Source organism: Podarcis vaucheri (assembly GCF_965113315.1).
Source record: "Podarcis vaucheri genome assembly, chromosome: 13".
NCBI classification, from domain to species: Eukaryota; Metazoa; Chordata; class Lepidosauria; order Squamata; family Lacertidae; genus Podarcis; species Podarcis vaucheri.
The window spans coordinates 11,277,444-11,419,784 of record NC_138751.1 but is presented as its reverse complement, the minus strand read 5'-3'; the positions used below and the strand labels follow the sequence as shown (position 1 = coordinate 11,419,784).

General features: G+C 47.6%; 2 protein-coding genes and 1 long non-coding RNA gene across 9 annotated transcripts in view; 1 reads left to right on the top strand and 2 right to left on the bottom strand.

Moving 5' to 3' along the window:
* Positions 1–54,064, bottom strand: part of ARHGEF15 (Rho guanine nucleotide exchange factor 15) — a 55,535-nt gene extending 1,471 nt beyond the window's left edge. Inside the window, exons 1-16 of one of the 5 annotated variants that reach the window (XM_082195763.1) lie at positions 53,845–54,064; positions 17,977–18,425; positions 14,833–15,684; positions 14,014–14,074; positions 13,161–13,216; positions 11,819–12,051; positions 10,934–11,094; positions 9,946–10,098; positions 8,636–8,765; positions 7,873–7,947; positions 7,235–7,327; positions 4,574–4,728; positions 3,256–3,420; positions 2,887–2,972; positions 1,584–1,688; positions 1–591 (exon numbers count right to left, since the gene is read on the bottom strand). The exon at positions 1–591 is cut by the window's left edge and continues 1,471 nt beyond it. In XM_082195763.1, the coding sequence (XP_082051889.1) occupies positions 404–591; positions 1,584–1,688; positions 2,887–2,972; positions 3,256–3,420; positions 4,574–4,728; positions 7,235–7,327; positions 7,873–7,947; positions 8,636–8,765; positions 9,946–10,098; positions 10,934–11,094; positions 11,819–12,051; positions 13,161–13,216; positions 14,014–14,074; positions 14,833–15,684; positions 17,977–18,376 (2,913 nt within the window). In that variant the 5' untranslated portion in view covers positions 18,377–18,425; positions 53,845–54,064 and the 3' untranslated portion in view covers positions 1–403. Of the gene's footprint in view, positions 592–1,583; positions 1,689–2,886; positions 2,973–3,255; positions 3,421–4,573; positions 4,729–7,234; positions 7,328–7,872; positions 7,948–8,635; positions 8,766–9,945; positions 10,099–10,933; positions 11,095–11,818; positions 12,052–13,160; positions 13,217–14,013; positions 14,075–14,832; positions 15,685–17,976; positions 18,426–24,033; positions 24,439–28,882; positions 29,036–37,189; positions 39,406–53,844 lie in introns of those variants that run through there. The other 4 variants (XM_082195761.1, XM_082195760.1, XM_082195762.1 and 1 more) reach the window with 4 other exon arrangements.
* A 4,975-nt stretch (positions 54,065–59,039) lies between these two features.
* On the bottom strand, positions 59,040–63,573 carry LOC309516673. Of its 2 annotated transcripts, none has more exons than XR_014212967.1 (3): positions 63,409–63,573; positions 62,267–62,414; positions 59,040–60,875 (listed from the first exon to the last, which is right to left on the bottom strand). It is a non-coding gene; the product is annotated as an uncharacterized lncRNA (long non-coding RNA). The 2 variants fall into 2 exon arrangements; XR_014212968.1 differs by having other exon boundaries at positions 59,040–60,866.
* A 20,589-nt stretch (positions 63,574–84,162) lies between these two features.
* LOC309516818 (vigilin-like) lies at positions 84,163–139,843 on the top strand. 2 transcript variants are annotated; one of them, XM_082195737.1, is made up of 29 exons: positions 84,163–84,406; positions 86,087–86,166; positions 106,133–106,212; positions 107,399–107,511; positions 108,786–108,934; positions 110,909–111,124; positions 111,356–111,562; positions 113,018–113,233; positions 114,445–114,651; positions 116,596–116,703; positions 117,871–117,975; positions 118,736–118,814; positions 119,108–119,247; positions 122,185–122,289; positions 123,421–123,534; positions 124,529–124,615; positions 125,376–125,507; positions 126,332–126,550; positions 127,978–128,199; positions 128,598–128,816; positions 129,811–129,949; positions 130,039–130,166; positions 131,551–131,655; positions 134,834–134,968; positions 135,129–135,272; positions 136,146–136,325; positions 136,502–136,618; positions 137,456–137,587; positions 138,075–139,843. In XM_082195737.1, the coding sequence occupies exons 4-29, from the start codon at positions 107,436–107,438 to the stop codon at positions 138,165–138,167; spliced, it is 3,774 nt and encodes a 1,257-aa protein (XP_082051863.1). In that variant the 5' UTR covers positions 84,163–84,406; positions 86,087–86,166; positions 106,133–106,212; positions 107,399–107,435; the 3' UTR covers positions 138,168–139,843. The 2 variants fall into 2 exon arrangements, with proteins under 2 accessions (XP_082051863.1, XP_082051862.1); XM_082195736.1 differs by lacking the exon at positions 86,087–86,166.
* Positions 139,844–142,341: the final 2,498 nt, after the last annotated feature.

Sequence of the window (142,341 nt, the reverse complement as noted above, 5' to 3'; positions counted from 1 at the left end):
CTGGGCATTGAGCTCCCCCACCAAGCAGGACAAGTGCTGAAGAGTTCGGACGAGTTTGCAGTTGAACCAACCGTAAGTGGCTCTGTGCACAGTGCAATGAAGCTGGATGCTGACAGCACCGCCCTCTTCTGGCAAACAGTAGGCAAAGCAGGCAGGTTGGGTGGTGTGCCTCTGACACCTCCGGTGGCCCGCTTGTGGCATTACAGTCTATGTCCAGCGAGAAGCATTGTGGGCATGTGCTATATATTGGTCTCCCTCCCCTCTAGCGCCACCTACTGCTGCCATCTTTGGCGCCCCCCTTTGTGGCAGTGCTTCTCCTGCCCTGAGCAGAGCAGACGTTGCTCTTAGTCTGAGCCCAGTATTGGGATAAACATCCTCGTTCTGTGGCTCTGTGCCCGCCGACTCAGGCCGAACTGTACTTGCTCTTCGCGTGGCTGGTGCGCGTCAGCTGGAGTTGGCGGGCGGCCTGCAGGACGCGGTAGCGCTCGCGGAGGTTGCGCCGCCGCACGTGCTCGTTTGTGATCTCCTGCACGTAGCGCGAGGGGAACCAGCCCTTCTTGCCGTCAGTCAGGCGGACGCCCTCATACCAGCCTATGAGAGGGGAGGGAAAGGGAAGGAAACCCGTCAGCCTCTCACTTCCTGTCCATCCCTTTCCTCGCCTTCAAAGCCACTGGGAGGGGGGTTCTCCCAGGAGTTGGGTTTGAAGCTTCCAGAAGCTTCCAGAGCAGTCTTGCTGCTTTGCAGGAAGGATGGGGTCAGAATGCAGCATATCAATAAAATGTGTGGGCCCTAGATTGCAGGGAGTGTGTGTGTGTCAAAAACTGAAGGAGGACCGCCTTGTAAGAACTTAAGAAGAGTTTTGATGGATTAGCCCAATAGTCCATATTGTCCAACATCTTGTTCTCTCAGATGCCCTGTGAAAAGGCCAAGAGATGGATCTGAGCACAGCCAAATGCTTCCCACCTGCGTTTTCCAGGAACTGGGATTCAGAACCATATGTTGCCTCTGGGTGCAAATTCCATAGTTTTAACTACCTTAAACATGGCATTAGTAAAGGTAAAGGGACCCTTGACCGTTAGGTCTAGTCGTGACCGACTCTGGGGTTGCGGCATTCATCTCGCTTTACTGGCCGAGGGAGCCGGCATACAGCTTCCGGGTCATGTGGCCAGCATGACTAAGCTGCTTCTGGCGAACCAGAGCAGCGCACGAAAACGCCATTTACCTTCCCACCGGAGCGGTACCTATTTATCTACTTGCACTTTGACGTGCTTTCAAACTGCTAGATTGGCAGGAGCAGGGACCGAGCAATGGGAGCTCACCCCATCGCGGGGATTCAAACTGCCGACCTTCTGATCGGCAAGTCCTAGGCTCTGTGGTTTAACCCACAGCGCCACCCGCATCCAGCTAAACATGGCAATTAACCTACCTAAATTACCTTAAACATGACATACCTTCTGTGGTGAATACCTTCCCCCCTCCCCTTTATCTATCTGGGATAAGTGACACTTTTGCAGACTGATTCGATAACTCCAAACACCTCGCTATTAAATGTACACGCATTTCGATATTAAACACACACATACCCTCATTGGTTTTGCGTAGCACATTGACAATGTCCGTAGGCTCTAGGCTCAGTTCGTCGGCCTGGGCAGCAGAGTAGGTCTCAATGCACTGCACCTGAGGGCAATCTGTGAGGAAAGAGGGAAGGAGGGAGGGTGAAAGAAGGAAAGAACGAAAAAGAGGCATTGGCATAGGGTATAGGGAGGTTTACAGATATAGGTGAAAATCATCTTCCTATAATTGAACACACAGTCATGGAGGAAGGAACACACACTTCCACAAGAATAGTTCCAGGGGGAGGCAAATTAAACACTGAGAGCAGGTTGGACACAGACCTGTTCCTCACACAAAAATAATGAGAATGGTACATTTTGCCTTGTATTGCAGGTTCTACAAACGCTAGAAACTTGCTCTCTTTTTCTTATTTAAAAACCAAAAAATGAGCACTGGGAATCTGGGGATTATGGTCCATGGCCAGGAAGGGGAAGAGGGTCCTGCCCTCAAAGAAATAACTTACTAGTTACCAGTAATTGAAGGGAACCGCAGCTCTAAGGTGAAGGCATAATTTTACATTGGTGAGCTTGTGCCGCTTACAATTGTGAGGCTTACACAGACCATGAAGAAAAACATTTCCTGTCACAGTTAGCTGCTGATCTATAATTTTAAATCTCGATGTGGTTTTCGTTATGTATGCTGTGTATAATTGCTGTAAACCGACTTGGTATTTTTTAAAAAAATGAAATCGTGGTATTGAAGTATTTTTTATAAACAAATCCAAGAAAATCTGTGTACATGGGGGCTGACCACCATCCCCCTCCCAGCACCACCATCCTGACTCAAATCCTACCTCTGAAGCAGTTAGCACGTCGGGCTAAGTATACACTACATACCCTTCAAGCACATTCAAGGAACACTCTTTCCCCTCAAAGAATTCTGGGTCCTGTAGTTTACCCCTCACAGAGTTACAATCCCCAGCAAATCCTAACATACTACGATGCCCAGAATTCTTTGAGGGAATGAACGGGCTTTGAATGGACTCCAGAGGCATAGTGTGTACACAGCCTCAGACCAAGACCTGAGAGACCCGAGTTCAAATTCTTGCATGGCAGTGAAGCTCAGGTGGTTGAAACTAGGCCAGACACCTTCTCTAAGCCTAACCTATCTCACAAGCTTGTCAAGAGGATAAAATTTGAGTCGGGGGGGGGGGCACACACTCCTTGGAAGAAAGGCAGGATCTAAATGTAACATGAAAGCAAATAAATTCTGCTGGCAGTAATGACAAGAGCGGATTTTAGGCAGTGTGTACATGAAACCAATGTGTCTCACCCCAGTCCTCATAGATGGTTTCCTGTTTGCCAACCGACTGGGATTCATGGCGAGGGAAAGCACCCATCCAGCGGTGCATATCTGACCTGAAACCAAATGACAAATCCATGAAAAGCAGCTTTCGCCATGGTGGGCTGGTTCTGGAAGAGATGAGGCAATTGCGGTCCTGCAAAAATGTTTTTTGGGAAAGTGATTTGATGATCAGAACCATAGGGAAGCCCCTGGGCAGAGACTGCACGCAACGCAAAGCCATGGTGTAAGAAACCACGGTTGAATCAACCATCGGTTTGCATTATGTACGAACCAGGACTTTAGCTAGTTGTCCTTTTCTTCCCTAATCCCATGCCCAGCCTGATCTCTGCCACTCACTGTGTTGGGGCACGGCAGAGCCGGTCACTGTTCCGTCCTTGGTGGTTCTCCAGCAGCGTCAGGTAGAAGCTGTTCTCCGCGCTGTGGCTTGTGGAGGATTCGCAGCAGCCCTGGGCCTGGACGAGAGAGCGGTGGGCATAATCCAGCACCACAAAGCGCTCTGAACTGCAGAAGAGGGTGAAGCAGAGGAGAAAACCTATAGCAGAGGGACTGATAAGCCAAAATGTGCACATATAAGCCCTCTTTCTTTGCAGAAAACATCATCTTGAAAAATGGCTGCTACTCCTTCAGCAAAGTGGAATAAATAGACTGGTGTGTGCATTGCCATGTTCACACCCCACAAGCAGCCAACACTTGGGCAATCTCCACTCTTATTATTATTATTACAGTCAAACCTCGTTTGTCGAATGTAATCCGTTCCGGAAGACCGTTTGACTTCTGAAGTGTTCGACAACCGAAAACTGAAAGCAGAAGCCTCAATACAATAGGGCAGCACATTCAGTAGCACTTTCCCCTTCCGAAAATCATTCGAAAACCGGAGCATTTACTTCTGGGTTTTTGGCATTCAGGAACCGAGGTTTGACTTCACAGTGGTACCTCGGTTTAAGAACAGTCCTGTTTACGAACGATTCGGCTTACGAACTCTGCAAAACTGGAAGTAATCTCCCGGTTTGCAAACTTTACCTCGGTCTAAGAACGGAAGCCGAACGGTCAAAGGACACCAGGAGGCCTCATTAGGGAAAGCGCACCTCAGTTTAAGAACGGTTTCGGTTTAAGAACGGACTTCTGGAACGGATTAAGTTCGTAAACCGAACTTCTTATTTTTAAAGTTTCTAGTCCTTGAGAATAAAGCAACAGGCTTGGAAAGCGGGCAACTGACTGAGACTTAAAATTTGTATAAATGTATCACAGGCTGCAGGCTTTCAGCTACCCGATTCTGCTTCTCTGCCCCATGAGTCACTTCTTAAGATCCCTTCCCTTCCCCATATTGACCCTGTCCAAAATTTGCATGCCCTTTCCTTTGTTGGGGGGCCAAGCACAACCTACTCAACCACTCCTTGCCAAGGAGAAAAAAATTCAGCGTGTTAGCTCAGCTTGGTGCTGATACCACCAAGATCATGGGATTGAACCCCATACAAGCCAAGAGTCATAGGTCAGAGCATCTGACCCCAGGGCTTAATCCCCAGCATCTCCAGGTAGGGCTGGGAATAAGTCTCCTGTCTGAAACTCTGGAGAGCCCCTGCACATAATACCAAGGGAGATGGGGCAAGACTCTGGTTGACTCCGCTGTAAGGCAGCTCGCTGTTTTTCAGCTCACCTCTTCCGCTGGGTGATGAGCAGCAGGTCGTTGAAGAGGTACAAGTAAATGGGGACCAGTTTGGGCTTAGTGCCAAAGATGGTGCCCCGGTGAACCACCTCCAACAGCTCGCCCTGTTTCAGCAGCTGCCGGCTCTGGGAGATGATGGGAACTGCCTGGATCAAAGAGAAATCAAATCAGAATTGAAGCCCCCAAAACAGGCCACCAACTTGGATTACTTTCTGCTGAGCATTTGATGTGTGTGTGTGTGTGTGTGTGTGTTCAAGTGTCAGGTCAAATGTTTTTTAGACAGCATTAACTTCATCCGATCAAACACAAAGGTGCTTTAATTATTTACAGGTTTTACACTTACACTAATTATTATTTTTTTAAAAAAGACAACAACAACGGCTATTGTGAAACAATGAAATTAACTTTTTCTTTCCTCTAAGCAATGGGAAGCACTGTACTTTTCCATGTATAGGACTATGTTTTTTTCTTTAAAAATCATGCTAAAAAGTGGGGGTCGTCTTATACATGGGCAGTGCATAGGGTGGACATTTGATTGGTTGCTGCCAAGGTTGTCAGCGGCTACTGTGCGTGTTATTGGCTGCTGCGTCAATGGGTAGAAGAAGAAGAAGAGTTTGGATTTGATATCCCGCTTTATCACTACCCGAAGGAGTCTCAAAGTGGCTAACATTCTCCTTTCCCTTCCTGCCCCACACTCTGTGAGGTGAGTGGGGCTGAGAGACTTCAGAGAAGTGTGACTAGCCCAAAGTTGCCCAGCAGCTGCATGTGGAGGAGCGGGGAAGCGAACCCGGTTCACCAGATTACGAGTCTACCGCTCTTAACAACTACACCACACTGGCTCTCACCACTACACCACACTGGGTAGTGTTGATTGGCTGATGCTCCTTTATGTACCATATTTGGGCGGTCGATTGGCAACTTATGCAGGCGATGTGACAGACAGGAGGCAGATTTAGCGATGCGTATGGGTGAGTGATTATCGGCACCCCCCCAAAAAAAAACACCTCAACAACCCTGGGCAATCCTCTGCAAAAAAAAAGCTCAACAACTCTGTGCCATCTCCTCCCATTTTCTTAAATTTGAGTCCCCCAAAATAGGGGGTGTCCTATACATGGGGACGTCTTATAGATGGAAAAGTACGGTAAACTTTCTAGAACTGTGAGTGATTAACTAACGGCTCTGGGCTTTCTTTGGCTTTTATCCTGGAACAAGCGGGTCAGCCTTGAGTCGCAAAGTCTAAAAACACCAAAATTAGAAACAGAAAGAAAGAGAAGCAATGGCAAAGCCTCACTTTTTAAGAGGTGGTTGTGAGTAAATAAGGCCAGCGGGCTAATTTCTTGAGCATCCCTGACATCAAAGTTTCTGGGCATATTTGACAAAGAGTTGATGGTCAACTGGCAATATTTAACTGGTCTATTAAGAACAATATGGTGATCCCTCCTGGATCAGGCCAATGGGCCGTCTAGTCCAGCATCCTCTTCTCATTTTGACCAACCAGATGCCCACAATGGGAAGCCCATTCAGTAGCAGAACCTGAGCACAACAGCATTCTCCCCACCTGCGGTTTCCGCAACTGGAATTCAGAAGCACACTGCCTCCGAAAGGGGTGGTGCTGACCAGCAAGCCAACTCAATTAATTAATTAATTAATTAATTAATTAATTATAATAATAAATTTTATTTATATCCCACCTTCCCCAGCCGAAGCCAGGCTCACGGTGGCTAACAACAATAAAATAGTACAAACATTCTAAAATCATTTCATTATAAAATTAATTCAAACCAAATTGATGGCAACCATTAGGCTAAAGTTCTGTGAAGATTGCCAAAGGAGGGAGTCAGGCTGTGCCCTGACCAAAGGCCTGGTGGAACAGCTGCCTTGCAGGCCCTGCGGAAAGATGTCAAGTCCCGCAGGGCCCTACTCTCTTGTGGCAGAGCGTTCCACCACATCGGAGCCACAGCCGAAGAAGCCCTGGCTCTAGGTGAGGCCAGCCTAACCTCTCTGTGGCCTGGGACCATCAGGATGTTTTTGTTTGAAGACCGTAAGTTCCTCTGTGACACATACCAGGAGAGGCAGTCCCGTAGGTACTAGGGTCCTAGGCCATATAGGGCTTTAAAGGTTTTAATTAGCTCAATTAATTAATTAATTAATTAGCGGAATGTGTATACTGCTTAACTGTAAATAAGATGTTCACAATGTCTATTAATAGCATGAATTTTGCAATTATTGTTACATTTACATGCTGCTCTTATTCCAAGGAGCTGAAGGTGGCGGCAGATAGGCAATGTTATTTTCACAACAACCCTGTGAGGGACCCCGGCCCAAGATTGGCCAGTGCGCTTTTTGAACCCTAAATTCACAGATCATCAACGCTCCAATCCCACGGGTAGCTCACCGATTCCAGGGAACGCGATCAAATGACTTATTATTTCCAAGGGTTGGGCAAGGCACAGTTGTAAAGGAGAGGAAGATATTCGGAACCAAGCGGAGAAAAATAACGTAATGCGCTCTGTTACGCTGCTTAGCACAAGTCGCAAAGAGGGAAGAGGCACAGCAATGTTTTCCTTCTGCAATTAGGCAGGCAGAGAGCATCAGGGAAGAGCCCATTTGGAGTGAGCCAAAAGCAAGGCAGAGAGCTGAAGCCTTCCTGACCTTAAGCTTGTCAAACTCGATCTTGCTGGCGATGTGGATGAGCTCCTCCATGTGACGCATTCGGCCCACCTCAGAGTTACATTCTTCTATTATCTTGGTCAGAGATTGAGGGAATGGGAAAAGGAGAGAGAGGAGAGAGTCACGTTACTTGTGGTCATCGAGAGACTGCTGATCTACCGCAAAGGGAAGGGAATGCTTAGGAAACAGGCGGTATTAAAAATATACAAACGTGCAAATATCTGCAACAAAATGCAGCCAATCACACCCTTTCCAGAGTACAGTGGTACCTCAGGTTACATTCGCTTCAGGTTACATACGCTTCAGGTTACACACTCCGCTAACCCAGAAATAGTGCTTCAGGTTAAGAACTTTGCTTCAGGATAAGAACAGAAATTGGGCTCTGGCGGCGCGGCAGCTGCAGGAGGTCCCATTAGCTAAAGTGGTGCTTCAGGTTAAGAACAGTTTCAGGTTAAGTATGGACCTCCGGAACGAATTAAGTACTTAACCGAGGGCATCTCTGGTTTGATATTTGGTAGCAGCGCTGGAAAAGACCCTGCAAAGCTGCTGCCAATCACAATAGCAGGGTTGACTCGGTCTGAGATGGCTTCGTAAGTTCACATAATCAGCGTCCTCCTCACCTTGGAAACAGAGGACAAAGCTTTCATGGCATTCTGCTCTCGCAATGAGCCTTCTTCTGTCCGACGCAGGATATTCTAGGAGAAACAAGTAAAGTTAGAGGGGGAGGAAAAGGGGCTGGAAGAGGGTTTTCAGGTGCACCCTCTGCTCTTAAGCAATTGGACGAACAGGTGGCGCTGTGGGTTAAACCACAGAGCCTAGGGCTTGCCGATAGGAAGGACGGCGGTTCGAATCCCAGCAACGGGGTGAGCTCCCGTTGCTGGGTCCCTGCTCCTGCCAACCTAGGAGTTCGAAAGCACGTCAAAAAGTGCAAGTAGATAAGAAGGTACTGCTCCGGCGGGAAGGTAAACAGCGTTTCCGTGCGCTGCTCTGGTTCGCCAGAAGTGGCTTAGTCATGCTGGCCACATGACCCGGAAGCTGTACGCCGGCTCCCTCGGCCAATAAAGCGAGATGAGCGCCGCAACCCCAGAGTCGTCCACGACTGGACCTAATAGTCAGGTGTCCCTTTAACCCCCTCCCGCATTGACACATCTGCCACACAACCTCTGAGATTTGCAGAGGATTCTGGGAGAGCATCTCCCATTTGCCCAAGGTGCCAACAGCACTTCTGCTGGACCTCGCTGAAGACTTGCACTGAGTGTGCCTTAGAAAACTCTCAACGCTCTCCCTCTGCAGCTACACGTTACAGGGGAAGATAGATAATGGTTGGCAGATGCTTCCAGCTCTACGCTTCTATGGTTCTATGAATGTCTTTAGAGCCCCCACCTCTATGAGCATCTTGATCCGGGTGATCCTCTGGAAAGGAAGCAGCAGGAAGGACATGAAGGGGAGCCGCTGGCATTGGGGGAGCTCCTGGAGCCGGGTGACGACAATGGCAAACTGGGGGTTCTTCTCCCTGGGAAGGAAGAGAGGAGGCAGGATTGGATCAGGAAAGAGGGCTATGTCTTCCTGCTGCAGCGCCACCTAGAGAGGGGAGGATGGAACTTGCCATTGTTATATATGCCCAGGTTACACTCAGACTAGACTACAGCAGCACATTCTACGTGGGGCTGCCTTTCAAGGTGGTTCAGAAGCTTCCTCTGGTAGAAAACACAGCTGTCTCATTACTTGAGAGGGGCAAGCGATGGGGGCATATGAAGGCTATTCTGTACCGGCTATGCTGATTCATTTCCAGAGCTGATTTAAAGCGCAGGTGGTTTACCTTTAAAGCCCTAAGCTAGGGCTAGCCCTCCAGATGTTGTTGAACTGGAGAGCCCTGGCCTATAAGTGTAATAGTAGTAGTAGTAATAATAATAATAATAATAATAATAATAATAATAATAATAATAATAATAATAACAACAACAACAATAACAATAATAACAACATCTATTATTATTATTATTATTATTATTATTATTATTATTATTATTATTATTATTTATTCCCTGCCTTTCTGCCTGACACAGGACTCAAGGCAGCTTCCCAATAAAAATAAGAACCATTCAAAACATAGAAAAATTGGTAGCCACTACTGAGCTCAATGGGCCGAAGGTCTGGCTCCGTATAATGCAGCTTCTTATGAACCCACAAGCAAGCAGCTATTCCATCAGGCTGCAGAGCAAAAGAAGAAGAAGGGCTGTTTCAGTGCCTCCACTTCTGACCTTGCCTCAACTGTCACTTCGCAGGCAGCCATTCCACAGGGCTACCTGAACTGTCTCCGTCCCAGCTGGTCAATATTAGAAGGGTAACTTTAAGAACTGGTGCCTGAGCTTGTTTTTGTCCTCCTCCCTCCTCTCCCCTTTTCCCTTTCATGTGGTCTCTTCTAGATTCTAAGCCTGAGAGGGCAGGGACCATCTTAATGCTGTTTTTCTTTTTCTGAAGCCACTCTGGAATACCTTTCAGCACAAACAGCATGGTTTTTAAATGCTCTAGATAAAAAACAAAGACACAATCCGAAGTTGCTAGACCAACCACAAAAGAAAGAAAGAGATTCTTTGGCTAGTGGCTCCCTATTCCCATCGAGAGGCCTTTGAAACTATCAAGAGTCTCCCAACGGAACTCCTTTTGCTTCCTTCTCTCTTTCTGCCACTCACATGAGGCTGCTGTAGGTCTTTTCTTGGTACAGCTGGTTGCGCACGTAGTCAATGTAGACCGAGAAGTTTTGCTGTGCGTGTGTCTCCACTATGTCACAGACGTCCGAGATCTGCAGGCTCTCGGCCAGGCGTCCTTCAAGATCATGAAGAAATCTGCCAAAGGGGAAGGACTGGCATCATGAATAGCCACATATACCGCATTTTTCACTCCAGACCATAAGACGCACCCAGTTTTTAGAAAAAATATATTCTTTAAAGGGAGCGCTGAGCAGAGCCTGTATGCATCCCAGGCTCTGCTCAGCACTCCCTTTCATGAGCCGCGTGGAGCATGTGTGCAGCTCGTGAAAGGGAGTGCGGCTCTTGCAGGCTTTCCCAGGAAGTGGGTGAAGGAACTGAGGGGCTGCCCTCTGTCCCTTCCCCCACCTCCCGCAAAAGCCAGCAAGAGCCGCACGCTGTTTAAAGGGAGCACGGTTCTTGCGGGCTTTTCCGGGAGGTGGGGGAAGGGACAGAGGGGCTAAGCCAGAAGCTAGAACAGCAACAGGGAGCACTGCGCAGCGCTCCCTCTCGCTGTTCTGGTTTCTGGGATAGCCGTGTGAAGCCTCCTCAGGGCAGTGGGATTAAGGCTCCCCGTGCCCTGAAGAGGCTTCGCGCGGCTAAACCAGAAGCTAGAACAGCAAGAGGGAGCGCTGCTCAGCGATCCCTCTCGCTGTTCTGGCTTCTGGGATAGCCGTGCAGCCTGCATTATATATATATATGGGACATTCACGAGAAGTGGGGAAGGGGCTGTAGGTCAGTGGCAGAGCACATGCTTTTCATACAGAAGGTCCCACGTTCAAACTCAGGGTTGCAAATGTCCCCAGACTTGATAAAAGGCAGGCTCCTATTTTCCTGCATAATCATAGATCAGTTTCCTTTACTTTTCCGGATAGCCCCATGGCGATATAGGGAAAGGGGACAGAAGAAGTGAAGAGGAAGAGGCAGAGCTCACCTTTCGCTGACCTCCTTGACTTTGCGGATGTTGGAAAAGAGGGTACGGTGCTCACGCAGAAGGATGGTGGCTGTCAGGTCCCGCGATTCCATAAAGTGCTCGATCAGCAGCAACAGGGAGCGCAGGTAGGAAGCCTCGGAGGTCACCACCTCAAAAAGGCTCTGGACATGGCAGAGAGGCAAGAACCATGGAAAGGAGGATCAGTGGGAGGAGATGGGCAGGACTCATCACAACCATGGTTTGCTTCGCCTGTCGCACTACGCCAAACCATGGTTTAGCACGGACGTGCAGGCTGCAGAACGGGAGATCGTGGCCGCTTCAACTCTGGTTATTTTGCTACTGTGCCAGGCTGAGCTAGGCAATTATTTGGCTTGGAGTGTTGCTCTCCTGGACAAATCATAAGCTGTAAATCATACAGTAAACCTTGGCTGCAGCTCATGGTTGAGTTCGGAAAGGGCTAAGCCATGAACCAGGTATGGACAACACGCAAACCCGAGCTCAAACACTGATCAGCACCCAACAAACTCATCTGAAAGTGTTCTGCTTCCTAAAGTTTAGAATGAGCGATTAAAACACACGAAACAAACACATGCAATTTGTGAATGAGGAGCCACCCTTTTGAAAGTTGTGCACAATTATAAAATGACCCCATTTTTTTTAAAAAAAACCTAATAAACAGCACTAATGGGTCTCTTCCAATGCTACAATTCTTTGGTTCTCAAAGTGTTCTGGGCTCAAAAAAGTTCTTCATTCAGTCTCAGGCTGTGGCTCAGCTCTGACTATGCACAAGGTCCCAGATTCAATCTCTGCCCATCTCCAATGGCAGGATCTCATAGTGGCAGAACTGTAGGAGATCACTTTGCCCGAGACAAACAGTCAACTCACCTCCTGCATCTTCCTCTCTTCGGGGCTGATATTTCCCAGAAGGCCGCTCTCTCGCACAGCGGGCAGCTCCTGCCAAAGCGTACTGTGCGGGATGGGGCCCCGAGGCCCCGCGGGCCCTTCGCCAGGGGAAGGGCCCCCGTAGTCAGAGCTGCTGAAGCTGCTGTTGCGGGGGACTGTTTGCCGCTTGATCTCCTTGGAGATGACAGCCTGGCGATACGTCTGGTACAGGGGCTCTGAGGAGGGAAGAGATGGGAAAGGGTTTCAAAAAGAGACACGTAGCCCCTCCAGACTGATGTGGTTTTTTTGCAGATGTATTCTGTATCGCATCAAATAATAGTGCATTGGTAGTTGATCTGTGTTACTAGGCATCATTTCATCAGATGTCAAGGAAATAAGAAGCTATCCTATTTTTAAAAGACATCTGAAGGCAGCCCTGTTTAGGGAAGTTTTTAATATTTAATGCTGTATTGTTTTTAACACTCGATTGGGAGCCACCCAGAGTGGCTGGGGAAACTCAGCCTGATGGGAGGGGTATAAATAAATTATTATTATTATTATTATTATTATTATTATTATTATTATTATTTGTACAGTGGTACCTTGAGTTAAGTACTTAATTCATTCTGGAGGTCTGTTCTTAACCTGAAACTGTTCTTAACCTGAAGCACCACTTTAGCTAATGGGGCCTCCTGCTGCCGCTAGAGCACGATTTCTGTTCTTATCCTGAAGCAAAGTTCTTAACCTGAAGCACTATTTCTGGGTTAGCGGAGTCTGTAACCTGAAGCGTATGTAACCTGAATCATATGTAACCCGAGGTACCACTGTATTTGTTGTGGTTGTTGTTGTCTTGCTGTAGTTGTTCTGCAAGGCAGGACTAAATAAACCCCCAGAGCATTTCCTGAAAACCAGAAGCAATCTAATGGAAGCTAAGAATCGGGAGATTTGTGACAGACAAAAGGAGGAACTTCTTCACACTGCACATGGTTAAACTCTGGAATTTGCTCCACAGCACTGTTGCTGTATTAGGCAGTATAGAAATCTATGAAATAAATAAATAAGATGTAGTGATGGCCAACTTGGAAAGCTTTTAAAGAGAGGAGTGGAGGAGGATAGGTCTATCGTGGCTAATAGCCATGACAGTTCTGTTCTACCTTCACTTTCAGAAACCTTATGTCTCTAAATACCATTTGGCAGGAATCACAAGTGAGGAGAGTGCTGGCCCTGCTTGCTGACTTCTCAGAACGGGCCCCTAGTTAACCACTGCGAGAACAGGATGCTGTACTCAATGGGCCTTTGGCCTGATCCGGGTTCAACCCTTTTCCTGCACCAATTTCCCACTTACCATCCTGTAGGTAAAGTCCCCAGTCAGGGCCCTTCGGGGATAGCACCGAGCAGTGTCTGCAAGGAAGGAGAAGCAGAAAGAAACTAACTGGTAAATTATCTTAAGAGATGATGCTGTACTGGTTAAACCAAGGATGATGGAGCAGTCAGACTGCAGGCTTGTAAGATCCACTTAAAAAAATAAGTGGCTGAGCATCTGCTTTGCATGCAGAAAGTCCTTGGTTCAATACCCAACATCTCCGTTTAGGACTAGGAACGTCCCACGTCTGAATCCCCAGGAGAGATGCTGCCAGCCAGTGTAGATTATATTGAGCTAGATGGACGAATGTTAGAATGGACCTGGTAGAAGTTTAGGCATGTTGAGAGATTCTCTGGACAGGCAAGGTCAGCTAAGTGATCATACAAGCATGACAATCTCTGTGTGTGTTTATGGCACTTTTAAGTCCAGCCTCCTGCTTCAACAGACACAATTTGCAGAAGACGGTATCCCAACCCCATACAGATGATGCAAACAGACCCTCTGCCCTCCCGAAAGCTGGGCTACGCCCTAGAAACCTGGAGTGATCCAACCAGTTCTGCAGAGATAACAGTGCAGACTTCGCTTTGCTTAGGTTACAACTCTCTCAAGATTCAATCTCCACTCCAGAAGGCAGTGGCTTGTCCAAAGTGGGGCAAGCTGACTCAAATATAATGCCTCACTTCCTATGTCCCTATATCCACTGTGAATCACCCAGAAATCTGGGCAAGCCCATCACAACATCCCCCGATCAAGATCAGCATCCTCTTTGCACACAAATACCCATGGACATCTTTCATTCAGGAATTTGCGGGCACGCGGAAGAACACCAACGCACCCGTCATTTGGGGTCTCCGCGTCAGAGTCTCCAGGAGTCGGGCATTCATTTTCGCAGCCATCTGGTGAGAGAGAAATTTTGCAGAGTTAGTTGAGATTGGAAAAGGAGCAGAGATAAAGCTATGTGTGGGCAGCAGGGTATTGCTCTCACTCGTTTTTATTTTATTTTAGGTAACTACCGTACTTTTCCATCTATAAGACACCAACATGTATAAGACGACCCCTATTTTTTTTAACCCAAAATTAAGAAATTAAGTTGTTTAGCTTTTTGGGGGGAGGGGAGGTCACTTCCACCAATCGCTCACTCGCCTGCCCGCCACTGCTGACCCCTTGTCACAGCCACTGCCAATCGCACACCTCACCGCAGCTGCCAATTGTTTGCCCACTCACCACCAACAGCTCACCCACCCACTTGCCACAGCCGCCAATCACCTGCCCAACTGCTGCAGCCAATCGCCAGCAGGCCTTTCCGCAGCCACCAATCACCCACCCAATCGCCGCTGCCAATCTCCTGCTTGCTGCTGCCATTAATCGCACGTCCCCCCTCTGCATTCACTATCCATGTGTAAGATGACACACAATTTTTGCCTAATTTTTTTAAGCAAAAAGCATCGTCTTATACATGGAAAAATACGATATTCTGGGTAATTTTAGTCTTTTATTATTTTCCTTGCTGGCCAATTTCCTTGGGACCTTTTCAGGAGGCATGGAATATCCTGAATGAATCTTAGCCTAACAAATCTCTTAACTCCACCCTTCTTATCCTTCCCACGCCACACACCCCCAATTATGTCTTTCACTTGCAGGGTGCTGTCGTTACCTTGACACAGTCCTTCACCCAAGGGTGGTGGTGGCTGGGTTGGAGGAGGCGGCAGGCCTTGAGGCAATGGCGGCGGTGGCTGGGAGGGCGGAGGGGGAGTCATGGTTGTGGGCAACTGGCAGGAAGGGGGCAGGGGGGGCTGGTTCTGCGGGAGGGGAAGGGGCGCCTGCACCTGGGAGATGGGTGGTGGCGGCGGGGGCATTGAGGGGGGAGGCATGAGGAGCCCTTCCACCGCAGAGAGGAGGCAGGTGTCGCCTTGAGCTTGGTTCATCTCCAGCGGGTACTGCAGGGAACTCCGGCGAGAGTAGGCTAAAGGAACTAAGGAGTTGCGGGGCGGTTTCATGGGGGCCTTGGGTGGGATGGCGGGGGGCAAGGCCTCGCCGTCCAGAGAGGCAAGGGAACCCGCTTTGCTGCGCCGGGGGGGCTTGGGCATCAAGGGTGGGCAGCGCAGCGGAAGAGGCTCGGCGGTGGATCGGTACCCCGTCAAGACCACACCGCCTTCGGGGTGCCCGTTGGCCGAGGGAGGTGGGTCGGGGGGCTTCTTGCTGCGGGGAGAACGGCGGGATTTAGGGGGCCGCCCACTGCAGGCTGGGGGGCTGGGGGCAGCTGGGGCATTGAGCACCAAGAGGTGTTGGAAGACAGGCCCTCCCTCATCCGCAGAGGACGAGAGGTCTGAGGCAGGCCCGTCCTCACAGTCGGCCTGCTGGGAATGTGCCGGAACCCAGGCCAAGACCATGCCTGGCCGCTGTTGATGGCAGACGCAGGGACAGCCTGAGGGGCAGGTGGCTGGCGACTCGACGCCGTTCTGCTCCACCACATGCGACACGGGCTGCTGGGGATCCTCACTGGGATCTGTGGGAAAGAGAGAAGCAAAAGAAGATAAAGTCCCCGCCAGAGAAGAACAGCAGATCAAGTTGACGGATTATGCCGAAATGGCTAAAATGACCGGAACCGTTGGAAATCAGGAAGACCAAATTTTTAATAAGGAATGGGGGAAATTTATAATTTGTCTTAAAAACTTAAAATCGTTAGTAGGATTGGAATAGCACTTGTAGTTTAATGGTGAATTTGGGACACAATGGAGATGTAAAAGATTTGGATTATCATAAAAGATGCAGGAGGAAATGGCTAACAATAGGACCCCAAAGGGGAGCAGGGGAGTCCAGGAGATTCTTCGGAATCTTGTTTTTATGTTGTATGTTGTATATGTGATTGTAAAATTTTAATCTGAAAAAGCCAAATACATAAATTAAAAAAAAGAGAAGAGAAGCAACACTGGAGGCCTTGTCGAAGATAAGACAGAGCCTCTGCCGTGCGAAGGGATACTGCTTTAGATATTACCATGAACTGAGGCTCAAAGATAGAGGTAGGACAGGAATGGGGCGGGGGCAGAATTGGAAGCGAATAGGGATCCTACGAACAGGGATCGCGGAATTTGGAAAGCTCAAGTAGCGTGTGGAAATTAACAGCTAGGACAGAGCTTTCCCAACTTTTCACGTTGGTGACACGCGTTTTAGACATGCATCATTTCATGAGACTGTAATTCGGTTTTACTAGCAAACTGGAGGTTAAACTAACCCCTTTCCAGTCCCAGGAGGAGCACCAGGAGAATTCGCACAACACACCTACACACCGCAGCCGACACACTAACATCTCGCGACACACAGTTTGGAAAGCTCTGAGCTAAGGAAACGGAACAAACTGTTGTGTGAATGAAGCCTATTTTAGTTGTGTCCCCATCACACACCTCCCTGCAAGGGCAATACTGACACTGAAGGGGAGAAATTCAACAGCTAAGGCTGTTGCTGCACTGGTTGTTAAGGACAGAGGGCTGGTTGAGGGCAGAATGAAGTTGGCAAGGCAGTGCCCCATTCAGCCTAATGGACCAGCCTGGGCTGGCATGCAAACACACTTTGCATGCACAATTTATACAAGAAGCAAAACAATTCACCATTACTTGGGGGCAGAGATTCCAGCTCGGGATGCCACTTTGGAAGAATGGCAGATGAAGGTGATGGACTATATGGAATTGGCAGAAATGACTGGCAGAATCCGAGACCAGGGAGAAGAGTCGGTGGAAGAAGACTGGAAGAAATTTAAAGACTATCTACAGAAATATTGTAAAATTAATGAATGATAGAATGATGTTGGATAGCAACTAAGGGGTTTCCAGCTGTAATGATTTAAGAGAATATGAAAAAAGGGTTATAAATGGGTTAAAATCTAATGGTAAGGATTTGCTGAACCAATAAATTGAAGTGGAATTCAAAAAAGGGAGGTATGAGGAAGTCCGGGAAATAAGTTAAAAGAAAATAAGTAAAACAAATAATGTATGTTTTTAACTGTTTTTATTTTGTATTTTTCTTTTTTCTTTTTCATTTTTTCTGTTATATTTCAAAAAAATAATAATAAATATTTTATTTTAAAAAAGAGATTCCAGCTCGGGATGCACGTGGCTTTCGAAGCATTCCAAGGCCTGCAAGGCCAGAGGTTACCTTCCAGCCAAAGACATTTTTATTTACCTTACTTTGAGTTCTGTATGTTGTATACTGCCTTGCTGTGTTTTCTAATGAGTGTGATCTATAAATATTTTAATACCGCATTGGCCCGAATATAAGCCACACCTGGATATAAGCCGCACCTTTAAAATTCGGGGGGGGGGGAGAGAGAGAAAAAGACAGTACAGAGGTACCTCGGCTTAAGAACTTAATTCGTTCTGGAGGTCCGTTCTTAACCTGAAACTGTTCTTAACCCGAGGTACCACTTTAGCTAATGGGGCCTCCCGCTGCGGCAGCACGATTTCTGTTCTCATCCTGAAGCAAAGTTCTTAATCTGAGGTACTATTTCTGGGTTAGCGGAGTCTGTAACCTGAAGTGTCTGTAACCTGAGGTACCACTGTACTCAAATATAAGCCGCTCCCTTAAAATTCTGCAGGCACTCACACCCGTTCCGTTTTACCGTATGTCTGTTTCAGCAGCAATATTGTAAAAACCAATTTTTGTAAGGTAGCGAATTTAAGCCTCACTTTTAACTTTTCATGGTCAGAATTTGGGGGGGAAAAAGTGAGGCTTATATTCAGGCCAATGTGATAATAGGGAAGGAAGCCACAAACAGCCACATAGCCTTATAGCCAAGTTCACTTACCCAACTGCCCCTCCTTCCCCTCCAGTATCTTCTCTTCCCCATTCTCAGTGACAGGCACCTGGCTGCAGTTCACAGCAGGCTGAGCCGGCTTCCCAGCCTCTTCCTTCTCCGTGCTGCTGAAGCGCACGACGATTTTACGAACGGCGCCAGAGTTCTGCAGCTTGTGGAGCTGCTGCTGTTGGCTGCAAGGGGGATCAGCCGACCTGGAGCATCCATCGTTGGCAGCCTCAGTTGAGGAGCCCTCTGGGGGCAAAGGTGGGGTTGGTCCACGGCTCAGCCTGGCAGAGTCCGGCCTGGGGGGCAAGTACGGTCGTGGCCTGGTGGGTGGGCGGGGCTTAATGATGCGCGTGGGTTTCTGGGTCGGAGGGGTCGCCGGAGGCAGAGGGTCCATGGAGGACATCTTCACAGCGGGTGGGTCATCCGCAGCGCTGCCGCCACGACTTCATTTCCTGAGGTGGGATGGAGAACAAGAGGCAGACACAATCAAGCAGAAGCCTAAATAATAACAAATAACAGAATTTTATTTACCATATTTTTCGCTCTATAGGACGCACCTAGTTTTAGAGGAGAACAAGAAAAAAAAAATTCTCCCTCTCTGCGCAGAGCCCCATGAACGAAGCGGCAGGAGAGACGGAGCCCCTTCCATTTTTTCTCCTGCTTCGCTGAAGGGGCGCTGCACAGAGAGGGAAAGCTGCGCAGCACCTCTCCAGCAAAGAGAAGCCAGGAGAGCAAGAGGGATCAGTGTGCACCGATCCCTCTTGCTCTCCTGGCTTCGGGCAGCCATCCCTGAAGCCAGGAGAGTGAGAGGGGTCGCTGCGCATCAACCCCTTTCGCTCTCCAGGCTTCAGAGGAAGCAACGCGAAGCCATGGAGCCTGCATTCGCTCCATAAGACGCACACACATTTCCCCTTAATTTTTGGAGGGGGAAAAGTGCGTCTTATAGAGCGAAAAATATAAAGCGGAAAATATCCCGCCCTCCCCAGCCGAAGCCGGGCTCAGAAGGGCTAACAACAGTAAAATAATAATAAAGGCAGGGGTGAGGGAACATTTTTCAGCCTGACAAGCTGCCCGGGGGCGACTTGCATTTTTTTAAATGCTTCCTCACATTAAGCGAATGAAATCATAGAACTGTACATTTGGAAGCGTCATCTAAGGCAACCCTCTGTAATGTAGGAATCTCAGCTAAAGCATCCAGGACAGATGTTTAACCTCTGCTTAAAAGCCTCCAAGGAAGGAGAGCCCACCACCTCCTGAGGAAGCCCATTCTACTGTTGAACAGCTTCAGAAAGTTCCTCCTGAACAGCTTCAGAAAGAATCTCCTTTCTTGCAACTTGAAGCCATTGACCACTTTCAGACCATTCCCTGCCGTGCTCATCCTATGTTTGCTGAAAAGTCTGGTGTGTTTTGCTCATAAAGGCATTCAAAAGACTGGATCCCCACCATCGAAAGTGGCTCAGCCTGCTCTATCACTTAAGGAGGGTGGTAGCTCAGTGGCTGAGCATCTGTTTTGCACTCAGAAGGTCTCAGGTTCAATCCCCGGCTTCCCTAGGTATGACTGGGAATGTCCTGATACGACAGACAGCTGATGTCAAGTCAGAGTAGACAATATTGAGTTGGATGGACCAATGGACTAAGTCTGTAGAAGGCAAGGTCAGTTGGGTGTATATAGAGAGTGGGGATCCTTCTGAAACAACAGTAGAATAGACTGTGCCACTTAAGACGGAAGGAGGCAATCGCTTTTTTAATGCTCTCTTGTGTTGTTGTTTTCAAAAGCCTCTCTGCAAACGGGAGAATTAGCAAAGTCAGAAACAGGCTAGAATGGAGCCTTTGTCCCCGATGCACACACATTATTTTAGTTGCAGAAAGTGCTTGTTTGTTTTAGCATAAGGGAAGGATTCACAAATGGTATCCCATTTCACTTGCAATTGTAGCCAGCACAGTCCATTACACCATCTCGTGACTCAGTCACATCATTCTGTTTAATACAGGCATGTGTCAAGGCTAAGTTTAAGACGCTGGAGGGGCCCTGGACCCCTTGGGGAAGGAGGAGGCACATACTGGTTTACCAGCCCCAATTTACACTGTCCCACAAAGGCTACTGGCAGACTCTCTAGTAGCAAAGGCTACTAGCAGTATATATTCATGGGAAGTTGCCTTATCACACTGAATCATACTGGCTGTGGTACCTCAGGTTACATGCACTTCAAGTTACATACGCTTCAGGTTACAGACTCCGCTAACCCAGAAATAGTACCTAAGTACTTAACCTGAGGTATCACTGTAGTTCTTTTCCTCAATTCAGATCGAAGCTGGTTTTGGAGGGGAAACACACTATTTCATAAGAGACAATAGGATAGATATGGATTGCGCCTAACATCCGTTTCCAAACCACCAATTGGAGCACACTGGATGCAAAGCAACTGGGAGTGCGCACACTCGGTGTGGCAAAGATGTTGCCCTCCTGTTCATTGCTGGACTACAAAACCCATAATCCCTGACCACTTATCACACTTGCAGGGGCTGATGGGAGTGGTAGTCCTCAACATCCAGAGGACACTACGTTGGCTGCCCCTGTTCCGACACAGGCAGGCAGTGACTCTCTCCAGTGTTTTGGACCAGGGCCTTTCTCAAGTCCAGGGTGAAATGGGTGTCGTTGGCACGACAAGCACGTGCTCAGTCACGGAGCTACAGCTTTTCCCTCCTGGGAGGCTGAGGCAAGAGCCCTGTAGGCAAAGCAACAGCTTAAAGGAGGGATTGTGTCAGCACCCCCACAATCCTGGTTCAGGATAAAAGTTCTGGGCGTCCGGTTGAATCAGGCTTCCTTCCGGAAGCATTCCAGAGTCATACGCGAGGTCTTGGCAGCGCTTGCCCAAAGCCCTGTCATCATGTATCGCTTGGACTGGGCCTCCACAACCTCGTTCGTTTCTGCTCTGCACGCAGGCAGAGCATCCTGCCCTCTGGGGAGCTGAAACACGAGGCAGCCCAGCCGGCTCTAAATGTCCCCCCCCCCTTAAGGGCCAGCCGCCAGAACAGGCCCTCCAGCCTGGCTAGCGCACTCCCGGGTGTGGCTCTCGTACTTCCAGCTGGGGAAGTTGACCGCAACAGGGCTGCTCAGCCTGACCAGAGGCTGCCCAAGGAACTTGGAGATAAAATAAGAGGCAAGTCATAGGAAATGGAGGAGGGGAGGCTATGCTGTTAGTCTGACCCTGATGCAAGCAGCAAAGGGGGATGGCTGTTTTGGGTAAAACAGGAGCATGGAAAAGATCAGACATCCATTTTATTGCGCGTTCTCGACGTTTTGCGCTTGGAGAGTTTATACGTGACCCTGCTTTCCATCCTGTTTTGTGGCTGCAGAAGTTTCAGGGCAGAGATACGACTTCAGTGCATCTTGCTGAAACCCTGCAGCTTCTCATACTGCAAATGCTCTGGTTTTATATTTTGGCCCTCCTTTCGTTGCTCTATGGATCAAGAGCAAACATAAGATGTGCTTGCAGGATCAGGCCAATGGCCTAGCTAGTCCAGCATCCTGCTCTCACAGTGGCCAACCAGATGCCTGCGAGAAGCCTGCAGGCTTCTAGGTGGCAATAAAGTCAAAAAGCACGAGGCAAGAATCGCAGAATAACTCATAAAGTGGAATGACGTGCAGACACACAGCAGGTTCTTATGGAGATGGTCCAGAATAAATTCACCACTGATGCACTAATATTGCACCAATGAAAATAAGAATAAGAATATCTTTATTGTCATTGCTCCCTTCGGGGACAACGAAATTACTTGACTGCTCCATAAAAACACTAATTAAACAATAGAGTATAATACAGCAAGGGAGATTAGATGACTTTCAAAGTCCAGGCTTCCCATTCAGGGCCGAGATCGCTCTGGAGAAGAAGCTGTTCTTAAGACGGCTCGTTCTTGTCTTCATCGTCCTGTATCTCCGTCCCGACGGCAAGAGCTCAAAGAGACAGTGACCAGGATGCGATGGATCTTTTACTATGTCCAGTGCCTTCCTATGGCACCTTGTGGCATAAATCTGCTCTAAGATGGAGAGTGGGCAGCCAACAATGCTCTCTGCTGCCTTAACAACCCTGCACAACCCCATCCTGTCCTGGGTAGTACAGCTTCCATACCACACACATAAGCCATAAGTGAGCACGCTCTCAATGGCACAGTGATAGAAGGCAAGCAGCAGTTTCTGCGGAAGATGGTTTTTCCTTAGTATTCTCAAAAAGTATGTGTGTGGTATGTGTTGCAGAATACAACCCACAAAAACAAAGCCCAACTTCCAAGAGCCCTTGTCTGACTAGGATTTCGCAGAACAGGGTTCAAATCCCCACTCACCAGGTGACCCTGGGCCCGTCACTGCCTCTCGGCGTAATCCAATTTACAAGGGTTGTTGTGGAGATTACCATATTTTTCGCCCTATAGGGTGCACCGGCCCATAGGGCGCACCTAGGTATTTTTTTGGGGGGTGGGGAATAAAGGGGGAAAAAATTATTCCCCCCCCAGGCTCCGCTGCGCTCCCCGGGTTTCGGGCTGCAGGCTGCTGTCTGCAAGCCTTGGGAGCCCGGCGGGAACTCCCGCAGGCTCCCACGGCTTGCGGATAGCTTCCTGAAGCCTGGAGAGCGAGAGCCTGCATTCGCCCCATAGGACACACACACATTTCCCCTTCATTTTTGTAGGGGGGAAAAGTGCATCCTATAGGGCGAAAAATACGGTAAATGAGGAGGAGGAGAATTATGTATGCCTTGAGCTCCTCAGAGGAAAAAGGTGGGGTATAAATGCAATAAATAAATAAGAAAACGACCAGGCTATGCCTTGCAGTTGCATCAGCAGTGGCCAGCATGATGCCCCTGCCCAGATAGAACTGAATACAACTCCCATCAGCTCCAGCCTACATGGCTGATAGTCAGGGATTATGGGAGTTGTAGTCCAACAGCATCTGAAGGAGTATTCCTGCATGGCATAATGACATGCCAACCAAAACCAGCTACAGTGGTGGTAGTGAAGTAGACTCTGGTCCTTATTGGGACCGTGGGAAGGGAAGGAGTATTTGACTTTCCACTCGGAGCCATTTTCCGGCCAAACCTTTCCTGCCCACTCAAAGCTGCTATTCCACCAAAACCACCCCCGCCGCCGTCCGACAAGTAAAAATTGTAGCCCTTTTTTCCTCCAGGGCTTTTCTGTTTCTCTAAAGGAACTCACTAAACAGCAGTTGCTACTTGACCCAAAGGGACCGTGACACCCACTTCAGTCCCTGACCCTGCCTCCAGCACAAAAACATACCCCAAACATCCTACAATCGAGTGAATCTTCCATACTTCTGTGTTTGCATGAGAATCTCCCTCCCTCCCTCACACACACACACACACACAAACACGTCAAGTTTGTAGCCCTTATAATTTCCAAAAGATACCTGTGGGGAGGAATATAGGGACTGGTGAAATCTCAAGTTATACAGGAGTGGGCACTCAATGCATGAGTGTTTATATGGTCAGGATGCCAAGCAAGGGCAGAATAGCTCAACTCTCCCCCTCCAAGAAGTGGTAACAAAAACTATGCCAAAGAAACTATTAGTGCAACTGCAGTAAGCTTGCATCACCAACTCCACTAAATACTTTGGCATTCTTCAATGAAGAATGTGGAGGGAGGCAGAGAGAGAGAGAGAGATTACAGAGAGCACATATCCCTGTATAGATTCCCTTCATTTCAAATCCAATGCCACAGCTTCTATTGACTTCTGAGCCCAAGCGAGTGCCCTTATCAGCTGCATATAAACTCTCCTGGATCAAAAACTGGGCAGGGCTGGAAAGAATGTGCCAGTCGTCCCCTCCAAAATCCCCCCTCCCCGTATCCCAGCAGATTTAATTCCCAGGCTGACTGTTCCTTTTTAAAATAAAAATAAAAATTGGCCTAGATCTCGATTCCAGAAAACACGTTCCAAACCCTGCCACACAGGGACACACCCTTGAACATCCCCCAGCACGCACATACAACACACACAATGCTCTTCCTCTGCAGGCTTCAGACTTCCAGTCTGTTCTGCTAGCCTCATCTTACCTGTTCCCATACCTAACGGCTGCGAAACCACGGCCAGGCAGAAGAGGGACCGCTGAACACATGCAAACATGCGCTCACATACATGCATGGCGGGGGACTGGCGACGGGGAGGTGGGGTGGCGAGGAGGCAGGAATGAATTTGGGACAGCTGTCTCTTAGGAGACAGTTGCAAGGATGTCAGCTGCTGGGTATTTTGGGCCCGCCATGTGGGTAGAGAAAGTCAGGCTTTGTGCCTGTCAGGAAATAGAACAGCAAGGGAGGCAAAGGGGATGGCCCTGTACAGAAAGGGTGTGTGTGTGTGTTTGGAGGGGTACTGGTCGGCAACCGGCGGCCGTCAAACCAAAACACGGCCAGTGTAAAGTCCTTGCTTGGCCTGCTGCTTCTATTGGGCCCTAAAATCAAATGCCAGAAACCTTTAGCCCCAGCAGCTCCAAGAGGCTGAGAAAATGTTGCGAGGGGAACCCCCCCCCCAACTGAATACAGCTTCTCTCCCCAACTGGCCCAAAAACGTGGCCTCCCCTATATCAACCCCCCCCCCATCGTATATTTTCATACACATGAAAATAAAAATCAGTCCTCTGTGTGTGGGCTAAAGGGAAGAGAAAAGAGAGAGAAAATCATGGGAGGGAGGGAGGGAGCAGGAATGGAATGGAGTATCCTGGAAGAGGGAAGGACTGTCTGGCTCCCTTAACTAGGAGCACTCCAGTCTGTGGATGAGCAGTGGAGGGTTCAAGGCAGCCTGCTCTGCTCTTTCTCATTCCTGCATTGAAGGGGCTGGACTAGATGACCCTTGGCGTCCATATTACAGCTCTACAATGCTATGATTCAGTTGCAAGCCTCTCTTGTTCTCTCTGTGACCAACCACAAACACCCTCTGGGCAGCACTATAAGACTGCAGAGGAAGTCGGGAACCTCGGGCCTAGGGGACGAATGTGCCCCCCCCCACAGGTCTTTATCCGGCCCTCATAGCTCTCCCCAGGCAAATCCCAGGTTCACACACCCCAGAGCGTTTTTGCCTTACGTGCATCCAAATTTTCTAATAATGCTGGATGGAGGATAAGGGAGGAGTGTGCAAGTGTATGTAGAAACTAGCCTCCTGTAACAAAGGTAAATTTTACCTTTGTTGCTCTGTCACCTTCTGCCTTAAGCTCTGCCTTACCCTGGACTGGTGGCCCTCAGGAGGTTCGTGCAGAAGGGAATGTGGCCCTCGAGCTGAAATAAAGGGTTCATGGTTCCTGCTTTACAATCTAAAGCACTGAGCGTGGACTGAAAGGTTGCAGAGAGACTGTTTGCCCCGAAAACCACGGGACTCCCTTCCCCAAAGCCAGAGCTTCATCTACACATCTTTTTGAGATTCCCTTTAGGCTGTGTCTAGGATTGAACCTGTACAAGCCACGGGGTGGGGGGCAGAAGTAGGAAAGGAAACGTTCCCCCTTCTGCTTCTCTGTTCAGAGATGACCTGCTTTATTTGCCTCCTTCATTACCATTCGGGAAGAAGAGCAGGCCTCTCCCTTTAACAGCAGGAGTGTAGGCCGCAAGAGTGCAGCGGTTGCTACGGCAACCCCGTAGCCGGTACCTTACAGCTGCCCCCACCTAAGGCTTTCAAGCCTTTGCAGCCACAAGGAGGGGCCAGAAATTCAACAGGAAAGCTCCCTCCACACCTGTTGAATTCCTGCCTGCTGTTTTTGCAATCATTTAGTGCACAGGAGCTTTGCTGGGGTGGAGTGAGAGGCTATCCTGCCCCCATTCTCTTCTCAGCAGCGGTGCAACGCTGCAGAGTCTTCTTCCTCCCTCTCTCTCCACCCCCTTGGCCAGAAATGCCTCCGTCTTGATCCTGTCCAAAAACTCTCGCTCTCAGCCCCTCCTTACACTCCCCACACGCTCATCATATCGATGACAGGGAGGGAAGGCAGAGCATGCATGACCAGCTGAGGAGCAGCGCATATCTAACGCCAACCGGCCGCACGCCAACGTCCCCCGGGGAGGCCGGAGCCAGGCGCCTCCCAGCTATAGTTCCCTCCTGCAAAGCTGCCTGCCTTGCAGCTGATCTTCAGCATTTCAGTGGCAAGCCCCCCATTCCAGGCTCCCAGGAGACACAGCCACGTTTCGGAAGTGGAGAGAGGGAAAGCATTCAATAAAAAAAACTTCTCTTTCCTCAAGAACAACAAAAACTGTTTCTGGGGGTGCTCGCCCCACCATACACTTAACAGCTTCTACACAATTCTCAAATTATGTCTACTCAGAACCCTATTTCTAATGGTGGAACTCATCCTGGCCCATGAGAAATAATAATAATGATCCCATATACTGAAAGCAAACTGTGAAGATCCTTAGGTAGCCAAAATTGCACCGTCTACAGACAACACAGCAGGCTTTTGGGAACAGTCTCTAAGACAAGGTACTGTAGTAGAACGTAGTCATAATCAATTATGGGGTGTAAACCCCAACACCTCTCATTTTAAGAATTAAATACAGTGGTACCTCGGGTTAAGAACTTAATTCGTTCCGGAGGTCCGTTCTTAACCTGAAACTGTTCTTAACCTGAAGCACCACTTTAGCTAATGGGGCCTCCCACTGCTACCATGCCGCCGCCACACGATTTCTGTTCTCATCCTGAAGCAAAGTTCTTAACCTGAGGTAATGTTTCTGGATTAGCGGAGTCTGTAACCTGAAGCGTCTGTAACCTGAAGTGTATGTAACCCGAGGTACCACTGTACCAGAGAGCCCTGCTTTCCGAAGGAGAAGAAAATAAAGCAAGATGGTCAGAGCTTGGGCAGAGATTCAGGCTTTTAAACTGAGGGAACAAGTCCCTATTTGGACAGCAGCACTTTTGTTCTGAGAAGAGGGAAACTCATAGGCAGAACATGCTAAAACTCCCAGATTCAATCCCTAGCATCTCCAGGTAGGTTTGGGCAGGAGCACTGCCTGAAAACAATCTTCTGCCAGTCAGTGTAGACAATACCAAATGAGCCACTGGCATGACTCATGTATAATACAGCTTCCTAATGAATTCTAGGCATGCTCAGAGATTCTCTAGACAGGAAGAGTCAGTTCAAGCATCCTCCTACAAGTAGAGTGCATGACAACATGTGTGTGTGTGTGTGTGTGTGTGTGTGTGTGTGTGTTTATGACACTCTTAAGTCCAGCGTCCGCAATTAGCAGAGACAACCCTCATCCAACAACATCCCACAGCCATTCTTCAACCGATGCAAGGAGGCCCTCCGCCCTCCTCAAATCTGGGCTATGCCCTAGAAACCTGGAGTGATCTAGCCAGCTCTGCAGTGACAAGAGCTTGTTTAGGTGACAGCTCCCTGGAGGTTCACACTCCAGAAGGCAGCAGCTCCTAAAAAGTGGGACAAGCTGAGAATGGGATAGATCCTCAAAATATCAAAATGGAAGGTCAACCCAGAGCTCTTCTGTTACATCTCCAATAAAAAGCTGCGGCTTGTTTTCTTTAAAATGTGGGGGCTCTCTTCCATTTTGCAGCAAGTTTCTCAGCCTGAGGGCCGCCTTACCTCTGGAAAACTTTCTGGGGGCCACACGTCAGGGATGGGCAGGGTCAGAGGCAAAGGCGGGCAGAGGAACGGAAGTTAATTTTGCCTTTGTATGGTCAGCTGCTTTCTAAACACATTCCCATACCCACCTCTAGCCTGTATCTAGAAAAGCAGGTGAGATTTTCATAGTTCAAGAGCACATCCCAGTCAGAGATGGGATCCCACACCAGAGGCGGATTTGAAGAAGGGTCAGGAGAGAGTGTGGCTGGGAAAGGGTCCTGAGGACCAGCCTAAAAGACTTGAGAGGTATGGCCCCAGGGCCTTAGATTCCCCACCCCTGCTGTACACAATGTTCCTCCTTCAAGAAACCTGTTGCAATATTCACCTAAGTCCAAACCACATGCTATGCCGTAAGAAACTTTGCCTGTTGAATTCTTGCTCCTCGTCCAGCTTGGGACTGAGGAGTCCCAGGTTCAAATTCCAAGTCTGTCAAGACAAGAGGTTCACTGGTGGACTTTGTGCTAGCTCTCTCTTTCAGCCTCGCCTACCTCACTGGGTTGTTGTTAAGAATAAAGTAGCCGAGTAAGCAGAGCATCATATACCCTTCCCTGAGCAGTTTGAAATAACCTCCACATATGGAGGAAATTTAAAACTTATTTGCAGAAACATTGTAAAATTTTTGAATGCTGATGACATTGAAATGAATTGAAGGGGCTCTAGCAACAAGGCAAAAAGTATGAGGGGATTAATAATAGATAAACTAATAGAATATGAATTTGCTGAACCAAATTTAAAAGGGATACAAAAATGGGAGACGTGAGGAAGTCAGGAAAATAAGTTAACTAAAGTGGAGAGATTAAGAAAGAGGGAAACTTTGTTTTTCTTTTATATGTATTAAAATATTATATATAAAAAAATATGAAATAACCTCCACATAAATGAAACAAACACGACTCCTCTTTCCACCCCCACTGGCACTCCACATAACTTTACATGGCAAAAAATATCACAAATTGGTATTATCTGTAAAAATGTTAAGTCGCTGGCAATTGCAAAATGCAGGGGCAGGCACCTCCCTCCCAGAAGCAAAGCACAGGTGCAGGACAACACATTTTCAAAGCACATTTTGAACAGAGGCTCAAGCCACAAGCAACGGCCGTGGGATGGGGCTTTTGCACAGAAATGCCAGAATAAAAGATACAGTTTTGCAGATAACAAGTTGCTGGTCCTCATTATTCAGGACCGTACAGGCACACTGCGTTGCAGCCCAGGCTTGTACGGCAACTCGGAGCCACCAGATAGAACCCCAGGGAAGAATCAGAAAGGGTAGTTAAGGCCGAGAGGTGAATCCGTACCTGGAACAATTCTGCTGGCCCCTCTCGGTCAAGGACTTATTGGAGAAACTGCAGACAGGCTCCCTGCAGATGCGACTTGGCTCTTCCAAGCCACAGTCCCTTCATGGATCCTATCCTTCCAACCCTTTTCCATGGAGAAGGGAAATGCGTCTTTCCGGACGCAGGAAACGAGGAGGTTTTAGTTAGCATCCTCTCACTGCAGAGGAAAGGAAATGCTAGGAAAAGGGACCGGGGCAACAGTTGTTTGGCCAGCACTGCCAGAGTATTGTTTTCTTATCATTTCTAAAGGGCCATCTATGCACAAAAGCTGTGCTTTTTACATCAGGGTTTGGGGGAGCAGCAACTCATCCCCCCCCCATGCAATTTGCCCAACAAAAAGTCCTACATCCCCTGTTCTTTGCCCCTGCTAAACTAGATTTTTCCCCCTGTGTACAAATCTATCTGTCATATACAGTCATACCTCGGGTCACAGATGCTTCAGGTTGCGTTTTTTCAGGTTACGGACCCGCCGAAACCTGGAAGTACCGGAACGGGTTATTTCCGGGTTTCAGCGGTTGTGCATGCGCAGAAACGCTAAATCACGCTTTGCACATGCGCAGAAGCGCCAAATCGCAACCCGCGGATGTGCAGATGCGGCACTGTGGGTTGCAAACGTGCCTCCCGCACGGATCACGTTCACAACCTGAGCGTCCACTGTATAGCTCAGTTGGCTAGAGTGTGATGCTGATAACACCGTTGGTCGCGGGTTCAATCCCTGTACGGGTGAGCTGCATATTCCTGCACTGCAGGGGGTTGGACTAGATGATCCTTGAGGTCCCTTCCAACTCTACAATTCTCTTATTCTCTGACCCAAATTCCATGTACGGCTGCGGTCGCCTCACTTTAACAAATATACTGTTCTGAGTGATTATATACTGTACATACAGATGCACGCATCACAGCACATTACTTTCAATCTGGAACAACCAGTTCACCTGCTTCCGCTAATTTGGAATAAATGTAATGCGAAAAAAACAACTTTCTCCACAAGCAGTGGAGCGAGGTGGTAGAACAGACTGTACCACCTTAGCCTGCAGGTGAAGAGGAGGGGTTGGTTGCTGAGGGAGGCGGGAGGCCACATTATAAAAAAACCACACCAATCTGCTATTTAAAAAAACAAAAAGCCTAGGATAGCAGTGAGAAATGTTCCAGACTCGAGCTTTCCCAGCTACACTATTTTTCCACTTGCATGCAGATGTGCTGAGTGTGTGGTTTGTTGGGTTCTCTTAAATCCAGGGAAGCATTTTTAAAAAAGAAAAAGGGAATCCTCCCCGCTTGCAACCTAAACTGGTATAATCCACTCTCTACCCCTCATTTTACTGCATGTGTTACCCCAACAAAACTTAATGTGTGTGCGTGTGTGTGTTCAGAGCACAATGCCAGCTAAACATTCAGCTGCTTTAAAATTATCTGTCAGCATCAAACCCGTCTGGAGCAAGTGGTTCTGGCCACTTCCCAGATGTGGTCTGCTCAGTAAAACACTTTAAAGCCCTTTAAAAGCCTACACAATGCTCTTAAAATGGGCATCCTGGATTTCCAGAGTTTCCCGACATGACCTAAGGCCGTTATGAAAGAGCTGCCATGCACTTAATCGCCTTTCTTCCAACAATAGCCAACAAGAAGCCACAGGCAGGTTTAGAAGGAAGGCATGATGGGAAAATCCATCACCTGCAAACACTGTGCATCTGCTAGTTGCGAGTCCGGGCTTTATTAAAGCCAGGAGCAGAGCATCCTAAACCCGTATTTATTAGTGCCACTCAGCCACAAGTAGTACTCAAGGCAAAGCAATACAGAAGAAAAGAGAGTCTCTCAGGATTTGCGGAACTCACTTCTCTCTCAATTGAAAAACAGGAGCCAGTATCTATGCAATCATAGGTGCTTATCTGATATACTGGGGGTGGGGGCACACATTTTTGGCCCAGCAGGCCAGATCTTTACCTACCCTGGAAGATAACTTTGACAAGTGGGTGGAGCAACCCACTTATCAATCATCTGGCGTCACAACGACATCAGATGGCCGGACCTGGCACCTGCAGAGGTGGGGTCTGCTTCAGCACAGAATTTCTTGCACCAAGAGTACTTGTGAAGCAACACCCAGCAGGACTGAACTCTCCACTTACCAACCGATGAGCAGAAACTTTGATCATGCTCTCTGCAGGGGTCTGCTTCACCAACCCAACAGAACTAAGCCACGTCCCCCTGCCCATCAGTGGCAATGAGTTCCATGGACCAGTTACTGACTGCAATATCAATACCACACCTTTCTGAACCCAAATAGGGCAAGGCAGCTAAGAACCAAAATGAAACTGTCGTCAGGTTTAAAACAAACAAGCAAGCAAGTTTTATTTCCATGATCAATGAGGGCTAGCGACCTGTTATTTGCAAAACAGCATCCGAGATTCTGGCAATTCTGCACAGCTCCCCCACTACTAATCCTTACTGTTTAGGCCTCTAACAAATTCTCTGAAATTGTGACACTGAAAAGCACATTAAAACAATAAAGTCTTTATCTGGCATCTAAAGATACAGACAGGGGCCTGAAAAATCTACCTAGGCAGTGTGATTCACCAGCCTACATAATTGTGACAAAATCTGCCGTGATGCCAGCACACCAGCAAATAGACTCTTGACCAAAGCTATTGCCACTTGTCAATCCAGGGCAATGCCAGTTTCAAGTGTACTCCTGAACTGTGAATTATTAGAATTTATTTTGTTAGTTTGGGCCCAATTTTACGATCTGTTAGGGTCATCTTGAGTCCTGGTTCTGTCTCCTGTGGCATTAGCTACCCCTCCCTCTTTGGCGTCATCTGCAAATCCCCTCAATTCCTTCAGCCAAGTCGTTGGTCCCAGGGCAGAACCCTGTGACACCCCACTTGACACTTTTCTCCTGGATGATGAAGAACCATTAGTGAGCACTCTTTGGGTTCGGTCAGTCAACCAGCTACAAATCCACTTATCAGTTACCTCATCCACATTTGCCAGCTCCTCATGGATCTCTTCACAACATTCGAAACTCCCATTGTTCTAGGCGCGTTTTGTGACAAGGAATTTCATTAGCGTGAGCAGTTTCTGGGCTCTGGGTGCAGTACTGCGCCTAAGATTTCAGATTAAAACTGCAGAGCGGAAGGAAAGGAGGACTTTTTTCTGCCTCTCCACTTCCAGTCACTCTCTGAAGACTAGAGAAGAGAATCTCTTAAGAATATTAGGGGGACAGACAGGAAAAGCATGACTTTGTTTTTTGCAGTCTTCCGATGAGGACTAGACCATGTGAGAAATGAATATATGATTTTAGCTGCAGTTCATTTTCAGCTTTTTATTCTTGCTATTTAAAAAGTGTGCCTAGACATTCTGTTGTTGTACCCATTACCTAGGTTTAAGGTGCCATTTAGCTCCCAGCTTTCATATCTCAGTTTCCAACACTGCTTCACAACTGTACACATCCTTTACATACAATTTTACTTCTCCTCCTTTCCTGTTTGGTCTATTCCTTTTTAATAGGTTATACCCCTCAATTTCTACATTCCAGTCATGAGTCTCATCCCACCAGGTTTCAGTAATGTCTATTAGGTCATATTTGCCATCCTCTATTAAGAGCTCAGATTCATCTTGCTTGTTTCCCATTCTCTGGGCATTTGTATAAAGCCAACTGAGACCATAAGCCATCCCCTCCAGCTCCTTCCTTCTTTAGAAGGTTTCTGGAGCACCACCTCAGTTCCCTGTATATCAATGGAGGTATTATCTCTAGTATCAGGTTTTACTTTGTCATCTGTGATATTGTCTCCCTCTCAGTATTTAGTTTAAAGTTGTCCTGATTGGGTTCCCCAGGCCTCCTGCCACCACTCCCAGCCCACACCTAGCAGCTGAATAAAGGGAGGAATTTGTCCACAGACCATAAAAATATCTTCTTCTTCTTGAAAACCAAAGTTTACCCCAAAGTTGAAACTGAAAGGAGGAAATAGGGAAGAACAGAATCTGTCTCATTGACTCTTGGCTTACACCAGGGTGAGTCACAAAGCGGTGGTATTCATCAGCTGCAAAGCAGATACTTCTGATTTCCTAAGAGTATAAGGAGAATGCTGATGGAACAGGCAAATGGCCCAATAGTGGCCAAACTGCTGTCTGTGGAAATAAGCCCACAAGCAAGACGCAAGTGCAACAGCACTCTTCCTACCAGTGATTCCTAGAACCTGGTATTCGGAGGTATACGGTCTCCTCTAATGACAGAGGCAGAGCTTAGTCATTGTGACTAGCAGCCACTGGTAGTCTGATCCTCCATGAATTCCTCTAGTCCTCTTTTAAAGCTATCCAAGTTGGTAGCCATCACTACCTCTTGCGGGAGCAAATTATGCTGTGTGAACAACCACTTGCTTTTCCCTGGATGTCCACAAGTTCTAGCATTACTCCAAGATGAAAGGCAGAGCGAGAATCGTGACCACAAAGCCAAACACACAGAACCTCTGAGGCAGGTCGAGTTCAGTTGAGTTAAGGGAGAGAGGAGAGGTGAGTGGGGAATTCTCCTTCACAGTTACTCCAAATTTACACACCCCAAAAAGGAATGATTGCAAAGAGGCCCTTACTATTCATTCCAGAGCGAAAAGAGGTAGAAGAGGTGAAATCCCAGGATTTCAACTGAGTGAAGAAAGGGTAAGTCGCTAGTTCAGGAGAGCTCATATTAGTTGTTTCCTGGTGAACAAGCCCAGTGAAAGTCAGTTGCACTGATGGTCACTAAGTGTTACTCCAGGTTTAAAATAAAAGGAGCCAGACGGCTATGTACACACTGGTAGATGGCCATCTTTCATGGATGCTTTAGCAGAGATTCCTGCATTGCAGGGGGTTGGACTAGATGAACTTTGGGGTCCCTTCCAACTTTATGATTCTACAAAAACACAGTGAGGTCATTCCTTCCCCCTGAGATTCATATTGCATTTGAACGCTGCTGTGCACACCAGACCGGGAAGGGGGCAGGCATGTCTTCATTCAGTGCGCACAAGCAGTTTGGTTTCCCCCAGCCCTGCAAACGACCATGCCATGAACTCCTAATTTATGAAGCCGTCACCTGGGCATGTGCTGTCCTCTGTTCATGTGCAATGGCTGCCTCAAACGTACAGACCTCAGCTTAACCGCAAAGCGAATACGTCCTACGTTTTCAGATCGGATGGAAGCTGGTTGGAGGGGAAACGCATCAAACGGCTGCGGCTAACGTGATGTGTACAGTGGTACCTCGGGTTAAGAACTTAATTAGTTCTGGAGGTCCATTCTTAACCTGAAACTGTTCTTAACCTGAAGTACCACTTTAGCTAATGGGGCCTCCCACTGCCGCCATGCTGCCAGCGCACAATTTCTGTTCTCATGCCGAAGCAAAGTTCTTAACCTGAGGTACTATTTCTGGGTTAGTGGAGTCTGTAACCTGAAGCGTCTGTAACCTGAGGTACCACTGTACATGGCTTCCAACACCAGTGGTAAGAACAACACACTGAAGCCAGAATAAACAGTAATGTGCACACAGCCTTCCTGGTTCCTTGACTCCAGCAGAATTACACCTGGTTCACACCAGGATAAGGAGTTGGTGGGACAGAGGTTTAACAGAGGAGGATTCCCCCCCCCCCTAGTTTACAGCAGGGTGGGAAAAAAATTAGCTCCCATAGAAAGCTCTATACACGAGAGTCCATTTAGCTACATTATTCCAACGGAGCACAACTTGATCAAACCTAGAGAAAGTTGAAGTTATATGACTCAGTATCCCTTATACTGGGTAGAAATTGGGCTCCTGAGTCAAACTCAATTTTCTGCTACTAGAAAGGCACTGGAAGTGTCTTTGCCACAGTACGATCTCTTCTCCAATTAAATTATTTTGCTTTGTAACCAAAGACTCCTTAGGGACGCAGGTGGCGCTGTGGTCTAAACCACTGAGCCTCTTGGGCTTGCCGATAAAAAGGTCAGCGGTTTGAATCCTTGCGATGGGGTGAGCTCCCATTGTTCGGTCCCTGCTCCTGCCAACCTAGCAGTTCAAAAGCATGCCAAAAAGTGCAAGTAGATATATAGGTACCGCTCCAGCGGGGAGGTAAATGGCGTTTCCGTGCGCTGCTCTGGTTTCTCCAGAAGCGGCTTAGTCATGCTGGCCCCATAACCCGGAAAAACTGTCTGCGGACAAACGCCAGCTTCCTCAGCCTGTAAAGCGAGATGAGCACTGCAACCCCAGAGTCGTCTGCAACTGGACTTAACTGTCAGGGGTCCTTTACCTTTAACCAAAGACTCCTAATCTGCTGAACTACAGTACTACTTGGGGTTGTACTGCTTGTTGTTTGTTTAAATTTATTATAGAGGTTTTCTTTTTTTCATTATTCTGATTTTCTCTTTATCCGTGTGTGCTTGTCTTTCATGAAATTTCAATAACCAATTTATCACTTTAGTAATCTTTTAAAGTCTTTGTATTTTGGTCAAATTTGTGTGTGTGTTTAAAAAGGCAAGATATTTGGCAACTCTGCGTGTATTCAAAAGCACTCTTATTTGATGACGTCACATATTCCTGCCTTTTTTAACTCTCTGAACTGTACTTTCCTCCTGTCTGCAACCAAAGTCTGTCCTGTCATTGTGTTCGTTTAATGGGCTCTTCTCTCATTTGAAAAATCAAACTGCTCGGATGAATCATTCAAAATTGAGACCACATGAAGCAGGCAGCTTTGTAAATAAACCATTCAAATTGGCAAGTGTGGGGGAAGAAGGGAGAGAAACACTCATTCTTTAACCCTGGACATAATTTATTCCCCATACCCTGTTGCCTACGTTAATTTTGGGGGGAGGAGAAGACCCTTTCACTGCTATGTTCCTTTTTAGTTGGGCAAATTTATTCCAGCCCTGCAGTTTTTCCTCTGCTCCAGATTTCTGGAGAGGGTGGGGGCGTTCCTATTACAGTAAGACTTTTCACGCTCCCAGTTCCAAACTAGCCTCCCTTGGGAGCGGCTTAAGAAAACACATGTAATCCAGCCAGCAATAACGCAGAGCTGTTAATTCTCCTCTTCTAGCCCCCAACCCCAATTTCACTTGAATTTTAAGCCTGCAAGGGGAGAAGACAAGGGATTCCCCAGAAAGTGAATGTGGAATTGGCCTCTATGGGGCAGAATCTTTTCCAGCTCAGGGACTCTTGGGAAACATTGGGGGGGGTGTCACATGTGAGTGGTGGGTGGAGCCAGAGACAGAAGTGGGAGGGGCAATGGATCGCTGAACAGCCATGCAAAGGAGAGACGCTTCCACAGACACACACAAACACACGTGTGTCTCCACCCAGGAGAGCAAAAGGCATAATCGCAGCTGAAGGACAGATTCCAGCCAGGCAAAAGCACCTGAGGAGTGTGAGAAGCAAGAATGGGGAGGGGCGTCTCCTGGGGAGGGGGTGTGGCCTATTATGGAGAGAGACCAGAAGTGTGAAGGACCACAGATTCCCTACCACCTTTAAAAAGAACATTATAAGTGTTGCTCTAAGCCAGGGGTCGGCAAGGTTTACCGGCCAGGGGCAGAATCACTCCCACAGAGATGGGCTGGACTGGCGCAGCGCGACACCAGAAATCGCGTCTGCACATGTCTGAGGCACTGGAAATCACTTCTGCGCATGTCCAGACGTGCCTGCGGAGAAGTGATTTACGGCGTCTGGACATGCGCAGGTGCGATTTCTGGTATATGCGCATGCGCAGACGCAATTTCTGGCGCCGCTTATCAAGTCCCCGCACCGTGCTGCGCCAGTTCAGGGGCAGCTTGTGGGCCAGTAAAACGGTCTTCTGCGGGCCGCATCCGGCCCATGGGCCGCACGTTGCCGACCCCTGCTCTAAGCCTATGTACTTGGAAGACTGGATCCCATCCAGCCTAGTCCTTCCTGGAGAAGATGGAGAGGTAATTCCTTCTACCGTTTCCAATCTACTCCTGGGACCAGATCCATTTCTCCAAAGGAGATTCTCCCAAGCCTACGGAACGAAGAAGCCCAGCTACACCCACCCCTCTACATGGTTGCCAGGGAGTGGGTGGGGAGACGAAAGGCGCAGAAAATCCTGAACAGGATCCGCCCCCTCAAACTGCTGGCTTTGATGTTCCAATGAGCGACGGAACCCCCCTGCATCTTAGGAGAAGATTTCCAAAAGGTTGGGTTGCCTCTCCCCACTGGGACCATTTTTTCTCCTAAATAAGAACACCTTTGTTAGGCCCTGTTTAAAATGAAATAAAAAACCTTTGTTAAGCCCACCCTCCCAGAAATTCCCTCGCACGAGAAAGATCCATTACCCTTCAGTTCCAGGCTGTCTCCGGAGCATTTCCACGCCAGATTGGGTCGACCATCCACAATGCAAAAAATAAATAAATCTCTGCAAGGCGGGGGAACTTCACATCTCCGACTCACTTGAGTTTTGAGAGAAAAGCCAGAAATTCAGAGGCGGACTCACACTCGCACACACACACACACACACAAAAAGAAAAAAGCAAGCCAGCTTCCAGAGTGGGGGGAAACCGTCCTCTTTCCTTCTCTCTGTTGTTACAGGATGGTTACAACAGCTGCATTCTGCAAGCCTGCCGCAACTCAGTCCTCGCCAGCCGTCTCTGCCTGTGGTCCTCCAGAGAGAGCTTGCCCGTAAAAAGAATCAAACCGCTCCTTGTTTCTGAGTTGGCTGCTGGAAAAAAAGAAAGGGAGGGGAGGGAAAAGAAGAGCTGGTCCTCCTCTCCTCTTGTTGGAACGGTCCGATGAGAGGGTGCCGGGTGGCACAAAAGGAGGAAGGGAAGGGTTGGGATTGGCAGATGCCTTTGCACACAGGAGGAAACCAAGAGAGAGACAGAGCATAGCACGCCTTTTTTCTCATTCATTGGGAAGGGAGTGGCGGTCGGAAAGGTGGGAGACAAGCACAGAGGACTTATTCATGGAGCAGGCTTGCTGGAAAGAAGGAAGAGGACCTAGGGGATTTGCTTCTGCAAGAAGCAGCAGCCAGGAGCACCAGTTTGGATGGCTGTGAAAAAAGAGGGTGAGGGGAAAACATGGATCAGGCTATCCATGGCTCCTGGCCACAATGGATGTGCTCTACCTCCACGGTGCCTCTGAATTACAGAGGAATATGACCGGCTGCCACAAGAACATGATGACGGATTAGATGGGCCATTGGGCAGATCTTGCAGGGCTCTCAATTCCCTCAAGCGTTCCTCAAAGGTTCTGGAAGCCAAGACTTTTGAGGAATGGTTGAGGGAGCTGGGTATGTTTAGCCTGCTAAAGAGGAGACTGAGGAGGAGGAGAAGAAGAAGAGGAGGAGTTTGGATTTGATATCCCGCTTTATCACTACCCGAAAGAGTCTCAAAGCAGCTAATACTCTCCTTTCCCTTCCTCCCCCACAACAAACACTCTGTGAAGTGAGTGGGGCTGAGAGACTTCAAAGAAGTGTGACTAGCCCAACGTCACCCAGCAGCTGCATGTGGAGGAGCGGAGACGCGAACCCGGTTCACCAGGTTACGAGTCTACCGCTCTTAACCACGACACCACACTGGCTGAGAGAAGATACTACAGCCATCTTCAAATATCTCAAGGGTTGTCACATGGAAGATGGAGCAAACTTGTTTTCTCCTGCTCTGGAGACCCGAACCAATGCATCCAAGTTACAAGAAAAGAGATTCCAACTCAACAGCAGGAAGAACTTTCTGACCACAAGAGTTGTTTGACAATAGAACAGGCTCCCAGGGGAAGTTGTGGACTCTCCTTCCTTGGAGGTTTTTAAGCAGAGGCTGGATGGTCATCCGTCATGGATGCTTCAGATGAGATTTCTGCATTGAAGGGGGTTGGACTAGAAAACGCTCGGGGTCCCTTCCAAATGTACAATTATATGATTCTTGTGTTTTTGTTCATATGGCCACCAACAAGCCACAAAAGATGGGCCAGAACGATGCAAAACGTTGATACGGGTGGAGATTTGGCTAAGCCATGCCAACTCATTGCAGCATACACCAATGGTTTATTTAAGAGAGCGCCACCCTTTTCAGGTTAAGGCTTGCTCTCTTCTCCCAGGGTTAAAATGCAGCGTGCCAAATAATGACTGCAAAAAGAATCCATTGTTATTGCAAGCAGAAACCTGCAAACATACACAGAGGTTAACAATTCTGGGAACTCAATTCTTTTCGACTGTGGCATATCTATTTACTATATTTTTGCAACCCCGACCCTCTGCCACAAAGCTCAGCGCGGACTACAAGATTTCCCTGCCCCCAGGTTAAGCCACACAACACCTCTGCAAGGCGGGTTAGGTTGGCCACCGGAGAAGATTGGGTCAAAAGGCTTCTGGCTGTGGAAGATCGATCATGCAAGATATATGTCTAGTGTAAACTGTTTAAGATGCTCCACCTTAGGGTGTAGGGACCATTGGTCTAAAAATAATTCAGGATGTTTTGCATATACACCGTTTAATATGTTTACATGCGCACTAGTTGGTTAATATGTACTGTGAACTGAGATGTAAGTCAAACCATTGGTTCATCCAATCAAATACTGAAGGCTCCATAGTTTCAGCCAAGAGTCTTCTAGCAGCCATTTTAATTACCCACAATGCCCCTGACGTAGCACCAACCCTAGGCACTGTGGGAAATTAAAATGGAAGCCAATTGCTGCTACCTGCCACGACCTGATAAGCCCACGGCGGGAAGGGGAGACACAGCTTTGCCACCCCTAAAAACCCCCACTGTAACCAGCCTTGACCTTATCTCCAAACACATTTGTTTATTAGAACAGTCATTCCTGGGCTTTGTCAAACCGTAGCTGTGGTACTCCAGATCTTGTTGGCCTACAACTCCCATCATCCCCTGTTCTCTGGGCATACTGCCTGGGGCTGATGGGGGTCCCCAGGCACTTTGGCTGCAATCCAGAGAGCCCCGCAGTTCTCAGTGCAACTGCGTCTCTCTGGAGCTTCGGCCTTTTCCCTCCCCAAAAAAGTTCCGCAACGACGAAGGTGGGATTCGAACCCACGCGTGCAGAGCACAATGGATTAGCAGTCCATCGCCTTAACCACTCGGCCACCTCGTCCTTCCTGGCCTTTCTGTGCACAACATACACCTCATTTGCTGACAGCAGGATCTGCACTCTTAAAAAAAAAAAAAAAAGCTTCCATTTCTTAAATCAGAAATACAATTTTTCAAGGGACAGGATTTAAAAATACCTTTTTAAAAAATCTGCTCTGTGTGCAGAAACAGGCTCCTGCATGCATAGTTACTGTTTCTTTGCACAAGAGGGTTGCGAAAGAACCTTATTACATAAGAGGGGGTGGGAATCAAATGTAGCCAGACATCCCACTCTGAAAGCTTTCTTGCACAACTTTCCCCCTACGGCCGCCCACACCCCGTGCCAAAAGCTGTCTGTATTGCCATACACTAAAGAAGAATGATAATAAAAGAAACTATACCTGAAAAGAACTTGGGTTTGCCCACCTGCACAAATTATGCAATTTAAGGACATTATTTCACCGTATTTTGCATCGTCGTTTCTACAAATATCAAGGGACGATCTGCAGCAACAATGCCTTGCCTTCTGTGACTTCTCGATATCTTATTCAGCCACCTCTTCAGCTTCCAAGAAGCCTTGCATGCATCAAGCTGGCCTCAATAAGAACTAGAAACTTACCAGGGGGAGGGTATAAAAGGGAAGCATCTCAAGGAGCTGAGCTTTGCTGCCAAAGTCACACCCTTTTGTGCGTGTGGCATCTGCATAGCTTTCTCTGGGCACACCCCAGGTTGTAAAGCGCTTGTGCATTCCTGCACAGAGAGTAGGGGAGGATTTATTGCACTGCATATAGATTTCTGCGTCAGGAGCACGCAAACATATTTTTTGTCCCGCGTGTGCTGGGCATGGGCCAGGGCGGGGGCACAAGAGCAAGGCTGTGAAACCTACAAATCTGTTCTGCCAACCCACTTGCGGCTTGAAATCACGTAAGGTGTTTTAAATCACACTGCGTGTGCTAATTAGCAGGCCGGTGCTCAAATGTTGTGTCAACACCTACACATTAATAACGGTAATTGCCGCTGTCTGTACTTTGCTGCCTCTGTTTACATCCACAGCCCTGTGTAGAAACACTAGCAACTCAGGAGAACGCTTCACATGAGGTGGCTTTGTAATGCAGAAAAGGCTCGTGACAAGGATGAGAAACTTGTGGTGGTCCAGATTATTATTATTATTATTATTATTATTATTATTATTATCAGCATCAATTTATATACAGTGGTACCTTGGGTTACATACGCTTCAGGTTACAGACTCTGCTAACCCAGAAATAGTACCTCGGGTTAAGATCCTTGCTTCAGGATGAGAACAGAAATCGTGCTCCGGCAGTGCGGCGGCAGCAGGAGGCCCCATTAGCTAAAGTGGTGCTTCAGGTTAAGAACAGTTTCAGGTTAAGAACAGACCTCCGGAACAAATTAAGTACTTAACCCGATGTACCACTGTATATCTAATTTTTTTTCTCCCAAAGTTAACTCCTCTCCTCAGTTAATCCTTACAACGACCCTGCGAGGTAGATTAAGAGTCTGTGACTGGCCCCGGATCATCCAGTGAGCTTTATGGCCGAGTGCCGATTTGAACCCTGGGCTCCCAGTTCCTTGTCCTCTACCAAGCATGGCCAAACTTGACCCGCCAGCTGTTTTGTGACTACAATTCCCATCATCCCTGACCACTGTTAGCTAGGGATGATGGGAGTTGTAGTCGCAAAACATCTTGAGGGCCAAGTTTGGCCAGGCCTGCGACACCACCCTGACTCCCTAGCGCCTTTCTGCTATGGGACAGCTCTATAAATTAAGTCGGTAAATAAATATGGGGGAAGCAAAATGTCACTTAGAGAAGGATTTGAAATATTTTCTTTGAAGCTTGCATTTGTTTTATTCTGGATTTCTTTATTTGATGTTTTGAAGTGATGTAAACCGCTTTGAGATGTTTTTCTTTAAAATATAAAGCAGTAGAGAGATCAATAATAATAAACCTCATTGCAACAAAGAAAAAAGGTGTCTAGACATTCGGTTGTGGCGACCACAACCTAGGTTTAAGGTGCCATTGGGTGATTAGCTGATATATCTGAGCTGAGAACCGTGAGTCTTGCAGAGTGATATCTGCCAACCATAGAAGTAGTTGAATTTTCTTGAATGCTCATTTTGGGAGTGATTGAATGGCCCAATTATATCCAATGCAAAGGTGGGGAAGAATTTCCTGCTTCCGAGACAGGTTGAAAGGAAGCCAAGGTGATAAAGACAGTTATGGGATGGACTTTAATTGTTTCACTGTTTTATTTCCCGTGAAACACTGGCTGCATGGGGAAATGGTCAGAGTCAGAGTTGGCCTGACGTAGTGGACTCCGTCTTTGGAGTCTGGCTAGGGGAGAGCTGGGTTCAGATTCCGCCTTCAGCTGTGGACTGCGGAACCATAAAGTGCCTTTTCGCAATAAAAAAATCGCCACAGGAGAGATTCATAATAATGTTGCCAGCCAGTATCAGTTCCCGGCATACAGAATGCTTTTTAGCCCTTCTTTTGTGAAAAAAAATGGGTGCTCATCGCCTGCTTTTTGCGGGAGGCCCTCAGACCTTCAGATACCAGGGAAATTGTGTCAGAGGAAATGCAGGTAAGATATCAGGAGGCGGTAATTGTGTTTATTTTGCAGGGTGATCATTCAACAGGGGCGTGGGCCGGTCGACTTAACTGAAATGTTATAATAGTGCATGCCAGGAAGCCTATTTTTATTTTGATAGCTCCATAGCGGAAGGCGCTCTGTGCATGCTCAGAACTGCTCTCTCTCTCACACACTTTATCTCTGATCCTGGGGACAGGGTCCATGGCCGCAGGCCCTGTTTAAGCTCAAAGCTTGTTCACGGTTAAAAAAATTTAAAAATGCATTAAGCATGCCAAAGATGAAAAGAGGTCGGTGCCTCACGGATTTTGGCTGCCGCTGGTGGCAGTCATTATTTGCCTATATTATTAAATTTTCTGTTTTACAATTTAGAATACTCATGTGAACATCCTTAAAATATCAATGACTTCCCTTCTTCTCTTTCCAAGGTTCATTTTGCATATCATAAATCCCTGCATATTTTACATAAACTAAACCATTCAGTCTTCCATTATTACGTCTATCAAAACTTATTTACACTGTTAAATGTATCTTAACGCTGCCAACGTTTTCAAGTGTACACAACCCCCCCCCCATATATTCAATAAACAGGTTTCCCACCTCGTTGAGGACTGGTGGCTTGACTAAGTATATTTTTTTTTTGAGGGAATTGCTTTATCACTTTTGTTTTTGTCTCCCCTGGACTCTTCCAGGTGGAAGAGTGTGATATAAATTTGCTAATAACCATTATCACTACTCCATGGAAATTTGGAGCCGAGTGAAAGGGACTGTTAGCATCGAAGTCTGCTCTCTCAGGGCTGGGGGGGAGGCACCGTTAGGGCAATAGTTTGGAGCAGCGGGCCAGGCTTCCACACTGCCTAAAGAGCAGGTGGGCTTCCAAATTCAGTGGAATTTAGAATGAGGCTGTGTATACACTATACATTTGGAAGCACATTGCTAGCCACAAAAAACCATAGAACTGTTGAATTGTAGAGTTGGATGGGACCCTATGGGTCATCTAGTCCAACCCCCGCAATGCAGGAATCCTGGGAACTGTAGTTTAAGGGTGCTAGCTCTGTGAGAGGTAAACTACAGTTCCCAGAATTTTTTTTTTTGAGGGCGTGTACTTCAAATATTTTTAAAATGCATGATGTCTATGCACTAGATTCTTCCACCCCAGATGCCCATTAAGTCCAGAATCTAAACCTTCCTGTCAGCACCTATGGGTGCTGTTCTTCTTCTTCTTAATTGCTAAAAGGCAAATGGGGCAGGGAGGCAAAAGGAGGGCGCTGACTCTTCATGCGTAGTTGTCCATTGAGATTGCTTGCTTACCGGGCTCTCATTCCGCCTGGAAGGAAGTGTACATTGTGTTGGAAAGGGACAATGGACACCAGACAGTTTGCGGACTGCTCCCCTTTTCTTGGAAAGTGACTCATCAGCCTCCTCTCTGGGAAAAGCCTGTGCCAGTTTTCAAAAGTTTCTAAACAGTTGGGTCTCAACATAACCACCCAAAAAAGGGAGGCGGGGCGGGCGGTGGCATTGTAAATCTCATCTCTACAATTCCCAGAGTTCCCTGGGAAGCAGGAGCAATAAACCACTATTCCCCAGCTACAATTCCCAGAACGGCTTAACCATTAATTCACCTTTTCAGGGAACGCTGGGAACTGTAGCTCTGTGAGGGGAATCGGGGTCTGCTGACAACTCACAATAGTGCCATGATCAAATGGCGGTTCCCAGGATTCTTGGGAGGAAGCTGTGAGTGCCTCAAGTAGTAAAATACTGCTTTAAATGTATAGTGCAGAAGGGGCCTGGCATTCAGAGTTCCTTTAATTATGTGTTGGGGATGAAATGGAGCGTACCCCCACGATGACACTTGATTTCCAGCAAGGGAACTATGTGAGTCTGCTGCTACAACATCAACAGTCTTGCAGCACCTGAACAACTAAAACATTTTATTGTGACATGCATCTGGGATGGGGGGGGTTGGTAGCTGGACACTGGATGTTGCTGGACTACCATCAACCGCTGACCAGCAGGGCCAGTGGTCAGGGAAGTTGGGAGTTGTAGTTGAGGAACATTTGTCAAAGTGTGGGGGAGAGGACTGATATTATGATGGCTATTTTATTCTTAGGCTGGCGGTGTGCTTTTCATCATCTTTTCATTAAAGTTTTTATCACTGATGTTTTGTAATGTGTTTGCAATGTTGTACACCCCCCAGGATCTTTTGATAAAGAGTGGTACAGTGGTACCTCGGTGTCAGGGGTTCAGGAGCAGAGGCGCGGGAAAGGGAGGAAACAGAGAGTGAGGGGGAGGAGTCAGAAGGAAAGATGAGTGATGACGACGACCCGAGATCCCCGAGTCTTTCCAGTGAATCGGAAGATTCACAGAAAGGAGCGCCAGTGGGCAGAGCAGGGGGGAGACCGAGGGGGACACCCCAGAGAGAAGGAACCAGAGGGGGTTCAGAGAGCAGCAGTTGGAGATTGGGGCCAACGTACCCAGCAGAGCGTAGTGGGGAGGAAGGGCACCAGGCATTGGGATCAGGCGGCTCGCCGCAGGAGGGAGGGCATGAGTCAGGAGTGGCCACACCTCCATCGGGGAGCGAAGAAACGGTCAAGCGGAAGGTGGAAGGTTGGGCGCGCGCGCCAAGTTCAAATACACAGGAAGGCGGCACAGTAAGCAGCCCGGAAAGGGAGCCAGGTCCTAAAGCCCGCCGCAAGGAGGCAGAAGGGTCCGGGGGGTCGTCAGCGTCAGAAGAGTCTAGGAAGGAGGGAACCCCGGGGGGCAGAGGGACCCAGAGGAGGAAGGAAAGACGCAAGAGGTGGAGCAAGGCTAGGGTATTAAGTTGGTGTACAGGAGGCGGAGACTCAGACGGAGCTTCGTCGGTCTAGCTTATAAGACGTAGAGCTGCACGCTGCAGTTCGGAAATGGAATCTGTAAATCAATAAAGACTTTTATAAAGTGAACGCTGGCTAGCGTGGTCCTATGTGAGCTGGGATCTGGAAGCAGCTCTGACACTCGGGTTAAGTACTTAATTCGTTCCGGAGGTCTGTTCTTAACCTGAAACTGTTCTTAACCTGAAGCATCACTTTAGCTAATGGGGCCTCCTGTTGCCGCCGCACTGCCGGAGCACGATTTCTGTTCTCATCCTGAAGCAAAGTTCTTAACCCGAGGTACTATTTCTGGGTTAGCGGAGTCTGTAATCTGAAGCGTATGCAACCTGAAGCGTATGTAACCCGAGGTACCACTGTAAATGCAATAAATGAGCTCTTCTGCCTATCTGCTTAAGAAAGCAGTAAGGGCCAGTCAGATGTCAGTCATAAAGCTGGCACCCATAAATCACAATTGGACCTGTGCCAGTCCCAAAACTTGGCTGGCACCTGGAGAATTTCCAACACTGCATGGATAATACGCACCCCGGAAATGATCTTGTTCAGCTTCTGCCTTCTGGAAGAAGGTACAGGGTTATAAAGACTAGGACTAGCCGCCTGGGAAACAGTTTTTACCCCAATGCGATTTTGGTTTTAAACGCAGTGTAAGGTAGTCTCTGTGGGAGTATATTGTATTTAATTATTGGGTATCAGACTTTTTAGTGGGTTAGCCAGGCTGGGATAGCAGGCTTATTTGTTTTTGGATGTCTGGTGTATATTTTTTCAATTTCGTTGTTCTGTATGGGACAATGGCAATAAAGATGTATCATATCGTATAGTGAACCCTTTTTTGTACCCAGGTCCATTGACCCATGGTAAAAGAGTTTGCAGGATTTCTATAGCATCCTCTCTCTCTAAATCCTTCTCTCTCCATCCATCCATGCCACTTCATCTGGCCAACAAGCTATATAAAATTTGGGCAGTTTCCCCCAAAGGGTGAGCCCGTTCGGTCTGTTGAAGCAAGAACAAAATGTGTCAAGGCTTTCCATGGGCCACTCCGCGAAGCGTGGCCCTGACTTGGCAAGCATATAAAGGGATTTGAGACACCAAAAGGCTAGAAGATTTACTGTGGCGTAAATCCACATGGACTGGAGCCCACTCCGTCAGATGAGTTGGCAAATACACGTCCACATGCCCAAGTGTGCGCTGAGCAGGTTGGGATGTAAACAACAGGGGTCCAGGGAGCAGGTAACACAATTACTATCATCTGATGCTTCAATTAAAGCGGAAAGGGATGCTAAACAAGCACAGCGGCCGCCGCTACTCATTGCCATATTGAATCAACCCCGTCTTCGCTATGTTTCATTTCACATGGGAGTCTCCCATTATAGTTGGAGAACAGCAACCTTCACGATGAAAATAAGGCTTTTTGGGGTGGGGGAGCCAGCAACTTCTTTTAAAGACAAAGATGATGGAGTGTTTCTGTTTTAAAGGGAGATTGTTCACGTATATGTGGGGACGTAAAGGTAAATGTAAAGGACCTCTGGGCGGTGAAGTTGAGTCAAAGGCGACTATGGGGTTGCGGCGCTCATCTGGCTTTCAGGCTAGTGTCTGTACACAGACAGCTTTCCGGGTCCTGTGGACAGTAAGACTAAACTGCTTCTGGTGCAATGGGATATCGTGACGGAAACCAGAGCGCACAGAAACGCCATTTACCTTCCCGCTGCAGCGGTACCTATTTATCTACTTGCCCTGGCGTGCTTTTGAACTGCTAGGTTGGCAGGAGCAGGGACCGAGCAACGGGAGCTCATTCCATCGTGGGGATTCAAACCACCGACCTTCTGATCAGCAAGCCCAAGAGGCTCTGTGGTTTAGATCCCTGTGGGGATGCACACCCCCATTGGCATCTGTCTGACTCTTGAGAGACAATGGAGGAATACACCTTGGGGGCAAAGTCAAACCATTGGAGTGTTAACAGTACCTGCTGTGGCTGCACATAAACCTGAATAAAATATATTCAGATGTTTATATGCAGCTGTTTTAAATGCAGATAGAGAGAGACAGATGTACTGTATATATTTTCAAAGTGCGATGTTTTACAATTTTTTACATACATGCTGTAAGGATATATATTTATTGTAACATTTCAATATCCATTTTCGCAAGAGTTCTTTGAGGCAACTAACAACATTGGAATGAAACGAAAAGTGCCCCAAAGGCAACAGTCTAATTCTCTACATGTCTACACGGCAGTAATGTTTCAATGGGACCTGCTCCTGGGTAAACATATCAATAAAAGGCAATTAACTACAGAACCGCAGCCAAAGATCTGACTGATGGTATAGTGCCAAAACAAAGCCCTTTTGAGATCAAGCACTACGTATGTTGCAACAGGTTAGAAACATAGATTCTGCAGATTTGCACAACTGGAAGGGACCTTGAGGGTCATCCAGTCCAACCCCCTGGGGCAGAAGTCTTTTTGCACAATGTGGGGCTTGAACCCACAATCCTGAGATCAAGAGCTTCATGCTGTACCGACGGAAACCATCCCAGCTTGTTAGAATTGTTAGGCAAACTATAAACCCAGTGTAGGGAACCTTCGGTCCTCCCGACGTTGTGGAACTACAACTCCCATCATCCCTGTCAGTTGGTCATGCCTGCTGTGGCTGATGGGAGTCACAGTTCAGCAGCAGCTGGAGGGCCAAAGGTCATCCCCCCCCATAGCTGTCAATGTTTTCCTTTTTTTAAGGGAAATTCCCTTATTCCAAATAGGATTCCTCGCAAGAAAAGGGAAAAGTTGACAGCTATGCCCCCACCTGCTTATAAAGCATTTAGACCAGCAGCGGGCAACTATTTTCAGGTCCAGGGACCCATGTCCTTGTAGGCAGCCCTTCAGGGGCCAGAGGGAACAATAGTAAAACCACAAATACGACTCTGGCCTTTGTACAGTGGGCTACACCCAAGCCACATATAAATCTTTGGTTTACAAAGACACTCAAATCACCATCCAGTCGGGCAGCAGCATTGCAGGAGGGCATGGCGCACAGGCAGCGAAGGGCATGGCTTGGGAAGAGTCCCAGGGGCCAGGCAGAAAAGGGATGAAGGTCTGCACTTGACGCATATTTAAATAACCTTAAGATATCAAAGTGGAAGACAGGAGTGCCTGGCGTGCTCTGGTCCATGGGGTCACGAAGAGTCGGACATGACTAAACGACAACAACAACAAAATTTCAAAAACTTCCCTTGGTTCTCTTTCCATGGTTCATTTTGCATAACATAAATCCCTGCATATTTTATATTAACTAAACCATTTAGTATTCCATTATTACATCCATCAAAACTTATTTACACTGTCGAATTTAATGCTGCCCACGTTTCAAGTGTATACAATTCCCCCCTCCCCATATATTCAATAAACATTTTCCAATCTTTTTGAAACGTATGTTCTTCTTGTTTTCTTATTCTGTATGTTAGGTCCACAAGCTGCGCATATTTCATTAAGTTGCCATTCTTCCTTAGTTGGAACCTCACACATTTTCCATTTTGGGGCTAACAAAACACAGGCCACAGTAGTGGCCTACATAAATAACCTTTTTTGACACCTGGGAATTTCCATCTGAATTATCCCCAACAAAAAGGCCTCTGGGTGTGTTTTTTTGGAAAAGTACTTTTAAACATTTTTTTCAATTCACTATAAATTATTTCCCAATACTCTTTTACCCTTTTATAGGTCCACCATGTGTGAAAGAACGTACCCTCTACCTCAGGGGTGCCCAAACTTCTTTCAAAGATTTGATGAAGTGAACATGCCGACCAAAGTTGTTTTTTTTAGGATTGAAGTTGTTGAGCTTCTTTTTTAAGACTGAAGTTGTTGAGCTTTTTTAGGGTTTTACCCCAGGGGATAAAGTGCCACAGGAGCCGGATTAGGCCCCCGAAACGGACTTTGGACATGCCTGCTCTACCTCATTGCATCTCCAGCATTTATCTGATTCAGATAAGTCCCCACCCCGATTTAGACTGCCAACCAGAACAGAGTGGCCCTTTACTTAAAAATATGAGATATAAGGTGCATTAGAAACTGCCTCATACCAAATCAGGCCATTGGCCCACCCAGCTCAGTATTGTCTACACGGATTGGCAGAGACTCTCCAGGGTTTCAACAGGTGCTCCTCCCAGAATCCTTACCTAGAGATGCCAAGAATTGAACCTGCAAGTCAAATGCTCTACCAATGAGTTGTGGACCTGTGGACTTCCAAACCTGCAGCCTTCAAGATGTTATTGGGCTCCAACCCCCATCATCCCTAGCCAGCGTGGCCAACAGCCGTGATGATGGGACTTATAGTCCAACAACCTCTGGAGGACACAAGCTAGCTATCGGTCTATGAAAGAAACAGGGCCTCCTGCCCATCAGAGTCACCTCACTGAGTCCAACCAGACTTCCTTCTTCTCCACGATGCAACTCCAGGATTGCACCCTGGGCTTCCAAGCAACGCGTTTATCTCACTCTGCACATCTTTGCAGCTGCGCAGCAAAAGCTTATCAGAAACCTGCGCATTATCTCTACGCAGATATAATTCACTGCCGCAGGGGTCGTGCATGACCAAAGGTTTTTGGACTATGGTCCTAGGCTCTATAAATGCTCTGCTTGGCTGCAAGCTGAAATAATTCTGTGGTTATATAAACCACCAGCTTGGATGCACGCATGTTCAGGAGAGTATGTGCATTTAAAAAGAGAAAGGGGGGAAGGGATTTAAATCATCCCATTAAGGAGAACCCCAAACATCGATCTAGCCCAGCATCCGGCTTCACACAGTGGCCAACCAGATGGGCTCTGAAAGGCGAACATGCAGGACATCAGCACAGCGGTCCTCTTTGGTTGCTACTCTTCAGTAAGCAGCATTCAACCCAAGGGAACCTGGTGGGTGGGGCCAGAGGCAAGTGGGTGGAGCATCAGGCTGGTTTGAACAACAGGCTAGTTACGGTACTCTGCAGCACAAACCCCCCTCTTGGTCCCCTATCTGCAGAGCATTCCAAGGGCCAGATAAAAAGCCCTGGAGGGCCGCATTCAGTCCTCCAGCACCTGGAGGACTCCACAGCTAAAAAATAGTTGGTAACCCCCCCTCCTTCTTCCTGAATGTCTGATCCCCTTTTAAAGCCACCTGTTTGAAGCTACACCTGCTACTGCCATACCTTTGCCAGTTCCTTCACAAGGCATCTATTTAAAGTGGCCTTTTTTGTCCCCGCAGCAATTTAAATCCGCTCACCCAGAACACACTTCCCATTCTGCTTCAGATGGAAACAAAGGGTCCCTTAGGCACCGGAGATTTGGCACAACACTGCTCTAAGCACTAAGCGTGACTTCCTCCAAGAGCAGGACCCCAAATTCCATGAACTTCCCAGGGTGCGGATGAAGCTTGTCCCCCAGTGGGTTCCCTTTGAAACATGAGGCTCAGGGAGCTGGAAGTTCCCCATCATTTGCCCGCTAAGCGCATGAGTGCAAAGGCACCTGGCAACAAAGCCACCTGTCTTGTACACACACAGGCACACATGTGTCAAGGCTTTCCTCTCCCAGCTGTCTCTGTATGGAAAGGCAATTGCTGACAGATCCTCCATATTTCATCTCACCAGTACAGTATAAAGCTTCCTTGTCTCGTACACAGGGCACACCTTTCCCATTTCTAACCCAGCAAACCTTGTGGGTGACAAGGAGAAGGTCTGTAGTTGAGTGGTAGAACATCTGCTTTACTTCAGAAGGCCCCAGAAGGCTCAATAGAACTTCCCAGGTAGGACTGGGGAAAGACTCTCTGCAGAGCAGCTGCCAATCAGTGCAGCCATTACTGAGGTAAATGGACCAATGGTGTGACTCGGCGTAAGGCAGTTGTCGTCGCTGTCCCCCCTCCCCCCCGGTTCTCTGCCAGCCCTTCTGGATTGTCACAATTTTCAATCCCATACAGTGGTACCTTGGGTTAAGTTCTTAATTCGTTCCGGAGGTCCGTTCTTAACCTGAAACTGTTCTTAACCTGAAGCACCACTTTAGCTAATGGGGCCTCCTGCTGCTGCCGCGCCACCAGAGCACAATTTCTGTTCTGATCCTGAAGCAAAGTTCTTCACTATTTCTGGGTTAGCCTGGGTAGTCTGTAACCTGAAGCGTACGTAAACTGCAGCGTATGTAACCCGAAGGTACCACTGTACTAGCAAATTCGGGATTGCGCAATCAGAGTTGAACTGGGTGGGTGTGCCTTGAACGACAAACCCGCTTGCTGAAAATATCGGACCTTTTGCAAGAAGGAAAGCAAAATGCAAACGTGTGTTATAACACTTGTTTGACACATCGTCTAACCACCCTGCGAACAAATCAAGATAACTGTTCAACAGCCAGGTGGAGTGTGTGGAGGTGCCCTTTGTCCAGAAAGCCTCCTGATTTTGCCCTCTGCTCAGGAATCAGGCGTCACCCGGAACCCTGCAAAGCTGGGGGCTTTTCCCTTTGCCTGTGACTGGAGAAACTGACTCACTCCTTTTGCTCCAGGGTTTCCGGCACCTTCATCAGATTAGAAGCCAGGCTGCTCTCTCAGCCCCAAGCCGTAGAAGCCTCACCCTCGTCTACTCCCCACCCCCCAAACCTGGAATCAGTCGCTCCATCTGGGCCCCTACAGTGAAGTCACAATGGAAACTCACCCCAAGGCACTAAGATTGTGCATAAAATGAAGGTTGCAATAGCCTGAGCACAGATCGCAGTCAGGTAAACTGAGTGTTGTCATTTGCGACATCCGGCTGCGGATATGCAAGAGGAGGATTGTGTTGGTCTTTGGTCAAGAGGTCGCCTGATGGACAATGTCTTTGGAAGGGTATCCTCCAGGTAGCAAACCTGAACCGCAAAGTGATCAAGTGAGGTGTTCTTGGTGGCCACTCTCTGTAACCGCAGGAAATGGGCAAGAAGGTGTTTCTGGAATGGCAGCAATAAATCACTCCTTCCAATAACAAGCTCAGGTGGTGCGTGCTGACAGGACTGTACCAAAACAGGGCCGCCGAGGAACACAAAGGAAGTACGAGCATGTTCAGGGGAACATCCTGAGGACTTGAACATCAATGAGGACCAAGCTTGCTCAGTTGGTAGAGAATGCCGAGTTGGAAAAGGAAAACTGGGTGTGGGTGGAATGGAGTGTCCTGGAGGAGGGCAAGCAGGCTGGAGCCCTGAACCGAAACCTTGCTGAAATGTGGGTACCGTATTTTTTGCTCTATAAGACTCACTTTTTCCCTCCTAAAAAGTAAGGGGAAATGTGTGTGTGTGTGTTATGGAGCAAATGCAGGCTGCACAGCTATCCCAGAAGCCAGAAGAGCAAGAGGGATCTTTGCTTTCACAGCACAGCGATCCCTTTTGCTGTTCTGGCTTCTGAGATTCAGAATATTTTTTTTCTTGTTTTCGTCCTCCAAAAACTAGGTGTGTCTTGTGGTCTGGTGCGTCTTATAGAGCGAAAAATACGGCATGCACAGCCACATTCTATTGCTGGCTCCACACATGTTAGGAACGGCAAACGGTTAAATAAATCGCTACCTGACTATTTATATGGCCTTTAATTCGTTGACAGTAGAATTCTATGCACATGTACTCAAAAGAAAATTCCACAGAGTCCAATGGGGGCTTTACTTCCTGGTAACAGTGATAGTCGGAGCTCCAGCTGCAGGTTTTTCTAACCTCTGTACCTAGGGATGCGCGGGCATTAAGAAGATCCAAATAAAACCAAAGGGTACAAACTGTTTGTGGGGCACCGTTCTAACAATGCGCTGCTATGCACAATTAGTCCCGCTTTGCACAATCCGGAGCACGCTTGTTCAAAAATAAATGCCACGGAGTTCAGCCGCCTGTAAACATGCACAGGAATACGTGTAGCCTTTCGCCTCCTAAATACATGTACATACCTCGGAGGCAGAGCACATGATTTATATGTGGCGTCAGGCTCAAATCTCCGGCAGCCTCCCGTTTTAACATCTCTGGCAGCGAGGGTGGCAAAAAGACGCCCACCGCTCCATGCCTTGGAGAGTCACAGCCAGACAGAGAAGGCAACAGTGGACCCACAATCCGACTCAACGTAAGAAACTTGAATGCCCTCATAAGTCCAGCTCTTCCACATGAAAGGTGTTGGGGGCCCTGCTGGGAGCCGCTCCCTTAAAAACCCCATAAGGAGTCGCCGATTCTCACTGGGGTTGCAAAAGGCACTCTGCATATGTTCAATGACACTCTCACACACTTGCACGCGCGCTCTCTCCATATATACATATATATTCTTCACGCGTTGTAGAGTGGAGCCGGGCCCTTGGGAATGGGTAAAAAAAGGTTCAGGGGCGCAGAGGGAAAGGTGCGCGCGCGCGTTTCTACAAGATCACCCACCCAGCCGCCGGATCAGGTTTATGGGAGATCCAGCCGTCAGATACCAGAGTAAGGTTTAACCCAGAGCCTCTCCCTCACCTTCTCACCTTGAGCAGCTCAGGAGCCGGGCACGATCCGGCGAGAGCGATCGAGGAGAGGAACGCTCGGCCAAACCGGATCGCAGATCTGCGCCTCGGCGAGGCTGGCGATGCCTCCTCGGTCGCTCCGGGTCTCCGATCTCCCGCAGGAACTGGGCTCGGCCGTCCTCCTTTGTCCCGCCCGCCGCATGCCGCCAGCCGGCTGCCGCGCTCGCCTGCTGCCGCCTCCGCCTCCGCCGCCTCCAGGGCGCAGTTGGCTCAGGGACCCGCCTCCATGTGCGCCCCCGCCCTCGCCTGGGACCCGGACCAGAGGAGGAGGAGGAGGAGCCGGCGAAGAGGGCGAGGGAGACGATCCACCGAGACGGCGCCCCCGCCCGGCGCTTCCAGCCCCACCCCGGGGCGCTCCGGGGCGCGCGTAACGCGCAATCCGGGCCCCCTGCCGTTAACATGTTTGCTAAGGGGTAAACCACGCTGGGGTGGGTGGATTAAGGGAGAAGTCATAGTTAACTGTCGAGTTGGAAGGGTACCCCCCAGGGTCATCTAGTCCAACCCCCCGAAGTACAGGTCTCCACTTTCAGGTCTCGCTTCCCTGCAAACATTATTATGAATTTCTTATGCGCAGGATGGCGCTGCAGTCGTTGCAACGCACTCTCTTTCTCTTATCAACTTGTCTGCGCCCCCAGCCCAATTAGGAATGTAAATGGAGGTCAAGAAAGATCCGTACGCAATCAGCGTTCATTAATCATCAGCCACCATTGCCAGGAATCATAAAGTAAAAAAGAAAAGTAAAACTAGTGAAAATAATGAGGTCGCCCTGCTTTTTAATCTCCTCTCTGAGATGGACTGGGCTGATAAAGCTTTAACAAGCATGTGACTGTTGGGCCTTAGGGTTGTGAGTTCGAGTCTTGAGTCACTGCGTTTTAAGAATGTTTGCTTCCGCCTGTTTGTTTGTACAGAAGATCGACAACATGGCTGAATCCAACTCTGACCATCATTCTTAAAAACGCGCCGTGCTCTTCTTTTCCACCCTAGGCGCTTTCCCACTTCCTAGGTCTTTATTCACCCCTGCACAGTTCCACTGACCCCAAGGGAAACCCTGATCTAGTAACTGCGTTTAAGGGTTGAAGCCCAAGACAGTTATTCATTTCTGACCTTATTAAAAGAGTGCCAAAGTGTGTCTGCTCCTAGCAGTGTGGCAAAAAAGGGTTTTATTTTTCAATGCCTGTAAATGTTTAGGGAGTCCCTCCTTTAAAATGATATAACAAATCCAACCTCACAATAAGTTTACTCCACTTTGATCAATGGCATTTACTCCTAGGCAAATGTGCATAGGACAGTAAGCTTCATACAGTGCCCAAAATAGGGCTGCAGTGCTTAATAAGTCTATTAATTGACAATAAAAGACAGTTCCTCCTGGATGAACTAAGCAGCAGTTTGCGTTTTTTAAAAATAATGATCTGTTATTCTTAATACAAGCCTTTACAAAAACTGCAGGCGGGGAAAAAACCAAACTCATCACTCTTAACAAACTACACTTCCCAGAATTATTTGGGAGAAACCATGATGGTTTAAAGTGGTGTGATACTGCTTTAATTGGATAGTGCAGATGGGGACTAATAAGATTTTGTTAGACCAGGGGTCAGCAACCCGCGGCTCCGGAGCCGCATGTGGCTCTTTTACACCTTTGCCGCGGCTCCGGGGCGGATACTAGCGAGGGGAGGAGGCGCATTGTGCGCCCCGACACTCCCCACTGTGGTAGGCGCTGTACTGGCTGTGACATCGCATGGGGATGGTGCATGCGTTAGTCACGCACCGTCCCGACGTCACCTTCCCGCCCAATTGTGGCTCCGTTTTTTTTCTTCGGAAACGGGTCCAAGTGGCTCTTTTTGTCTTAAAGGTTGCAGACCCCTGTGTTAGACCAATTACTTCTATTTATTATGTCCGAGAGAGGGGTGTCTTTGCTAATGCAGCCAAAGCAGCAGCAGCCATGCACCAAGGGGGGTTATCAGCAGGCTCAGGGAGCTCCCAATTTGCACAAGTATATAATTATTATTATTATTATTATTATTATTATTATTATTATTTATTTATTTATACCCCGCCCATCTGGCTGGGCCTCCCCAGCCACTCTGGGCAGCTTCCAAAAAAATATTAAAATACTGTAATACATCAAACATTAAAAGCTTCCCTAAACAGGGCTGCCTTCAGTTGTCTTCTAAAAGTCTGGTAGTTGTTGTTCTCTTTCACATCTGGTGGGAGGGTGTTCCACAGGGAGGGTGCCACTACCGAGAAGGCCCTCTGCCTGGTTCCCTGTAACTTGGCTTCTCGCAGTGAGGGAACCGCCAGAAGGCCCTCAGCGCTGGACCTCAGCGTCCGGGCAGAACGATGGGGGTGGAGACGCTCCTTAAGATATACTGGACCGAGGCCGTTTAGGGCTTTAAAGGTCAGCACCAACACTTTGAATTGTGCTCGGAAACGTACTGGGAGCCAATGTAGGTCTTTCAAGACTGGTGTTATATGGTCTTGGCGGCCGCTCCCAGTCACCAGTCTAGCTGCCGCGTTCTGGATTAGTTGTAGTTTCCGGGTCACCTTCAAAGGTAGCCCTACGTAGAGCGCATTGCAGTAGTCCAAGCGAGAGATAACCAGAGCATGCACCACTCTGGCGAGACAGTCCGCAGGCAGATAGGGTCTCAGCCTACGTACCAGATGGAGCAGGTAAACAGCTGCCCTGGACACAGATTTGACCTGTGCCTCCATGGACAGCTGTGAGTCCAAAATGACTCCCAGGCTGCACACCTGGTCCTTCAGGGGCACAGTTACCCATTCAGGACCAGGGAATCCTCCACACATGCCCACCTCCTGTCCCCCAAAAACAGTACTTCTGTCTTGTCAGGATTCAGCCTCAATCTGTTAGCCGCCATCCATCCTCCAATATATATATTAGCAACATAAATGTGGGTGTGGCCACACATCATACCCAATGAGATCTGAGCATGCTCAGTGGCCACAGAATGCTGGCTGGCTGCTGGGGGGGGGTGGCAGAATACAGCAAACCAGGTGGGAGGGGAAATGGAGTGTGTTGGAGGGGGGCAGGACTGGCAGACTCCACACTGCAACATTTGGTTGCAGCTCCTACTTCCCTTCTGCGAAACATGGGCATCCTATGAAAGCAAAGGGTGCTTCTTGCATTGGGTTGACCCTCTGAAATGAATGGACAGGAGTCTGAGGCCCATTCATTTCAGTGGGCCTAAAACTTCATTGAATACCACCCATTGTTTCTACCCATTTGCAAATTTAATTGATTAAGTAATTGACATAACAGTACATCAGGGGTAATTCCCGTTGAGTCTAAAGGGGCTTAATCCCAAATAAGCAAGTGTCTACCCCTTTTTAACACTGGGGCTTACTTCTGAGTAAACATGCATAGGATGAAAACTGGCGTGTTTACACAGTGTGCATGATGATATAATATATAGACTGATGCTTATTTTGGCGTTGTGGGACATAATAATTTTTAAAGTTTTCTTTCTGAGTTGTGTTTCCAGTTTTCATGCAGATAAGGAATGAGTAACCAACTATGACATCATTCTTCCATGCTTGAGAATAAACAGCATTTAGGCTACCTGCTCCTGTAAGACCCCTTTACCTGCCTGGACTATTAAATTATCTTTCCCCCCACCCCCTGCCACCAGTTGGTTATTTCTCCCTTAGATCATCTCTTCCACAAGCCCTGCTCATCTCCAACTGGCCCAGCTCCCACACTGAACTGCTTGGTGCTGTTCCCAAGCTTGGGTGCCAGCTGGAGGAGCTCCCTGGCACTGTTCCCAGTTTGGCATCTCTCAGTACACCTCCAGCCTGAAAAGCAGCCATTTCCCTCCCTTCACCATGGCCTTTTGGTGGCCACTGTCTCCTTGGGGAAAGAACTGTAGCTCAGTGGTAGAGCATCTGCCTTGTGGACAGGGGATCTCAGGTTCGATCCCCGCTGACATCTCCAGGTTGCGCTATGACTCCTCTCTGAAACCCTGTGGCATCACTGCCAGCCTGTGTAGATACAGGTAGGTAGCCGTGTTGGTCTGCCATAGTTGAAACAAACAAACAAACAAAAATTCCTTCCATTAGCACCTTAGAGACCAACTAAGTTTGTTATTGGTGTGAGCTTTCGTGTGCATGCACATGTGTATCTGAAGAAGTGTGCATGCACACGAAAACTCATACCAGTAACAAACTTACTTGGTCTCTAAGGTGCTACTGGAAGGAATTTTTTAAATATTTTGTTTAGCCTGTGTAGAGAACACTTTGCTCAATATTCTGACTCCGTATAAGGCAGTGTTCTATGCTCCCATTGTGGAGAGAGTCTCGAAGACCAAATTGATAAACTTAAGACTGTTGCATTTGGCCTTCTAAATATACAAGGTGTAACTGGAAATTTTGGTGAATGGTCACAGAAATCAGACAGCGAGAAATGTTGGAATGTACTGTACCTGCCTTACAGGCCTTCAAAGTAGGCCCCCTCTGATACAATGCACTGTTGACAATGTCCGTAGAAGTGTTGGAAACTTCTGGAGAAGTCCTCTTTTCATATTGCTGTCAGTTCCCTCATCACAACAGCTTGGACATGTGAAATGTTGAAAAATCTGTGCCCTTTCAGTGCAGATTTCAGTTTTGGAAAAAGAAAGAAATCCGATGGGGCCAGATGGTGAGAATATGGAGGGCAGGACAACTCAGTACCCTCAGTAACGATTTCACAGGGAATATACAATTCTTCTGCCATCATTCGGACAGACAAATGGTGATCCCACAAACTCTTGTCAACATTTGCTGCCGTTCTGCTCGTTGACGGTCTGACAGACTGAGGGTCACCTTTGATGGTTTGCTGCCCTTCACAGAAACACTTAAACCACTCACACACCGTCTTTTGAGTTACAGCTTCATCTCCATACACAATTGTGAGCATTTCGTGCATTTCCAATGCCAATTGTATGTTTGAATATTTCTCGCTGTCTGGTTTCTGTGACCATTCACCGAACTTTCCGGTCACACCTTGTAAATTTGTAAACTACCCTGTGATCTTCAGATGAAGGGCAGTATATAAATGTAATTAATTTTTTTTTTTAGTTTTTACTAATATTTTTATTACCTTTCGCTAATAAAATATAGCAAAATTAGTTTTAAGTAATGCATATAAGAAAGTAAACATCAAGAACCAAAGAAGAAGCGTGTCGAGTATAATTCAGAGGGGAAACCTGACATATTAAAGTAGTTGCCAAGTCAGCTGCAATGTAATAGATGAATAAAAAAATGAAAGAAGCCTAATTTACCCACCGTGACTTCTCAAAGCTCTCCATCAGGATAACTAGGTAATTGGAGGAGAAAGAACCAGCATTGTTCTGTTAACATATGTGAGAATTGGAAACTGAATGCAGCCGGATTTTATCTTTCCAAGACAGCCCACAAACAACTCCGCAGTGGTGCATTAATTTTTTCAGACACGGCCGTTTCCAACACCCTGTCCAGCCATCCCTGCAAGGGAAAAATTGGCTGCCAGCTTCCGCGTTGGAGCAATTTCCATGCCAGTTTGTAAGACCACCAACTCATTATGAATCACTTGTATGCTACGTTGATCCTAAGGGATACTCATGCCTGTTCCAAGCACTGATGTAGAAACTTAAGTGGGCTGCAAGCGAAGGGAACCCAGCATATAAATAAATGCAGCACTCTGTCCGTCATTTGCCAGCCCCCAGCAGGAAAGTGGAGATATATATGTATATATTCATATATAAAATTTTAAATATATAAAATCGCATGCTTGTAAATTTTGTGGGCTTACTTGCCTACGATTTGGGGTACCCTCTAAGGAAAACATGCTGTCGTTGTTATTTAATTTGACTTTTACTTTTAAAAACTAATTATTAACAGTTTAAGAACAGTGAAATGCTCCTGTTCCATATCGCTGCTTGGTCGTTCTAATCTAAACCTTAAAATAAAGAATCAATTTGCCCCTTTTTCAGCACGCATCTCTCAATGCACTGTGCCTGTTTTTTAAAAAATAAGAATGCGATGTGCGAAGAAGCTCCGAGCCAAGGTCTCCTGCTTATCTCCGCCAGGGGTCAGCATTGGGCATTTCCCCCCCTTGCCTGTAGAATGTGCGCCAGCATCCCATTCTGGGGCGATGCTAAATGACCATCATTACGCCTCCTGCCTTAATTAAATTGGCGAGTGGCAGAAGGGGATGGGATGCTCTGCAAAGCTGCCATCTGGAGGTGGAGGGTTGCCAGCTGGACCCTTCCCCACCTCGGATGCTAATTTGCCCTCTCCTATTGGCTGCCCCCCAAGAGCTCCTGGACCAGCCCCAGCATCTGCCAGAATGAACTCTGCCTCTCTCCATCTTTCCATGCTGCATGTGGCTGCCTTTTCTACAAGTTCCGAGAGATTCCAAGGAGGAGGAGCCGAAGCTTTTGTCTGAAGCTTGTAGTCCTCCATGCTGCGAATCTCATTGATCCTGCTCTCCCTTCCTTCCTCTTGGGGATATAAGCAGCTGTGGCCCTTAGCCTTCCCCGCCTAGATAAATGTCTTTTTGCCACAAGCGTGTGCCGGTTAGGGTTTTGGTTATTATTATTATTTTGGGGGGTTTTTTACAATAAAATGTAATCAAAACATTAAGAATTCTCTGAATTATTTGACATCCTCCCTCCTCTCTGTGGAGTCCATTGATAATCCTTTTTCACCGCATATCATAACGTTCTCTAGTTGTCCATAAAACTATCCATAGTTCATTTCACATTGCAAGAGTTATTGTATTCCTGCCAATGTGTTAAGCTGCTTACAGTGTTCTTTCAAATAAGTTACAAATTTTCCCCAGTCCTTTTTGAAGTTCCTGTTTTTTCCATTCAATTTGGCCATCTCAGCATAGTCCATCAATTTTATTGTTCATTCTTGTAGGAATCTTGTCTTCCTTCCATCTCTGGGCTACGCCATCGCTGCATACATGAAAAGTGTTTTTTTGCTCCTTTGCTATCTCCGCACCTATAATTCCTAATAAAAAGGCTTTTGGTTTTTTAACAAAAGTAATTTTAAACATTTTTTTAACTCATTCTAAATCATTTCTCAATAAGCTTGTTTGGTCTTGTTCTAAATGTAGTTGCTGTTTTTTTTTTCCTTTGACTGTCTTTAACTATTTTCACCTTGAGACAGCAGCTCAGAAGGCAACTAATAAATTAACTTCCTAATAATAATAGCAGCAATAATAGTTGGGGTGGCACATCCTGTTTGGTCACTTGAGGTTACCACCTCAAGTTAACGTGGTTTCAGGTGACAGCTTGTCGATTCTGGGCAAGAAACCATGTGAGGTTGCCCCAAATCGGTGAGATCTCACCCCAAATTGGTGCTGGTGGCAGAGGATACTGTCACAGGGGCTTCTGCCACCTGAGGCAACAGCCTCATCCCATCTAACAGCTGGGCCAACCTTGATAACAGTCACTGTCTAGTGGGTGAGTTTTGGTGAAGGACCTTGGTTCTGTGGTAGGTTTCCCGCTGTCAGTCATTGTATGCACTATTGGGCTCCATGGTCTGGCTGGGTGTTGTTGAATCAGGGGCTTTCGGCAATGAAAGCAGATACTCTGTCTCTGCACCAAAGTCCTTCCCCAAAACTCACCCGCCAGTGTCCATCCAGCCTGAGAGGCATAGCTGTCAAGCATCCCTTATTTGGCAGGACAGTCCCTTATCCCAGTGCCATGTCCCACTGCTGTCCCTTATTGATGATGTCCCTTAAATTTCCCGGGTTTCAAAGGAAGCAGCTCCTCTCCCTCCCTCCCTGCTGGCCAGAGAGGAGGGAGGCTCCAACTGTGTTGCTTGGCTGTGTTGCTCACCCAATAAGGAGTCTAAGAACGACTGGGGGGTGGAGCTTGCATGCCTTGTGCCGATCAAATCTGCCGCGTTGCCTGGGGACTCGCCTTTGCTCAGCGCTTCCCAGCGGAGAGGTGACGGTGGTTTTCCTTGCTGCATCCCCTTTGCCGGGTTGCCTCGCTATGGGAACTACCACTTGAGGCTTCGTTTGGCTGCTGGTTGACTAAAATCCCTGATTTTGGCTGCTGATTCCTTATTTTCGAGACTGCTGGTCCCTTATTTTCAAATCTGTAAGTTGACAGCTAGAGCTGGACCTATATGGGGCTCAGTTAAAGCCACCTCTGCCCTTCGGAGGAGGTGGAGTTGTGGTCTTCACAACCCCATCACACGCGCTGCGGCTGGAACCCAGCCCCCGCGCGACAGGGGGGATTCCCGGCCGTGTCACCTCCTGGCCAGCCAATCGGCTGACTCTGAGGGTGTGGCCTGCCCTATTTAAGGCAGGACGCAGCCAGGGATCTCCCTCTTTGCCTCTTTCCAGCTGTTCCTGCTTTTCCCACCCTATAAGGTTTTCCTTCTTTGACCTTGCTTTGGACGTTGTTTGGTTGCCATTGAGGGGCCTGGCAGGAATTTTTCCACTTGGCAAATCGGCACCGGCCACTTGGTTTTCGCCTACCTCGTAGCAAATCGTCACAACTTCCTTGGTATTGGTGGTTAGGCATTGGTATTGCTCTGTAGATGGAAGAGGGGAAGTTACAGTATCTGTAAGGGTAGTCTGGTAAAGGATTCTGGGGGGCCTGGCCCTGTCCGAATCATAAGGAGTTGAGGGCCTAAGGCACACCCCCTAGTGGTGACCCCGGGGGAGTTCCTAGTTGATGTGCATCAGCAGGACTCCCCCTACTGGTGGTTAACCCTTCAAGCGGACGGACTGAAGTCGGATATAGTCAGTTAGGATCAATGCCTAAGCCAATACCGCTCATCACCTGTAACCAATAAAAGTTGTAGCCTCATTTAGCCCATTAACCTTAATAATTGTGTCATGTGTCATTATTTCCACTGGGGGGGCCAGGAACTCGCCATGCAAAGTGCTTTAAATTGAGACAAAGCCCTTTTGCGGCTGGGGGCACCAGTGCACACAAAATAGCTAGCTGCTCTTGAAAAATGCTTTAAATCTTTTAAAAGATCTTTACCACCAAGCGACTTCCTGCTTTAATGTTTTTAACGTAAAGCACTTGGCACATAATGTGCTTAGACCGGGCGATGGCTGATTTGTAAATCTGAAAGCCACATACATCAAAAACTTCCACAATGTTTCCCGGCTTCTTATTCCTCATTCCTTTCAGTAGACTTAGACCCCACTTGCATACCCCACAAACGTCCCAGAAAAGCCGGGACACCCCACATTTTTCACGAGAGAACAGCAGCCATTTGAGGACCAGGATCTTGTGTGATTTCATACCTCTGTCCCCCTAAAAAAAAGAGCTCTTGTTCAGAGCCACAATCTCGCGCAGTGCCCCATAATATGCATTTTCAAGTGACATGCTCCCCCCCCCCCGAAAAACACTTTTTTCAGTGGAAAATTGCAGCGCGAAATCGCGTTTGATCATGGCTCCCAAAATGGCCGCCGTGCTCTCGTGAGAAAAAAAAATTGGGAATATGGCATCCAGGAAGATGGTGTCCTGGATTTTGCTTTTGCGGTGTTGGAAGATATGCACTTGCACTATACCTTTTTAAAGTAGTATGATGCCATTTTAAATACTCGCGACTTCTCCCAAAGAATCCTGGGAACTGTAGTTTGTTTGAGGTGCTGAAAGTTGTTAGGAGACTCCTATTGCCTTCAGTTCCCAAAGTGGTTTAGCAAACAATCCCTCTTCTGAGGGGATTCTGGGAACTGCAGCTATGGGGGGGGGGTAGGGAGTCTCCTAACAAGTCTCAGTCGCACCCTTCATAGAATCATAGAATCATAGAGTTGGAAGAGACCACAAGGGCCATCGAGTCCAACCCCCTGCCAAGCAGGAAACACCATCAGAGCACTCCTGACATATGGTTGTCAAGCCTCTGCTTAAAGACCTCCAAAGTAGGAGACTCCACCACACTCCTTGGCAGCAAATTCCACTGTCAAACAGCTCTTACTGTCAGGAAGTTCTTCCTAATGTTTAGGTGGAATCTTCTTTCTTGTAGTTTGGATCCATTGCTCCGTATCCGCTTCTCTGGAGCAGCAGAAAACAACCTTTCTCCCTCCTCTATGTGACATCCTTTTATATATTTGAACATGGCTATCATATCGCCCCTTAACCTCCTCTTCTCCAGGCTAAACATGCCCAGCTCCCTTAGCCGTTCCTCATAAGGCATCGTTTCCAGGCCTTTGACCATTTTGGTTGCCCTCCTCTGGACACGTTCCAGTTTGTCAGTGTCCTTCTTGAATTGTGGTGCCCAGAACTGGACACAGTACTCCAGGTGAGGTCTGACCAGAGCAGAATACAGTGGCACTATTACTTCCCCTGATCTAGATGCTATACTCCTATTGATGCAGCCCAGAATTGCATTGGCTTTTTTAGCTGCCGCTTAACAAACCCTTAACAAACTACAGTTCCCAGAATTCTTTGGGGGGAAGCCATGACTTTTTTAAGTGGCATGATAACTGCTTTAGACTTATAATCTGAATAGCGCCCTAGTAAGAAAATTCAGATGCCCCGTCTCACCACCCCAATTCAGCTATCTCATACCACACTGTCCCCTTAAGATAGACCAGCATTCTCTAGTCAGAATCCTTGTTTTCACAAAATGCGCTTTAACGCATGATGACCCCAGGCCACATTTATGAATCAGGAACTAATAGTTTCTACAGGAACCCACCTCCCAATACACTTTGGGTCCCTAGAATTGTGTCTGGCCCTATGAAGGTGTGTCTGGCAGATTTAATATATATATTTCACTATATGCTGAAGACATACCTGTTCTCACTGTGATCTTTCACGCCCGAGAACTATGTGTATCTTAGGACCTACCCTAGTCTCCTGATTGTAAATTGCTTTTAATGGGTTTTAATAGTTTTACGTTGTTGTAACCTGCCCTGAGACCTGATGGAGAAGGATGAGTAAGAAATGTAATTGAGGATGATGGCGATAATAAATAATAATTGACGTCTATTAAGAAGCGCATGTCTTACACAGAGGAATTCCAGCCATGTAGAAAATTGTTCACTGAAAAGATGGATTTGTGTTTTATTGTGCATCATTTTAATTTTTGTTAAGTTGTTTGGGGATTTTGAAATGTTATTTCCCTGTATTGTATAAATGTTTCCAAGAAATAAATCTGTAAAATAATGTAAATTGGAAAGTTGCTGCTCTGTTTTAGGTCTCTCTTATTCATAAACATTAGTGTTACTGCTGTTTTTATGTGTCTTTTTTCATTTTGGAGGGGGTCATATTTGAATTAAGCTTCTAAATCAGGCATAGGCAAACTCGGCCCTCCAGATGTTTTGGGACTACAACTCCCTTCACCCCTAGCTAACAGGACCAGTGGTCAGGGATGATGGGAATTGTAGTCCCAAAACATCTGGAGGGCCGAGTTTGCCTATGCCTGTTCTAAATGTTGTGTTGTTGCTTTTACTTGAGTGTTGATTGTAAGCTGCCTTAATTTTTCCAAAAGATTTAAAAGAAATGTTAAGGTGGGGTAGATTTTTAAATTTATTTGTAAAGCAGATGATCTGACTCCACCATATTTTCAAGCACTTCCTGGGACTGGAGAGGAGAAGATGACAATGGATGCCAGCCCCATTTTATGAACAGATCTGAGGAGTCCAATCTCAAAAATAAATAAATCTAAGTTTGTTGGGTGGGGGCATGGCTTCCTTCTATGCTCTGAGACTTTTGCAATACAACCACAGCCTTGCTTTCTAAAGACCTCTCCAGGTTTCATGGTGATCTGTGCTCATGATGGCATTGGGGCATTTGCCCATCCCTAATTTAATTTAATTTAATTTAATTTTTATTTATTAAATTTGTATACCACCCTTCATCCAAAGATCCCGGGGTGGTTCACAGCAGAGAAACACAAAACAAAGCCACAAAATGCAGTGCAAGTGTGCTTAGTTAGGACTGCAGCTCTTGAAATAGGGACTGGCCACTGCTTCAGGGGCCTGTAAACCTCACCAGACATGCAGCGTCTGAGTCATATCCCAAATAAAGGTAAGGTAAAGGTACCCCTGCCCGAACGGGCCAGTCTTGACAGACTGTGGGGTTTGTGCGCCCATCTCACATTTATTGGCCGGGGGCCAGCGCTGTCCGGGGACACTTCCGGGTCACGTGGCCAGCGTGACATCGCTGCTCTGGCGAGCCAGAGCCGCACACGGAACGCCGTTTACCTTCCCGCTGGTAAGCGGTACCTATTTATCTACTTGCACCCGGGGGTGCTTTCGAACTGTTAGGTGGGCAGGCGCTGGGACCGAACAGCGGGAGCGCACCCCGCCGCGGGGATTCGAACCGCCGACCTTTCGATCGGCAAGCCCTAGGCGTTGAGGCTTTAGCCCACAGCGCCACCCGCGTCCCTCATATCCCAAATACCCACCATCAAAGGACCGTGATTCATCATGCTGGGCCCTGAGGAGACAGGCAGGCATGTGCTATCTAATGATTAGCCTGGTCACCTTTTAGGCAGCTTCCCCCTTTCACCAAGGATGGATGCTAAAACGGCAGCCCAGAGTGTCCCGCTTTGGACATAAATCTCATTCCATCCTGAGAGAGGCCTGTTCAGGATGGGGATGGTTAGAAACACATTCTTCTAGTCCAGTCTGGAGCAGCGGTTTTAAAAACAACCACAAAGTTTTTGTCCATTGGGGGGGGGCTTTTTTCAGCATGAGGGCCACCGTCCCTCAGGGGCAACCTTTGCGGTGGGACATGCCGGGCATGGGCATGCAGGGAGCAACCAGTGCCCATCTTAAGGTAAAGGTAAAGGGACCCCTGACCATTAGGTCCAGTCGTGGCCGACTCTGGGGTTGCGGCACTCATCTCGCTTTATTGGCCGAGGGAGCCAGCGTACAGCTTCCGGGTCATGTGACCAGCATGACTAAGCCGCTTCTGGCGAAACGAGAGCAGCGTCCGGAAACGCCATTTACCTTCCCGCCGGAGCGGTACCTATTTATCTACTTGCACTTTTTGGTATGCTTTCGAACTGCTAGGTTGGCAGGAGCAGGGACCGAGCAACGGGAGCTCACCCCGTTGCGGGGATTCGAACCGCCGACCTTATGATTGGCAAGTCCTAGGCTCTGTGGTTTAACCCACAGCGCTACCCACGTCCCTTCAGTGCCCATCTTACTTTCGTACAATAAGCAAATTTCAGCCACGTAGAAGTCAACGGTACATAGGAACAAACGAAGAGTGCTCCTGGATCAGGCCAAAGCATCCTTCCCTCACAGTGGCCAACCAGAATAAAAAAATTCCTTCCAGTAGCACCTTAAAGACCAACTAAGTTAGTTCTTGGTATGAGCTTTCGTGTGCATGCACACTTCTTCAGATACACTGAAACAGAAGTTGCCAGATCCTTCTATATAGTGAGAAGGTGGGGAGGGGTATTACTCAGAAGGGTGGTGGGAATGGGAGATTGGCAGATAGCTGAGATGAGCCTGTTTACGACTCTTAACGACTGCAATAGGTCTTACAGGAAAAGGCAAGGGATGAGAAGGTGAGAAGTGGCTTAGTCATGTATAATGAGATAAGAATCCAATGTCTTTGTTCAAACCAGGTCTCTCCATGGTTTTAAGTTTGGTAATGAGTTGCAATTCAGCAGCTTCTCTTTCCAGTCTATTTCTGAAATTCCTTTGTAGTAAAACAGCTACTTTGAGATCTTGTATAGAATGTCCTGGGAGATTGAAGTGTTCTCCTACTGGTTTCTCTGTTTTGTGATTCTTGGCCAACCAGATCATCTTTAGAAGACATCTGAAGACAGCCTTGTATAGGGAAGCCTTTTGTAATGTTCTGTTGTGTTTTTATATATGTGGGAAGACGTCCAAAGTGGCTGGGGCAACCCAGTCAGATGGGCGGGATTCTTCTTCTTCTTTTTTTCCCTTCTTCTTCTTCTTCTTCTTCTTCTTCTTCTTCTTCTTCTTCTTCTTCTCACGGGAAACCCACAAGCAGGACCTGAGGGTGGCAGCATACATCTTACCAGTAAGTTCAATTTCTCCACATTGACACATCTGTTTGTGGTGTTTTTAAAGTTCCCGTGAAAACCCACCAGCATTTTAGCTGCCCGTTTCTCCTAATGTATTTTTCTACACACTGTCTTGCAAAACAATTATCCCAAATACAATGCACAGTTGTATGCCCTCCTCACTAATATATGCTTGTTTATGCGGACTTTATCCTAGTAAAAGCTGTGGAACTTCCTTTCCACAGAGGTGCCTCGTTATACAGCTTTCTTTGAATGCTGAAGACACATTTCTTTACTTTGGCTTTTGACACTTGGGGTATATATTTAGCACTCGCCTAATTTCTGTGATTGTTTCAACTTGTCTTTAACATTGTTTTAATTGTTGTAACTCGCCCTCGGACCTCAGGGTGAGAGGCAAGCGTTGTAGTAGTAGTAGTAGTACCTCACACATCTGACTGGGCTGCCACAGCAATAATAAAATGCAGTTTTTGTCACACATTACTTGACTGGAGACATTTTGAGAAGTGCGCATTTCAAAGGCTGGTGGTGTTTTGGTTCATATATTGTTTCAGGAAGTGCAAATCTCTTAGGTTGACTTTTAAATAAGAATTGGATTGAATTTCTCCTCCACCTTTACTCCCCACAACCAGCCAACGGGCACATCCAGGTGCATTTGTTCCGAATTTTCGCCTTTCCCGCCTGGGAGCCAACCCTTGGCTCACCCCTCCTCCATCTTCCTGGAGTTAATTGCCAGCCAGACCTCATGATGACTAGAAAGCTGATAATGATTTGCGGAGCCTCCTACACGCCTGGCTGGTCCAGCTCCTCAGGGCAGGAGGCCGTCTTGAAGGAAGCATGTGCTGCTCAGCACATCCTGCAGACTCAGCCAGGGAGCACTTATCCTGCCGCTACAGATAATTCTCCCAACCAGCTCCAGGCGGAATCTTTTCATGCCATGGCAATGGCCTAAGCGAGCATCGCTTCCAGCTTCCCACGCATGGATCTCCCTTAGGGCAGTGCTTCCCGAGGCATTTTGAACCCCAAAGTTGCGCTGCTAAGCTCGTTCTGCCTTCTACCTTGCCCACCCTGCCCTGACCCATAGAAGGGGGGGGGGAATCCAATTCAGGTTGCATTTAAAGACATAACCTACCTAATTCACACTTTTGGAAATGGTGCGTAGACTGAAACAAAGCCATCCCCCTGAATTCACACTAATTCCGAATTTTGCAATGCGGTTCTCTGTGGGTTAAACCACAGAGCCTAGGACTTGCCGATCAGAAGGTCGGCGGTTCGAATCCCTGCAACGGGATGAGCTCCCGTTGCTCGGTCCCTGCTCCTGCCAACCTAGCAGTTCGAAAGCACTTCCAAGTGCAAGTAGATAAATAGGTACCGCTCCAGCAGGAAGATAAACGTTGTTTCTGTGTGCTGCTCTGGTTCACCAGAAGTGGCTAGTCATGCTGGCTACATGACCTGGAAGCTGTATGCTGGCTCCCTCGGCCAATAAAGCGAAATGAGCGCTGCAACCCCACAGTCTGTCATGACTGGACCTAATGGTCAGGGGTCCCTTTACCTTTACCTTCTCTGGGCGAGTAATGTATACTGCTAGGTAGAAGTTTGCCCATAAATGAATGCGTGAGTGAAAATAACCTATGCAAATGCATTGGTGCAAATGATGGTGCCCTGGAGGCTCTTGTCCTCTTCTCAGTTGGCATCTGCCTGTCTCCAGAGACAATGGAGTGCACCTCCAGGGGTGAAGTCAATCCGCTGCATTAGCAGCACCAAAGCAATCCCCCTGGGGCCACAGGAGCCAACTCCTAGGGGCTGAGGTCCCTTTGCCCCCCCATAAAATATTTGAGCCCCCTCCCAAGTTGATGGGCATTGCTATTCAAATTGTGTGTGTCTGCCGTGTCTTGTGAGATATTATGTGTGACGGAGCTTGCCTGCCCCCCCCCCCAATTTATTCAAGTTGGCACCCCTGCCCAGGGCACTGAGACCTGCAGGTATAGGGCAGTATATAAATGCAATAAATATACATAAAAATGAGGGGCCTGGGCTGCCCAGGCGACAAGACCCTCCATCACAGCCTTCCCGATGTGGTCCAAAGGAAAGTAGAGCAAGACATTTGGCAAAGGCTTGGCTTCAGGAGTTCATAGAATCATAGAATGATAGATTTGGAAGAGACCCCAAGGGCCATCGAGTCCAACCCCCTGCCAAGCAGGAAACACCATCAGAGCACTCCTGACATATGGTTGTCAAGCCTCTGCTTAAAGACCTCCAAAGTAGGAGACTCCATCACACTCCTTGGCAGCAAATTCCACTGTCGAACAGCTCTTACTGTCAGGAAGTTCTGCCTAATGTTTAGGTGGAATCTTCTTTCTTGTAGTTTGGATCCATTGCTCCGTGTCCGCCTCTCTGGAGCAGCAGAAAACAACCTTTCTCCCTCCTCTATGTGACATCCTTTTATATATTTGAACATGGCTATCATATCACCCCTTAACCTCCTCTTCTCCAGGCTAAACATGCCCAGCTCCCTTAGCCGTTCCTCATAAGGCATCGTTTCCAGGCCTTGGACCATTTTGGTTGCCCTCCTCTGGACACGTTCCAGTTTGTCAGTTGCCGGAAGGAGTCGTACAAGAGACCATTCAACCATTTTAGGGACTCCACTCTGGATTTGTGTAGGATTTACTCCTTAGCCTTTTCTTCCAAAGATATCTCACAAGGCAGTGGAAGTTTGGGGTCAGAGTTTTCCGTCTCCTAGATGGACTACCTTCCAAGTTGATGAGCCTTATCGACCCCACACTTCCCTCTACAGCACAGGTAGAAACCGCCTTCTTGACTGTAAATAATAATTATAATAATAATAATATTTATACCCCACCCACGTGGCTGGGTTTCCCCAGCCACTCTGGGCGGCTTACAGCATATATAAATACAGTGGTACCTCGGGTTACAGACACTTCAGGTTGCGCGATTTTGGGTTGCGCACCACGCAGAACCTGGAAGTACCGGAACAGGTTACTTCTGGGTTTCAGCGCTTGCAAATGCACAAAAACACTAAATCACGCTATGCACCAGACGCGGCGCTGCGGGTTGCGAATGGTCAGGTTGTGAACGTGCCTCCCACACGGATCACGTTCGCAACCCGAGGTTCCACTGTACATAGAATTAAAAACTTCTCAATACAGAGATGCCTTTAGATGTCTTCTAAAAGTTGTGTAGTTCTTTTATCTCCTTAACATCTGAAGGGAGGATGTTCCCCAGGGAGGGCACCACTGCTGAGAAGGCCCTGTGCCTGGTTCTGGCCCTCTTCCTGTTGGATTCACTATTGGATTCACTATTCATGCCTGTCTTTGCATGGAAGGGAAGTCCCTAACTCACTGAGGGCTTGAGACCCATTGGCTTCCCTCACCTGGTTTAGCTGTCCAGTCCAAGCAGTTTCCTTTGTGTGGCTATTGTCGCATGGTGACAGCTTCTAGGAGTCACAGCTGAGAGCTGAGCGCAGGGTGGGCACCAAAGGTGGGCACCAAAGGTGGGCAAACTACCTCAGAAAGAGCACAATGTGCCCCCATCAGTAGTACTACCCCTACCCTAACATACACCGCAGTGCTGAAGCAATACAGTGGTGCCTCGCAAGACGAAAAGAATCCGTTCTGTGATTCTCTTCATCTAGCGGTTTTTTCGTCTTGCGAAGCAAGCCCATTGAAGGATTAGCGGATTAGCGCTATTAGCGGCTTTTAGTGGCTTATCTGCTGATTGGATCAGCTGATAAGCGGCTTAGCGGCTTAGAAAAAGGGAGGGAGGGGGGAAAACCAGCAGGAACTCGCAAGACATTGTCGTCTTGCGAAGCAAGCCCATAGGAAATTCATTTTGCGAAGCACCTCCAAAACGGAAAACTCTTTCGTCTAGCGAGTTTTCCGTCTTGCGAGGCATTCGTCTTGCGGGGCACCACTGTAATCAGCAATCGGACAACTCATCTTCTGTAGGTGATATTGTGTGCTGGAGCAGAGAACCGCCTTCTCCTTTGCCCTAGCCAGCAGCATTGTCTTGGTCTATGCCTGTTCCTTCTCCTGGGCTTTCAGATGAGCTTCTCTTTTTCCTGTGATGGTTTTTCTTTTTCCCAGAATTCTCCTGGAGTGGACTGGTTTAGGCTTAGGCATTCTGGAATCCTGGTCTGGATCAATAAATGGATCTATCATAGACGTTACATTTAGTTTGCTAAGGATTCTGATACCCCCGTTTCCCCCAGAGTGTGATGGCCTGGGACTCGGGCTTGGACTTGGAACCAGTGGAGTCTCAGTCTGCACCGGATCCTTTGCCTCAGGCATCATCTGAACCAAGTCTGGGGCCTGATCCTGAAGAGTCCCAAGCTGCACAGGTTCCCCTGCAACTAACACCAGCTGGGCCAAATCAGGGGCCTGAGCCTGCCCTGGCTCCAGATGCGGGGATGACCTCGTTGCCTCCAGCTGGACCATCACTTACAGCTGCTCCACTACTGGTTTGGTCAGGGGAGGCTGAGGTGGCCCCTGGGTCTAGTAACCTACCAACATCTCCCGAGCTGCAGAGACTAAGGTCTGAGAAGAAGAAGAAGAAGAAGAAGAAGAAGAGTTTGGATTTGATATCCCGCCTTTCACTCCCCTTCAGGAGTCTCAAAGCGGCTCACATTCTCCTTTCCCTTCCTCCCCCACAACAAACACTCTGTGAGGTGAGTGAGGCTGAGAGACTTCACAGAAGTGTGACTGGCCCAAGGTCACCCAGCAGCTGCATGTGGAGGAGCGGAGACACGAACCCGGTTACCCAGATTACGTGACTACCGCTCTTAACCACTACACCACACTGGCTCTGAGAGAAGGCGAGACCTGAGTACTCACAGGAGGAGTGCTCGCCTTCGGGTGAAACAGGGAGGTGAGTCACCGGAGGATCAGGACCGTCTGTTACCCCGACAAAGATAAAAGGCTGTCAGACCCTGCCGCAGGTTGCGGGAGCAACATTGCCGTATGCCAGACCCTGCCTGAGATCCTGTACCTGACCTTGCCTGGTTTCCTGCCTTGAGCCGGTTGGACTGACTCCTAGAGAACCTATGGATTCTGGACCGGACCTGGACCGCAGTTCTTGGGTTACCCCCGGGCGCAGCGCACAGAGAATGACAATTCTCAGAGTGGCTTAACCATCAATTCCTCTTCCCAGGTCTTCCCATAGGCATCTGCTTGGTCACTGTGAGAACATAGGATTCGAGACAGGCCTTTGGTCCACCTAGCTCAGTCTACACTGATTGGCAGCTGCTCTCCATGGTTTCAGACAAGGGATATTCCCTACCTGGAGATGCCGGGGATCGAACCTGGAACTTCCTGCATGCAAGGCAGATGCTCAACCACTGAGCTACTATGGTCCTTCTCCCAGAACGGGATGCTGGTCTAGATAGGCTCTGCTTATGTTCTTATGACATGTTGGGTCACCTAATAAGGGCATCGTCGTAATATGGATTCCAGGATTTTTCTTATGGGCCAACACAGCTTTACTATTTGTGTTCCTAGGATCCAAGACTGATGTTAGGTGACTGCCACTCCACCCCAATGCAGCATTCAACGTTATTTCTTTTTTTTGGGGGGGGGTGTGAACAGGGGATTGCAAGGGGTTAAGAGCTGGCAGGAAACTTTCCTCCTGCGAACGCCCTTAAGTCATCTTAAGATCCAGTCTGACGTTCATTGGGAACAAAGGAAACACAGCAGGGATAAACCATGATAGAGTAAGACAAACTTTATTGGTGACAATAAATAAATAAATAAAATAAATAAAATACACGAGTGTTCAGAGCCACACAGGGCCCAACCCGCCTGAATAATTTAACAAATGCAAAATTAAAAACATTTAACAACAGCACAAAAATAGATATCTTCTCCTCCCACTGTGGACAAGTCTTGGAATAGTTTCCAGGCTAAGTCAGGGGAAACCAGATTCGGGACACCTGAAAGATGCGGAGGACAACAAGGGATTAAAAGGCAAATTAGCAGCTGGGGGAAGGGAAAGGGTTTATGGGGTTTCCCTTTGGCTCCAGCCTTGGAGGGTGAGGGGAGGTCACAGTGGAAACTGGCAATTTTAAGTGACTTAAACTTAAGTCGCTGCCATGTGAAGAGCAAGGGCAGCTTTGGGTTTTTGTCTCCCCCAGCAAGGAGTATTATTTTTTGATAGTGTCCTTTGAAAAGGAGGAATCCTTCATACTTTTCTACTCAACGGAAAGGAGTTTGGGATCTCTGTTGCTTTTCATTCTCATTGCAGGAGAAATGCAGAGGGAAACAGCAATACCACCTCCAAGCGATAAGAGAATGATTTTGTTGCAGAAACTAAGGTGGGTACGAGCGTCTGCTGTTTGCAAAGGTCAGTGGGAAGACACCTGAGTATCTGTTCAATCTGGGGTGAATTTTGGCAGCTCAGAGAGTTTCCATCCCCACAATTTGTTCAGCTCAGTTCGGAGGATACAGACATATCAATGAAAACACAGTGAACATCACCGAAACAACAGTATCCTGGACTCACACAGCGGCCAACTACAAAATTACATTCAACCCACGACTCCTCCCTGCCCCCCACAAAAGGAACCCAAACCAACACATGGATTAAATTCCCCTGAGTTTACAAGTTCTGACTAAGAACTTTGGATTGAGTTATGCGCATACACAGACCTGAGACTCTGAAATGACTCACGTTTAGCTGTGTGGATCATTTCCACGCAAATACACAACTTTTGAGGATTTCTCCCCAGATAACCTTCCTACTGGAAATCTAGCACATCATGGTATCTGGACCTGCTTGGCCATTCTAGTTGGGTTTGCTCTCATGGCAACCCTGCTGGAGATCTTTCCTTTTCCTGTTTTTAAAATCAGTGAGCAACCATTATCAACGTTGAGCTTTAATGACTTGCCCAAGGCCTCGCAGTAAACCTAGGCCAACTTTCTCCCGCTTCATGCCCTCTGGGTGTTGTTAAACTCCAATGCCAAGCAGCCCCAGTCAGATAGTCAATGGTCAGGGATAGTGGGAGCGCAGGAGGTTGACCTAGGTAGTCCCTAGCAAAGACCCATGCTGTTTTCTCAGGTGGTCAAAGATACAGGCCATCTTTCTTCCAGAGTTTCTCTTGTTTGCTGCCATCTCTTGTCCAACATTCCACCAGGAGATACAGTCTGACCAAGAAGACCCAATGGTCCAATCCAAGATGGCAGAAGAAAATGGCGGACCGGTTAGAGGATTCAGTTCAGTGTCTAATGCAACAGGTCTGGCTCAGACATATGTTTTGAACGTCTCCTTCCTGAGGCAGTCGTCGCATTGCTGCTGCCAGCAGCTGTCCATCCTGTTGCCCAAACTCCGAACATGGCGTACCTTCCGTTTGGAAACCTGGCCTCTGCGTTTCTCAGCCATCTTCAGCTCCATCTGAGCCTCCTTGTTCTTCTCCTCCTCGGCCAAACGGCAGATCCGGACAGCGCCTTCCAGGGTGAGCCCGTCCTCTTGGAGGAGCTGCTGCCTGGCCAGGCCATCTCGGCAACCCAGCACGACTTGATCCCGCACCAGGGACTCCCGCTGGGCCCCAAAGTTGCAAAAACGGCACTTGCGCTGCAGGTCGGCCAGGAAATCCTCCAGCGACTCGTGGGGCTCCTGGAAGCGGGTGCGGAAGAGGAAGCGCTCATAGGCCTCGCTGCGGCGCGGCACGCAGTGTCTTTCAAAGTGGGCCAGCACCACCTCAAAGTCTTCTTCTTCTGCCGGGTCCAGCTGGAAGGAGTTGTAGACCTGCAAGGCCTCTGGCCCAGCCACCGTCAAGAAGAGGGCCACTTTTTGGTCGCTGGGCCACTGCGCCGCGCCCGTTGCTTTCATGTAGAGGAGGAAACGTTGCTTGAAGAGCGGCCATGTCTCTTCCAAGTCCCCGTTCATCTTAAGGTCTTCAGGAGGCACCAACAAAGCCATTTGGGAATGGACAGATGCTACGTTAGAGAGATGCCTTGCTGCCGGTATATCGCTGGAGGTTATGTCCAAAGTAGGGAGACTGCTGTTGCACTGCCTTGCACACCAGCATCAAGCTCCTATTTGTACCTCCCGTTGGGCGCGAAGCGATGAATCACAGGGCAACCATGCGGCGCAGGCAGCAACTCGCCGCCTTGGTTCTCATCCCAGCTTTGTCACTCCAGGGCAGGAGCTGATGAGACTGAATGTACCCATCTGGGAAAGGAAGGGACTCACCAAACAAAGCTTTACATGAGCCGCCGCTTAAGGGCCATTAGATGACAGCTCTCCACCGCCACATTCTCCGACTTCTGCCTGGGGCTGCAGCAGGATTCCCAAGGATAACCCTGTGCATGGGGCTTCCTGCGTCAGCAATATTTGCCGGTTGCACACAGCGATGGGCTTAGGGACCTGATCTACGTACATATTTTAATGTATTTAATGCATTTAATGTATTTAATGCTGTACTGTTTTTAACACTTGATTGGGAGCTGCCCAGAGTGGCTGGGGAAACTCAGCCAGATTGGGCGGGGTATTAATAATAATAATAATAATAATAATAATAATAATAATAATAATAATAGCATATGGCTTCCCCCAGAGAATCCTGGGAGCTGTAGTTTACCTTTCACCGAGCTACAGTGACCGGCACACTTAACAAACTACAATTCCCAGAATTATTTAGGGGAAGTTATGGGCTTTAAATGTATGGCGTCTACGCAGCCTTAGGCGATCCCCCGGGGCAGCAGCATTAGCGGTGCAGAAATGCAACAGTAAAAAAAGGATTCATACAAACAGATCATCTTCACTCGTAAAAGCTGGGAACTGTGTCCTGCTGGGTTAACTATGTTTTCTTCGTAATGCACGGGGAAATCGGCAGCATCGGCGTCTGTTGAACAAGCTGGGTGTGGGCGTAAATGTGGGTGGGTGGGTGGATGAGAGAGAGAACACTCGCAGTCAGATCTATGCATGCAGACTTAATCTCTTGTATGACAAGAATAAATCATGAATGCACCAGAATCACTCTAGGGCTCTAAATATAAGTGAAAAATAAAAGATGTTCCAAAGTGAGAGGTTTTCTGCAGTGGAAAAGGATGCCCTCAGAAGGTGGCGGACTCTGCTTCCTTGGAGGTTTTTAAGCAGAGATTGGGTGGCCATCTGTCACGGATGCTATAGCTCAGATTCTTGCATTTCAGGGGGTTGGACTAGATATGGGGTCGGCAAAGTTTTTGTGGCTTGGGCCGGTTCACGGTCCCGCAGACACCATGGTGGGCCGGAGTGTGTGCGTGCGTATGCACACACGCATGCACAAACGCTATTTCTGGCGCGGAGAAGGCATGCACAGCTACCCATTGGCTGCAGGAGCTTGCTGCAGCCAATGGGAAGCCGGCCAGCGTCACAGAAGGCAGTCCCCACTCTGCTCCATGCTGGTTTAGCGTGGCGCATGGGAACCGACCGAGCAGGCCGCAGGGGTCCATGGGCTGGTTAAATGACCCCCATGGGCTGCTTGTGGCCCATGGGCCTTAGGTTGCCGACCCCTGGACCATGTGACCCTCGGGATCCCTTTCCAACTCTACAATTCTCTGAAATGGAGGCAGGGAGTGACGGAGATTGAGATGGGCAAATCTGTCAGTTTCAGTTTCTCATTTTTCCCAGTCCTAAATCTGGTTTGCCCTGTTTCCATATTTGTGACTTAAATATATATATATATATATATATGAACATTCATATACAGTTTCATTTCAAGTTCTCATATATGCATTTTTATATGCCATTCCGTCTAGTAGATGCATATACAGTGGTACCTCGGGTTAAGAACTTAATTTGTTCTGGAGGTCCGTTCTTAACCTGAAACTGTTCTTAACCTGAGACACCACTTTAGCTAACGGGGCCTCCCACTACTGCTGCCACGCAATTTCTGTTCTCATCCTGAAGCAAAGTTCTTAGCCCGAGGGTTAGCGGAGTCTGTAACCTGAAGTGTCTGTAACCTGAAGCATCTGTAACCTGAGGTACGACTGTACTAGGAAAAATTACATACAGAAATGTGCATATGAGGAAAAATTGGCATGAGAATTTCCACCTAAAAGAATGCGATCTTTGTACAATGTAGTCGCACTAATATTTTTGCTTCCATTTTTCACTACAATAAGCATTTTTGTATGCATTCTTAGGTGGGAGAACAGCGTCGTGAAATTTATAGAAGAGTCACTTCGGAAAGAGAGCCCTTTATTTCAGCTGCATATTGGTTCAGGAAATGTTAAATTGATAGTTCACATTAATAGGAGAGAAACCAGATTCCTCCTGACGCTCCTTGCTTGGGGCGACATTTGGCTTTGGGGCTGGGCCTAGTTGCCCTATATCCCCAGGGTCCTGCCAATCTTGAACAACCTGCCTTCTCTGCTCTGTCCAATTCCAGTTGTTCTCTGTGGGGCTTCCCCCACAAATGATCTGAAAGCTGTACTTAGTACAGAATGATGCAGCCACAATTCACCTTTCTGCCCACTCAAAGATTTAAGTTGCCGTGTCCCTGGTGCCGAACTCCGAAGAGCCATAAAGCAAGCAACTCTTACCCTTCCCTGCCTGTTTTATGGCTTTGTTTTTCGTGCGTTCTCTTCCATCTGCTGCTGTAATTGTTCTCTCCGTTTTATATGCAATATATAACAAAATTCTAAAATATGCACGAAATAAATAAACAAAGCGAGCAACTCCCTGGAGGGCAAAGGGAAAGTAAGGAAGCGAAAATAGGAATGCAGGAGCAGCGATTTTAACAGTATTGAGCGGGAACAAATAAGGGACCCTGAAAAAAAGAAGAGGGGAAACTGGCATTGTTGGGATGCCATGGGGATGTGGCAGTTTTCAGGCCTATTTACACCACCCACATTTTTTGGTTTTTTCAGTTTTATCTCATTGTATTCTATCTGTCTATCTATCTATCTATCTATCTATCTATCTATCTATCTATCATTTCCTTTACTATCTATCTAATCCCCTGGTCTCCTCGCTGGCCCAAATAGGACTAATTTAGCCAGCTAGCCCTGGTGATCATCTAATGTTTATTGGATGGATTCCCCCCCCCTAAATTGATTTTTGAATTCTGAATTTATTGTTATTCACGTTTTATACTGTATTTTATGTTGTTGTTTTTTTGTTGCATCAATTAAGTGTTTTAAATTGGTTGTTAGCCGCCCTGAGCCCGGTTTTCTGAACCGGGAAGGGCGGGGTATAAATAAAAATGTATTTATATATTATTTATATTCCTTATCCTCTCAACGACCCTGAGAGGGAGGTTTAGGCTGAGGGTTGGTGACTGGTTTTGTTGTTGTGCCGCTGCGTAAATACATGAATACATAAATAATAAGAAGAAGAATGGAAACGAAATGAAAGTTAGAAAGGCTGCCTCAGGCCCTATCAGACAGTGAACAACAGGGCATGAGTGTGTAATGTTTGTGTATGTGCATTTGCCCCTTCATTTGGAAGTCTTCCCTTCAGTCCTCCTAGGCCTACAGAGGCGACACAGAAGCGTCAACAGTCATTATCTTATTCCTGGCTCAGGATTCCCAGGCCCTGTTGGGTTATGTAATAGGCTGCTATCAGGCAGCTCCCATCTCCCCTCAGGGCTGAAGTTTAATTACAGGCCCTGTTAGGTGACCAAGCGACGCGTGAGCCGTACGCCAAACTGGATTCCACCTTCAGGCTGCCAAGTCTTGGGTTCAGTTCTTCCATGATGGAGAGCAGATGGGGCTGAGTCAAACCCTGCTCATGCTTAAGAACAAAGCTGTGTACATACCGTACATTTACGGTACACCTCCCCTCCCCCACCACGAATCCTGAAAACTGAGGTTTATCCCTCAAAAAACCCTACAATTTCCAGCGCCCTTAGCAAATGACCATTCCTAGGAATTGTGGGTGTGCACGCTTTAAACGGGTGTGCACGCTTTAAACGTATACAACCAGAGGCTGAATCAACACAGATATAAAAAACGCTGTGAAAATGCTTTTTTAAAAAAATGTTGTAACATATACAATGGAACCTTGGTTCTTGGACGTAATCCGTTCCGGAAGTCTGTTTGACTCCTAAAACGTTAAAAAAAAGACAAGGCGCGGCTTCCGATTGGTTCAGGCACCCTGGAAACAATAGTCGACAGCTGCATCGGACGCTTGGCTTCTGAAAAAAGTCGAAAACCAGAACACTTACCTCCGGGTTTTCAGAGTTCGAGAATCGATTTGTTCATCAACTAAGCTGTTCAAGAACCAATGTTCCACTGTATATGCACAGGCATATACATATATACTGTATATTCCACAGTATAGGCATAAGCAGAGGGCCTTCGTTCCCAGAGATCCTGGGATATTCATCCACTTGGCTGAACTTGTAGTAGCTCATAGCACCTCTGGAAGTTCAGTGGCAGAGCGTTATGCTTTGATTACAGGAAGTCCCAGGTTCCAATCCTGACATCTCCAACTAAGCGGAGGGAAGAAATGAATTTGGTTTGCATCTTAATGTGAACGTTCTGAGCCTGCACTTCTCAGACACCATCATCTTTAGGCACCTGTGGCCTTTTAGTGTGGGTGGGATGTTTTTAATACATTCCCCCCTTGGTTTTAATGTATCTATGTAGTGTTTTTTGTTTGTTGTTTGTTTGAACAGTGGTACCTCAGTTTTCGAATGTCTTCATTGACAAACATTTCGGTTTTCGAATGCCGTAAAACCCGGAAGTAAATGCTTCGGTTTTCGAACATGCCTCGGAAGTCAAACATGACATGTGACTTCCGTATTGAGGCTTCCGCTTTGAGTTTTCGGTTTTCGAATATGTCAGAACTTGAACGGTCTTCCGGAACAGATTACGTTTGAAAACCGAGATCCCACTGTAAGTAGCTTTGAGTTGCCTTGTGTGAGAAAAAGCAACGAACAAATATAATACAACCAATAAACAAAACAAAATGTGTCTGTATCTGTTCTGAATTTGAAATTGTTTTTAATTGTGTTCCTATATGGATTTTTTTTTTTAAAAAAACTATTTATATATATGTGGGGGGAAATTCAGTTTCGTTGTTTTTACTGTGAAATTGCTTTGGAGATATTTTACAGAAAGGTAATTCGTAAATTGAATCAAATCAAAATAAACAAACTTGAACAGTCTTTTCCGGGGCCAGCCTAAAGAGCTGAGGTTATATTTGCCAGGGAAGAGTGCCTTCTGTCAGACTGTCCTCATTTACATTAACACTTTTCCTTGAGGAAAACCCTCAGGGTTTTCTCCTCTTCCTTTTCTTAATCTCCAGCATTGTCATCTTCCTAAGAAACTTCCTCATTGCATTTCCTCATTCCCTAGTTTCCCACCTGCTTAGTGAGGCCACCAACACGTCACATGACTTGTTTGCATTACGTCTGAGCTGTGGCAAGCCCTTTATTTGAAAACAAACAAACAAACAGATTTTAGAGATTTCTTCAGATTTCCCCCTCAGCTCCCTCTAATTCAGATGCTGATTTCCCCCTGGCTGCAGTGTTGTGTTACAGCCTCTAGGTGTCACTGTGTTCCATTTAAAAAATGTGAATCACTAGAAATTTTTCTGGAGCACAAGCAATGCTGCAAGATTGTGGCAGGAGTGATACGGATGATAGGAAGCCATCATTAGCCTGAATGTATCACCCTCTCCAACATCTGGGCATTACCTTTCTCATGATTACATCAAAGAATGACCCCTGCCACTGAATGCAGTTTCTGTGAAACTCACTGCTATAGGATTTGATTATGGCTGCCACCATAATAGGCTTTATTTTAAGGACCAGTTTCACCTGTCTGACAATAAATGTTGGAAATGTAAGGAGGCTGAAGGAACATTTTTCCATCTCTGGTGGACCTGCCCAAAAGTGAAGGCATTTTGGGAAATGATTTATAATGAGTTAAAAAAGGTATTTAAATATACCTTCACAAAGAAACCGGAGGCCTTCCTCTTGGGCATTGTCGGCCAGAAAGTGTTGAAAAAAGATAGAACTCTTTTTATGTATGCAACTACAGCAGCAAGGATACTCATCGCAAAGTATTGGAAGACACAAGATTTGCCCACACTGGAAGAATGGCAGATGCAATTGATGGATTACATGGAACTGGCGGAAATGACTGGCAGAATCCGAGATTTGGGAGAAGAAACAATGGAAGAGGACTGGAAAAAGTTTAAAGACTATTTACAAAAACAGTTTAAGTTGTATGAATCTTAAGAAATTGCATGATTTAGAAAAGTATGGTTCCAGTAAACTTAAAAAAAAATTAAGACATATTTAATTGATAATAATCATTTTAAGATAAGAAATGTAACATGTGAGAAAAATAAATAAGGCACGACTCAAGGTAATAATTTGCTAAAAAAATTTATTGTTGAGAACGCAGGGTAAGGGAGATGTGAGGAAGTCCAATAAGTTATACAGAAAAAGACATGAAAGTTTTGTTTTTTTTCCTTTTTTTGTTTTCTCTTTTCTCGATGTATAATGTAGATATATATGTATGTTTAACATGTGTTCTATGTTTTATATTTGAAAACCCAATAAAATATTTAATAATATTTTAAGGACCAGTTGGCTATGATTAGAGCAAGAAGCCTCTGTACTTACAAACAGCATAGCTATGATTTCCTGATGGGAGGAACAAAGCAGCAGCTCTTATCATTTTGTCTTGTTTATGAGCTTCCTCAGGGCAGCTGGCTGGTCAGTGTGAAAATCGTACCTAGTGGGGCTTAGTTCTGCATACAGCCCAAAATATTCATTTTAGTTAAAATAGTATCCCACTCCCAAGGCATTTCTCACAAAAGGGTAAACAAAAACAATTTTATATTGTGCAATATGAAACACTTTTAAAAATGCATTGCAGTAAATATCTCGTCTGAGAGCCTACGAAAAGAATAAAATCAATTTTAACATGTCTGAGGAAATAAAAAGGATTTTAAAATTTGTATGACAATGGGAAGAGATGGGGTGTAGATTTTGCCCAAGACGGAAACATGCAGTTGTGGTGCCATCACCCAAAGGTCCTGCCAATCTGATCTTAACAAATGACAGGCCAGAAAACAGGGCCTTCGGTGGTGATCTCAGGGATCCAGTAGGTTTGTATGAGTGCAAACAGACCTTCAGATAACTTGGTAGTATATTGTCCTCCAGGGAAAAAAAAGGGTTTCTGTCTTTTTGCATTCAGAGGGGAGGAGAGGAATGAAAAGAGAAACTCTCCAGACCTACTGAATTCATGGAATCAGAGGCCAGTCTTGGGCAAGATAATAAAATGTGTGGTTTGACAAAACATAGCCTAGGTGAGATTACTTTTGCCAGAGGACAGACTTAAAGAGTGTGTCGTTACTGATCTATCCTGGATTCCTTTCTTTCTTAAACATATAACAGAACTAATGAAATATTCCGCCACTTCAAAGAATGAAAAACAATTGAGCATGGCCAGGTTAAGAGATGAAATTATCACACACAAACACAACATTTGTGCAAAAGAGCTAACACAGTAATTCAGTGCCTTGCACCATCTGGCAGGGTTAATAATAAGATGCAGCTAATATTGGATCCTAAATATCAGGGAGAATGCAGGAGTTGGTGCTGAAGGCAGACCACTTTTTTTGGAAAATAATGCCAATAATATTAATAGATTAAATGGCTAGCGGTTTGCTGTCGTTCCCTAACACCCAAAACCAGCTGCCCGAAGCAACCACTTCACTCCATCTAATGGTAGGCCCGGCCCCTTAAATTTGTGCACTAAAGAAAATTGTGTTCAAAGCGCCCAACACTACACAGAAGGAACAGTGACGCAATAGAATGTGACAAATTCCCAATAGCCACCTCGGGCCACTTCTGGTTCCCAATTGAACACGCTGTGCTACCATGGCAAAGCCAACCGTAGGCCTAGAGCGGCTCCCCCACCCCCCACTGACTTTCAAAAGCTTCAAAATAGACCCCGTGGCGCCTCCTCTCAGAATCTCTTTAGGCTCGTTATCAGCTGTCCCCGCACATAGCAGCCTCTCTAACGGCCGCCACGTGCTTCCTGCCCCGCATATGGCTGCCTTCGGAACCGCAAAACGCCGGAAGTTAAGCCTGCGCGCCAACTTTTCTCCGTATCTCTAGGCGTGGGGTGTGTGTGGAAAAGAGCAGGGAGCGCGCGCCCTCTATATACCTGGCGCATGCCTACATTCAACCCGAGGCTCGCCCGCGCCTGCGCGCTGGGGCCCGAGCCGCGGGCAGGGATGGGCGGTCCTCGTGCCGCCGTGACCGCGGATTGGCCCCGGCGGCAAAGTGGGCGGGGAGAGGAGGCGGTGCACTATTTAAGGAGGCTCGGAGGGCGGGGAAGGGGAGGCGTGTCCGAGCCGCGCTCCTTGTCAGTCGGCGCCGGGAAGCGGCAGGGGGCGGAGGCTGCGGCAAGAGCAGCAGCAGCGGCGCCGGCGGTGGAGGAGTCGGAGCAGCCTCCACCACCCGCCTCCCCCTCGCGGCTTCTTCTCCTTCCCCTCCTCCTACTATTCCTCCCGGCCTCGGCGGCGGCCGCCGCAGCCACCGCCACGCTGAGCCTCCAGCAGCGGGACTCGCCGCCGCCGCCACAGCAGCAGCAGCGCAGGTGAGGCGGCGCGGGGGAAGAGCCTGGTCACTCCGCCGGGGCCTGGCCGCAGAGAGGCCGAGGGATGCCGTGCGAGGCTGCAGGGAGCACGCAGGGCAGCCAGGGATTTTGGGGTGGGGGTGAGTCTGGGTGGGGGGGGGGCTCCCTTGCAAAAAAAAAAAAATTAGAGATGGGGATGCTCGTTGTATGTGGTCTTCTGCAAGAGCAGGTGGAAGGGAAATTGCAGAGGTGTGGTGGGGATGATATCTGGGGGTCTGATATAGGGATGAGCAGCAGAGAGGCTTGAAGGGATGTGGGGTGGGCGGGCGGTGGGGTGCCTCGAAAGGGTGTAGGGGGCCAGTGATGGCGTGGCGCTGGCGGTGAAAGGAAAGCGACGGGCTCTGCTTTGGGGTGTCTCCACCAGAGAAGGGACTAAAGGGATGTGGGGGTCCATGTAGCGATGCCCACCAGGGAGGTTCGGAGGGGTTTGAAGGACGTTAAAATGGGGTGGGGGAGAGTGCGGGCCTGTCGAGCAGGTGGGGTTGAAGGGATATAGAGGATGGTATGGGGTGACTGTGGTGTAGAGGGGATTAAAGGGAAAGGAGAGGGGGCTGTGGTGGTGGAAAGGGGGTCCAGGAGAATGGGGAGCCTAGATCAGAGAGCCCCACTGAGAAATTATGGGGGTTTCTTAAGCAGCGAGGGCTGAAAGGAGATTGAGATGCACAGAGGTGTTGGCATGGCTAGCTGCAGCGAAGGGGAGGGCAGTTTGTTGTGGATGAGCTGTAATTCCCAGGATTCTTCAGGTTTTTTTTTAAAAAAAATGGGAAGTTTCCAGCATTTGTTGACCTTTGGGGTATAAGGCAAAACATAAAAGCGTGATTCCCCTTCATTTGTGTGTGTGTGTGTGTGTAACTACCCTGTCCCACTTTGTGTTTTGCTTTGGCCCTCTGCCCCATAACATTTTTACAGATGTCCCTGGGTGAAAGGTGAGGGGGGGGAAATTTGATTGGGGTTTCTCTAAAGTTAAAGGGAGATCTGATATGGGGAAACTGCTGCAGGTAAGTGGAGATTAGGGTGATGGAAACAGGGTAGGCAGTGATATTGGGGTATCTTTCATTGGGTGAGGGGGTTCTTCACCCGAGAGCGATTACAGCAGATTCAGGGGTACAGTGGGATGCTGAGAGAAGCGTGTGCATGTGTGAGAGAGCAGGCAATTAATGGTGAGGGGTTCAGGGCACCATTGGGAAGAAAGGGAGATAATGTAGGCTTAGGTTGACTCTGCATAAAAGGGTGGTTTTTTTAAGCTGTGGGAAATGGATTGTGGCAGTAGAGAGGTATGATAGGGCATTTCAGATATGGCTGTTAAAATAGTGGCAAGGGGTCCTAAGGTGGTGGTGTGTCCCTTGAAGGCTGTTGTGAGAGATTGGCTTTGAAACAAGAATAGATAAGATGGGGAATAAGATGCTGACTGCACAGTTGGAATGTGGGGACTTCACTAAGAGGATGAATAAGCTTTTTTGTGGCCTTATCCTTCAGCATAATGCAGGTATCTTCAGCCTTCTCAAGCCCAGCACCCATTTTTAACCCTAACATGCACCTGGAGGCCCATTTCTTCATCTTTTACCATACATTGGCATGCAATGGGCTGCGTTCAAGCTACACTAAAGCCAGAGGTTTCTGCATTTTCATGCATCCATCTAGGCAAGTGAGAAGCGTTGTCACAATTTGAGGACTCATTCAAGCCAGGCAGAAGTGCACAAGGAAGGCACAGAGCATGGATGGTGAGTGGGTGTGGCTTGTACTAGAGGCCTGATGAAAGCCTGGAGAACTGCATTCAGCCCCTGGGCTTGAGGTTCCCCATCCCTCTTTGCTATTGCGATCGTAGACTTTATCTGCTCCCATCAAGAGGACTAGAAGAATGGGGGAATAAACTGTCTTGGATAATGCATGGAGGACAATAGTGCCAAGTCAAGCTCTCTCCCTTTCACTGTTACGATAACTTCTAAATTTGATGCCTGTTGCCTTAACAGTTCTGCAGTTACTCCAAGGATGGCTTTGGCCTACTCTTAGTGTTGGTTACTATAGTTTGTAACCCATTCAGGTCAAGATTGATTGTATGGATTGCTGTAATTCACACCCCGATTTCATATACAGCTATCGTCTATCTCTATGGGGCAAAAGCTAATGTGCGTGGAAATAAAAACCTTGGTGGGACATAGAAATTCACCTGAGTGTGGAGGGACTTGCAAAATGCTGGAGACAAACTATTAAGACAAGCTTGAGTTCTGAAATGTGCAGCACTGGTTTCGACATTCACTTCTCAAAGGTACAGGGTGAGGTGCCTCTTGCGTGAGGGTGATCTTAAGTCTTCATTCCCATTAATTTATATCTTATATGCTATGATTAAGAAGATTTATACACTGCTTGATTTTTTTTAAAAGTTGAAATGGTTTACAAAAATAGTAAATAAAATACTACAATTTTCAATAAATAGTTAAAAACATTATTGAAGGGCATTCCGAAGATAGTTAACATCAACAGTAGCTGGAAAGAGATAAAGCACATGTAACTTAATGTCTGGACAGGCATGCCTAAGCAAAAATGTTTAAGCAGGTGCCAAAAAGAGTACAGGGAAGGTGTTGGCCTGATGTCAATTTGCAGGGAGTTTCAAAGTGTATGTGCTGCTACACTTAAAGATAAATTTCTTACAAATGCACAACCAAGTATTATGCAGCACCCATAACAGTGCCAGTTTTGCAGATCGAAGCAGAAAAGTGGTTATTTCTCAGACATGGCGATCCTGCAAGTAAAGTGGTCCCAAGCTATTTCGGGCTTTACCTATTAAAGGCTGTGGTGTTCTATGCAGACAGGGCCTCGCTCCTTTCAACTACCACACTGCGGCATTCTGCACAAGCTGCAGCTTCTGGGTCCAGCTCAAGGGAAGCCCCACATAGAGTGCATTGCAGTAGTCCAGTCTTGAAGTCACCAGTTCCTGTAATACTACGGTAAGACTCTTGGTCCAGGAACGACCGTAACTGCTGTACCATTTGAGATGTGCAGGGGCTGGCATATGACTCTGCTTGTTTGAGGATGGGAGTTACTGTGAAACAGAAGCAGGTCTTTTTGCTCTGATATGCAGAGCTTGGTGGAGATCACGGATCCCTAGAAGTGATTCAAAGATGGCCATGATAGTGTGTCAGGGTTTCTGGGTTTTTTTTGGCAGCCAGGTGTTAAGTCGTCTTGTGTGTTCTGCCACACCTCCTGCTCTCCCACTGCTCCACCTAGGCCTCTGGGATGGAGGGTAGCTGCAGAGGTGGAAACCACTTGTGGGAGATGCTAGAATTGGAGCAGGCTCTCCAGCCTAGTCTAATCGGTGGCTAGAGCTCGCGGAATCCTCCCCTGAGATCCAGTGGTGGAAAAACAAGCCAGGGAGAGATGCTCTCTTGGGAGAAGAAAGGCCAAATGGTTCTTCACCTTCACTTAAATTGCAGAGAGATGGTCCCAGTCATGCTACACATTTAAAGTGTACCACTGTAACAGTTAGGAGGGTTATGGGAACTGTAGTTTGTTAAATTACAGTTCCTGAGATCCTTCATGGCTGTTAACGTGGCATAAGAGTGATTTGAATGTATGGGGTGGATATTCAGAGCCCTGAATATCATGGGAAGAAGGAATTGTGGGCATGGGATTATTTTTTTAATTATCAGCTTGGGAAATGCTACCTGGATTAAAGTATAGATCCTCTTGATTTGTGGTATCTGGTGTTCCCCTATCTCTATATAAGCAACCCAGTATATCCCCAAGTAGGGTCTGAGCTTGCAGTGACAGGCATGGAGGGGGAATCTTGAGGGTGTGTCAGTGTTGAGTAGCTTGATGAAAATGTCAACCCAGTGTGCGGCAGCTCTGGAAAACGCACATTCCCTATTCCACTTTACAAATCTGTGGTGAGGCTGCATATTGAATTCTGCATGCATCATGTCTGGTCACCGTTCATTTAGAAGGAGCTGGAGAGGAATTTTCAGCAAAGAGGAACCAAAAATGATCTATAAGTTGGAGCCTCTTCCCCCATGGAAGAAAGGTCACACAACATTTGGGGATTTCTAGTTTAGGAGAGGGACGCGGGTGGCGCTGTGGGTAAAAGCCTCAGAGCCTAGGGCTTGCCGATCGAAAGGTCGGCGGTTCGAATCCCCGTGGCGGGGTGCGCTCCCGTTGTTCGGTCCCAGCGCCTGCCAACCTAGCAGTTCGAAAGCACCCTCGGGTGCAAGTAGATAAATAGGGACCGCTTACTAGCGGGAAGGTAAACGGCGTTTCCGTGTGCGGCTCTGGCTCGCCAGAGCAGCGATGTCACGCTGGCCACGTGACCCGGAAGTGTCTCCGGACAGCGCTGGCCCCCGGCCTCTTGAGTGAGATGGGCGCACAACCCCAGAGTCTGTCAAGACTGGCCCGTACGGGCAGGGGTACCTTTACCTTTAGTTTAGGAGAAAGGTGGGTACGTAAGGGAAGCATGATAGAGGTGTGTGAAATTAGGCATAGTCTAGGACAGGGGTCGGCAAGGTTTACCTCACCTGGGCCGGTTCACTTCAGTGGAGATCCCTCAGGGGGCCGGATTGCGCACACACTTGAGAGAGTGTGCCCGTGATTTCTGGTGTCTGTGTATGTGCAGACGCAATTTCTGGCACCGCGGAAGCAAGTCCCCGTGCTGCGCTGCGCTGGTTTGGTGCAGCACGCGAGGACTCGCCGAGCGGGCGGCTCGTGGGCCAGTTAAACGACCCCCGTGGGCTGCTTGTGGCCCATGGGCCTTAGGTTGCTGACCCCTGATCTAGTAGGAAGCAGGTGGGGAGACTTCTTTCTCTCATTATTCCGGAACTCAGGGACCCACATTGAAGCTGAATGTTGGAAGATTCAGGGCAGACAAGAAGAAAGTACCACTTCATGCGGTGTGCAGTTGAACCGTGAAATTTGCTCCCGCATGAGGCTGTGATGGCCACTGACTTGGATGCCTTTAAAAGGGAATTGGACGGATTCACAGAGGAAAAGGCAGTCAGTGGTTACTAGTCATACAGCCTCCAGGACCATGAGGCAGCAAGATCCTAAATATCAGTTGTTGGGGAGCAACTGCAGGAGAAGGCCTATAGTGCTCCTGTCCTGCTTATGGGAGATCCATAGGCATCTCATTGGCTGCCGTGAGGGCAGGATGCTGAACTGGAGAGACCTTGTGTCTGCTTCAGAAAGCTTCTCTTGGGTACGTATCCATGGGCAACTCTTGCAAAGTGTCCTCTTGGGGATCCTGGGTGGGTGGGGAGGAGATCCCTGTTCTTAGGCAATGTTATATTTGCTGTGGCAGCTGCTGGCTGTGCCATCCCAGCATGGACTTGTTACCTTTGCGCAGACCTCCTCAAAGATGCTGAAGAAGCCTGCCACTTATTTTTGTTTGCTAATAAGGTTAGGTGAGATTGTGACACTGTCCTTGTAATTTGTTGATGGGAATTCTGAGTGCCTTATAAAGCGAGGCTGCTTCTCTCTGGGGGTAGGAACCAGGGGAGCTAGATGAGCTGGGGGGAAACCTCCTTGCTGGCAGTCTTAGGCCAGCCTTCCTCAACCTGCTGCTCTCCAGATGTTTTGCAGTACAACTCCCATCAATGGGCATTGATGGGAGTTGTAGCCCAACTGGAGAATTTGAAGTACGCAATTATGGGAGAGCTGGACCGGTTACAAGTAGTGGCTTTAGACTGTTGTTTCTCCCCAGTACCCAATGGCTCCTGTATTTAGAGTGTTACTTGGTTGCAATGGATTGGGTACCCTTTCCCAAAGATGTTCACTCCACTTTCAGAGCTATATATTTCTGTATGCTGTTCGGGGATTCGAAAGCTCTATTGCATAACAAATACTTTCTGCTAGTTGTGGAGCATGAGGCCTGCTCTAAAGTCAAATTCTGATAAATCTCCACCACTCTGCCTTGAATTTTTACCAGTCTTTCCTCCGTTTCAAGCTTGAAGTGGTACATCCCTATGGACTAGGGACTTGGAGTCTGCTGCTTGATGCAAACTGGGATTCAGGCCCCTCCAGGGAGAGCCATGCATACTCAAGACAATTGAAACCACCACTTTGTTGATGCTAAGCAGGTCTAGGCTTGGTCAGTGCCTGGAAGAGAGATTTACACCGCTTTGGGTTCCACGATGGAAAAAAGTGGGATAAAAATGTAAGAAAATAACTGTCTGAAGGTGGAATAGCTGTTGTCCCCCCCTCCCCCTTGGCATGAGGTCAAAGCAAAGAGGGAATAGCAAGACAGCTGTGCAAACAGTATGAAAGTGAAGTATTTTACTGCTGAAGTTAATGTGTGGAGTAAATCAGTCTTCTTCTTTTTTTGGAAAGAGTGATATAGAGGCATATGGTGTTTCTACAGCCTGAACTGGCCTGTGCCCATAGGCTAGTGTGCAGAGAATTGTTTTGAGGCTTTGGATAAATGGGTTCTTCTGGCAGCATTGACACCTGCCAGCTAACTGCTGGCATCTCTTTCAGTCCATTGTGGGTAGGCGTTGTGCTGATTTTTGTGCTTGAGCGCTGAGGAGTGTTTTGGGGGGAAATGTGGGCTTCTGGGCCACTGCATCCAAAATACCTGTCTTATCCTAATATGCTTTACCCGCTCCACACACAATGTACACCTGCTTGTTCCGCTGTTGCTCACAGAAGCCTTTGCCAAGCTGGTACCCTCCCCAACATTTTAGGGCGCAACTCCCCATCATCTCTGACCACTAGCTATGATGGCTGGGACTGTAGGACTTGCAATCCCATAACATTTGTAAGGCATGGGGTGGGAGTGGGGAGTTCGTTTGCACAATGGCTGGCCCACACGTATGTCATGAGGAGCAGGAGATGAGTTTCCTCACTCCAAAGAGGATATGGTAGCGTTAGAAAGGGGGCAACTGAAATGATCAAAGGAAAGGTGGCAGCGTCAGGGACTTTTTTTAGTTCAGAGGAAAGGAGAGTTAAGAGGTGACATGGCAGAAGTTTATAAAATTATACATGGCATGGAAAAGTTTGATAGGAAAGTTATTCCTCCCCTCTCATAATGCTAGATTTTGTCGACATACAACAAAGCTCAATGTTGGAAGATTCAGGACAGACAAAAGAGATGATTTATTATTATTATTAGTAGTAGTAAGGTAAAGGTAAAGGTACCCCTGCCCGAACGGGCCAGTCTTGACAGACTGTGGGGTTTGTGCGCCCATCTCACATTTATTGGCCGGGGGCCAGCGCTGTCCGGGGACACTTCCGGGTCACGTGGCCAGCGTGACATCGCTGCTCTGGCGAGCCAGAGCCGCACATGGAACGCCGTTTACCTTCCCGCTGGTAAGCGGTACCTATTTATCTACTTGCACCCGGGGGTGCTTTCGAACTGCTAGGTGGGCAGGCGCTGGGACCGAACAGCGGGAGCGCACCCCGCCGCGGGGATTCGAACCGCCGACCTTTCGATCGGCAAGCCCTAGGCGTTGAGGCTTTAGCCCACAGCGCCACCCGCGTCCCAGTATTAGTAGTAGCATTAGTATTATTTAACTGAATTTATATACTGCCCTATACCTGGAGGTCTCAGGGCAGAATACAGAAAAGATCAACATAAAAACCACAATATATAACCCCCCCCCAAAAAAAAAAAATTAGCCACATTTTAAAAGGGCATAAGATGTCAATCACAGGGGCACTGGTGGCGCTGTGGGTTAAACCACAGAGCCTAGGACTTGCCGATCAGAAGGTCGGCAGTTCGAATCCCCATGACGGGGTGAGCTCCCGTTGCTCGGTCCCAGCTCCTGCCAACCTAGCAGTTCGAAAGCACGTCAAAGTGCAAGTAGAGAAATAGGTACCGCTCCGGCGGGAAGGTAAACGGCGTTTCCGTGTGCTGCTCTGGTTCGCCAGAAGTGGCTTAGTCATGTTGGCCACATGACCCGGAAAAACTCTGTGGACGAATGCCGGCTCCCTCGTCCAGTAAAGCGAGATGAGCGCCACAACCCCAGAGTCGTCAGTGACTGGACCTAACGGTCAGGGGTCCCTTTACCTTTACCTTTTAAGATGTCAATCAGATCAGCCAAAGGCCTGGTTAAAAAGGAACGTTTTTGCCTGGTGCCTAAAGGTGTATAATGAAGGCAGAGCATAGCTAAACTATGAAACTATGAAACTCCCTCCGACAGGAAGTAGTCATGGGCATCAACCTAGATGTCTTTTAAAGAGGATTAGACGAATTCATGGAGGATAAGACGATAGCATTGGCTCCCTCTAGCCATGATAGCTATTCTCTGCCTCCACAGTTGGAGGCAGCAGTGCTTCTGAATACCAGTGGCTGGAAAACGTAGGAGGAGAGGGTGGTCATGGACTCAAATCCTGCTTGTGGCTTTCCCACAGTCACCTTGTTGGCCACTGTGAGAACAGGATGCTAGACTAGATTGGCCATTGACCTGATCCAACAGGCTCTCCTTATGTTCTCATGAGTTGGTAGAGTCTGCTCCGTGGTGGCACCGCAATTGTGGAATGTTCTCCTGCTTAGTGCCTATCCTTATTTTTCTAGGCTTTTTAAACCTAGCTTACATGTTTGACTTTCTAACACTGAGTGGAAGGTAGTTCGTAGTGGGGGAGTTCTTTTTCCAGGAATGTTTCTTGGGCCATTAGGGAAGCCTGGACAAGCTTCTGAGTAAATCTATAGAGTTCTTCTGGAATATGTGGTCATCTGGCCTCCTAGTCACTGCCCAGCCATGCTACACATCCCTGCTGTCAAGGCTGGCTGTGCCGACTAGGTCACAGGCTGGCCATCTGTGTGGCCCAGCTCCTTGAACGTTGCATTCAAAATCCAATACAGTTTTTATAGCACACAGTGAAAGCTGTCGTTTCTGCTGCTTATTTGTTTGCCCCAGTAGCTAACTAGTCCGACCCCATCTCAATTCCTGGCTTCCATCTCCTGATGACTAGGGTGTAGTGATTAGTTTTATAAGATGGTTTTGGTTCCTTTTGGCCTCCTGATCAGTCTGCAGGGTCAATTGCTTACGCTTGCTGCAGCCACAGAACAGCTGAACCTTTCTTGCAATGTGCAGAAACATCAGGTGAATTCTCTTTCCGCGCACCCCTTAACAGTGCACAATACACAATGAAAGTATTAGTTTAGATGTCACATCTTTGCAGGGGATGAGAAGAGGTGCTCACCTGATTTAGTGGGAATAGATGTGGGTGGTAGAGCTGTCGCCAAATGACATTTGCTGAGGGGCAAAAAAAGAAGTAAGTTTAAGTAGCAGCTTTGAGAGGTGGTGCGGTTAAGCCAGCCACTGCATCATACTTCCTGTGGTCACATTTCTAAATCATCTGGAGCCCCATTCAGAAAGGTGTTGGTGACAGATAACCTTACCTCGTGGATGAAAAACCATGGTTTGGTGTGTGAAGTGGAAACCATGGTTTGGCTGCAGTGGACTACTGTTCCCCACTAACCAGAAAGTCATGCTAACCAGATTGCTGCTGAATTGCCAATCCCAGCATGCTTGACTGGGGCTGATGGGAGCTGGAGTCCAGCAACATCTGGAGGGCCACAGGCTCCCCATCCCTGTTATAGCAAAAAGCAACATCTCACTCAAAGTACCCTCTATGACAGTCAAATCTTGGTTTCGAAACTGAGTTGGGCCACTCCCACCAAATGTTGGGCTGCCCTATGGTGCCGTCTGCTGCTTTCAGACTATGTTCCTTGACATGCTTTAACACCAGGGTGGGGAAATCATTTCTGTCAAGGGCTTCATTCCCTCGGTAATTTTGGAGTGGGGTGGTGGCAGTCATAGAAGCCAAGCCCAAAATTTGGCTGGGGACCCCTTTTCTAGGAACAGAGGAAACTACCAAGTCAGACCCTTGGTATTACTAGTTGAATATTGCCTTCACTGGTAGTCTGGTAGTGGAGATGCCAGGGACTGATGCCAGGGCCAGCCTTGTGCAAGACTGATGCTCTACTTTCTATGGAGTTGGGCAATGGTCTGTGTAGCTCTGTATTGCTTACAGCGATGGACAGATGTTCTCCAGAACTTCAGCCAGGTGAGGGGGTCTTCCCTGTCCATCCTGGAGATGTTGAGGATTGATCTTGGGACCTTCTGCATGCAAAACTCTCTTTCCACCTGTGTGATATCAGCTGCAAAGCTGTGTAGGTTGCTGGCTCCCTGCTTTAATATCTCTGCTACCTGGCTAGAAAAGGGGGTCAGCTCTTCCACTGGCGCATGCTCATGACTGACGGGGAGAAAGATTGAATTCTGGGCAGAGACAATGCATAATCATTGGATGGTAGTGCTGAGAGTACAATGGGTGTGGCTTTACATACACCAGCAAATGTGTTAAGGCAAAATAAAAGCTTTATTCCCTCCCCACCTCTGCAACCTCTCGCTTTTCGCCAAGCGCTCTCTCTGTCTCAACTCAAGGGGGAAACGGCAACTCCCACTGATATGAAAATAGGAGCTGCTTTTAGCACCTGCACCTGCGTGGCCCTCCGAGACCTAGAGAGTCGCTGCAGAGCCCAATTAAAGGTTCTTGAGAAGTCTGAATGAACAATTGCAGGCGGTGGGGCTGCAAAACAACGCCTGCGTTTCGGTCCTTTTGTTCCTCCGGCTACGCTTGCCGCCGCTTGAAGGTATCCAAAAGCAGAGATTTGGACCTGGGGCCATGTTTGGCAACCAGTAATTCCACAACACTCATTTTAGAATGGTGTAAGACAGCTTTCCCCAACCTTGAGATGTTTTTGGACTGCGATACCCGTCATCCCAGACCATACTGACTGGGGGTGATGGGAGTCAGACCACATCTGGAAAACACCTGGTTGGGGTAAGCCAATGTTGGCCACGCTGGAGGCCTGCTAATTCAACACCCCAATTCCCCTTTTAGCCTCTTCTTATAGGAAAGGTGCCTCAGCCCGCTGGTGATATTGGTTGCCCTTTCCTGTACAGTGGTACCTTGGTTTAAGAACAGCTAAGTTTATGGACAACTTGTAATAAGAATGCTGCAAACCCGGAAGTAGGTGTTCCGGTTTGTGAACTTTGCCTTGGAAGCAGAACATGTTCTGCTTCCTGTTGAGTGTGTTCCATTTGTAAATTGAGTCCCCCGCTTCTAATCTGAGGCTTTCTGTTGAGTCTGTCGGCTGCTGAGTCCTGAGCACCCACTCAACACAGAGGTGTGATATTTGGAGCTTTTGTTTTTGTTGTGGTTTTGTTTGTGAGGCTTTTTTATTTTTATTTATTTTTTGCTATGACTGCGGGACTGATTTGTGACTGTGGCTTGTGTCTTCGTTTTTGTGACACTGTGGAACCCAGTTCAGCTACTGGTTGATTGTATGACTGCAGAAGTGGATAAAAGTCCCCCCTCCAAACAATGACTATCATCAGTCCATGTAAGAAGAAAAAGTAATCTACAATACTTATTTATTTTATAGTACAGTACCATTGATTATTACCTTCATTCTATGGATCAATGGTCTCGTTAAATAGTAAAATTCATGTTAAATTGCTGTTTTAGGGGTTGTTTTTCATCGTCTGGAACGGATTAATCAATTTTCCATTACTTTCTATGGGAAAGCATGCCTTGGTTTAAGAACAGACTTCCGGAACGGATTAAGTTCGTAAACCGAGGTACCACTGTACATCAGGTGTGTGGAACCTTGGGGCTCGGAGTTCAGATGTGGCCCTCCAGACCATTCTACCTGGCCCCTGGAGTTCTTCCCACTCTGCTCTGTGTTCCTTGAGTCCTTTTTCCTGGCTGGAATGGGTCAAGCAGTTATACTGCCTCTCGCTTGTCTGGTCCAGGTTCAGGAGGTATGAGTGGGGATGTGGCTGTGCGTGTAAACCTCTGACTTTTACTGTATAAAGGGAAGAATTGCACCTGTTTCTCCACAAACTTTTCCCCACCCTTTCCATGGAGCCCCCCCCAGAACGTTCTCCTTGAGGAAAGGTGGCCTCCAGACTGAAACCCCACTCCCACCCTGCTGTACATTCTCCATCTCTACAGTATCCCTTTTTATGAATATGTGAGTGGTCTTACCACTGTCTTTTGTGGTGGGCTTGGGAAAACGATGCTGTCAAATCTGTTTTCAGCCCCTTTCCTAAGAATTCCTATCATGGGATTGCAAAGGCCTTCGGACCCCACCCCACCTTCTGTAGAGAAACTTCTGCAATTGTCTACTATTTTTTCAGCCTCCCTCCCTTCCCAGAAAACTCGGCAGGCCTAGTCTGTCACTTTCAGCCTTAGGGGCCCCCCAGTAGACTGATGGTAACAAGGAAGGGTCAGTCATAGTAAGTCATAGCTGTGCCCCAGTTTGTGACATCTCTGGGCCTAACTCTTTCCTCCTTGAAGACCCTATGAAGCAGCCCCAGAACTTCAGATCAAAGACGAAAGAGTGTCCTGTGATAAGTATGCTTCATCTTGTCATCTCAGCAATGGTTTTCCCCCCAAGATCCCACTTAATGCCTTCCTCAGCCACTCTTTCTCTTTTTCCTGGCTTGCGGTAGTTGAGATGTGGTCAATGTGCTGTTGCCTAGCAACCCCGATGAAGGTATCTTTGGTCGTGGTCAGAAGGCTTGCTCTAGGCCAGGGTTGGGGAACCTCTTCCCCTCCAGTTGCTGCCAAACTACAGCTCCCATCATCCCTGATCACTGGGCTATGCTGGCTTGGGCTTGATGGGATTTGGAGTCCAACAACATCTGAAGGGTCATTGGTTCCCTTCCCTTGCTTCCAGGTCAGAGAAAGGCAACTGGTTGCCAGTGTTCAACCTATTCCTGTATAGTCCAGTGTCTTGCTGTGTTCTCAGTCAGCGACGTTGGGGAACAATAACCGCATATGGTTGCTTCCTTTTCACTTCTTAAGCCCGCCTCAACTTACTTGGTAGCTGGGACCTGTCAGTCATTTTGCCTGTATGTTACTGTTCCTTAAGTCACCTGTTGTCTTGTGCAAATTGGTTGTCATCTGGCGTAGCATGGTTTATAGAAAGTGGGAAGGGATATGTATTTTCTCACTTTCTCATAATACTAGGACCTGGACCACCCAGTGAAGCTGAGGATTTAGGACAGACAAAAATAAAATACTTTTTCACACAACACCGAATTCAAACAGTGGAATTGGATGTAGCGAGGGATGGCTTGAAAAGAGTATCCCAGCTGATGGAGGATAAGGTGATCAATTGCTACCAGCCACCATCAGTGTTAGAAACTGGGATAGAAAAGCTAGGAGCCAAGTGGCTCCTGGGATCTCGTTTGTGGGCTCCAAAACAGAAGGTCTAGTCTACATTTGGGGAGATCGGCAACACTTTTTATTATTTTGATAAGCATATTGTTAATATCACATTTTAACAGAAATTGCGAATGCATGTTAAATTTGGTGTTTACAATAAAAATATTGGTACCATACTTCAGTTTTCAAAACACTCTACTCCTTATTGCTAAACTCCTTATGGATATTGTCTATCCTTAACATATACCGTATTTTTCGCTCTATAACACGCACCCGACCATAACACGCACGTAGTTTTTAGGGGAGGAAAATCCGCAGGCATGCCACCCGTAGGCATTTCCTCCATAACACTCACAGACCTTTCCCCTTACTTTCTAGGAGGAAAAAAGTGAGTGTTATGGTGTAAAAAATATGGTACTTCGAGGCTTCATAGCACATACATTCCAGTGATCCTTGAGTGTCAGCCAGGTGCAAAAAATGGCACCCAGACTTTTAGAGGTGCTTGCAAATGGAGAATTTTTAGGTGCGAAATGCACCTGGTGCCCTGCTAATTTTGTACCCTGACCACAACTGCTATGTTTCTCTCCACGGTCAGAGGTAGTATGCCTCTGAATATAATGCTCTGCATAATGGTCCACTTTTAAAATAAAGCTGCTGTGGTCAAACCTGCCTCAAAAGTACACAGCTATTATTTCTTCCACCATGGATCTCAAGACTGTACGTAGGGTTCCTAGGGAGCCTTGCACCTAAACACTGACCAGACCTAGACCTGCTTAGCTGCTGGAGTAAAAAACAGGGGAAGGAACTGTATGCCAGCCCAGTTGATGCTGAGCAGCTGACTAGGGTTTGGCAAAAGTGAAACCCATTCTCATGCCTTCTCATCTCAACGGCTTTAGTCTTAATGATTGAGAAACACTCCTCAACTCATCTGCGCAATGGGATTGGGCCGAGAAAAACACTCTGAAACTTTCAGTTGGAGTTAATGAGATCCCAAGGCGTTTGCTCCAGAGTTAGCAGCACAGCCCCCCTTGGAGGGTGCTTTCCTCAAAAGACATTTTGGAGCTTGGAATACAGAGACTGGTCTGTAGTCTGGGTGACAATCGCTGTTCATGGCTCCTTTTAAGGGAGCAGGGCAGGCCTGGCTGCCAGTACTGGGCATTATTAAAACTTCTGCTTCTGGGGCAACCTACAGTCCGCGCCGTTTCCTTCATACAACTCAGAGCGCCAGCGCCATTTGTTCTCACCGTATGCTGGGAGTCTGGGGCGGATGGGTAGGCAGTCAGTGTTCTCAGTTTGCAGGTTTAATGTCTTAAGAATGTAAGGTGAGGCCTTCTGGATCAGGTCAAAGGCCAGTGTAACCCAGCATTCTGTTCCCGCAGCAGCCAGCCAGATTTTATTTACGTATTTGTAATCCACACCTCCATTAAAATATGTCAAGGTGATATACGGCACACAGTGAATAAACTCCACAAAAAGCATCTCTAAAAGCTTGTCAGCTGGTGAAGAAGCGAAAACTCATATTGCAAAGGCCTGTCTAAACAATCTCGTTTTCAGAAAGCATCTGAAAGAAGTTGGGGGGTGGTTCCTGCTGAAGCGCTGCTGGCAGGGCCTGCCATGCTAAAGGTTAGGTCCCTGGTGAAGGCCAGCTGATGCCCATTGGATGCCCACAAGCAGGACTTTCCTTCCTTGTCACCCCCCAGCAGCTGGCATTCAGAATCATCCTGTCTTGGACTATGGAGGTCAAAAATAACCATGGCGAAAAGATGGACTTCCCATCCCTGAACTTGTCTAACGTTTGCAGGTTGGTAGCTATACATCTTGTAGGAGTGAGTGCCATGGTTTTTGCTGTGTGCCTTCTCCTGCCCCATTTGCCGGCCAAGACCTCAGAAAGGCATCTCTCTCCTGCCCCCTGTTCCCCACCTGAGGTTCTTCCAAATTTCATGGGTACTGGAGCATGCAAACAATTGGGGGGAAGGCTATCAGGAGAGCTGCGTTGAACCCTGGGGCTGAGGTTCCCCATTCTGGCCAGAGGCTCATGCTTATCCTCAAGCGCCAACACAGCCTTGATTGGCTGCAGTTTTTTTTCGGAGTCCCAAAAAAAAGAGCAACCGCTTGCTTGGCCTGCATCTGTCTTCGTTCTGTGGCTGACGGCTGCTTTTGGCCCTCGCCGTCCTCTTGGCCTTCCTGGTGTTTGCACAGCTCTGCTTCTGCTGCCAGCCGGGTAAACGAGAGATTTCCCGATGAATAAAGTTGCGCTGCTTTGGAGGCCAGGCTAAAAGCCAGAGCCCAGCCATCTTCTGTAATCAAACTGGAGCGGAGCCGGCCCAACTTGTTCCTGCGGCCTTTATGCGCTGCTCTTCCACTCGGGCAGAGAATTCGGCCAGCTAGCGCAGGAAATGGGAAGCCTGATGAAATGTTTAGTTTGGTACACTTTGAGAACCAGATTTGCATTATTTTTCTTTTTGTGCGAAGGAGTAAGAGAGGCAAGATGGCGGCAGGACAAGAAGCTGGAGGTTGAAAAGTTCAACCAGAGGCAAAACAGCAGATGACTTAAGCCTGCACAGAAGCAGCTGTTCTCCACCCTGCCTGCAAACACCTCTCCCTTTTCTCCCTTGGGCTGGCAGGGCGCACAATCTATTTTCAGATGCCTCATTCAGAACTCTTGCTACCGGTGATATGTCTGTCCTCCCCTCCTCTCCCACCAGACCCACACATGAATCAACACACAGGTGACGTTTCCTGTCCAGTGGTGTTCCACTTTCTGCAGACAGTAAGCACTTGGGACAGGGAGCTTGGAAAGCTTCCTCTCCCATACGGTGTCACTCTCTTCAGCCAGGTGAACTTTTTCTGCTTGTCGACTGTCAGCTTGTGACTCAGCCTCGTCGCTCTGGTCTCATTTCGCAAGGCAGAGAGAACGGCTGTATGAATAGCCCCACAGCTCAGTGTTAGAGCACCTGCCTTGCAGGTCATGTTAGAAACTCAGATATACAGTGATACCTCGGGTTACATATGCTTCAGGTTACATACACTTCAGGTTACAGACTCCGCTAACCCAGAAATAGTGCTTCAGGTTAAGAACTTTGCTTCAGGATGAGAACAGAAATCGTGCTCCAGTGGCGCAGCGGGAGGCCCCATTGGCTAAAGTGGTGCTTCAGGTTAAGAACAGTTTCAGGTTAAGTACGAATCTCCAGAATGAATTAAGTACTTAACCCAAGGTACCACTGTATAAGCTAATTGCCAAATGGCACCTTAAACCTAGGTTATGGTTGCCACAACGGTCTATCTAGGCGCCTTTTATGGTGAAATTTTTTGTTGTTAATTTCATTTCTATACCGCATTATATTTTAAAAGACAAAAACACAAAGCGGCTTACAACACACAACTTCAAATAAAACAATCCAGAATAAAACAAACTAAGTCTTCAAAGAAAATATTTTCGATCCTTCTCTAAGTGACATTTTGTTTTCCCCACATTTCTTTACGTACTTAATTTATAGAGCTGCCCCATAGCAGAAGGACTCTAGGGAGCCAGTGTGGTGTAGTGGTTAGAGCAGAGCTTTCCAAACTGAGTGTCATGTGACACGTTAGTGTGTCATTACAGTGTGTAGTTATGTCACGCAAATGCTCCTCGCGCTCTTATAAGGGGTTAGTTTAACCTCTGGTTTGCTAGTAAAACTGAATTACTGTGTCACGAAATGATGCATGTCTAAAAAGCGTGATCAGCATGAAAAGTTTGGAAATCTCTGGGTTAGTGTCAGACTGGGGCTTGGGAGATCAGGGTTCAAATCCCCAATCAGTCATGGTGCTCACTGGGTGATCTTGGGCCTACCTCACAAGGTTGTTGTAAGGATTAACTGTGGGGGGAGGAACCATGTAATCCTTGCAGGGGAAAAATGGGGTATAAATTCAATACATAAGTTCTTCTGCTTACCTGCTTAAGGAAGCTGGAGGGGCCAGCCAGATGGAGATGTCAGTTGCTAACCTGGCATCCAGAGATCTCCATGTGGTTGCAATTGGACCTGCGCCAGTCACAAAAAACACCTGGCTAATTTCTAACACCACTTGCAAGCAGAAGGTCCCAGCTTCGGGCCCCTGGCATACCCAGGTAGGGTTCCTTGAAACCCCCACCTGAAATCCTGGACAGCTGCTGCCAGTCAGTGTAGGCAGCACTGCACAAGATGGGCCAGTGGTCTGACTCCACATTAGGCAGCTTCCTGTGTCCCCTGACCTTCTAGGGAAAATCTCCCTTGCTTTCAGATGCACGTGTCTCCTTAACACCTTGAGGACTAGAGCCATGCCTTGACTTTTCTTTAAAAGAAGCAGCTGTTGGTTCTGTAGATTCCGGAGGTGTCCTCTTTCCATCTTGGGAGGCCAGGCTCCTGCAGTTCAGCGCTGGGTTTCCCCTGCTTCTCCCGCAGCTTTCCTTGTTTACGTCTTTAGCTCTTTCTCTCTCCCGTCTTTATTTATTGATGGCCAGAGGCCGCAGTCCTGTCGGATTGCATCAAGGAGAAGAGGTTGCAACTCGGTCACCGTGTGGCGCAGAGCCGGGAGCTTGGGGTGGGGGGTGGAGGAGAGGGTACGCACGGCAACAGGGCGGCGAGTGGCAAACGGGGGCCAGTTCCCAGGGAACATGGCAGTGCTGCGGTAGGAAAGCATTGCCCATCCGTCCTTGTCGGGGCAGCGTGGTGGATTGGATTGCCTCTCCCCACATGAACGGCTTAGCTTAGGCAGATCTGTGGGGTTGATCGCTGTGTCCCAGGAGCGGAATTCGGGTATCCGAGAGACTGAAAGGCAGAGGCAGGCAGGCAATGCTGGAATAGGGATGTTGCCCTCTATGAATTTTGATCCATACTTTGTGGACCCATGTGCTGATTGTGGTGCAGTTACCCTTCCCGTGGTGTGTTATTTTGAACTTTGCTGTACGGTACCGTGGTACCTCAGGTTAAGTACTTAATTCGTTCTGGAGGTCCGTTTTCAACCTGAAACTGTTCTTAACCTGAACCACCACTTTAGCTAATGGGGCCTCCTGCTGCTGCTGCGCCGCCGGAGCCCGATTTCTGTTCTTATCCTGAAGCACTATTTCTGGGTTAGCGGAGTGTGTAACCTGAAGCGTATGTAACCCGAGGTACCACTGTACTCAAGCTTTAAGGGACGCAGGTGATGCTGTGGGTTAAACCACAGAGCCGATCAGAAGGTCGGCGGTTCGAATCCCTGCGACGGGATGAGCTCATGTTGCTCGGTCCCTGCTCCTGCCAACCTAGCAGTTCGAAAGCACATCAAAGTGCAAGTAGATAAATAGGTACCACTCTAGCGGAAAGGTAAACAGTGTTTCCATGCACTGCTCTTGTTCGCCAGAAGTGGCTTAGTCATGCTGGCCACATGACTCGGAAGCTGTACCGGCTTCCTCGGCCAATAAAGCGAGATGAGCACCGCAACCCCAGAGTCGGCCACGACTGGACTCAATGGTCAGGGGTCCCTTTACCTTTACCTTTACTCAAGCTGTGCCAAAATGCATTCACTGCATCCGTCAAAATCACGGGTGCATTTTTTGAACACTGGAAAGCTGCCTTTTGCAGAGTCAGACTGGTTAGCTTGTCCACTGCCTGGCAGTGGCTCTCCAAGGTCTCGGACAGAGAAAGAGGGCTTACCCTGGAGTCTTTTAAATTGGAGGGGCCATCAGGGATGAGCGTGGGGCTTTCTGTGTGCTCCACCACTGAGCTGTAGCTCCTTTTGGAGGAAAAGGAGGGTATTAGTATTAGTGCGCCCATTGGGCAAAAGATTCCTGCAGACATTGCAGGAATTCATTGCAAAGATTCATTGCAGACATTGGACTAGATGACCCTTGCGGTCCTTTCCAACTCTGCAGTTCTATTCCTTTGAGGCTGTACCAATAGCACAGCTCTATGGTTGAGCCCATGCTTTGCATGCAAGAGGTCCCAATTTCAATTGCTGGCCTTTCCATGTGGGTCTGAAGAGTCCTTGCTAAAGATGCTACTGCCAGTCAGTGTAAACAGTATTTAGCTAGATGGAGCAATTGTCCAACCCTCTGTAAGGCAGCTTCTTACAAGTGTGATGAGTAGCACTACCATCGGATACAACCCAGAGGGAAAAATGTGTTAAACATACCTGCTTCTGCTAGTTGATAAATTTTTTTTAAAAAAAAATTGAGATTTTACCGTAATACGATAAAATTAGAGCTACGAAAGATAGAAGAAAAAGAAATGTTAGCAATCTAACACGATCTGTCTATTCTTGATTTTTGGAAACAAGATAATACCAAATATAAGTGCGAGTTCTGCATAGCGAAATGCAGAAATCCTGGAAAGGCTGGCATCGCATGGCTCCTGCTTTTTGGAAGAAAAAGAACAGAATAAAATTCCGTTTTAGTGATATTCAGCTCCCTAAAAGATAGTCAAGGTTGTGAGAGGCAACGACGGGGTGTGGGGGCAGGATCTTTCTTCAGCTGTGCTGCTTTAAGGCTGTTTGGGGATTAGGAGGGGGGGATTCTCTCTAGCAATCTCTCTCCCTTCCTGCAGCAACCTTTCCTATACTGGATGCAGCTTTGACACAGAGGTGATAGCAGCCCCTGCCAAGTGCAAGGCGGTTCGCTCTTCTTCCTTCCTTTACGGTTGCCTTAAGAGGATTTCTCTCAAATCCTCCCCATAGAGCTTAGCACTGCTGCTGCCGCTGCCTCGCTTTCTTAATGGGGGTTGGGAAGCCGAGGGCACGAGAAACACCTTTGCTGCAAGTTGTGAGCCGTCTTTTCATGGACAGGAAGGGAAGATGAGGACTGGGTGCCGGGCTAGATGGGACATTGGGCTGATCCTGCAGGCCCGCTGTTTATTTTCTTAAACCACAGACCTTATCGTTTGCCAGTTAGGTGCCTCATAACCTGAGCTCGGTCAAATTCAAAATCTTTAATACGGTCAATGACCAACAAGCAATTTATAAAATAAAATAAAATTGGCAATATAAGTACTATTGTACTACAGATAACAGTGGAGATATGGCCAAATCACAAAATTGGTACTTATGTTTATAACCAGGTTTCGACTTTTAAGGTTTTGAGGATTCAATTCAAATGTCATTACTGTTTATTATCGTTCCTTCGATGTTTGCAATTTGAACTCCGTTGCTGTCATCATTGCTCGTCTTATTCTTGTTGCAATGTAACAGTACTTCGCCACAGGCCTGTTGATTTCGGGGTCTTTGTCAGCTAAGAGGTGTCTGATGTAGGTGTCATCTGTACTACGAGGTATTTTCCTCAGAATCGGCTCGATCAGCTCTTTTCTTGAGTCTCGATATAATGGGCAGTATAAGATGACACTGAGCTCGGTCGTATTCTTTGACATTTATTTATTTATTTATTTATTTATTTATTTATTTATTTATAAGGTTTCCTCACCTGTCTTTCTCCAGAAAGTCCCATGACAGGTTGCAGTAGATTTATATGCACAGGCAAAAGAATTACAGTTATGAAACACAATGAAACTATCCCGAAATGGGACCAGAAAAGACTTTTTATGGTACATGACAACAGCTGCACGGATGCTACTAGCCCAGGGATGGAAAGAAGAAAGAGTCCCTACCAGCGAGGAAAGGCAAGCTAAGCTGATGGGCTATGCAGAAATGGCAAAACTGACTGGAAAGCTCAGGAACCAAGAGGACAAAAACTTTTTAAAAGAATGGGAAAAAATTATAATCTCTTATTTAATAGACCATTGCAAGCAGATTTTACTCTGCTTGCAATGTAACAATTATTATGGACCATACGGATTGATATAGAATATAGTATGGGTAGGCAAACTAAGGCCTGGGGGCCGGATCCAGACCAATCGCCTTCTAAATCTGGCCCGCGGATGGTCCTAGAATCAGTGTATTTTTACATGAGTAGAATGTGCCCTTTTATTTAAAATGCATCTCTGGGTTATTTGTGGGGCATAGGAGTTCATTCATTCCCCCCCTCCCAAAAAATATAGTCTGGCCCCCTGCTGAAAAGGTTTGCTGGCACCTGGAATATAGAATAATACACAGTTGTAAATGCTGACAATAGGATCCATCGAGGGTGTGGAGGGAAGGCTCAAGATTCAAAGTAATGTCTATATATGAATAAGCATTTGGATTGTTAAAATTTTATATTTCTAAAAACAAAAATGATTTCATTAAAAAAAACTATTCCAAAATGGAGCAGATATCCCTTTCTCTCTCTCTTTTTTCTTTCTCTCTGTACACTGTCTTAGAACCTCAGATATATAAGCTAATTGCCAAATGGCACTTTAAACCTGTGTTACTGTCACCACAATGGAATGTCTAGGCGCCATTTTTAAATGGTAAAATGTATTAGCATTAGTATTAATTTCATTTTTATACTGCTTACAGCTGGTCACAGTTTGCAGGGATAACCTACCTTGCGTTTCGGCACAGGGCTGTGTTGAAGAGTTTGTTTCTAAGCTCAGGCGGAAGGGGCTCCCTTCGCCCTGTTCGTAAGTGGGTCCTCCTGACAGCACTTAATCTTTCTTTCAGGACCAAAGCAGCCGTCACGCTGAAGCGCCACAGGTAGCCTCGTTCAGGACGGACCCTTCTGGCACTTGACCATTTTGCAGGTGAGTCTCCCGCTCCCCGCATCCAGCAAAAGGAAAGAGTGAGGTGCAACAGGGGGACCCGGGATTGCTGGGAGCCTCTGCCAAGGTGGAAAGCATGGGGGCATCCTTCCCATCTGTGCCATGGGGTGGGCAATGTATTTGTGCATGTGTTTTGCTTTAACATGTGTATGCCGCTTTTCCAACAACACTAAACCGCCTGCTGAAAGCTTCTATTCCTCCAGGCCTACACAGGCAATTAAGAATACATTCTTCCACAATAGTTAATTGATTTTTTAAAAACAATTTTAAGGTTTTATTGTATGATTTTATATTTTTATTGCCGCAAACCACTTTAATATAGAAATATTTATATTAACAACTTTGAGCACAGCAGTTAAAAATTAGCAAATGACATTGCCGTCGATGTCATCCTATCCAAAAATGGAATAATATGTAAGTAAAGCGGAAATAAGCCATCCAGCGAGCGATTAATGCAGCTCATGCAAACGCTTAAGAATTCAAAAACAATTGAAAATGTATGGCGCCTGTTTCTCATGCCTCAATATTACTGTGGTGATTGCCTTGGAGAAGTGGAAGAAAATAGGAGCTGAGGTTGCATCCTCCCTCAAACCTTCACTCCTCCACTACCAGTCTGAGTGGAGGGACGGAGGACCCATATTATTTTGCTTGACTCTTCTTGTTGGTTGCTTTGATGCAACAACAGCTGACACTTGGCAAGGACAGAGCATTTCAAATTCTGAGGCATCCTCCACAAGCAAAAAAATATTTTGCCTGATGCCTGAGTAGCACCACAAATGGGGCAGCGCAACTCAAAAAATCCCATTTTTCTCTGGTTGTGTACCTGAATTCAAACAGTGGTGTTGGTAGTGAGATATAAGGGGGAGCCTTGGGCTGATGAGTTTATTGTTCAGCCATGGCTCATTTGGTATTGGGAAGTCTAAGAACATTGGATAATAATACATGGTTGATCTAAGGTGAGCGATGCACTTAGAGCAACCTCTGCACAATCTGGGGCTCACCCAGATGTTTTGGGCTACATTTCTCATCAGCCCCAGCCAGCAAAACACCTGGAGGGACCAGGTTATTGGCAGGCTGACTTAAGTGATGTGGTCGCTCTTTATAAAGGAGTCACAATAGCTTCGCCAACTCCTGACCTAACTCTCTCTCTCTTTCATCACTCCAACAGTGGAATACCGGAAACGCGCAAATCTGGGTTTGAAGCTATGAGCTCGGTAGCAGTGTTAACACCCGAAAGCTTTGCTGAGCACCGCAGCGGGCTGAGGGATGAAGAAACACGAGGTGAGATGGGCAGGAATCTTTTGGTGTGGGTGTGTCGTGAGGCTGCTGCTCACGCAATGAATGAGATGCGTGTTTGTTGATGGGTAAGGCTGGGTAAAAGAGTGGAATCCACTGGCGGAACTGATAAACCAAGATGCTCTGGAAAGGTAAATATTCAGACACCGGTAGAAGAAACTTTCACTCTTCCTGGGACACTTTTGTTACTGGCCCTAAAGTTGACATTCAGAAGGGAAACTCTAGGGTGAAGTTGCTCTATTGAAGCTTGTCAAAAGTTTAGTTCTATCACCTGTGAATTGAATCAAAATAATGGCTTCTTATCCCGCTACAAGCGCCTTATTGGCTAACCAATGGCAGGGTGCTTTGTGCTATCAGCAACATTGGCTTGTAAACAGCCGGCTGCACTTATTTTACATAATATATTTCAAGCTTGTGGCATGATGGTCACAATCCGCTTTGCATTTCATTCCCCTGTGGACCTCTCTGCTTAATTTTTGTTTTACTCTACACCACAGTGTGCATTTACTCCTGCCAACTGAGGTTTATACTTCACTTGCAGGCATTGCTTGGGAATTCTAACAAACCAAAAAATCAGTGCAGTTTTGAAAGGTTCCATCTGCCTTATTGATTAAAAGTGCCGTACGATTGCATCCAAGCATAGATGAAAATCTGCTCATTGATCTTGGGAATCATTGCTCAAGGTTTGGTGTCCAAATGCATCACAGAAACCCCCCCTCCCCACCCCCACAAAAACCAGAGAGCATCCAAAATGAACCCCAAAACAAACCTGTATCTCAAGATGCTGTGAAAATGAAGCTTTTGAAGTACTTCAATGCTTCCTTTGGGGGTGGGGTCACATGGAGAAAACAGCCTTAGGAGATAATATCTGTTAGATACTTGCAAATTCGTGTGAATAGGAGATACATCTGGCAAGAACTCTGCAAGCTGTTCTTCAATTTGACCCCTGAAGAAGCGCCTTTAGGCAATAAGTAGCTGAAACGACATTGGGCTGTTTTGAAAACAACATCCTCATTTTCTCAGCATCTTGAGATGCTGCCTCTTTGGTTGCTGGGTTCAAATGCACAGTGAACGGACAACTTTCCAAAATATAGAGTAGATGCATCTGATTAAGTGGTCTCTAGTCCACGAAGTAATTTGATCAGAAGCCTGGGTGTGTCTTCTGTGTTGCCTGCACAATCCCTTCTCTAAACCAGGATTCCCCCCCCCCCTCTCGTGTGTGATCTTGCTGTCTCTTTCTATGTTTGTCTGCTGGGCAGGTGGTGTCCCAGAGGATGAGGCTTACATCCCCACTTACTTGGAAGCCTTTCCGCCACTCCCAGAAAAGGGAGCCCCCGGGGAAAAGTCCAGTGAGCTTACGGGAGTATGGAACAAAATCCGGCCTATCAAATCCTCTGTCATCACCCAGGTGAGTGTGCAGAGGCGGGGCAGAGAGAGTTCCACTTCAGCTGCTGGCGTGTCTTTGCAGAATACCTTGTGTGTGTGTGGTGTGGGTGTGGGTGCAAGGGAGGGAGGGAGGCTTCCCTATGGGGGATGTTAATTGTGAAGTGTTTATCTCATTGTTGGATGCGTAGCCAAAATACAGTGGTGCCCCGCAAGACGAATGCCTCACAAGATGAAAAACTCGCTAGACGAAAGAGTTTTCCGTTTTGGAAGTGCTTCGCAAAACGAATCTCCTATGGACTTGCTTCGCAAGACGAAAATGTCTTGCGAGTTCCTGCGGGTTTTTTCCCCTTTCCCCCCCTTTTTCTAAGCCGCTAAGCCGCTTATCAGCTGATCCGATAAGCCACTAATAGCGCCAATCCGCTAATCCGTCAATGGGTTTGCTTCGCAAGACGAAAAAACCGCTAGACGAAGAGAATCCCGGAACGGATTCTTTTCGTCTTGCGAGGCACCACTGTAATCAGCAGACCTAGAAAGATGGTTTCGAACTTGGAAGCAGTAAAGCTGAACTGAAGTATATGTGTTGCCTCGCTCGAAACCAGTGTCTTGGATGTACGCTAGGCAAAGGATTGGCAGCGACTGTGCGAAAAAGCCTCCATGCATCCTTCTCTTATTAGGAGAGTGTTGTCATGGTTGTTCTGTCTCGCCTCCAGTATCCAAGGCCTCTGGGTACCAGTTCAGAGAGGATGAGCAGGAGAGTGCTGTTGCGCTCCTCTCCTGCTTGATAGCTCAGTTGATAGAGCATGAGACACTTAATCTCAGGGTTGTGGGTTTGAGCTCCAGTTAGGCAAAAGGATTCCTGCATTGCCGGGGGTTGGACTAGATGACCCTTGTGGCACCTTCCAACTCACGGTAGCTCCTTGTAGGCTTCCCAGTAGTAACTGGTTGGCCGCTACAATAACGAGAACACAGGACTAGATGGGCCTTTTGATGTCCCAGCAAAGGAAGAATGGATACAAAAACGTACGCAATATGCAGAAATGGCCAAACCTACTGGAAGAATAAGAAACCAAGATAACATTCTTTTATTATAAAATAATGGAAACTGTTTATTGAATATTTACAGATAAATTGTAAACAGATAAGAACATTGGCAGGATTATTGTAATAACCTGCAGCTTCGTAAGAGTATGTATTTAAAGAAGATGAGTAAATGAGCAAATCAAGTTAATTTGGATATGCAGAAGATATTAAAAATTTAAGGAACCGCAGAAAGAGGGGAAAGGAAGTCAAGCTTTGAAATGTCAAAATGATTGTAAAATTAGTGAAATGTACAAACCTGAAAAGTATGTTTTTAAAAAACTCGCATTCATCCAGCTAAGTAGATTGAAAATGGAGGGAGAGGCAAGCAAGAGAAACTGCTCCATGCTACACTTATATTAACGCGTGGAACCCTCCACGGTTGGCTTTGAAAGCAGATTGTGCATATTTATCGAGGCCTTTATATCTCACTTCTCTGTGGAGCTCAAAGTGGATGGCGTGGTTCTCCTGCTGCCCCTCCTTTTAATCCCCACAAGCACCCTGCGAGGTGGGTTAGGCTGAGAGGGAGTGACTGGCCCAGCGTCACCCAGTGAGCTTCACAGCCAAGCCGGGATTTGAACCCTGGTCTCCCAGGTTCTAGTCCAGCACTCTTAACCGCTGTACCACACTGGCTCTCATGCAGGATAGATGTTTGCAAGTAGCCATTGGCGGGCTGAGAGCTAAACAGAACCCCCCATGTTCTGAGGCACTGCCCCATGCCATGTGCAGGAGGACAACGGGGGCATTTTTGCCTAGTCTGTGGGCTTATTACCAGGAAATGCCTGGTGGGCACAGAGGGAAGCGAGATTCTTTCCTGGATGGTCCTATTGGTCCGGTCCTGCATTAACTGCTTTTGCATTTGGAAATAGACATTTTGCGGCATGTAGACCTGGCCCTTGAGGTGTTCCTTCCTTGGCAGGTGTTTCACGTCCCCCTGGAAGAGCGACGCTACAAGGACAACAGCCAATTCGGAGAAGGTGACGAGGCCAAGGTGTGCGTGGACATCATGCAGAAGACCGGGGCTCATATTGAGCTCTCCTTGGCCAAGGACCAGGGCCTGTCCATCATGGTGACCGGCAAACTGGACTCCGTCATGAAAGCTCGGAAGGAAATAGTCGCTCGGCTTCAGACCCAGGTGTGTGCAAAGCCCTTCCACCCCATAGTGCACCTCCCTCCACCCCAGCACCTCTCGCTTTTCTGCAAGTGGCTATTATTCTGCAAACTGCTCTGAGGTCTTTCGATGAAGGGTGGGATATAAATGTAACAAATGAGCAAGGCAGCTCCCTGTGTTTCTGTATCAAGCAGCCCTTGTTAAAACTGCATTTGAAAAACCCAGCAAAGCCGCTGTCCTCTCCCCTTTCCACAGGCTTCAGCTACTGTCACAATCCCCAAGGAACACCATCGCTTTGTGATCGGCAAGAACGGCGAGAAACTACAGGAGCTCGAGCTGAAGACGGCCACCAAGATCAACATCCCGCGGCCTGAGGACCCCAGCAACCAGATCAAGATCACGGGCACCAAAGAAGGCATTGAGAAAGCACGGCACGAGATCTTACTCATCTCGGCAGAGCAGGTGAGCCGGGGGGAAAGAGTCACAACTCCCCACCCTTTACCTCCAAGGGTGGAAGGTAGCGGGAGTGGGAAGCAGTTGCGCAAGAGACTTCTGGCAGCCAGCCTTACGGCTTCTCTTCGTTTTAAAACCAGCGAGCAGGTTTTTGCAGTGGACTCTGGCACGCTGCATTCCATGGCTAGAGCAAGCCGCCCAACAGAAGATCTGGAATTTTTGCGGCTCTAGACACAACGTGGAGGGGTTTTATGCAAGGCACAATATGGCGCTAAATTGCTAAATCTGGGATACCAGCTTCAATGGGGTATTTTGGGAAGGCTAGGAAGGGGTACTAGGCATGATGGCTATCTTTCCCCTTGGCTGTCGGAGACAGTTTGCCTCGGAGGTACCCATTCCTGGCTGCATTCTGGTCCTGCTTGCAGACTTCCCATAGGTATCCGGTTGACCACTGTGAGAACCAGGATGCTGAGCTATTTGTGTTTATTTTTGTGGGAATGTTGAGGAAAGCAGGAGAGCATATATTGATTAAATATTATCCCTCCTCACTCACGCTAGTAAGCAAGCAGCAGAGCACATTCCTGTGCACATGGCTCGAAGCTTGTTGATGGATTCGTTAGAATCATTTAAGCCAAGCAATCTAGCCTGGCTTGTCCAGTCTATCTTGTTCCTGGTAAGTTTCCCCTTTTATTTCCCTCTGGAATAATAATAACACGGCAGTCTTGATTAAAAATAAGAGTAAAGCCTACTTACATTCAGTCCACAGTAGTATTTTGAAGACAGGCTTTATCTTGTGGTTACAGTTAAATTTGTAGAGAAAAGAAGTCCGAGCTTGGCCTCAGACTTTTTACCTTGTGCCTTCCATCCTCTCTAAGGAAAGAGCAAAGATGATGATGTGTGACTAGCCCTTTTATAGGCTCTGCCAGGGTCACACCCATCTATCTGGTCACATACAGGGGGAAGATGCTTCAGACAGGTGTGACAGGAAGTCCTCCTGGCTGGAGTAACATCCCCCTGTGGGTCTACTCTGGGCAACAGGAAATGTTGCATTTGACTGCTTCAGTGATGATACATCCCACAGTTTTCAGGTTGATGCACGATACCGTTTATTCAGAACGCCTAAGTAGAATAGATTAGCTTTTCGTGTGATCCAGCCCAAGGCTGCTCTCCGGGTTCTGTGTATTGGCCTTGACTCCATTTCATGAACAGGAGCTTCTGTGCCCCAGCTCCCTTCTTCAAAAGGAAGCTCATAGCGGGGAAAGGAAATCAGTCTTGGGTGACTGACTGGAAGGGGAAAGCATACGGTGAGCAATTCGCCTCCCTGTTTTTTCCAGGAGAGGGGCTGAATAGTGAAGAACTGAGACTTGACCCACAGGTTTTGGATATACCAGGCCAGGGCAGCCTGTGATCAAGCAGAGGTTGCTCCTCTTCACGTGGATCAGCAGATTTCCCCTTGTGTTCCAGGATAAGCGGGCCGTGGAGCGCTTGAACCTGGAGAAGGCCTTCCACCCTTTCATTGCTGGAGCCTTCAACAAGGTGGTCCAGGAGATCATGCAGGAGACCGGGGCTCGCATCAACATCCCGCCGCCCAGCGTCAACAAAGACGAGATCATCATCACCGGCGAGAAGGAGCCAGTGGCCCAGGCACTCCTGCGGATCCGCAAGATCTACGAGGATAAGGTGGGTGGGTTTGCCTGTCCCTGCAAAAGGCGGCCTTAACGGCACTTTGACGGAAGCACCAAATCTGTAGAGAGCTCTGTTGTTTAGCGTTTTAGCTGGCAGTTTCTGTAAGAAAGGGAGTGTCAGCTACATCAAGCAGCCCCTTTGAGTGCAGGTGGTCCCGGCGCTGCCTGGGGCGGATGGGAGTGACAGGCCAAGACATCTAGCTGGCACCAGTTTGGCAAAAACCTGCCCTAAAGAAATCAGTGGCCACTTCTACATGCACTTTCTACATGAAATGGGTGGATTTGGGGCCGTCACCTTGCTGAAGTTTGCAAAGGAGCAGCAGAAAAAAGAAACATCCCCCCCCTTTTTTTTGAGAACTTGCATGTGTTTTGCAGCAGAAATCCTCTTAAAAGCATTTCCTCCCTGTTGACTGGAGGGAATCCACCTTCGAAAACGGCGCTTGCAAGGTGCAGGAGAAAAATCTGCCCCCTCGTTAATCAGGGGCACCAGAATGCTTATAACTTCCTATGAGCCATTAAACAGGATAAAGTAGGGATGGGGAGCCCATGATGATGATGATGATGATGATGATTTTATTATTTATATCCCTCCCATCTGGCTGGGTTTCCCCAGCTACTCCGGGCAGCTCCCAACAGAATATTAAAAACACCAAACATTAAAAGCTTCCTTAAACAGGGCTGCCTTCAGATGTCTTCTGAAAGTCAGATAGTTGTTTATTTCCTTGACATCTGATGGGAAGGCGTTCCACAGGGCGGGTGCCACTACCGAGAAGGCCCTCTGCCTGGTTCCCTGTAACCTCACTTCTTGCAGAGAGGGAACCGCCAGAAGGCCCTCAGTGCTGGACCTCAAGTGTCCAGGCTGAACGATGTGGTGAAGACACTCTATGATCCTTCTGATGTTTCTGGGCCGCAGCACCCATCATCCCTGGCCCATGGTCCATGTTGGGTGGGGTTGATTGGTGCTGGAGGCTGCACACAGCACCTACAGGGCTGCCATTACCCCATTTGCAGGATAAATGCTGCAGCCCTAATTTTTACCCTATTCCTGAGTGCATTGCGGTCAGCCGCCCCAACTTGGTTTGGCTGGATGAGTGGGGAAGGTTTGGTAGTAGCTGTTTTTCTCTGGGCGTGCTGGGAGGCTTTTGGTGGCTTTACCCGTTTCCATGCTGTGAAGCAGCTGCTGCTCCCCTCCCCTTCCTCTCTCAGAAGCGCAAGACGACCACGATCTCGGTGGAGGTGAAGAAGTCCCAGCACAAGTACATCATCGGTCCCAAAGGCAACACCCTGCAGGAGATCCTGGAAGCCACCGGAGTCTCAGTAGAGATGCCACCCCTGGAAAGCAGCTCGGAAACAATCATCCTCCGAGGGGAGCCCGACAAGCTGGGTCCCGCTCTGACTCAGGTCTACGCCAAGGTAAAGGGCTCCGAGCATCTGTGCTGGACTGCCTGGTCCTCTTTATGCGCAGTTTGGACCATGTGGGCCACCTGAACACCAAGGGTGGATTTGACTGCACCACTAAGGATGTTCAAGAAGGTGCATCTGTAGTGGCTTGGCAGTTTTATTGCTGTTGCAAAAAAAAAAAGGCCTTTACCATTTCTTTTAAAGCAAGTTTATGTAATCAGATTTTTTTGTTTTGTTCCTTACAACCATGTAGGTCTTAAAAAGCACCTAGTGCAGGGGTCTGCAACCCGCAGCTCCGGAGCTGCATGTGGCTCTTTTACACCTTTGCCGCGGCTCCGGTGCGGATACTAGCGAGGGGAGGAGGTGCATTGTGTACCCCGACACTCCCCACTGTGGCAGGGGCTGTACTGGCTGTGACGTCGCATGGGGGTGGTGCGTGCGTTAGTCACACACCGTCCCGACGTCACCTTCCCGCCCGCTACATTGTAAGGGGCATGTACGCTGGTCACTGCATTGAAAGGGGGCATGTACGCTGGTCACTGTTTTGAAGGGGAGTGAAGAACACACACACACAAAAAGGTAACTTGTTAATTTAACGTTTATTTCTATGAGGAGGAGTAATTCTGAGGGGTCAAACAAAGAAATAATATAAAAAGTGACAAAAAAGTTATTTTTATAATGACAAGTTTTGCGGCTCCCAGTTTTTTTTCTTCGGAAACGGGTCCAAGTGGCTCTTTTTGTCTTAAAGGTTGCAGACCCCTGACCCTAGTGGGAATTGTCTTATGCAACTGTAGAGAGTAATCTTCTCATAGGAGGCTCTTTGCTCCCCCCCCCCCCGTTTCTGTCCAAAATTAGCTTTTTCTTAGCGGAGGAAAAGAAAAATAATGGTGCCGTTCAAGAGACTGCACCTGGTCTCTCTTTTATCACAGGTTTTAGACCTGTGTTGGGATTTATTTACAGTCGTACCTTGGTTTTCGAACAGCGTAGTTCTTGAACATTTTGGCTCATGAATACCTCAAACTCGGAAGTGAGCGTTCCAGTTTGCAAACTATTTTTGGAAGCCAAACATCTGACATGCCTTCTGATTGGCTGCAGGAGCTTTCTGCAGCCAATCGGAAGCCGCACCTTGGTTTCTGAATGCTTTGGAAGATCGAAAGGACTTCCGGAATGGATTCCGTTCGAGAACCAAGGTACAACTGTATTTAGTATTTATTCAGTTTTTATACAGCCCTTTATCTAAAGATACCAGGGTGGTGTACAACATTAAAAACACATTTTATGGAGCATTGATAAAAACATAACAAAAAGCATAATAACAGTCATAATAATAACAAAATAATCGTAATAACAGTCCCCCACCCACCCACTCACAGCTTTAACAGGCCATGGATTATTTAATGGGCAAAGGCTTGGGTAAAGAGGAAAGTTTTTGCCAGGCCCCTAAAGATGGCACCATGCGAGTGTCTCTGGAAAGATCATTCTACAATCGGAGAGCCACCACAGAAAAGGCCCATTCTCATGTTACCACCCTTCAGACCTCTTGGAGGTGTTTGTGTGTGTACATAAAGGGCCTCAGATGACAAGGACAGGTTGGTTTGTATGGGGAGAGACAGTCCTTTCTGAGCTGAGTATTATTACATTTATATACCACTTTTTTCTTCCAAGTAGCTCAAGGTGGTGTACAAGGTGGTGTACATGGTGTAGGGGGTAGGTTAGGCCAAGAGATGGCAACTGGCCCGAGGTCACCCAGTGAGCTTCGCTGCTCAATGGGGATTCGAACCCTGTTCTCCCTGGGTTGCTAAGCATTGCAACTTGAGATGGATGTTTGAAACAGTACTGTGGCGGCACCTAGAGACAGAACGCAGTCATTGCTGCGCTAGAACAGCGATGCCCGTGTTGAAATCTGGGAAACTGTGATTTGACCACAAAACTCTGCCTCTTCTCTCACCCCACCAGGCGAAGAGTGTGATGGTAGCTGAAGTAACCGCCCCAGCCTGGTTACATCGTTTTATAATTGGAAAGAAAGGACAGAACATTGGCAGGATCACCCAGCAGCTTCCGAAGGCAAGTATTGCTTGTGCAAGAGACTGGAGTAATGGGGGTGAAACCCCATGTCTTTTCGCCTTGTTTCTGTTTCGATATGCAACGTATGATCCCTGTACCCTGAAGAAGAGCTGGGTGCCCCCCCCCCTGTGATACCCAAGCAGCAAGACATGGGCTAGGTTGAGCTACTAGGAGGCTTGGTTTGGGTGTTCTGATGTGCCTGTTTGACGGATAGAAGGGGCAGCTAGCAAACGAACCTGCAGGTTACTAGTCCACACGTTTTTACTACGTGCCCCACCCATTAGACCAGGGCCAGTCACCTGTGGTGTACTGCTGGCCTCAAGGAGCAAGACTTAAATCTATAAGGAGAATCCTGCTGTATCAAGCCAAAGGTCTACTTAGTCCATCATCCTGTTACATGCAGGATTCAACCACACACCTCTGGGAAGCTCACAAGCAGGTTGCTCTTCCCCATGGGTTTCTCCAGCAGCTGATAACTCAGAGGCTGCTTCTAATACTAAAGGTAGCATGTAGCCATCACGGCTAGTAGCTTTTGCTAGTCTTTCATGGGGGATTCTCATCTAATCCCCTTTTTAAAGCTGTCCAAGTCAGTGGCTGCCACTGCATTGTGTACCACCAGATTCTATAGTTCAACTGCATGTTTTGTGAAGATGTTCTTCCTTTTTCCCATCCTTTTGCCTATTCAGCTTGTATTTTAGCATCGTGAGGTGGTCACCTGGAGGCAATGACTACTCGCCGCAGGAGAGTGGCAGTTTGCCAACCTGCCTTAGGCACGCAGGACATAAGAGATGCCTTTGGGGGATTATAACAATACACAACAAGATGGAAGAAGTAAAATATTGAGATCACACATGGGTGAAGGGGAGTGGGGGGGTATATGGGAACCTATAATGTCATTTATAATATAATTTGCTAATTGCGTTGTATTTACATATAGCAAAGGGAAGCCTAGAGCAATTAGATATATTTTAATTTAGGTAATCTATGTAATAGGCTTATGTTAGAAAATGAATATGGATTTTGAATTTGATGTTTGCAAATTTTTTTTGGTTTTGAAATAAAAAATTTTAAAAACTTTTTAAAAAAGATGCCTTTGGGGGGATACTTGGGTCCTCTTTTTTTTCTTCATCGGGCATATCAGAAGTTTGATTGCTTGTCCCTTTTCAGGTTCACATCGAATTTACGGACGGCGACGAGAAGATCACGCTGGAAGGACCCACCGAAGAGGTGGAGCTGGCTCAGATGCAGATCCAGGACATTATTCGGGACCTGGTGAGCCGCTGCAGCTTCTTGCCGCAGAGTTGTCTGTTGCTGGCCCAGTCGCAGGAGCATGACCCAAAATCCCACCATCTTGTGAAAAAGTTCACTTCCGCAGGAGCCCCCTAGCATAGAGTGGGGCTTGGTATATTGAGAGCTAAGATGATGATAATGAAAATGAAAATAATTTATTAATACCCCGCCCATCTGGCTGGGTTTCCCCAGCCACTCTGGGCAGCTCCCAACAGAATATTAAAAACACGATCAAACATCAAACATTAAAAACAGGGCTGCCTTCAGATGTCTTCTAAAAGTCAAACTTAGTTGGTCTCTAAGGTGCTACTGGAAGGAATTTTTTTATTTTGTTTCTAAAAGTCAGATCATTGTTTATTTCCTTGACATCTGATGGGATGGCGTTCCACAGGGTGGGGGTAAATAAGATGCCCCCCATTAACATATGAAATGGAAACCTAATCTGTTAAGAAACTTTAGGAATATAATTAGATTATAATTTTCTAACTGCCCTTCTCCACAAGGTCCCAAGGTGGGTTCCAGCAGTACAGTTATAAAAGCAGATAAAACCATTCCTGGCAGACAGGTCAGGAGAATGCTGAGAGTAGACCGGGCAGAAATAGCATCAATGCTTTTCTGCGAGGGAGTCCATATCTCCAGAGGGCACAGGAGAATTGCAACAGAGCCACTGTGGGCGGAGGCCATGAGGTGAGCTCACCATCTTCTCTTTCCCTCCTGCCCTCCCAAAAATATTCCTTTTCAGCTCGGCCGAATGGACTACACCGAAGTGCTCATCGATCAGCGGTTCCATCGTCACCTGATAGGGAAGAATGGAGCCAACAGTGAGTGCTGGTGTGCCAACACAAGCGCTGGGCAATTTGTCTTGGAGAAGTTGCGGTGGGTAGCGGCTATGTGACAATTGAGGACACCTGCCAGGCAATGTTTGCAAAGGTTTGGTGCTGGCCTCTGTGTCTCTGATCCTGCCTGCCTGTCTCTCCCTCCCTCTCCCCCCCCCCCAAATTAATTTTCCACATTTTTAAACAAACAAACACAAATCATAGCTGAACTTGATCCAAAATTAATATCATAGTAATCCTGCCTATCTCTCTCTCTCTTCCCTTCTACGTGCTGCCAGTCAACCGCATCAAGGAACAGCACAAAGTCTCCGTCCGCATCCCGCCCGACAACGAGAAGAGCAACTTGATCCGGATTGAGGGAGACCCGCAAGGGGTTCAGCTGGCCCGCAAGGAGCTGCTGGAGATGGCTGCTCGCATGGTAAGGGAGAGGCCAGCATCTTGGCTGGTACCCTCGTCTCTTGCTTCGTCTCCCCAGGCTGGAGTTAGGATGGAAGAAGGAGCCAATCAGGAAGAGGGAAGGGGAGATTGGAAGGGAAATGCAGGGCAGTGGGAGCAGGTGAGGTTGGAGGGGTTACAGGGGTGAATAAGATCTTATTTGGTGGGGGGTGGAGATGGAGGGCTAATAACTCAGTATTTATTCTTTCAATTTGTATCCCATCCTCGTCCCAAAGAAGCCCAGGCCAGCAAACATATCTATATTTATGTTTATTTTACTTTTATTTTATTTTGATAATAATTTTATTAGTTTTCAATTACAGTCCAATAAAAGCCTTGTTTTTAACACTGCCAAATTATAATACATTTACTAATACCAATCGTTCAGATACTGAATTATATAATTTAGGTGCCACCTGCCCACCCCCCGCTTGCTAGAATTGCTGGTTTGATGGTTTACTTTATTTCTGCGTTCCAAAATCTTACTAATTTCTATTACATTCCAGTCAAAATAATAATCCTTTATACAACAACTGCAATATGAATAGCATCTATTCATGTTAACACATTAAATGATTTATAAAACACTCAAACTATATCCTTGTTCTTCCTGTGTGCGGCAATTATTCTCTCTGTGATGTTTCTTCCTGTCCTTGTAAAATGTGATTTCTATTTCTGTTTTAAAGAGCATTCTAAAAATTGTTCTAAAATATACTCTCAGCTTGAAGAGATGCCATGAACAGTGATTTTCAGACATCAAACACCTGGGTCAACAGGGATGCTTTTAGATTCCTTCTGGGAGTCCCTTAAGGAGGGTGGCAGACGCTTCGCATCAGCGAGGGTGTTCCACAAATGTGGAGCCATCACTGAAAAGGCCCTGTTGGTAAATTTCCAGCCAGGCATCACCCCCCCCCAAGCCCTCGCTGATTGTCAGCTTCTGCCAAAGCAGGCAAGATTAGACTAAATTTGAGCAGTGATCTGGCTCCATGCAAACCAGAGCCTCTTAAAGTGGAAATATTCTGCCTTCTAGATAGATAGATAAATTTATTGTCATTGTCCGTATATACACAGTATGCACAGCAACGAAAATCAAAACACCCACCCAAAGATAAAAAATGTACACATATACATTTGCATGTATCTCCGAGCTCTCATCCTATTTGGACTTAATCTATAAAACATACATATCCAGAATATAGCATGACCTATTAAAGGCATAACATAACCTAAAACCTATCTCATTCCTTCCACTCCCTACTTACTAAACCTTGCAACTGGCCCTGAGATCATTGTTTAGTGCAATCAGAGCTCTTGGATAGAAACTATTCAGAAGGCGTGTGGTTCGTGTTTTCATTATCCTATATCTTCTGCCCGAAGGCAATAGTTCAAAGAAGTTGTGAGCAGGGTGGGTGGGATCTCTCAGAATGTTATGTGACTTCTTCAAGATGCGAGACGTGAAGATCTCATCCAGGGTTGGTAGTCGGAGCCCAATAACGTTCTGGGCAATTTTAATTGTTCGCTGTAAAGCTTTTTTATCCGTTTCAGAGCTGCTCCCATATCACGATAATATACTATAGGTTAAGACACTCTCGACGGTACTATGATAGTAGGACAGGAGTAGGTGCTGGGATAGATTCAGTCCCCTGAGCATTCTCAGGAAATACAACCTCCCCTGCACCTTCCTCACAACCATATTAATATTTGCAGTCCATGAGAGGTCCTCCGAGATATAAATGCCCAGGTATTTAAAACTACCAACCCTCTCCACTTCCTCGCCATTTATGTGCAATGGTAACAATACACTTTTCTTTCTCCTAAAGTCAATTATGAGTTCTTTGGTTTTTTTGGTGTTAAGCATAAGATTATTTTCTTTACACCATTGAATTAACCCCTGTACTTCTTTCCTATAAGCAGTCTCATCGTTTCCACTGATGAGCCCCACCACTGTTGTATCATCCGCAAATTTGATGATTGTGTTGGACTTATACAGTGGGGTGCAATCAAATGTGTACAGAGAATAGAGAAAGGGACTTAGCACGCATCCCTGAGGGGCTCCTGTGCTTAATACTAGAGTAGAAGAATAGTAAGGTCCCATTCTCACTGTCTGCGGCCTATCAGTCAGGAAATTCCTTACCCACAGACAGATCTTCTGATGTATACCCAAGTTGGTCATTTTAAGAAATAACCTGTCTGGCAGAATTGTATTAAAGGCAGAACTTTAGTCCACAAACAACAGCCTTGCGTAGGTTCCCTGTTGTTCTAGATGACTCAATACAGTATGGCCGGCGATGGAAATAGCATCATCAGTAGATCTGTTTCTTCTATATGCAAACTGGAACGGGTCTAAAGTGGGTGGAAGACTAGTCTTAATATAATCTAGCACCAATCTCTCAAAACATTTCATAACAACAGATGTTAAGGCTATTGGTCTATAATCATTGAGAGCACTGAATACCGGTCTTCGGAGTGCCGAGCCGCTGCAAGTGCTTGCGCTGCCATCTTGCTTCCTTTCCTTTCTCTGTAGGGTCAGAGCAGCACATAGTGAGGTGCATTGGTTGGAAAGTTGGGCTTAGGAACCTGGGAGAGCAGGGTCCGAATCTCCACTTGGCCGTGAAGCTCACTAAGGTGACCTCAGGCTAGCCACCTCCTCTCAATTTCATTGTGAGGATGGAACGGGGAGGGCGGAGAACCATGTATTCCTCCTTGAAGCTCCCTGAAGGAAGGGTGTGATAGAAATGTGTCAAATAAAAGAAAGGGAAATAATACGACAGATAAAGGAGGCGGGACTCTGGGTGCTTCTTCGTGGATCCCCTCCCAGAATCTTTTGCACAAGGACAGTGCTTGTAGCAGCCCCATTGAGCAGGAAGGAGTCTCTCTCAGGGCGGATGCAGCTGACTGGGTGTGTGGGCTTCTGTCCTAGGAAAACGAACGCACGAAGGACCTCATAATCGAGCAGCGCTTCCACCGGACCATCATTGGGCAGAAAGGCGAGAAAATCAAGGAGATCCGTGACAAGTTTCCTGAGGTAGGAAAGAAAAATTATTACATTTATATATATTTTTGTCATGAAAGTCTACTCAATATTGATCCAGAGTAGATTCCAGTGTATAGTTAGCAGAGTGAAAACTTAAACACGTTGCAAGATTCCCCCAAAATGGACCAGAGGCAATTAATATTTCATCCAGCAGAGCTTTACTGCTACTGAAGGCAAATGAGCATAATAGTCACAAATCCAATGCATTCAGGATTGGCACTGTCCATAAGAAATCCAGGCTATTTATGTATGCCACTACAGCAGCTTGTGTTTTGCTAGCCCAAAAATGGAAAACGAGCAAAGTCCCAACTAAAGAAGAATGGCAACTTAAACTGATGGAATAGCTTGCGGACTTAACATATAGAATAAGAGAACAAAAAGAACAAGAAGAGCATATATTTAAAGAAGATTGGAAAATGTTTATTGAATATATGGAGGGAAATTGTGCTTATTTGAAAACTTGGGCAGCATTAAGATAAATTCAACAGTGTAAATAAGTTTTGGTGGATGCAATAATGGAATATTGAATGGTTTAGTTTATATAAAATATGCAGGGATGTATGTTGTGCAATGAATCATGGAAAGAGAAGAAAGGAAGTCGTTGATACGATAAGGATGCTTAAATGAGTATTCAAAATTGTAAAACTGAAAATTTAATAAAAATTATATATATGAACGAAATACAGTGGAACCTTAGGTTATGGCGGGGATCCGTTCCGGAGGCCCCGCCGCAACCCGAAAATGATGCACATCGAAGCGACGCGTCTGCACATGCGCGAGTGGTGAACCCGGAAGTAACCTGTTCTGGTACTTCCGGGTTTGCTGCACATGTTCGCCAAGGCGGACGCAGAACGAGGTTTGACTGTAGAGAAGTATGGGCAATACCTGATTGACAGTCAGAGGATAAGGACTCGGCACTCTTTGTTATAACTCATTGTTGTGCATGGAGAGAGGGAAAGCCGAGTTAAAGATGCAAAGCAACTTGTAGCTATTGTCATTGCCTTACCCTGCACAATCTCACATTTTTAACTCTGTCCTCATTTAATCCCTCCCCACGAAAGAAGGGGACTCTAGGTGCCTACCCCTTGACTCTGCGTACTGATAACTGCTCCACCCCTACAGGTTATCATCAACTTCCCAGACCCCTCTCAGAAGAGCGACATCGTGCAGCTACGTGGGCCCAAGAACGAAGTGGAAAAGTGCGCCAAGTATCTCCAGAAAGTCATTGCGGAGCTGGTGAGTTCCACCTGGTTAGGCTTGCAGATGAACAGGGCCGCTGCTTGGCTCCCCCCCCCCCTTTGCTCAACATGATGGAATCCCATCGGGGTGAAACCCACCCTTTCCCCCAAGAACTGGGCTATTTGTGATGGGAGGGAGGAGGGGAAGGGTGTCTTTTTCTGCTGTCTTGCTGAAGTGTTGCTGCTCCGCCAGGTGTGCTTCTTTTGCCCAGGCAGGTGGTCTTGGGAGGTACCACCTCATGTGGTCGGAAAGGGGGGTAGCACAGTGGTGGCCTGAGATGACTGGCAGGCAAAGGAAGCTTGGTTGGATACAAGGAAACTTTTTTATTTTTATTATTTAGTAGCTTATACGCCCTGTTCTTCCTCCAGGTTGGAGCACAGGGCAGCTTCCAACAGTAATCATATAAAAAAGACACAATAAAACCGAATAAAAGCATACCACCATTGTAAGAACAGCCAAACTAGGCCTGAACTCCAGCCAGTGTCTGCATCAGGTTCCAAATATCTGGACAAATAAATAAGTGAAAACATATCTAAATATAGCTAATGTGGAAGGTTGACATATTTCAGTTTAGAGAGTTTTCCATTAAACAGGGCACCACCTCTGAGAAGGCCCTGTCTCATTCCTTATTGGAATAATAGTCCATAATTATTTGTATATTCATTAATTCATACCTAGTTCCATATCTTCCAGTCTCATTTCCTATTGCCCACGATTTCCCGCCCTAATTTAAAAAGAAAAGTCCCTTCCATTTTTGCTTCTTCCATTCTTTCTCCAGGAGAATTGCCCGAAACCTGGTGGCTTTGTCCTTTGAGTTTGCCCTTTGCCCTTGCACCCAGGATCCTTTCTGTCTCAGCTCCATCTCTGCCATCTCAAGATGCTTCTGAAAGTCTCTATCAATGGTTCCATTCCTCTCCTCCAGCACTGTCTGTCTCACTCCTCCAGGCACCATATTTAACTTCATGGATTTTCTTCTTCTTCTTTGCCTTAGGTTGAAAACAGTTTTTCTATTCCAGTCCCTATCTTCAAGCAGTTCCACAAGAACATTATTGGGAAAGGAGGCGCCAACATCAAAAAGGTAAAAGTGGGGGGGGGGGGGTTCCTCCTTCCGATTTCCTCCCCTCCCCCAAGAACTGGGCTTGGGGTGGTAGTGTCTCAGTTTCTGAGGAAGGAAGTAGTTTCTGTGGATAGAGGTCCAAGCCAGTTAAGAATCGGTGAGTCAGTTCCAGCATGTTGGCCTGACACCTCTGATGTTGTAAAGAACCAATGCAAACCTCTGGAGCTTTGGTCTAAGAGGGGTCCTAACCAACTGCTGCTGCCAGACAGCGGTCTGTTCACCTAGTCACTGCGAGTGGCGCTGTGGTCTAAACCACTGAGCCTCTTGAGTTTACCGATCAGAAGGTTGGTGATTCGAATCCCTGCAACGGGGTGAGCTCCCACTGCCCTGTCCCAGCTCCTGCCAACCTAGCAGTTCGAAAGCACACCAGTGCAAGTAGATAAATAGGTACCACTGTGGCGGGAAGGTCAATGGCATTTTCGTGTGCTCTAGTTTCCGCCGTGGTGTCCTGTTGTGCCAGAAGCAGTTTAGTCACGCTGGCCACATGACCCGGAAAGCTGTGTGTGGACAAACACCGGCTCCCTCGGCCTGAAACCAAGATGAGCGCCGCAGCCCCATAGTCGCCTTTGACTGGGCTTAACCGTCCAGGGGTCCTTTACCTTTTACCTGCTCACCTGCCTGCCTCCCTCTTCCAAGCCATTGTCAAGGGCTGCTCCTTGTCGAGTCCCTTACGGTAGCCTAGCCTTGAGGGTCTGGGTTTGATGTTGTCTCTTCACAATAGATTCGAGAGGAAACCAATACCAAGATTGACCTCCCCACAGAAAACAGCAACTCGGAGGTGATCCTGATCACTGGGAAGAAGGCCAACTGCGAGTGCGCCCGGGACCGCATCCTGGCCATCCAGAGGGAGCTGGTGGGTGTGTGAAGCAGTTTCCTCCTGTTAGTCTTTCCAGATCCCAAGGAAACGGCTTGGACATGTTCCAGTCTCTAACACAACGGCTGCAGTTGGAAGTCACGCTATCAAACCACAGTTTATTGTGACAGGAGTGAGCCTAGCCTCTCCTCGGGGGTGCATGTTCACTCCATCACCTTGGAGATTAGCTCAGAAGTTCTCAGCTTCCGTTTTAGATTAACCGTGGCTTGGTATGTCATCCAAACCTTAACAGACCAGTTAATCTTAACTCTGGCTTGTTTGGAACCAAGGCAACATCTAACCATGGTTTGAGGAAACTGCCTTGTTTCAACAAACCATAGATAGCATTAACTACAGTTTTAGGTCTGGCTGCAATGAATAGAAAATTGGAACCAAAAGCTTCCACATTAAGCACTGGAAGTAAAAGCTTCAATTGTTTTCCTTGCCGTGCCAGTGGAAGTGGGGAGATTCAGTGCCCAGGGGAAGGCTAGATTTGTTATTTCCACAATAAGCCATGGTTTATGGTGACGACTGTTTGGATTGGGCCAATGGCAATCTGTAGCATGTTGTATGGGGGGCTGCTCTTGGGACACCCCTGTTTCCAGATATTTTAATCCCTTGCTTCTGCCGTTGGATGCAAGTTCAGCAGTTTCTTGTATCTTAGTTCATTGTTTGCTCGCCTTGAACCTTACAGGAAAGGCAGGATATTAAAATTTTATGGCAATTGCTTTGGAAGCAAGTGCCAACTTTGGCCTTGGAGGCAGGGTTTTGTAGCCCTTGTCTCTCTCTGTTTCTGTCTCTCTCACCCACCCCTTCCCTCCCAGGCTAACATAAAAGAAGTGGATGTGTCTATACCAGCCAAGCTACATAACTCCCTGATCGGGGCCAAGGGGCGGCTAGTGCGCTCCATCATGGAGGAGTGTGGCGGGGTGCACATCCACTTCCCTTCCGAGGGGTCGGGCAGTGACAAGGTCACCATCCGAGGGCCTGGCGAGGAGGTGGAGAAAGCGAAAAGGCAGCTGCTGCAAATCGCGGAGGAGAAGGTACCAAATAAATCAGAGGTTGCCCGGTGTTATCAGTGGGAGAGCGTGGGGAGAAAACAGCTGTTTTTTGGCAGTCAAGTTGCTACGATAACAGAGGGCATCCTTCACACCTCCCCATTTTCCTTTGAGCCATGGGCCGCATCCTTGGCACACTTTTAAAAGCACAATTATACCACTTTAATCAGTCACGGCTTCCCCCCAAGAAAACAGAATCCTGGGAACTGTAATTTGTTAAAGATGCTTGAGAGCTGTTAGAATAGAATTGGGGAGTTGGGAGTCCAGCCCCCTGGAATGCAGGAATCTCAGCTAGATCCCTGTTCGCCTCACAGAGGTACAGCTCTCAAACCACTCAGAGAAAGGGGAAGATGGGTCTCCTCTAACAAGTCTCAAACTCCAGTTTCCAGGATTCTTTGGGGGAATCCACAACTGTTTAAAGTGGTATAATAGATATTTAAATAACATGTGAATGTGGCCTTAAAACTCCATATTCCAGCTGCATTTGCTCTCCTAAATTACTAGCCTATGAAGGCATGATTTCAAAGGCACGCAATATGGTTTGAAGCGAAGTATGTCCCTCCCGGGTCAGATATTGGATGGGAGGTCACCCTGCTTACCCCCCCCCCTTTAATCTGGCTGTGGTTCCTTGAATGGAAGGAAGGAAGGACTGGAATTTAAATGTAATAAATCAAAGACATGGAAATAATCCCTAGAAAAACAGCCGGATTTTAAAACTGCAGTCCATCACACAAAGAGCTTGGATCATTCATGGTCGCATGGTATTTTTTGGCGACACAACATCCACACAGAGCAGCTAAAAAAATAATGAGCAACTATCTGTCCTGGCTGCAGTTAGTGGAAATGCATTTTAGGAGTTCTTCTGCGGCTTATCTCGCCTATAATTCCTATGAGACAAAACACACACCCCTCCCCCTTTTCGAAGTGGTTGTGCTTGAGGCTGCTGCAGCGAACATAGTATAATTTTAACTCTGCCCTAGTTTTTGCGTTCCTTCCCACACTTCTAATGTTTTTATTTGTATTGTGACATAGTTGTACACCGCCTTGAGATTTGACATGAGAGGTGGTTTGCCATTTTTATCGATTAGGCTGATCAGTCCCACGTTGCCGAGGTCTCCAGCTGACTTAAATCTGCAGACATTCCAAAAAACCCCCACAAATTCAGAATTCTTGTAAAACGTTAACATCCTCACACAGACTTGTTGCACATGGAAATGGTTTTTTTTAATGAATAAGTAGCGTGCCGATTCCACGGGTTGGATCGGCTGCACAGAAAACGGTAAGGAAAGTGCTTCCCTTGGCAGCGAGTTCTACAGTTCAGTTTAGGAGGCAGGAGTAATTATTTGTGCCACAGAGCAGGATGCTCCTTGCCAAGCTTTCAGCTGTCCACCCTCTGCCCTCTCCACCTGCAGCAAATCAACAACCACTCGGCAGAGCTGCACGCCAAGCCAGAGTACCACAAATTCCTGATCGGGAGAGGGGGCGCCAACATCCGCAGAGTGAGGGACCGCACCGGTGCCCGCATCATCTTCCCCAGCCCCGACGACAAGGACCAGGAGATCATCGCCATCGTGGGGAAGGAAGATGCGGTGCGGCAAGCCCAGCACGAGCTGGAAAGCCTCATTTGCAACCTGGTATATATTTATATATGAGTGTGGATGCTCGGCTGGGTCATTTGCATCTGGTTTGGATGGTTATATGCATGCCCAGCATACAGCACCCCTAGAATTGGTTTGGGTGAACGGCAGCCTAGCAATTGCTTAGCCACCAGCTGCTAACTATGAATCAATAAACGTGAGCAGCAATACTAGGCTGACTTCCACCTGGAAACCTCCATAAAGCTCATTGCCACCAATCTCCTTGCCAAAGGACTACTAGTCGTCCGGAAAGAGCCCAAACCTTTGGAGAGTGAGATTGCGCAAAGCTGGATAGCGTCCCTTTTCCGCATTGGCCATGATTTGGGGGAGAGACTGTAGCCGTGGAAGGAGAGGCTACAGGGCCCTTCCCCCCACCTCCTCTTCCTGCCCCCCAGGATAACGTCATCGAGGATTCCATGATGGTTGACCCCAAGTACCACCGCCACTTTGTGGCGCGCCGGGGGCACGTGCTGCGGGAGATTGCGGAAGAGTACGGCGGGGTTGCGGTGAGCTTCCCCCGGACGGGCGTCCAGAGCGACCGCGTGATGCTGAAGGGAGCAAAGGACTGCGTGGAAGCTGCCAAGAGACGCATCCTGGAGATCATCAGCGACCTGGTAGGCCTCCGTTTCCGGAGTCTGGGTCAGAAAGGGCGTTTGGAAAGACCAATTCAAAGTGCTGGTTTTGACCTATAAAGCCTTAAACCTATAAAGCCTCAAGACCGCAATACCTCAAGGACCACCTCTTTCCATATACAGTGGTACCTCAGGTTAAGTACTTTATTCGTTCTGGAGGTCCGTTCTTAACCTGAAACTGTTCTTAACCTGAAGCACCACTTTAGCTAATGGGGCCTCCTGCTGCCGCGGCGCCGCTGGAGCCCAATTTCTGTTCTCATCCTGAAGCAAAGTTCTTAATCTGAAGCACTATTTCTGGGTTAGCGGAATCTGTAACCTGAAGCGTATGTAACCTGAGGTACCACTGTAAACCTACCCGGACCTTGTGATCATCTTCTGAGGCCCTCCTTCGTGTGCCGCCTCCTCGAGAGGTCCAGAGGGTGGCAACATGAGAACGGGGCCTTCTCAGCAGTGGCTCCCCATTTGTGGACTGCTATCTCCAGGGAAGTTCACCTGGCGCCTTCATTATACACCTTTTTAGCCAGGCCTTTGGTTGATCCGATTTACATCCTATGCCCTTTTAAAATGTGTTTTTTTTGGGGGGGCTATTGGGTGGTTGTTTTAACTTTCATTAGGTATTTTGTGGTTTAATATCTTGATTTGTACCCCCTGTATAGGGCGGTACATAAATTCAATTAATAATAATATTAATAATAACAGCAAAAACAGCAACAACCCCCTCTTTCCAACATGTGTCATGTTGTAATTCTCTTTTAAGATGAGAACGATACCTTAAGCTGCAGGTTGGTGATCTTTGGGGCTAACGTGCCTCTCCACCCCCATGACCGTGCAGCATTGAAATCCCTTTTCCCCTCTGTTGGCTTCAAAGTCATCACAAGCACGCTTAGCCCCGATGCCCCTTCCCCGCAACCTTAACTCGCCTTGCTCGCCCCGTCCCACTTTTTCTTTTTCTTTTTGCTTCCCATCTCTTCTCCAGGAAGCCCAGGTGGTCCTCGAGTGCGTCATCCCACAGCGCTTCCACCGGGTCGTCATGGGAGCCAAAGGTTACAAGGTGCAGCAGATCACTCGGGACCACGACGTGCTGATCAAGTTCCCGGAGCGAGATGACAATTCAGGTAGAGGGGATGCAGGTAGAGGGGAGGGGAGATTCCATGCAGGGAAATATGTTCACCTGGTTTTCTCCCCACCCTCCACCCCCCGCTAGGTTCAGAAGCACAGTCTCAGGAAAACGGCGACATCAGCCCCGAGCTGGACTCTGCCCCCCGCAAATGTGACATCATCCTTATCTCGGGGCGCAAGGAGAAATGCGAGGCGGCGCGGGCAGCTCTGCTGGTAGGAATCTTCTCTCTCTGTCCTGGGCGAGTATAGAAAAGGCCCTCTCCTTGGTCACCCTCCTTCAGACCTTCCTCAGAAGGTGGGGGGAGTACCTGGAGGAGGACCTCTGATGTTGATCTAAATCCTAAGACAGCTTTCTCCAAGCTGCTGCCCTCCTGATGTTTTGGACTGAAGCTCTTCATCGGTCCTGACCAGAATAGTCAAGGATGATGGGGAGAGAGGGGGATCACAGTCCAGCAACAGCTGTAAGGTGCATCAGTTTGGGCAATGCTGAGAATACAGAGGCCCAGGCAGGTTCATGGCAGGGGAGGAATTTGGTCAAGCCCTGAACTGAGTATACAGTTGCAGGAAAGCGGCAAAATATTGGGGACCTTATTGTTCTTTGGATGCCCAGTCAGGGCAACCTGCCCATAGGGAGTGTTTTGATTTGGACTTTTTTGCTCGGTTGTGCTACCTTCGGCACCGTGAGAGTGTAAGCAGAGCCTTGTTGGGGTCCCACTTAGTCCAGCCTCCTGTTCTCAAAGCGGCCGACCTGTTGCCTCTGGGAAGACTGCAAGCTGGGTGCGATTCCCAGCATCCGGAGATGGCATGATCCCTTGTGCTTTTCGCCATGTGGGTTCCCGCCTTCCACAGTTCTTAGGGAGCGAGATCACAAGGTGTGTTCCCTACCTAATACTGTTAGAATTCCTGCTCCATGATTGCAGTCATGGGATTGTTGTCTTTCACATGACGTTATGTTTTGACTCCACAGAGTGGGAAGTGATGGAGACAGGATGTTTGTGTTACTGTGTTCCGTGAAGTGGGACTATTGTCCTTTGTTCTTTTTCTCTTTGCTGTCTGATGCTAGAGAGAGAGGGAGTCATGTTGCAGTGCTCCGTGTGTGTTTATATGTAAATAAAGTAGATTAGCCAAAATGCTGAGTTGCTGCGGTCTGTCACGCATGATGCACAAACTCTGCGGATCCCTAAGTGTGCCGATGTCTGTTGGCATCAGTCGCTGTGATGTTCAGGCTGAAGAAAGCTTTTGAAGCTCCCGAACGATTGACCAGGAGGGAGAGAACATGCCAGTCGGGCATGTGTCTCTGCCAGGGTCCTACTTGAGTGTAGGCCAAGCTCCTGACAAATACAGGGTAGGGTAGGTGCAAAAGTGCCATAAAGATGAGGCGGGGCCTGATCCAGGGTTGTGAGCCTACATGTGTTTCTCCAGCCTTGCTCAGTCGGTTTTTCACTTCTGTGAACTGCCCTGAGACCTCCGGGTATAGGGCGGTATATAAATTCAATAAATAAAAGTAAATAAAATAAAAAGGAGCCTCTATAGACATGGAGCACCAAAACAACTCTGAAGCTCCCTGCAGAAATCCTTACTCTTCTTAACCTTCCAGGCTCTGGTTCCCATCACAGTGGACGTGGAGGTCCCCTTTGACCTCCATCGCTACATCATTGGGCAGAAGGGAGCCGGCATTCGCAAGATGATGGAGGAGTACGAGGTAGGAACATGTGGTCCTCCTTCCAGCCCTGTTTGTGGCCTCAGCATTGCCTTTGGCATACTCAATGTTTTTTTCCTGGGGGGGATGCAGATTCATTTTGTGAATCTTTCTACTTTTGTCCATTTACTGTACAGTGGACGCTCGGGTTACGAACGTGATCCGTGCGGGAGGCACGTTCACAACCCTCAGCGCCACATCTGTGTATGCGCAGGTTGCGATTTAGCGCTTCGGCGCATGCGCAAGCGCCGAAACCTGTTCCAGTACTTCCGGGTTTCGGCGCATCTGTAATCCGAAAACGCGCAACCTGAAGCGTCTGTAGCCCGAGGTATGACTGTATATTTATTTTTGCTGATTTGAACGATAAAATGGTGATTTCCTTGAGTCAAAATGAGAGTACCCCTAAACATTTTTTTTTTAAAAAAAGCACTGGGCATACCTTTTCCTTTAAATGCTGTGTGTGTGTGTGTGTGTTCTGGGTTCGCTGTCGATGGTATAGGAAGCTTCAGTGGTCTGCAACCAGATTGGCTAGGGGGCCAAATCATAGACTCACAGAATCGTAAAGTGGGAAGGGATGCCAAGGGTCATCCAGTCCCAACGGCCTGCAATACAGGAATATCAACTAAAGAAATCCATTGCAGGTGGCCACCCAGCCTCTGCTTAAAAACCTCCAAGGAAGGAGGGTCCACCAGCTCCTGAGGGAGCCCATTCCCCTGTCAGACAGCTCTTACTGTCAGAAAGTTGTAACTTGCAGCCCTACCCCCTGGAGCAGGAGAAAACAAGCTTGCTCTGCTTTTCACGTGGCAGCCCTGGGCTTCCTTGTGACAGATCAGGTTCCCGTGATAGCAGCACATCTACGTTAACCCTGCCACAGCTAAGGAAGTATGAGAAGAGGAGGGGAAGGGATGAAGACACAAGCGCACTGCAAAATGTGTGTTTGTGTCTCTCGCCAGCAACCCTGTCCTGTTGCTTTCAGAGAGGGCACTGCCCACAAGGGGGCACTGCAAACAAATATCGTGCAGTGGTACATCTGGATGCGAATGGGATCCGTTCCAAAGCCCCGCTCGCATCCAGAGCAGAACGCAACCCGTGTCTGCGCGGGTCGCGATTCGCCGCTTCTGGGCATGCGCGTGACATCATTTTGAGCATCTGCGCATGTGTGAGCGGCGAAACCTGGAAGCAACGTGTTCCATTAATTTCCGGTCGTCGTGGAGCGCAACCCGAAAATGCTCAACTTGAAGCAACTTTAACCCAAGGTATGACTGTATGTCGAAAGCCCTTTTGGGGAAAATTTTGGTTGCGCCCAATTCACAGCAAGCGGCTTTTCCAAGGTACATAGTTTGCTGAGCACTTATTTAAAGAGGACTGGTGGGTGATTTAAGAGCTTTTTTTTAAAAAAAAATAGTTGGCTCATTAATCATCTGTAATTTACCAAGTTACCCAACACTAGAAAGTTAAACCTAGGTACCTCTTTTTGGGGGAGACCCTTTTGTTTGGCCAGCATTGAACCAGGACTGAGCCTTTAGTGTGGCAGACCCTGCCTTGAGGCACAGTGTGGTGTAGTGGTTAAGAGCGGTAGTCTCGTAATCTGGGGAACCGGGTTCGCTTCCCCGCTCCTCCACATGCAGCTGCTGGGTGACCTTGGGTCAGTCACACTTCTTCGAAGTCTCCCAGCCCCACTCACCTCACAGAGTGTTTGTTGTGGTGGAGGAAGGGAAAGGAGAATGTTAGCCGCTTTGAGACTCCTGAAGGGGAGTGAAAGGCGGGATATCAAATCCAAACTCCTCCTCCTCCTCTTCTTCTTCTTTGCCAAAGAGACGTCGGGCAGGGCTCCTCTCTGCCTCCATTAGGGCACCTTTTCAAAGCTGCTGTCCAGACAGACCTTTGGGGCGTGGACTTTTTTAAAAAACAAAACCAAGCTGTTCGTGGTGGTGGTGGTGGTGGTCTTATGTTGTTGTTTTTGTATTTTGTCTTCCATCTTGCTGCATTTTCTATGCAGTGTAAATGATATTTAAAAGAATAAAACTTAATGGGCAGTTAAGCTAGATCAGGAAACTAGAACTGTGTGTTTGTAAAGGCTTTTTGTTCTGAAGATTATGCTACTTAATTATAGGTGTGTTTAGCTGCCTGTTTTAGTCTGGGTGGATTCCAAGGCATGCATATATTTTTATATAATTCACTCATGTTTGGTGTACCGTATTTTTCGCCCTATAGGACGCACTTTTTCCCCTCCAAAAATGAAGGGGAAATCTGGGTGCATCCTATGGGGCGAATGCAGGCATTTGCTGAAGCTTGGAGAGCGAGAGGGGTCAGTGCGCACTGATCCCTCTAGCTCTCCAGGCTTCGGGAACACATCCGCAGCCTAGGCAGCCCTGCGGGAGGTCCCGCAGGGATGTCTAGGCTGCGGATAGCAGCCTGCTGCCCAGCACGAGGGGCGCCCTGAAGCAGAGCACCCCCCGCGCCCGGCAGACATCTGCAGCGTGGGGAGCCTTGCAGGAGTTCCCCGCAAAGCTCCCCACGCTGCGGATAGCAGCCTGCTGCCCAGCGCGAGGGGCGCCCTGATGCAGAGCGCCCCTCGCGCGGGGCAGACATGGGCCAGCCCCACAAGCTCGGGGGACAGCAGGGAGGCGCAGCGCCGCCATCCCGCTGTTCCTCAACCTGGTTCAGTTTCCCCGATCTGCTTTTGGGGAGGAAATAAAGGGGGGGAAATTTCCTTTATTTCCCCCCCAAAAAACTAGGTGCGTCCTATGGGACGAAAAATACGGTATTTGTACTTGAGAAAAGATGTGAAGGGAGAGGCCTGCTGCTTCCTCCAGTGGCAGCAGCAGAAAGTAGTTTGTAGGAAAGGACTCTGTGGAGCACCTGAGGGAGGGACTTTCATAACCACTCTGAGAACAGGCCTTTGCAAAGGATCCTGGGAACATTGCATCTAACTTGGAACACTTTGAAAGCCTAATGGGAGCCTTTGAGATGCGCCGTTCGTCCCAGAGCAGGGAACATTATATTTGCATATTAGCGATTGATTTAAATGTTCTGTATACACAGTTGTTTGGGCTGGGTTATAAATTTATCTGAAGGGAAAGGTAGGAAATGACGCTAGGCCGTAGGTCCCCTGCCCTGACAGCTTTGCAGCCTGCACGGCCTTTCTTTTAAAGACAGTGACGCTTCTCCTTTTCCTCAGGTGAACATCTCGGTGCCCCAGCCTGAGCAGCAGTCGGACGTCATCAAGATCACAGGCTTGGTCCCCAATGTGGAGCGGGCCAGGGCCGGACTCCTGGAGAGGGTCAGGGAGCTGCAGGCAGAGCAGGAAGACCGGGTAACTGCCAGAGCCCAGCACCTCAAGACATAAACACGCCCAACCCACTGGCTTCCCAGCTGCACCGCTTCCACCCGCCAGAGCTCTGCGTGGAGTACTGAGGGATGGGTTCCTGAGGCCAACCAGTAACTCCCGGCTTCCCTCTCCCTCTCCTCCCCAGGCGCTGCGTGGCTTCAAGCTGACAGTGAGCGTGGAACCCAAATACCACCCAAAGATCATTGGCAAAAAAGGGGCGGTCATTTCCCAGATCCGGAAGGACCACGACGTCACCATCCAGTTCCCGGATAAGGGGGATGAGAATCAGGTGAGTCTCTCTCCTTTCTTTTGCTGTGTGTCGCTGGCCCCCTCTACCCAGGGGGATTATGGGACCCAGAGAGTGGCTCCGTAATGCTCCACCACATTCATAAAACTTGTGTATGCTCGCTTATAAGTAGAGCTGCAATTTGTTTTGGTTTTTTTATTATTTTATTTCTATTTATTAATTTATTTACCGCCCTATACCCGTAGATCTTGGGGCAGTTCACAACCTACAATCACAATGTGAAAAACACAAAATACGTAATAAAAATGAAAACAAAGGCGACACAATAAGCCCTCCTTCCGCAATTCATTTAAAAGGAACGTTTTGAAAAGCTTAACGCTTTGTATGTCCTTTAACCTTTATGGTACAGTGGTACCTCAATTTTCGAACGTAATCCGTTCTGGAAGACTGTTTGACTTCTGAAACGTTTGACAACCAAGGCACAAAGGGCGGTCGAAAAAGTGTATGGAGAAAATTGAAAAACACGCAGTGGAAGCCATTCGACTTCCAAGGCACATTTGAAAACGGAAGCAATTACTTCTGGGTTTTCGGCATTCAAAAAACGAAACATTTGGCTTCTGAGATGCTGGAAAACTGAGGTACCACTGTATGATATATTTTTATCTTTTCCAAATGTAAGTTGCTTGGAGACCTCCAGAAGTAACAAGCGAGCAAGAAGTTTGATAAATAATAGCCTCACTTAGAATCAGATTTCCATGTTCCTAACTTTGTATAAAACCTATTTGGTCAAAGTGATGCCCATTTGTGGGGTTCCCTCCCGCTCCCCTCAATCTGTAGTGGTGAGGGAATGAAGCTTTTCTAACAGTCCCGCCGTCTTTTTGTCTCGGTCTTTCTCCTTCCCCCGCCCGGGTCCAGGACCTCATCACGATCACCGGCTACGAGAAGAACGCCGAAGGGGCCCGGGACGCCATCTTGAAAATTGTAGCCGACCTTGAGGAGATGGTCAGCGAAGATGTCCGCTTGGATCACCGGGTTCACGCCCGTATCATTGGCGGGAGAGGCAAAGCCATCCGCAAGCTTATGGAGGAGTTTCGGGTAAGGGTTGCCAGTGGCTTTTCTGTGTTTGAGTGGCAGAAGTTGCCTGACCCTTCTGCAGTCTGCCCCACCAACAATGGCAGGCAAGCAAAATCGTGACGGACAGGCTCTTGCTCGTCCAATCGATGCCCTTTGGACTGTGCAATCTTGTGACCTTGTCTTTCTTGCCCTGGCAGGTCGACATCCGCTTCCCTCAACCGGGTTCCAGTGACCCTGACAGAGTCACGGTCACAGGGCTGCCGGAAAACGTGGACGACGCTATAGACCACATGCTCAACTTGGAAGAGGAATATGTGAGGAGGAGGGAGATGGCTGGGAGGGCTGCTCAAGCAGCTTGATGGATGGGGGAGCTTCCTTCTAGCTATATATACACGTCTGAGAGACAGCACGGGCGAGGTTCTGGCCATGTCACGGGTGCGTGGGCCAAATTAGACTGGTGGCCAGGGCTGCCCACCTGTCAAGTCACCTTGATGTCACGATGCTGTCAGGTGGTTGGCAGAGCTGGTGTTGCTTAATCAGAAAATAATCACTGTTTTATTAATGATTGGAAACCTTATGGGCTTTCTGCGCAAGTGAACTTGTGGTATCAGGGTATGAAGACTTTGGGGGACAGAGCTGAAGGTTGGTTTATGGAAAGTAAGAGAGTTGAATGTTACTAGGAAGTAAGAATTTTATGCAAGTTTTTAAAGCTGATAGATGGAGAATCGGGAGTTTTTTTCTTTCCTTTTTCCTTTTCTTTATTTCCTTTTAATTTTTCTGTTTAAGAAATGCTTGATATTTGATGTTTCCATACTGTTCTTTCTTTGTGTTCTCAAGCTTTAATAAAAATTCAAGGAAAATAATGATAAATAAAACAATGATGTCAGGGGACTGAGCGCTTTGAAGTCCCAGCAGGACTTGCAAAAAAAGAGAGCCCTGTGAGGTGCTTTGAAGTGCCTGAGGCTTTGCCTTGCTTGTGCAAAATTGGCACAAGTAGCGTAGGGGTGTGGTTGGTGGTTTGAGGGGGTGAGGGCAGCTACTGCTCCTTATTCCAGTTTTTTAAAATCTGTCTTGCATCCTGAGAGGCCCTCGAGTTGAGCACAAGACTCCGCTAGCACCCTCCAATTTTAACAGGAGGCTTCTCCTTACAGATGATGGACGTGGTGGAGACCGAAGCCATGGCTGCGTATATGAAGCCTCCGTCCCGCTTGGAAGAGGAGCCCCGGGGCCCGGCCAAGGGCTTTGTGGTACGCGATGCCCCCTGGAACGCGTCTGGGAACAAGGTATGTCTTGGGTCCGTCATCGCCACAGAGTCTGCCTTAGAAGCTGCCTGCTTTGGCCAATATTAAGAAGCACTGCATGTGAAGACGGGGCTAAGAAAACCTCGAGACCCATGAGGCCTAGTGCCTTGGGGTCCTTTCAAAAGCGGAACCAGCTTGCTCAAAGAGCCAGTGTGGTGTAGTGGTTAAGAGCGGTAGTCACGTAATCTGGGTAACCGGGTTCGCGTCTCCGCTCCTCCACATGCAGCTGCTGGGTGACCTTGGGCCAGTCACACTTCTGTGAAGTCTCTCAGCCCCACTCACCTCACAGAGTGTTTGTTGTGGGGGAGGAAGGGAAAGGAGAATGTTAGCCGCTTTGAGACTCCTGAAGGGGAGTGAAAGGCGGGATATCAAATCCAAACTCTTTTTCTTCTTCAAAAGGTAGAGGGTCTTTGTGGCATGCGCTACCCATTTAGAACAGGAAATACATCTCCCCCCTCTCCCCTTTCAGGCCCCAGATGTGAGCAGCGCCGAAGAGTTTCCCGTCTTCGGCACCGGCGTGGTCCCCAAGCAGACGTCCGTCTGGGGCCCCAAGAAGTTCTGAGGCGGCGGGAGGCGGTGACGACGCACTGCCAGCCAAGCACGGCTCCCGCCTTCCTTGGGCATCGTGGCGGCTTTCTCGCGCCATCAACTCCTCTTGCTGTCGGGATGTGGCAGATTCTTCCTCCTCCGCCTGCACTCTCTCTTTCCATGACTCTGTGCAATCCATTAACCAATCAAAAGCCATAGCCAGCCCCCTTTCCACTTCCCTGCCGCCCCCCTTTTCCTTCTCCTCTTCGAGCCAAAGCAGGCCAGTTTGTAAGCACACAAGTGGAAACGAGCCTCATGTGACTAACTCGTTTCTCTCTCTCCCCCCCCCTCTCTCTCCATGTCAAATTTCAGGGCATTAGTCTCTCCTGGCCAAATTTGGCTGTAACACCCCTACTTACCCCCCTGGCTGAAAAAGGAGGAGGCAAGGACCCCTTTTCTTCCCTGTCTCTGACTCTGTCCTCCCAGGTGTAGGATTCTTGTACTGTCCACACACACACCTGAACCAAGGGGAAGGGCCGAATGTTTTAGGGGGACTCAAAGGACAGGCAGGTCTCTTGTACTGCCACCCCTAACTTGATCGCATCCCCCTTCCCCCTAGCCAGCCAGCCTGCCTGTTAATCGCTTCTCCTCCAAGCTTGCAAATAGCCCCTCTCCCGGGCGACAAACCATTAAGATTTGAGCTGCACCATAGAGACAGGTTTGCGGGAATCTGTGCATGTGGACCTCTGGAAGGAGACTTCCGGCTCCTGTGACCAGAAGGAGCTCTTCAGAAGCAGGGAGCACTTAGAAACTTTGGCACTCGGCAGTCTTTTGTCTCCTCTCCCACCCCCACTTTCCCCACCCAGTCTTTCTCATCCCATGGCACAGTGTAGACTAGCCTTGCCAACCTGGCTCCCTCTTGATGTTCTGGACAGCAGCTCTGACCCAGGTGGGAGCTGCTGGCTGAAACATCGGGGGAAAGGAGCGCCAGGCAAGGTTGGCAAAAGCCGGTGTCGAGTCTGTTACGACTTGCTCCTTTTCTTCTCTTTCCATTTTCAACCTCCCTTTCTCTGTCACGCTTTTTCCTCTTTCCCCTCCCTCGTCTCTTCCTCAAGATGCACTTGCTTTGAAACATTAGGGGAAAAATATGCAACATTGAACAAAAGAGTAAGTTTAAGAGCCAAGCTCTTTCTCTTCTCTTCTCTTCTCTTCTCTTCTCTTCTCTTCTCTTCTCTCTCTCTCCCTCTCATTCAGTTTCTAGTCCACACCCAATTTCTCCAGATTTTTAAACTGTGACTTCTGGACTGTGTGTGTGTGTGTGTGTGTGTGTGTGTGGTGGAGATGCGAGTGAGCTTAGTGGCTCCACCGACCCAACTAACCCCCGTCCCCTCTTTTTTTCTTTTCTTTTTTTGCTGTGTCAACATGACAAGGCAAAAAAAAAAAGAAAAGCTATAGTGGAGCAACGTAACCAAGTTTTTGTTTTGTTTATTTTTGAAGGCAGGGTTTCTGGGGAGAAATAAAGAGAATTTAACAAAAATAAAAATTGCAGAGAACACTATTGGCCTTAAAAGAAAAGAAAAAAAAACAAAAGAGAGTAAAAGGGGGTGGGGAAAGGAACTTAATGTTTAAGGAAATATGCAAACTCTGTAGGTCACATGATGGTGACTGTGGACTTTTCTAATTCCAAATAAAAATGGAGCGAAAAACTGAGCGGCAATTTCGGCGTGAGAAAGTTATGTGTTTGGCGGCCCCGGGGAGGATGCAGGTTCCAAAGGATGGGCAAAAGGAACATCTGGATGAGTTTTTACAGGAGGCTGAGAACTCAAACCAATTGCAGGAAACTTCTGTTCCCTTTCTGTTCGGTGTTGCTGGCGGAAGAGGAGAGAACACTGGAGGCTGAGAACTTGGGGCTAGGAGATGAGCCCTAACTTGGTAATTTGCTTTTCCCTTGGTACGGAGTGGACTTTTCCAAACCACCATGTGAGCTTCACAACCCTTTGACAGCAAATCCACAAAGCCCTAGCCCATAACAAACTTGCAAAAGCCCACACCTTTAACCTAGGTGAGATCATCACATCTCCCTGGCTTTTCAGTTTTCCATCATTTTGAGATTGGGGAGTGAGGTATCTGCACTGCACTTCGTTTCCTAAGTCAGGTGTGTATGGGAACCATGTCGGCCTGCGGAACTGAGACAAGGCAGAGGTCAACAAGATCCTTATGCAATAGCTACCCTGCTTAACTTCTCCCCAGATCTACTGTTTTAGAAATACAAGCCATCCCTGGTGAAGAAATACCTTTTCAGCTTATTGCTGACCTTTCAGTTCAACTTCTAATTGTCTCTCCCAAGCGGTCTTTGTTGGACTACAGAACCATTGCAGGCATTCTACATGCATCCATATAATATATAGGTTGCAATTACAGGATCAGTAAATACTGGAGCCTTTCAGATCCATATTTGTTGTTTTTTCTTCTCCAAATAATTACTATGAAATTGGAGACCTCCCTCCCACTGCTACCACCACCACCAGTTATTTGGATCTGTGTGTTTACAGTCGTAAAGGACCTCCGCTGTGCAACTCGGAATGCAGCAAGTAACAAGATACCATGAATTGAGATGATGGCTTAGCAAAGCTTTATCTGCAGACATTCAAACACTGCATGGTTCACTGGGCACAGGTGTCCCATAGCAGATCAAAACTTCTGGCAAGTATTCTTGACAGCTGTCAGGCTTGGGGCGAGGGTTGCCCCTTGAACCCTTGCTTTGCCTGTCTTTTGGGTGCTTAAAATTGCCTAGCAATTGGGGGAGAAATCTCCTTTAGGCCCCTGTGGCTGTGAAAACACAGCTGTGTTTAGGGTGAGAAAGGAGATGAATAACATTCTTTGTTTTCCAATTCATAGCAGCAGAGATGTGTAAATAGTTTTGTTTGGTTGCTATGGCTAGAACTAAAAAAACGGCATACAGTGGTACCTTGGGTTACATACGCTTCAGGTTACATACGCTTCAGGTTACAGACTCTGCTAACCCAGAAATATTACCTCGGGTTAAGAACTTTGCTTCAGGATGAGAACAGAAATTGTGCTCCGGTGGCGCAGCAGCAGCAGGAGGCCCCATTAGCTAAAGTGGTGCTTCAGGTTAAGAACAGTTTCAGGTTAAGAACAGACCTCCAGAACGAATTAAGTACTTAACCTGAGGTACCACTGTATTTATTATTTTAGCAATTTATATACCGCTTAGTCACAGTGGGGTACCTAAAGCAGTCAGGGAATTGATAGTGTACTGCTAATATTATCAAAGGTAACTGGTTGGTGTCACCAGCCTGCAGAAACTCCCAAAGAATGGCCACAGTGGCATGCTAGATTGACAGGTGCCTATCAGGAGCTCCTGTGCTGCTGCCGCCACCATTTTTTCTATGTATAAATGCTGGTTAAGATTCTAGTTTCTTAATCCAGGATCCAGCTACTCTGGTCATGTGGTGCATGAGAGCAGAGTTGGACAGTGGCCCGGCTTGTGAGGATACAACGATGGCTTCCTGCGGACAAGCAAGTTCTATTGTGAATTGCCCAAATGCCCTGAACTCTGCTGTTGCTGAGCTGGGAGGAAACAAACCATATCACTGACTTGGGGCACTTCCAGCTGCACACTATTTTGGGTGGGATTCAGTCACACCCCAGCAAATTCAGGTTGTATTTTATTGAGAGGTCTTACTCAACCAATCTTTCCCCAACAAAGCAGACTTCATGCAACAAGAGAAGAGATGGGGAAATCTCTGGAACGGGTGGGGATAACACTCGCTTTATGTTGCCTAACCTCCCTCCCCATAAGCAAACTGGGAGAAAGGCTCAATAAAAGTATTTTACCTGGGAGCACACCTAGTGAGATTTTTGTGAACCATTAATTGTTCATCTTTTGACACTTCGTGGGTGGAAGCCAAAAAGAAACATTGAGTTCCACTTCTGGAACATAGGAAACTGGATTCTTGGTCCATCTACCTCAGTATCAGCAACTCTCCAGGGTTTTCGAGCAAGGTCTCTCCCATCCCTGCCTGGATATTATGGGAATTGAACCTGGAGAAATTTTGGATGCAAGGAAACCCTTTTCCCCCAAAGGAACTCTTGGCCCAACCGGATCAAGCCCCCTGCATTGTTTGGGGAGAAGCAAGCCCCGAATGCTAGCGTTGGAGAAATTTAAAAGAGGGTTCCTAGACTGG

Coding starts and splice junctions, on each gene's coding strand:
- LOC309516818 (XM_082195736.1), top strand. CDS start 107,436: ATGAGCTCGGTAGCAGTGTTAACACCCGAAAGCTTTGCTGAGCACCGC. Junction 113,234..114,444: donor GCAAGATCTACGAGGATAAG/GTGGGTGGGTTT, acceptor TTCCTCTCTCAG/AAGCGCAAGACGACCACGAT. Junction 136,619..137,455: donor TCAACTTGGAAGAGGAATAT/GTGAGGAGGAGG, acceptor TTCTCCTTACAG/ATGATGGACGTGGTGGAGAC.